Source organism: Leucopleurus acutus (assembly GCF_964270905.1).
Source record: "Leucopleurus acutus genome assembly, chromosome: Y".
Taxonomy (NCBI): domain Eukaryota; kingdom Metazoa; phylum Chordata; class Mammalia; order Artiodactyla; family Delphinidae; genus Leucopleurus; species Leucopleurus acutus.
Window position 1 is genome coordinate 9466918 of NC_139164.1, and position 144179 is coordinate 9611096.

At 37.2% G+C, this 144179-nt stretch overlaps 2 protein-coding genes across 8 annotated transcripts; both read left to right on the forward strand.

The window, feature by feature from the left end:
* Positions 1-21494: 21494 nt before the first annotated feature.
* LOC309978914 (eukaryotic translation initiation factor 2 subunit 3-like) lies at positions 21495-60126 on the forward strand. 4 transcript variants are annotated; one of them, XM_082865594.1, is made up of 13 exons: positions 21495-21607; positions 22203-22266; positions 23471-23598; positions 23689-23810; positions 30958-31052; positions 33161-33319; positions 34226-34360; positions 36140-36234; positions 36495-36639; positions 37609-37778; positions 39334-39506; positions 56225-56269; positions 59087-60126. In XM_082865594.1, the coding sequence occupies exons 1-13, from the start codon at positions 21539-21541 to the stop codon at positions 59211-59213; spliced, it is 1527 nt and encodes a 508-aa protein (XP_082721720.1). In that variant the 5' UTR covers positions 21495-21538; the 3' UTR covers positions 59214-60126. The 4 variants fall into 4 exon arrangements, with proteins under 4 accessions (XP_082721720.1, XP_082721717.1, XP_082721718.1 ...); XM_082865591.1 differs by lacking the exons at positions 56225-56269; positions 59087-60126 and adding an exon at positions 43590-46184; XM_082865592.1 differs by lacking the exons at positions 56225-56269; positions 59087-60126 and adding an exon at positions 43590-46184 and having other exon boundaries at positions 34226-34294.
* On the forward strand, positions 56024-117603 carry LOC309978913 (zinc finger X-chromosomal protein-like). Of its 4 annotated transcripts, none has more exons than XM_082865589.1 (9): positions 56024-56269; positions 65581-65716; positions 97014-97102; positions 101565-102134; positions 111332-111481; positions 111698-111838; positions 112211-112366; positions 112852-112992; positions 113891-117603. In XM_082865589.1, exons 3-9 carry the CDS (start codon positions 97042-97044, stop codon positions 115072-115074), a joined length of 2403 nt encoding a protein of 800 aa, XP_082721715.1. In that variant the 5' UTR covers positions 56024-56269; positions 65581-65716; positions 97014-97041; the 3' UTR covers positions 115075-117603. The 4 variants fall into 4 exon arrangements, with proteins under 4 accessions (XP_082721715.1, XP_082721713.1, XP_082721716.1 ...); XM_082865587.1 differs by lacking the exon at positions 56024-56269 and adding an exon at positions 62828-62908; XM_082865590.1 differs by lacking the exons at positions 56024-56269; positions 65581-65716 and adding an exon at positions 94489-96167.
* Positions 117604-144179: the final 26576 nt, after the last annotated feature.

Below are 144179 nucleotides of genomic sequence, written 5' to 3' on the forward strand. Positions count from 1 at the left end.
TACATCTTCATGTTTATTCTTTTGTTGTTAGTTGTAATTATAATCACATTGACAATTTTCTGTTTTTTTTTTACTCTATGAACTGACTTATTTAAGTGATCAATCCTTTTGTAGTTTTGCCTTTCCTATTGTGTTATTCCCTTTTCTATAGATTCTTGCTTCTTTCTACTTACAGAAGACTTTTCAATATTTCTTTTAGGATAATTTTAGCATTGCTGTATTCTTTTGAGTTTTGCTTGTCTGGGAAATTCTTAGTTTCTCCTTCTATTCTAAATGATAATTTTGCTGTATAGAGTATCCTAGTTTAAGAGTTTTTTGCTTTCAGGACTTTGTATACGTCATGTCACTCCCTTCTGGCCTGCAAATTTCCTGTTGAGAAGTCAGCTGATAGCCTTGAGGGGGGTTCACTTGTAACTGACTCTTTGTTTTTCTTTTGCTGCTTTTAGGATCCTCTCTTTATCTTTAACTTTTGCCATTTTATTTATGGTGTGTCTTGGTGTGGGTCTGTTTAAGTTCATCTTATTTGGGACACTGTGCTTTTCATACCTGGATATCTTTCCTTCTTTAAGTTTGAGAAGTTTTCAGCCACAATTTCTTCAAGTACATTTTCAAGCCCCTTTTCATTTCCTTCTATACTAGAACCCCTATTATGTATAGGTTGTATGCTTTATATTATCCCATGTTATTGTATATTGCTTTCTTTCTTTTCTTTTTTTTCACTTGTCTTTCTGTCTGATGTTCTGATTGGGTAATTCCCATTATTCTATCTTCAAGACCACTTATTTTTTCTTCTACATTATTTAGTCTGCTATTTATTACTTTTAGCTCAATTTTTATCTTGGCAGTTGAGTTGTCTACCCTTTATTGGTTCCACTTTATAATGTCTACTTTCTTGTTACAGTAATCTGCATTTCTATTGATAATCTTCCTTAATTACTTTAGCATTTTTATTATCTCCTTTTTCAACTCAGGGTCTAGTAGACTAGTAGACTAGAGTAGACTGTTTTCTTTCTTTCAGTGGGTTTCTCTTGTTCTTTTAACTGTGAGCTGTTCCTCTCCTTTTCTATTTTACTTTATTTTCTCTGTCTCTATGAACTTAGGAGAAACAGTTATCTACCATAGTCTTGAAAGGCTGTTTTTATGTGGAAGTGTCCCTGTGTGAGTCTAATATTTTCAGTGCAAGGGATGTTTTTGGTAAGGATACTTACCACATCTTTTCTCAGAGCATGCTGGCAATTCTCCTTTTGCTAGGGGTGTGCTTAGTGTTGTGATGAACAAATCCTGAGCTAGATGTTGGACAGGGATTCCTCTTTGCTCCATGGCTGTCACAGGACAGGGATGGGTTCTGCTCCCCATTTGTTGGAGTAGAAGCCCTCAGACTGAGCTTCAAACTGGCAGGCAGAACTGGAGCACTACTGCCAGGAAAGGAGCCACTATGTACCCCTCCGTAGGGGCTGTCTGCTGGGACTTGTGATTCTGTGGTTTTGCCTGCCATACACTGTACACCCCAACAAACTCCACTGCTGCTGCACCCACCCCCAGACCCACCCCCATTGTGGGAGCACTAGTACTTGGCTCCAGCATCAGCTCCAACTCTGTCATATGTGCACTCACAAAGTGCACTGCCACCAGAACTGCACCCTACTGGGCATGCATTTACAGCTGGGACTTGTGGTGACTGGCAGTGGCCTCTCTCTACCCTGATTGCTAGCAAGCCAGCACCCACACCCTCCTCATGAGCAGAATCTAGTCATCTCCAGCTCCCTGTCAGTACCAGTGGACTTCCCAGTCCCAGTGGACCTTCCCAGACAGTGAAGGTGGTTCCCAGAGCAAGGGAACATTTACATTTCTTCTTTCACAGCTCCCTTCCAGGGGAACAGATTATATCCTGATGCCTTTTTTTTTTTTTTGTCATATGCAGTTGATGTATTTGTGGTGGGAGATGAGCTTCACATGTTTCTACTTTGTCATCTTGATCTCTGCTGCCTACCTCTCCTTTCTTTTTTGCATATGTCAATTTTATCTTTTCAAAAATTCAACTCACAGGGAGGGGGAAGGGTAAGCTGTGACAAAGGGAGAGAGTGGCATGGACATATGTAGTCTACCAAATGTAAAATAGATAGCTAGTGGGAAGCAGCCACATAGCAGAGGGAAATGAGCTCGGTGTTTTGTGACCACCTAGAGGAGTGGGATAGGGAGGGTGGGAGGGAGATGCAAGAGGGAGGAGATATGGGGATATATATATACGTATAGCTGATTCACTTTGTTATAAAGCAGAAACTAACACACCATTGTAAAGTAATTATACTCCAATAAAGATGTTAAAAAAATTTTTTTAATTCAACTCAATTTTTAATTGTTTCTAATCTGTGTTTTGTTCATTTTTACTCTAATCTTTATTATTTCCTTCCTTCTGCTAAGTTTGTGCTTTGTTTGTTCTCCCTTCTCTAGGACCTTGAGGTGTAAAATAAGGTTATTTATTTAAGATCTTTCTTTTTTAAAATGTAGGTCTTTATTTGTATAAACTTACCCTTTAGTACTACTTTTGCTGCATCCATAAGTTTTGGTAAGTTGTGTTTTTTAAAAATTTGTCTCAAGATGCTTTCTAATTTATTTTTTGATTTCTCTCTTGACCCAATGGTTAAGAGTGTTTGTATTTTCCCATGTGAATTAAAAACATTTTTCTTTTTGTCATTCTCATTTTCACTTTTTCAGCTTCATCCCATTGTGACTTTTTTTTTTTTTTTGTGGTACGCGGGCCTCTCTCTGTTGTGGCCTCTTCCGTTGTGGAGCACAGGCTCCGGACGCACTGGCTCAGCGGCCATGGCTCACGGGCCCAGCCGCTCGGCGGCACGTGGGATCTTCCCGGACCGGGGCACGAACCCGCGTCCCCTGCATCGGCAGGCAGACTCTCAACCACCATGCCACCAGGGAAGCCCCCATTGTGACTTTTTATAAAGATTATTTTTTAATGGTCTTCAGTCTTCTGATATTTCTTAAGATTTGTGCTATGACCTAGCATGACCCATCCTGGAGAATGCTGTGTGTGTGCTTGAGAAGAATTAATATTCTTTTGTTCTTGTGTATGTCTATTGGTCTATTTGATCTATAGAGTTGTTCAAGCACACTGTTTCTTTATTGATTTTCTTTCCTGATGATCTATCCATTGTTGACAGTGTAGTACTATAGTTTCCTACTACTTGTGTGATGTTTTTCCCTTTATACTTGTCAAAGTTTGCTTTTTTTTGTGTGTGTGTGGTACAAGGGCCTCACACTGTTGTGGCCTCCCCCGTTGTGGAGCACAGGCTCTGGATGCGCAGGCTCAGCCTCCATGGCTCACGGGCCCAGCCACTCTGCGGCATGTGGGATCTTCCCGGACCAGGGCACGAACCCACGTCCCCTGTATTGGCAGGTGGATTCTCAACCACTGCGCCACCAGGGAAGCACAAAAAGTTTGCTTTTTATATGCAGATGTTTTGTATTGAACTATACACATACTTGACCTGTACATATTTTGTCATATCTTGTTCAACCATCCATTTGATCATAGTTTTTGATTCTCCTTAGCTAGCTTTATTCCTAGGTATTTTATTCTTTTTGATGCAAAGGTAAATGGGATTGTTTCTTTAATTTCTATTTTTGGTATTTCATTGTTAATGTATAGAAATGCAACAGATTTCTGTGTATTCATTTTGTATCCTGCTACTTTACCGAATTCATTGATGAACTCTGTTAGCTTTCTAGTAGCATCTTTAGGATTTTCCATGTACGGTATATTGTCATCTGCAAATAATGACAGTTTTACTTCCTCTTTTCCAACTTAGATTCATTTTATTTCTTTTTCTTCTCTGAATGCGATGGCTAAGACTTCTAAAACTATGTTAAATAAAAGTTTTAAGTGGGGACATCCTTGTCTTGTTCTTGATCTTAGTGGAAATATTTTAAGCTTTTCACCATCAAGTATGATGTTAGCTGTGGGTTTGTCATATATGGCCCTTATTATGTTGAGGTATGTTCCCTCTATGCCCACTTTCTGGAGGGTTTTTTTTTTTTTTAAATCATAAACGGGCATTGAATTTTGTCAAAATCTTTTCTGCATCTATTGAGATGATCATATGGTTTTTATTCTTCACTTTAATATGTATCATGTTGATTGATTTGCAGATATTGAAAAATCCTTGCATAACTGGTATAAATCTCACTTGATCATGGTGTATGATCCTTTTAATGTATTATTGGATTTGGTTTGCTAGTATTTTGTTGAGGATTTTTGTTTCTTTGTTTATCATGGATATTGGCCTGTAATTTGTGTGTGTGTGTGTGTGTGTGTGTGTGTGTGTGTGTGTGTGTGTGTGTGTGATATCTTTGTCTGGTTTTGGTATCAGGGTGGTGGTGGCCACAAAGAATGAATTTGGAAGTGTTTCTTCCTCTGCAATTTTTGAAATAGTTTCAGAAGGATAGGTGTTAACTCTTCTCTAAGTTCTACTCCTCCATCTTGCCTGGAATGGAGGGGCTGCTTTTAGTTTGTATCCTTGCTGCTTCTTTCCTCAGCATATGTTGACTGTTATCCCCTTGATAGAGGGTGTGCCTGTGTGGCAGCCCATGTGTGCTCCTAGGATAGTGGGGGCAGTAATCAGAGCCTGCACATGGTTTTCTCAGGGGCGGGTGCCTGTGAACTCCTGGGACAGCCAGGGCAGCAACCAGCACCTGCTCAAAGCCCATACACTCTCCCCAGATGGTGGGGGCAGCAACTGGCCCCCCTGGTCCTTGTTTTCCCGGTGGCAGTGGTGGCCCATGCACTCCCAGGAAAGCAGGGGCAGTGCTAGGCACCTACACTGCTCATGGGTCTTGTAGTTGTTCCCGCCCCTGAAGCTTGTGTAGGAGTTGTCCTGATGCCTAAGAGCATGTACAGGAAAGAAGCTCCTATGTTGATCCTACCCTTCTCTTCACATGTCCCCCAACAGTGGTACATTGCCTCTCTGGTGGGCCCAGGCTTCTTCCAAGTACATCATCATTTGCCACACTCTAGCCCCTTCAGGCTGTCTCTGTGCAGCTAACCCAGTCGTCTCCCTGGGTCTGACCTCCAAAGCCCAAGCTTCAGCATCCAGCCCCCACCCACAACAGAAGATGTGTGTCTTAGGCTGTGGAGTGCAGGATGGTGGTACCAACCATCTGTGCGGGTCACTTTCCACCTTGCCTTCTTCAAACGGGTTGCTGCACTCTCCTCCAAGGCCCCAGAGCTCCCCCTTCATCTAGGCTGATCTCCCCACAGTGAGGGGACTTTCCAGGGTTCAGGAACTTTTACTCCTTCATAGCTCCCTCTATGGGGTGCAGTCCCATCCCAATTCCTTTCTCTATCTTTTTTATTATTTTTTCTTTTGTCCTCCCCAGTTGTGTGGAAGTTTTCTTTCCCTTTCAGATGTCTGAGGTCTTCTGACAGCATTCAGTAGATGTTCTGTGCAAATCGCTCCACTTGTAGATACATTTTGATGTATTTGTGGGAGGAGTTGCACTCCATGTCCTACTCCTCTGACATCTTCATCCTTGTCTATCACCTCTACTCATTTTAACAAATTTTTGCAGAATTTAGTTTCATTGGTTGGACTTTACAATATCCACTTTGAGGGCAAGCCTCTTCATGATTTTAAATCAGTGATTCATACAGAATAAACTTCAAAAAATTCACTAATCTTCTTAACACAAGTTCATTTCATTGTACAAGTTATAAAGAATCCTGAAAACCACACTTTAGGAAATAAAAACCACTCAAAATACCCACAAGTCAGGGATAAAGACTTTATATTTTAGGATTCACTTTGCAATATTTGTTTTTTTGGGTATATATTTGCAATTATCTATGCAAATTTACTTGTGGGTCTTTTTTTTTTTTTCAATTAATAGACTCTGGTAGAACACTTTTAGGTTCACAGCAAAACTGAGTGATAAATACAGAAAGTTTCCATAAGCTACTTCTGTCCTCTCTTCCCTCCCCATGAACACAAACAGCTTCTCCCACCATCAACCTCCCAGTGACAATATAATACACATGTTACAATTAATAAAACAATATTAACACCACATTATCAGTCAAATTCTAAACTTTAAATTATGCTCACTCCTGGTGTTGTACATTCCAAACATTTTGACAAATGCAAATGACACCTATCAACCTTGATAATATCGTACAGTTTTACTGCCCCAAAAATGCCCTGTTCATCCCTGTCTCTTCCCCAAACCCTAGCCATCACCTGTCTTTTTTTTCACAATACCTTTGCCTTCTCCAGATGTTATACACTTAGAATCAGAGAGTAGATTGCCTTTCAAGACTGGAAATATTCATTTAAGGTCTCTCCTTGTCTTTTCTTGGCTTAATATCTCTCTTTAGTACTGAATAATACTCCATTATCTGAATGTACCACGGTTTATTTATCCATGGATCCACTTAGAGGACACCTTGTTTCTTTCCAAATTTTGGAAATTATGAATAAAGCTGCCATAAATTTTCTGTGGACATAAATTGTTATCAGTCCTTTGGATTAATATCAAAGAATGTGATTGCTGGATCATATGGTAACAGCATGTTTAGTTTTGTAAGAAACAAGGCTTCCAAATTCAGTGTTGCATTTTGCATTTCCATTGGCAATGAATAAGAGTTGTTGTTGCTCCACATCCTTGTCAGCATTTAGTGTTGTTAGTATTTTGTATTTCAGCTATTCTAATAGGTGTGTAGTGGTATCTCAGTGATATTTTTATTTGCATTTCACTAATGGTATATAATGTAATCTTTTTTTTCAATTTTATTGAGATAGAATTGATATACAGCACAGTACAAGTTTGAGGTCTACAGCATAATGACTCAGTATACATAGATTGTGAAATAATTACCACAACAAGTTTACTTACCATCCATTACATCACATAGTTACAATTTTTATTTCCTGGTGATGAAAACATAGGATTTACTCTCTTGGCAATGTTCAAATGTACCATAAAGCAGTATTAACTATAGTTATTATGTTGTTCATTATATCTCCAGCACTTATTTATCTCATACCTAGACGTTTTTATCTTTTAACTACCTATGTCCAACTCTCCCACCGCCAACTTCTAGTAACCAAAAATCTGATTTTTTCTTAGGAACCTGTTTTTTTTTTTTTTTTATGATTCTACACCTAAGTGAGTTTATGCAGAATTTGCCTTTCCTTGTGTGATTTCTTTCAATTATCATAATGCCCACATGATCAGTTCATGTTGTGACAAAAACAGGACTACCTTCTTTTTCATGGTTGAATATTATTCCGTGGTGTGTATACACCACACCATCTTTATTCACTCATTTTTCATCCCAAACAACTGAATTGTTTTCATGTCTTGGACATTGTTAAGAATGTTGTAATAAACATGAAAGGAGTAGGCATCTTTTCAACAAAAGATTTTGTTTTCTTTGAGTATATACCCAGAAGTGAAATTGCTGGATTATATGGCCGTTCTATTTTTAATTTTTTGAGAGACCTCCCTAATATTTCCATAATGGCTGCACCAATTTATATTCCCACTGCAGTGCACAAAAGTTCCTTTTTCTCCACCTCCTTGCCAGCACATTTTATCTCTTGATTTTTGATGATAGCCTTTATAACAAGTGTGAAGTATATCTCATTGTGGTTTTGATTTGTATTTCCTTAATGATTAGTTATGAGCAACTTTTCATATACCTTTTGGCCATTTAAATATCTTTTTGGAAAATTTTCTATTCAGGTTTTTTCCCCATTTTAAAATAGCATTACTACTTTTTGCTATTAAGTTGTAAGAGTTCTTAATATTTTGAATATTAATCCCTATCAGATATAGGATTTGCAAAAATTTTCTCCCTTTCCATATATTGCGTTTTCATATTGTATATAGTTTCCTTTTCTGTGCTGAAGATTTTTTTCATGTGATGTAACCCTACTTGTTTTTCATTTTGTTGCTTCTCATTTTGATATATCAAAAAAATAATTGCTTAGACATGTCAAGGAAATTTTAGCCTATGTTTTCTTCTAGGAGTTTTACAGTTTTAGGTTTTCCATTTAAGACTATAATTGGGTCTCATTTGTTTATTTTTGTTTTAATTTCCATTTCTTTAGGAGGTGGGTCAAAAAGGATCTTGCTGTGATTTATGTCATAGAGTTTTCTGCCTATGTTTTCCTCTAAGAGTTTGATATTGTCTGGTCTTACATTTAGATCTTTAATCCATTTTGAGTTTATTTTTGTGTATGGTGTTAGGGAGTGTTCTAATTTCATACTTTTATATGTACCTGTCCACTTTTCCCTGCACCACTTATTGAAGAGGCTGTCTTTTCTCCACTGTATATTCTTGCCTCCTTTATCAAAGATAAGGTGACCATATGTGTATGGGTTTATCTCTGGGCTTTCTATTCTGTTCTATTGATCTATATTTCTGTTTTTGTGCCAGTACCATACTCTCTTGATGACTGTAGCTTTGTAGTATAGTCTGAAGTCTGGGAGCCTGATTCGTCCAACTCCATTTTCCTTTCTCAAGATTGCTTTGGCTATTCGGGGTCTTTTGTGTTTCCATACAAATTGTGAACTTTTTTGTTCTAGTTCTGTGAAAAATACCAGAGGTAGTTTGATAGGGATTGCATTGACTCTGTAGATTGCTTTGGGTAGTAGAGTCATTTTCACAATGTTGATTCTTCCAATCCAAAAACATGGTATATCTCTCCATCTGTTGGTACCATCTTTAATTTCTTTCATCAGTGTCTTATAATTTTCTGCATACAAGTCTTTTGTCTCCTTAGGTAGGTTTATTCCTAGATATTTTATTCTTTTCATTGCATTGGTAAATGGGAGTGTTTTCTTAATTTCACTTTCAGATTTTTCATCATTAGTGTATAGTAATGCCAGAGATTTCTGTGCATTAATTTTGTATCCTGCTACTTTACCAAATTCACTGATTAGCTCTAGTAATTTTCTGGTAGCATCTTTAGGATTCTCTATGTATAGTATCATGTCATCTGCAAACAGTGACAGCTTTATTTCTTCTTTTCGGATTTGGGTTCCTTTTATTTCTTTTTCTTCTCTGATTGCTGTGGCTAAAATTTCCAAAACTATGTTGAATAATAGTGGTGACAGTGGGCAACCTTGTCTTGTTCCTGATCTTAGTGGAAATGGTTTCAGTTTGTTTTTTTTTTTTTTTTTTTTGCAGTACGCGTGCCTCTCACTGTTGTGGCCTCTCCAGTTGCGGAGCACAGGCTCTTGACGCACAGGCTTAGCGGCCATGGCTCACGGGCCTAGCCGCTCCACGGCATGTGGGATCTTCCCAGACCAGGGCATGAACCCCTGTCCCCTGCATCGGCAGGCGGACTCTCAACCACTGCGCCACCAGGGAAGCCCGTCTCCAGGGTTTTGATCATAAATGCGTGTTGAATTTTGTCGAGAGCTTTCTCTGCATCTATTGAGATTATCATATGGTTTTTCTCCTTCGATTTGTTAATATGGTGTATCATGTTGATTGACTTGCGTATATTGAAGAATCCTTGCATTCCTGGGATAAACCCCACTTGATCATGGTGAATGATCCTTTTAATGTGCTGTTGGATTCTGTTTGCTAGTATTTTGTTGAGGACTTTTGCATCTATGTTCATCAGTGATATTGGCCTGTAGTCTTCTTTCTTTGTGACATCTTTGTCTGGGTTTGGTATCAGGGTGATGGTGGCCTCGTAGAATGAGTTTGAATAATATTTCACTGTTTCAATGTGTCATAATTTGTTTAACCATCCTAGCAAAGCATTGTATGTAGTTTGCAGTTAAAAAAATACTTATAGGTAAAATTCACATAACATTATAAAATTAACCATTTTATTTATTTATTTAATTTTTTTTTTGTGGTACACGGGCCTCTCACTGCTGTGGCCTCTCCCATTGCGGAGCACAGGCTCCGGACGTGTAGGCCAGCGGCCATGGCTCACAGGCCCAGCTGCTCCACGGCATGTGGGATCTTCCCGGACTGGGGAACGAACCCAGGTCCCCTGCATCGGCAGGCAGACTCTCAACCACTGCAGCACCAGGGCAGCCCCACAATTAACCATTTTAAAGTGAACATTTCAGTGGCATGTAGTATATTCACAATGTTGTACCACCACCCCTCTAAAATAGTTCCAAAACATTCCTAGCATCCCAAAAGGAAACATTGTACCCACTAAGCAGTTACTCCCATTCCTCCCTTCTCCCAGCGCTTGGCAACCACGAACCCGCTTTTTCCATCTGTGGATTAATTTATTCTGGATATTTCATATAAATGGAATCACACACATATGACCTTATGTGACTGGCTTCTTTCCCTTAACGTAATGTCTTCAAAGTTCATCTGCACTGTAGCATGTGTCAGTATTTAATCCCTTTTAATGGCTGAATAATATTTCATTGTTAGTGTACACTACAGTTTGTTTATCCATTCACCTATAGATGGAAATTCAGGTTTACACCTTTCGACTATTTGTAAATAGTGCTGCTATGAGCATGCATAGACATATATTTGAGCTCTTGTTTTCAATTCCCTTGGGTATATACTTAGGAGTAAAAGTTCTGGGTCATATAGCAATTCCATGCTTATCTTTGAGGAATCACCAAATTTTGTTCCACTATTTTACATTCCTATCAGCAAGGTACAAGTGTTCCAATTCCTCCACATTGTTGCCAACACTTGCTTTTTTCCTTTAAAAAATAATTATTATTACAGCCATCCTAGTGGATGTAGGAAGCATGATTTTTTTTTAAGGAATATAGTTGGTTTTATGAGACATTTTATACAAACTTCATGGTAACCACAAGACATAAACCTAGAACAAAACACAAAACATAAAAAAGGAAAGCTGAGAAAACATCATAGAAAACCACCAAACCAAAATGGCAGACAGAAACATAATGAAAAAGAAACAATGGAGATATAGAACAAGAAGAAAACAAAAGATATAACTGTGGTACTAAGTCCTCATCTACCAAAGAGTATTGAAGTCACTAATAAAAGACGCATTGTTGAATGGATTAAAAATCAAGACCCAACTACGTGCTGCCTCTAGGAGACTCACCTAGTCTAATGGCAAAGATAGGCTCAAAGTGAAGGAAAGGTAGATGACACTCCAAATATCAGACAAAATAGATGTGAAGTCAAAAAAATAATAACAGGAGACAAAACGGGTGCTATGTAAAGACAAAGGAGACAATGCACCAAGAAGACATAACAACAATAACAAAAAGACATAACAGTTACAAATACATATGCACCTGATATGGGAGCATCAAAATATATAAAGCAATTATTAACAGACCTAAAAGGAGAAACTGACAGCAACACAATAGTAGTAGGAAACTTTAACACCCCACTTACATAAATGCGTAGCTCTAGATCATGCAGACAGAAAGTCAACAAAACAACAACAACAAAACCAGTGGTCTTAAATGAAACATTAGACAGGTGGATTTCAAAATTCATGCCAAACATTCTGTCCAAATGCAGCAGAATACACATTATTCTCAAGTGCACATGGAACTTTCTCAAGATTGGACTCCATGTTAGGAAAAAACAAGTCTCAGTAAAACAGTGTTGATAAAGACTGAAATCATGTCAAGCATCTATTCCACTCACGATGGTATGAAACTAGAAGTCACCTACAAGAACAAAACTGGAAATATATGGAGAATAAATAACATGCTACTAAATAACTATTGGGTCAACAAAGTATTCAAAGGAGAAATCAAAAAATACCTAAAGACAAATCAAAAATAAAATATGCCATACAAAAATGTATATGATGCAGCAAAACAGTACCAAGAGGAAAGTTTATAGCAATAGAGGCCTACCTCAATAAACAAGAAAAATCTCAAATAAACAATCTAAACTTACATCTCAAGCAATTACTTAAACTCCTGGGAAAAACTGAAGAGGAGGGAACACTTCCCAAACTCATTCTATGAAGCCACCATCACCTTGATACCAAAACCAGACAAAGTTGTTGCAAAGAAAGAACACTACAGGCCAATATCACTGATGAACATAGATGCAAAAATCCTCAACAAAATACTACCAAACACAATCCAACAGCACATTAAAAGGATCATACACCATGATCAAGTGGGGTTTATCCCAGGAATGCAAGGATTCTTCAATATATGCAAATCAATCAATGTGATACACCATATTAACAAATTGAAGGAGAAAAACCATATGATCATCTCAATAGATGCAGAAAAAGCTTTTGACAAAATTGACCCCAATTTATGATAAAAACCCTCCAGAAAGTAGGCATAGAGGGAACTTTCCTCAACATAATAAAGGACAGATATGACCCACAGTCAACATCATTCTCAATGGTGAAAAGCTGATACCATTTCCTCTAATATCAGGAACAAGACAAGGTTGTCCACTCTCACCAATATTATTAACATAGTTTTGGAAGTTTTAGCCAGAGCAATCAGAGAAGAAAAAGAAATAAAAGGAATCCAACTCGGAAGAGAAGGAAAGCTGTCACTGTTTGCAGATGAATGATACTATACATAGAGAATCCTAAAGATGCTACCAGAAAACTTCTAGAACTAATCAATGAATTTGGTAAAGTAGCAGGATACAAAATTAATGCACAGAAATCTGTTGCATTCCTATACACTAATGATGAAAAATATGAAAGTGAAATTAAGAAAACACTCCCATTTACCATTGCAACAAAAAGAATAAAATACCTAGGAACAAACCTACCTAAGGAAACAAAACCTGTATGCAGAAAACTATAAGACAATGATGAAAGAAATTAAAGATGATACAAACAGATGGAGAGATATACCATGTTTTTGGATTGGAAGAATCAACATTGTGAAAATGACTCTACTACCCAAAGCAATCTACAGATTCAGTGATCTCTAGAAAACTACCAATGGCATTTTTCACAGAACTAGAACAAAAAATTGCACAATTTGTATGCAAACACAAAAGACCCCCGAATAGCCAAAGCAATCTAGAGAAAGAAAAACAGAGCTGGAGGAAACAGGCTACCAGACTTCAGACTACACTACAAAGCTACAGTCATCAAGACAGTATGGTACTGGCACAAAAACAGAAATATAGATCAATAGAACAGAATAGAAAGCCCAGAGATAAACCCACACACATATGGTCACCTTATTTGTGATAAAGGAGGCAAGAATATACAATGGAGAAAAGACAGCCTCTTCAATAAGTGGTGCTGGGAAAAGTGGACAGGTACATATAAAAGAATGAAATTACAACATTCCCTTACACAATACACAAAAATAAACTCAAAATGGATTAAAGACCTAAATGTAAGGCCAGACACTATCAAACTCTTAGAGGAAAACATAGGCAGAACACTCTATGACATAAATCACAGCAAAACTCTTTTTGACCCACCTCCTAGAGAAGTGGAAATAAAAACAAAAATAAATGGGACCGGGGTTCCCTGGTGGTGCAGTGGTTGAGAGTCTGCCTGCCGATGCAGGGGACAAGGGTTCGTGCCCTGGTCCAGGAAGATCCCACATGCTGTGGAGCGGCTGGGCCCGTGAGCGACGGCCGCTGAGCCTGCGCATCTGGAGCCTGTGCTCTGCAACGGGAGAGTCCACAACAGTGAGAGGCCCCTGTACCACAAAAAATCAATCAATCAATCAATCAATCAATCAATCAATAAATGGGACCTAGTGAAACTTATAAGCTTTTGCACAGCAACGGAAAACATAAGGCGAAAAGACAACCCTCAGAATGGGAGAAAATATTTGCAAATGAAGCAACTGACAAAGGATTCATCTCCAAAATTTACAAGCAGCTCAGTATGAAAAAACAAACGACCCAATCCAAACATGGGCAGAAGACCTGCATAGACATTTCTCCAAAGAAGATATACAGGTTGCCAACAAACACATGAAAGGATGCTCAACATCACTAATGATTAGAGAAATGCAAATCAAAACTACAATGAGATATCATCTCACACCAGTCAGAATGGCCATCATCAAAAAATCTACAAACAGGGCTTCCCTGGTGGCGTAGTGGTTTAGAGTCCGCCTGCCGATGCAGGAGACACGGGTTCGTGCCCTGTTCCGTGAAAATCCCACATGCCGTGCAGCGGCTGGGCCCGACAGCCATGGCCACTGAGCCTGCGCGTCTGGAGCCTGTTCTCCGCAACGGTAGAGGCCACAACAGTGAGAGGCCCGCATACCAAAAAAAGAAAAAAATCTACAAACAATAAATGCTGTAAAGGGTGTGGAGAATAGGGAACCCTCTTGCACTGTTGGTGGGAATGTAAATTGATACAGCCACTATGGAGAACAGTATGGAGGTTCCTTAAAAAACTAAAAATAGAACTACCATACGACCCAGCAATCCCACTACTGGGCATATATCCTGAGAAAACCATAATTCAAAAAGAGTCATGTACCACAATGTTCACTGCAGCTCTATTTACAATAGCCAGGATACAGAAGCAACCTAAGTGTGTATCGACAGATGAATGGATAAAGAAGATGTGGCACATATATACAATGGAATATTACTCAGCCATAAAAAGAAATGAAACTGAGTTATTTGTAGTGAGGTGGATGGACCTAGAATCTGTCATACAGAGTGAAGTAAGTCAGAAACAGAAAAACAAATACCATATGCTAACACATATGTATGGAATCTAAAAAAAAAAAAAGAAAGAAAAAAAATTGGTTCTGAAGAACCTGGGGGCAGGACAGGAATAAAGACACAGACATAGAGAATGGACTTGAGGCCATGGGGAGGGGGAAGGGTAAGCTGAGACAAAGTGAGTGGCATAGACATATATATACTACCAAATGTAAAATAGATAGCTAGTGGGAAGCAGCCACATAGCACAGGGAGATCAGGTTGGTGCTTTGTGACCACCTAGAGGGGTAGGTTAGGGAGTGTGGGAGGGAGATGCAAGAGGGAGGAGATATAGGGATATATGTATATGTATAGCTGATTCACTTTGTTGTAAAGCAGAAACTAACACACCATTGTAAAGCAATTATAGTCCAATAAAGATGTTAAAAAAATAAATAAAAAGTAAAATAAAAATTCCAACACAGGGGGGCTTCCCTGGTGGTGCAGTGGTTAAGAATCTGCCTGCCAATGCAGGGGACATGGGTTCGAGCCCTGGTCCAGAAAGATCCCACATGCTGTGGAGCAACTAATCCCATGCACCACAACTACTAAGACTGTGCTCTAGAGAGCCATAACTACTGAGCCCACGTGCCACAACTACTGAATCTCACGCACCTAGAGCCTGTGCTCCACAAAAAGAGAAGTCACTGCGATGAGAGCTCATGCACAGGGAAACTGAAGAGAACTGACTCTTGGATTAATATTTCCACTTAGGACTCCTGCACTGGACTGGCCTTTAGTGAGAACTGCTGGCCTGAAAATCACCTTAAAACAATACTCAAGCAGAAGAGAAACTACCAGACAAGGATGAGAAGACATTTGAAGTAGATATCTAACCCAAGATGCCAGATTAGGGCTATATACCAATTACTTTGATAATTGCTCACCTTTTTTTCTTATGAAACAAATGTATTTCACAATCTTATGCAGAGTTTCGAATTAATCCAGTTGTGTTTATGGTCAATGACCTATATGCAGTACTTCTCTGTTACCTTCGTGGATTTCTCCAGTCCAAGGTTCTAAATGCATGGTCCTTAGGAAATTATTCCAGAAGAAATAAATCACAGTTCTTTTCAGGCCACTACCAATATTACTAGGTGGCCAATTAATAGTACCTGATTTGACCTTGACCATAAACATGAATTTTCTATTATGATAACTCAAGCTCAGTCAGAACAAGGAGCTGAATCTCAGTCAAAAACTGAAACTCCTGATTAGAAGGAAACCTCTCACAATTAAGGGATGGCTTTATATGGTTAACACCAGGCTATGGTCATTTAAGTTTAAAGGGTCCTTTATGTTGGGAAGAATTAAATCATACTAAGGATAATCAGCCTAGCAGCACTAGGAAATTAGGCTGGGTGCCTTATGAACAATGCCTACATATCATTATCTTAGTGACAGTCTGGAACAGACTGAGTCAGAAGACCAGAGATTCACTGGGTTGCACATAATGGAACTGAATAGATTTGTGGTACTAATTTATGGCCTTGACTTCCCACAAGATGGATAGGAAGATGTGCCCTAGAATTCCCTTGGACTGAAGATCATATATGTAATAATTTAGATATGGCCCCAGCAAATTTATAATTCATACAAGCTTAATGGGTCAAGAGATCTGTATTTCGCTGGTATGACTATTTAGCAGTCATTTTTGTGCCTTCAGTAGAATTGGAGAATGTAACTGATCAGACCAAAGCCTAAGTTCACTCACAGGTCTTAAATAATGGTAATCAGGCTATTAGCCTACTGAATTCTGAGGTCTCTGGCGAGAAAAGTGGTGCTACAAAACCACATGGGCCTTGATATCCCTACAGCATCTCAGGGAGGCCTCTGTGCCATAATTCAAACTGAATGCTGTGTTTTCATACCCAGTTAATCCTCTAATATAACACACTTAATGAACCATATGAAAAATCAGACCCTAGTCTTGGTAACCTATTCAGAAGTTGTTTTGATATAGCAAGCTCTTGGTTTAAATATTTACCTATACGTCTATTAATGCTCTTAGCTATATTATTTATATTTTGCCTGTCTTACAAAATTGTTGTGTCTTGCATTACCAGATATGTCACCGAGCCTCTGATAAAATGACTAGGCAACTTGAAGCAGTTGACCAGATATGTAGTTCTGTATGTGATCACTGATGGTATTGGTATTAGTGTAACTCTAAATATGAGAAGAAGCTATAAAAGGGGATCTTTTCCTGGAACATAACAAAATAATAAAACAGGTGGTCCAGAGATTTCTGGCTACTGTTAACAGGGCCTAGTCCACTAATAGCACATCGAGTGGCCTATCAGTGGAATCCTTGCCGGACTTAGGAATGAGAATTCCTAGCACCCTTGGGACAAAATGGTCATGGAACGCCTCCTAAACAATAGTTGAATCTGTGATCATAAGGGGGCCCTGCCAACTAAAAATTTCTGCTTTCCATCTGGTTCTACAAGGATTAGGTCACTGGTCACTGCTGTCTCTGACCTTTGCCACTCCCAGAAAGTAGAGATGAGGAATGATGCACTCTGTGCTCTGGGAAAAACTGGCCAAACAGGCCTTCAGATAGTTAGATATTTTCAGGAGATTTTATGAGCCCAATGCTTGCATCTCCTCATAACTAGAAAAGCACTAAAATCATTAATGGTGACATCTGCTCCTCAGGACTAGCAGCAAGGCTCTGCCAAAATGTGTGCTTGACTCCAAATACCCGCCCACTGCTTCACTAAAATCATAGATAATACTGACCTCTCCTCCTGCCTCTTCAGAGCAGGTACCTCATAGCTATCTGAGCTGCTTCTCCCAGGCTATAGTCCTCATTTCCCACCCCCCACCCCAACCCACAATAAATCTTAACTCACCACTCTCATTTTGTACTTTTTTTTTTTTCTGTCAACAAAGTTAAATTCATTTGTTCAGATGACTAAGGCTTTACTACTTGTAGAAAAGACTTTTAAGGTTTCTATTTGCACTTGATTAGCCCTAAGGAAGCTGTGAATTAGATTTTGGGTGAGGGAGCCTTTCCAGTGGTTTGAGCTTGAAAAGGCCTTTTCCTTTTGGCTTCAAGTTTTACCAGGTTGAGCTAATTAGGCTCAGTCTCAGGTCATTGTGGGCTGTATTTACATTTCTAATTTGCAGAGATTTGCAAGACAAGGCAGTTGCTTTTAATTCTCCAAAGAACTGGTCTGCCACCCAACGATAATAAAAGATTGATTTGCCCAACTGCTTTTCCTTTAATTTGCTTTTATAAAATATCAGTAAGATTTCCAACTAAAAGTTTGCCTTCAAAAGTTTGCACAAACTACATTGTAAAGCAACTATATGCCAATAAACAAATAAATAAATAATATATGTGATTCTACGGAGAAAAAAAGTTTCCACAAGACATTCAACAAAGGCCCTCTTTCTGAGTGCATAGGTTAGACCCAGAGCAAAATCACTTATTTTTATTAGCCCCTGAATGTTAAGTTCCCAGTTTTTACTTATTTGTATGGCTCAGGTAATCCTATTGGTTTCCTTTAGTATGTTTAATTAATATTGTCTGAGGGGCAGATTTATATGCCCTGTCTTACAATACCAGGCAGGGGAAGCATTCCCCAATGAAACATTTCTACCCTAGAATATAGTTAGGCAAAAGAGATGTAACCATCTTATATAAATCCATTTAAACATACAAATTTTATACACCTTGATCTCAATTCTATAAATTTCTTTAACATTAGTTTCCCACAGGATCCCATCAAGAAGCCTTGGTTTTACAAGTCCAGGAATCAACACTTTTTTCTTTTTTTAAATCCCCTGATCATTTAATCTGTTTTTCTATAAAACAGTTGGGGTCCCTAGTGAGGGGTTCAGCCAAGGGACTCAAGCCCTTTTGTCAATCTTTAACTTGATTAATTGCCCTATTCCCTCAAGCAATTACTGGTAAGGTATCAGAATGTAATTTTTTCAGCCTTTTTTAACTGGGGTAAATAGAGCTGACTTATTTGGGGCCCTTTAGTGTTGGGGACCAATAAGGGGGTCCCCTTGGTCCACCCAACTTTAGATAGAAGTCTGAAAAGATGTTTTATCAAGCTGTCTTTCTCTAACTTAACTGCATATGCAATAAAAGTGCCCCATCTTCATCACTTTCAGGGCAAGGTTTCCTTTATCCCAAGTAAGCAAGTACAAACCTGGCTGGCCTGTTAGTTGGAGGGTGGCATTCTGTCAATCCTCTTCTTTTGTTTTGAAAGCTTTGTTCCCCAACTGGTTTGTCAAGACAAAAATCACTAGTGAAAATCATGTTAAGGCAGGAGTTAGATGGGCTCCAAGCTAGACATTTACAACCAGCCTCCTGTTTGCATTTCCTCAAGAAGGAGGCAGGTGGGTTCTAGGCTAGATATTTACAACCAGCCTCCTGTTTACACTGTGAGATGGAAATAACAGGGACAGGAGAAATAGCTGGACTTTGTTTCCTGTGGTCACTTTAAGATAACAGTTTAAGGCAGGGACAGAGGGGCTAAACCCTGTTTAAGTAATAGATCAAGAAGTCACACATTTCCCATTCTTGGGGCAAGGGAGACACTGCGCACGCCCAGAAAGGCTCCTTGGAGGTGAAAAGGAGGGGCTGTATCTCTGCCTTGCTTCAGTCTTAAATAACAAACTGCTTCTCCGGGTGCTCTCCCACTTCTTGTGCTATGCCTCTAATAATAAACTTCGCACCTATTCTTAGAATTTTTGTCTTCTTAAAACATTCTTGCTTTCAAATGCAGGCAAGAGCCAGGGAAAATTTGCTTCTAGCCTCTGGACCTTGCTGTTCTAATGGCTAGGATTCCTGGTTTTCAAGGATACACAGGTTCAAAATTTCTGGGCAGGGAACTAAGATCTCGCTTCAAGCCACCACTCACTGCTGCCTCTCTGAGATCCATGCAGTGGGCCAATGGGCTGTTTGTGAGCTTAACTCCTTTATGTTTTACCCTAGATTTCTTTCAGCTCTATTATGCATCTGGGTTTTTCCCTCACGTAGTATAAGACCACTGTGGGTGCTCAGATCACAGAGTAGGCAGCTCCTGTGTGTGTCTCCAGCAGAGCCAGTTTTTGATTAAAATGAGTGGGCTTCCCTTATAGGACAGCAGCATGGTAAGAAGACTTGCATTCACCACTCTTGAAAGCTGCCTGAGAAAGCTAGGAGGAGGCATCCCTTCTTCAGAGCTGAAAGCTGTCATGAGATATCTTCACTTTTATTTCAACAAACCTGATTAATCTAGACAATTCAAAGGCAAATGACAGGACATTCTTTCACCTAATTACCCAGCCCAACCTCTACTCAGTGTTTTTTAACTGAGCAAAGTACTCCCAGTCTTTCAACTGAGGATAAACCACTATGTGTCTAAACTGAGCAAAAATCTTCCGTTTCTTTCAACTGAGGATAACGCAGGTACCACTTCTAAAAGGTAAGTTTCAAGGGAACCGACTCCTCTAGGGAGTTTAACACCACTGATAAAACTTAGTATCATTAGCTAAAAACAGCAAATCTGAGAACCAGGAGACAATGACCTCAGTTCACCTAGACACTCCATGGAGGTGCACAGACACAAGAGGACTCTGTTTCCAAGGCCCCAGATCCTTACAGAGTTCAGTGAAAGAGAGAAGTTTGCTCTGTGTGCCTTCGTTGGTGACCAAACCATCAGACTGAAAAAAAAAGCACAACCTAAATGCTGACAATTATGATTTATTCAGCCCACTTACTCAGGACTTACTGAGGACTACAGCCCAAGAGGGGCAATTAGCTCTTAAAGAGTGTTCCGAAGAAGTAAGGGGGAAGTTTTGCAAAAAAACAAGCACAGGTAGTCAGAACATGAAACAATTACCACTAATTTAAAAAGACATCTTGAGTTAAGGAATTTAGTGCTTTTCTCTGAATGGGAAAATGCAAACCTGGGCCCAGTGAAATCATTCCTAGATATGTATCTTAACCATCTTAGGCCAGTATCCTGTTTTTCTCCACTCTAAATTCCCTTACATGGCATATATGCAGGTGGCTGCAGAGGCTCATATTTCCATTTCCTCAGCATCCTTCCATTACTAAGACAGCAGGTGACATTTTCTGCCCACATTTTCTGCAAATAAATGGATTTCCTTATATCTGGTTTTTAAACACTTTCTTTGCGTACTCCATATCCATCTGAGTGCACTCTAACACCACCACACAAAAACGTCCCCTGCCATAGCGCTCAGAGACCCAAGATACCGGCTTGCTTTCGCCAGACCTACGCAACGGAGCCCTCCATTAACCTTTCCGCAAAAGGCGTCTTTCCCTCCGCCCCGTCACCCCAAAACGCCCAAAACGGAAGTGGCTTAGCCTTGAGCGTGGCCAGCAGGTTAGTACACGGTCTCCTCTGGGTCAAGTCTGGCTGGGATCCCAAGCGACCTCAGCTTATAAAATTAAATTACGTAAATTGGTAAAGACCATTCCCTTTACGCCACTCTTACACGCAAACTAAGATCCCCTGACCCTGGGAAACCCTTCGGGCCATCCACAAGTTAAACGGAAACGGCCGCTCCCTTGCCAGCAGGAGCCTGGGTTGCATCACCCACCCAACAAAGGTCCTTTTATGGGGCTGCCCTTAGCATTGCCTGCACAAATATCCAAAAGGTTTGCTACGAATACATCCCTAAACTTTGCCTCTCGTTTTGTCGTCAGCTTTCCTGCAGGTAAGGTGTAAAGTCAGGCGAAATAAGTTCACGCAGCGACCTCTCTGGAGCATCGATCATCCTCCTCTCTCCGGCGTGCGACCTAGTCGACCCTCCAGCCTCCGCAGCTCCGCCCCCGCACAAGAGGGCATGCGAACGGTCAGGCAGTCCTCTGGATGACTTACTTCTTCTCCCGGCAAGATGGCGGGGGGCGAGGCTTGTGTGACTTCGGGACAGCCACATCTTTCTCGCCAGGATCTCGCCACATTGGTAAGGCTTCCCTGTAGGTGGATTGGAGTGAGCTCAGGAGTGGGGATGACCTGGCCTCCGGGAGGCGTTGAGTCATGGCAATACCTGGCTGTCGGTAGCCTGGGTTAGGAAGGAGACGCGAGCCCGGGCTTTCTTAGGAGCGCTCCAGCAGGGCTGCGACTTGGGCATGGGGGTGTAAATGAGGTCGTGGGACCTGGAAACCCCGAAGGTTTCGGCTGGAAAGTCATAGTTTTAAGTGCCATTAAGGTATTTTCCTCTGAAGATCTGGAAAAAGGGTGTGTTAGCATCTTTAATTATAGGAAGGAACTGTTTACATTGTCCTTGGTGTTAATTCTCCTAAAGTTTGGGACTCCGGCCTTCCAAATCTTCTAGAGTTAGTGAAAATAATAGTCTCTTTTGTAAGTCTAAAGGCCTTTTAGGACTTATTAGCCCCAAGATTATGACTCTGGAATAAAGAATGCCTTAACAAGAAAGATATTTTTTGGAAAGCAGTGGAGCGTTGAGTAGATGGTGGCAAGCTGTAGATACAGAACGTGAAATCTAAGTTCTGGTTTGTCTTTTGTTAGGTAGTTTAAACTAAAATGTTTCATTGCAGGACGTTGCCAGGTTGACTCCACTCTCGCAGGAAGTTATCAGCAGACAAGCCACAATTAATATAGGTAAGCATAAATTATTGTATAGAGTGTTACCTTTCTGGAGGACTGACTTCGTTGCTTTTCCATGATGATTTTTGATTTCTTCACTTTCCGTTAACTGAATTATAGGAGGATTCGGATATATAAGGAATAGATTTCGGCCCTTATGAGCAAGCACCTGCTCGATTTCTTGGGAAACACAGTATTCTCCATTATAATGGGAAGGCATAGATACACGTAGAGGTATATGCATGTGTAGCAGAAGGTTAAAGAAGAGGTGAAAATGCTTTTTGTACAGGATTATTTTAAGAACAGTGCCCTTAACAGGGCCTGAAAAGTTTTATTTGATATCTAATCTATTATTAGAATAATCTTTTATTTATATTATTAGTTGACACTTTTGTAATTTTGAAGAGAACTTAATTGAGTATAAACCTCAGATATTTTAGCATCTGTATTGGCACTAAAACCTGTTAAGTCTTATCTACAGTTATGAAAAAATTGTAAAACGTTATGTCGTTCTTAACATGTATTTAATTCTTGTAATTAAACTGATGTTGTTTTCTAATTTTCCTGGATTCCTTCTCTTTTTTTCCCCCCGCTATGGGATTTTCATGTATGTTTACCTCAATCAAAATACTGGCGGTCTTCCCTGGTGGCGCAGTGGTTGAGAGCCCGCCTGCCAATGCAGGGGACGCGGGTTCGTGCCCCAGTCCGGGAAGATCCCACATGCCTCGGAGCGGCTAGGCCTGTGAGCCATGGCCGCTGAGCCTACGCGTCCGGAGCCTGTGCTCCGCAACGGGAGAGGCCACAACAGTGAGAGGCCCGTGTACAACACACACACACACACACACACACACACACACACACACACACACACACACACACACACACACACACGCAAGTTTCTAATTATACAAAATTTTGTGTGTTTTTCAATGAATGTTTATTTCAAGTGAACTATTCTTTTTGAGAGTAATAAGTTGAGTAGCTTATGTTACACTAAGTATGGTTTTTAAATAAAGTTTTCAGGTACATGGAAAGTTATTTTTGGTCATGTTTCAGAAGAAGTTTTGTGTTGAAAAGAATACATGGAGGTGGAAAATGAAATCACTGGTGGTTGTAGGTTGAACTATTTACAATGAGTTATGCCTTTTGTTTTTCTAACTTTACTGAAATATTTGGTGTAATGGAATGCATGTAAATTAATTTTATTTGGTCTTTGTAGGTACAATTGGTCATGTTGCCCATGGAAAATCTACTGTTGTAAAAGCTATTTCTGGAGTTCACACTGTCAGATTCAAAAATGAACTAGAAAGAAATATTACAATCAAGCTTGGGTATGCTAATGCCAAGGTACATAGTATACTGTGGAAGGACAAATCATTTTACTTGAATTTTTAGATATGCAAGTGACAAATTCAGTTTTTTCATTGAAACTTTTAGATTTACAAACTTGATGATGGAAGTTGTCCTCGACCAGAATGTTATAGATCTTGTGGAAGTAGTACACCTGATGAGTTTCCTACAGACATTCCAGGGACCAAAGGGAACTTCAAACTCATCAGGTGATCATTTTTGTGTTAAACACACTTTTTTGTCTTGTGCTCATGGAACAAATTAATTGAGAATGTAAACAATGATTCAAACCTAAGCTTGATACAGATGCATTTTTGCCAAAACATTTTCTAGCTAAGAAATTTACAGTTTACAGTAGTCACTAATTACTTTTTTAAGAGTTTGTTGTTATGCACTTAAAGCTAGAAAAATAAATTGAGAGGCCAGTTAGTTAAATCTAAGCTAAAATATGTACATGTGGGTTCTATAAAGAATTACCAGAATAAAATAATTACGTTTAGTGGGTTTTTTTTTTTTTCCAGGCTTCCTTTGTTTCTTTTTCTTCAGAGGAGACCAAAGACTTTCTTAATTATGTCTTTTTAATACTTTTGTGTCTCTATCCGTTTTTGGAATGTTTTTGTGTGTCTTAATTCCTCAGAACCCTGACGTCCACCAACCAACACATGTAGGTATTAGAATTACCCAAAGAAGTTTTAGATCATAAGGACGTGAATATTCAATTTTTGAAAATGGTAACAGTTTTGAAAGCATAGTTATTTTTGTTCGTTGGACTGCCCTGAATTAGGCTGGCAATTTCACTTAGTCTTTCAAGACACTAGGAACCCTTGAGCAAATTTCTTTTTTGAATGACAATTTTCATTCTCATAACACAAATGTGGTTTCTTTAATGTTTTATTGTTTGTTTGTTTAAACAATTTGTTTTGCTTCACATGACTACAGTTTTACGCTTTCTATGAAAACATCAAAAATCTCTTAAACTTTCTCCATACAAATTTTAAAAACTAAAATTACTCCAAATCTATATGCTTCTATGTTGCTGAATTTTTTTTTTATTAAGATCAGGCTAGACCTAAAATTATTAATCATTGCAAATGTAACACTTTCTTTCATTTTCCAGCAGCTCTGCTCCATGTTTTCATTTTTAATTTTGAAATAATTATAGTATAACAGGAAGTTGGAAAGATAACAGAGGACCTACATGTCTTTAACTCATTTTGCCCTACTAGTTAATAGTACTACATCAAACTACAGTATAACATCAAAACAAAGAAATAACTGTTGATATAAAGTATGTATATGCATCTATCTTATTTTGTCACATTTCCATTCCTGTAACCACCAGTACTTTCTGGATAACAGAGATATTACACAAAGATCGCTCCATTTTCCCTCACTATTCTTAATGCCTGGGAAATACTAATTGTTATCTTAACTGTAATTTTCTTATTTCAGAAATGTCGTATACGTTAAATACAATATATTGCTTTTTGAAACTGACTTTTCCACTCATTACAATATTTTTGAGAGCTGTCCAGGTTTTTGAGCATGTCCGTAGTTCATTCTCTCTTTTTTTTTAATAGACTTTTTTAGAGAGTTTTAGATTGAAATCAGTATTGAGCAGAAGGTACAGAAGATTTCTCATCCTCAGTGTACAAACATAGCCTACCTCATTTTCAGCATTCCCTACCAGAGTGGTATATTTTTTACAGTTGATTCACCTGTTTTGACAAATCATTATGATCTAGAGTCCATGGTCTACGTATGGTTTACTCTTGATGTTTTACATGCTGTGCATTTGCAAAAGTTTTTGACACGTATTCATTGTTATACTGTGATACAGAGTGGTTTTGCTGCCCTAAAAATCCTCTGTATCCTGTGTATTCATCTTTCCCTCCTTCGTAACCCCTGGCAACTACTGATTTTTTTAATTGCATAGTTTTCCCTTTTCCAGAATAGTAAATAGTTGGAAACATGCAATATTTAGCTTTTTTAGATTGGCTTCTTTTACTTAATAGTATGCTTTTATTTTCCATATCAATTTGTAACTGGTAACTCGTTTCTTTATACCACTGAACAATATTTTGTTCCCTGGGTATATATCACAGCGTATGTATCCATTCACCTACAAAAGGACATCTTGGTTGCTTTTAAGTTTTGACAGTTATGAATAAAGCTGCTGTAAATCTGCATGCAGGTTTTTTTTGTATGTGGACATAGGTTTTCAACTGATTTGAGTAAATAAATACTAAGAAGTGTATTTGTTGGTGCAGATGGTAAAAGGATGTTTGATTTTGTGAGAAAGCACCAAACTCTTTCAAAATAGCTGTCCTATTTTGCATTCCGTCTAATGAATGAGAGTTACTGTTTTTCCACATTTTGTAGCATTTGATGGTGTCAGTATTAGGAATTTAAGCCATTCAAACAGTTTTTTATGTGTTTATGTTTTTAATTTGTATTTCTCTGATGACGTGATGTGCAGTGTCTTTTCATGTGCTTAATTTCTGTCTGTATATCTTTAGTGGGGTTAAGTCTGTTCAGGTCTTGAACACATTTTTTAACCTGTTCCTTATTTTGAGTTTTAAGGGTTATTTGTGTATTTTAGGTACTAGTTTGTTGTCAGATATGTCTTTTGCAGATATTTTCTCCCAGTTTGCTTGTCTTTTCATTCTCTCTCTTTTTTTTTTTTTTTTGTGGTGCGCGAGCCTCTCACTGTTGTGGCCTCTCCCGTTGCAGAGCACACGCGCAGGCTCAGCGGCCATGCCTCACGGGCGCAGCCACTCCGCGGCATGTGGGATCTTCCCAGACCGGGGCACAAACCAGTGTCCCCTGCATCGGCAGGCGGGCTCTCAACCACTGTGCTACCAGGGAAGCCCCTTTTCATTGTCTTGACAGTGTCTTCACAGAGAAGAAATTTCCTTTCCTTGTTTTTTTTTTTTTTTTAATTTTTTTTGGCCACACCTTGCGGCATATGGGATCTTAGTTCCCTAACCAGGAATTGAACCCACACTCCCTGCGTTGGAAGCGCAGAGTCTTAACCACTGGACCACAAGGGAATTCCCAGAAATTTCAAATTTTGAGATGCCCAGTTTATCAGTTCTTTTTTTTTGTGGTTTGGTATTGTGCCTGAAAAGTGATCACCTTATTCAAGGTTATCTGTGTTTTCTCATATGTTATTTTCTAGGAGTTTTATAGTTTTGTGATCCTTTTGAACTCATTTTTCTACCAGGCACAAGGTCTCTGCCTAGATGCATTTTTTTGCATGTAAATGTCCAGTTGGTAAAGCACCATTTGTTGAAAAGACTGTCTTTGCCCTTGTTCCATTTTGAGAGATCAGTTAACTCTATTAATGTGGATCTGTTTATTGGGTCTCTGTTCTGTTCCATTAATATGTTTAACTGTTTTTCAGATACTGCAGTTTCTTGATTACTGTACCTTTATACTAAGTCTTGAAGTGGCCTAGTGTCCTCTAACTTTGTTATTGTTGTTCAGTACTGTGTTGGCTCTTCTGAGACTTTCACCTCTGCATATAAACTTTAGAATCAGTTTATTGATATCCACAAAATAATTGACTGGGATTTTAATGGGAATTGCATTGAATCTGTAAATCAGTTTGAAAAGAACTGACATCTTGACAATGTAGAGTCTTCCTACCCATTAACATGTGATATCTGTCTTTTTATTTAGTTCTTTGGCTTCATTCATCAGAATTTTGTAGTTTTCGTCATATAGATCTTATACATATTTTCTCAGATTTATACCTAAGTATTTTATTTTTGGGGATGCTAATGTAAATGATTTGTGTTTTTAATTTCAAATTCCACTTGTTCATTGCTGCTATTTAGGAAAGTGATTAACTTTTATATATTAACCTCAAATCTGTAGTCTTACCATAATTGCTTATTAGTTTCAGGAGTTTTTTTTGTCGCCTTTAACAATGTCATCTGCAAACAAAGGCAGTTTTATTTCTTCATTTCTAATCTGTATACCTTTTATTTCCTTGTCTTTTGTTTTTATTATACAAGCTGGGACTTCCATTACTGTGTTCAAAAGCATTGGTAGGGGCTTCCCTGGTGGTGCAGTGGTTGAGAGTCTGCCTGCCGATGCAGGGGACACAGGTTCGTGCCCCGGTCTGGGAAGATCCCACATGCCACGGAGCGGCTGGGCCCGTGAGCCGTGGCTGCTGAGCCTGTGCATCCGGAACCTGTGCTCCGCAGCGGGAGAGGCCACAACAGTGAGAGGCCCGCGTACCGCAAAAAAAAAAAAAAAGCATTGGTAAAAGGGACATTTTTGCTTTTTCCTGATCTTAGTGGAGAGCATTGCGTTTCTCACCATTAAGTATGACATCAGCTGTAGGGCTTTTGTAGATACTCATTATCAGCTTGAGGAGGTTACCCTTTGTTCCTAATTTGGTGAGAGTTCATGAATGGGAGTTGAAGTTTGTCAGATACTTTTTCTGCATTTGTTTATTTGATTATGTGATTTTTCTTTAACCCGTTGATGTGATGGCTTACATTAATTGATTTTCAGGTATTGAATCAGCCTTGTATACCTGAGTTAAAACCCACTTGGTTGTGGCATGTAATTCTTTTATCCATTGTTGGATTAGATTTGCTAATATTTTGTTGAAGATTTTTACATTTATGTTCATGAGAGATATTTTCCATTAGTTTTCCTTTCTTGTAATGGCTTTGTCTGGTTTAGGTATTGGGGTAAAGCTTGCCTCATAGAATCAGAAAGTGTTTCATCTGCTTCTATCCTCTAAAGAGCAAGTAGGGTATTGGTGTAATATCTTCCTTAAATGTTTGGTAGAATTCACCCAGTGAACCCATTTAGGCCTGGTGTTTTCTGCTTGGGGAGGTTATTAATTGTTGATTGAACTTCTGTAATTGATATAAACCTATTCAGATTGCTCAAGTTGATATACAGGTTTAATGCAATCCCTATCAAAATCCTAGCAAGGTTTTTTTTTTGCATAGATAAAATTATTTTAAGAAAAGATAATTAAAGGTTACAGATTGGAAAGAGAAAAAATCTTGCTTCATAAGCAGGGTTGCAGGATACCAGGTCAGCACACAAAAGTTGATTATATTTCTGTGTACCAGCAATGGACGTACACACAGCAAAATCTAAACTGCTGTACTTAAGTCTCAAAAAGATGAAATACTTAGATGGAAGACACTATCTCTTTAGAGGATAGAAGCAGAGGAAGTCTATGAGGAAAGCTTTACCCTATACCAAAAGCAGAAAAAGGCATTACAAGAAAGGAAAGCTATGGGAAAATATCTCTCATGAACATATATGCAAAAATCTGTGAAAATTACGAAGTCAAAGAAAATCTAAATAGATACACTCTGTTCGCACATTGGAAACTCCAGAGAATAAAATGCTAATTCTGTTTAAACTGATATACAGGTTTAATACAAATTTTATCAAAGTGCCAGCAAGGGCTGGCTGATTAAAAGAGCTGAACTGCATGAATTTTCTAATTCCCATTATTTCTCCTTAATATGTTACTTCTCCACTTTTTATTTCCTTTCACTCACTAAGTCATTTGAGAGTTATGGCTTTGCAGGTAGTTGTAGTGTGTGTGTAAGGGAATATACATGTGTAGAGTTTTGATTAGTTTAACAGTCCACTGATGAAAAGAACATGTTAGAGCAATGTAAAGTAATCTACTTGAAAATAATTGTATATATTACCTAACTCCTAGTGTAGGGCTGGTTCCAGCAAGTAACAAGCAAGTTTTACAATTTTAATGTTTTGGCTTTTTTAATTCATCTTAATTATAGCTTTGTATGTTACTCTTATTTAATGTAACTGCTGTTTTATTGATTTCTTCTGTATTTCCCTTTTGGATTTTGTAAAACAGAAGTTTAAGACCACAAGTTAGAAGAAAGGTCACATATTTCAAACACAAATAGATGGGGCTTCAAAAGATTTGTATTCTGTGCTTGAACTTGAATGGCCTTAAATCTGTTTCAGCTTTAACAATAGAATTTTACTTGGGCAATAATTGCCCATTCTGGTGTAACTTACGTGACTCCAGTGCTTAACAGCTGCTGTTGAAGCTAGTATTCTTATTCAGTTCTGTAGTGTTAGAATACCTTTTGTTGTTGAAGATGTGAATGAAGTGTGCATGTGCATAGACTGTTGAATTCACAGTGCCATTTTTGTAAATACAGTAGTTTTGCACAAAAACAAAAAAAGTTCCATCAAGGTTTATTGTTGGTGTATATAAAGTTATTTTAAAATTTATTTGGAGAGATGAAATTAAATAGCTACAGTTTTGGTAAAGTTAGAAAATAGAAAGAGTTAGTCTGCCTGACTTCAAAGTGTATCTAGCTGTAGTAATCAAGACTATGTATTGCTGGTGAAGGGAGACACAGATCAGTGGAACAGAGTTAGAAAACCCAGATATGGACCAACTCCAATATGTCCCAACTGATTTTTGACTAAGGTGCAGAAGCAGTTCAGCAGAGGAGAACAGGCTTTTCAACAAACTGGTGATGGAACAATTAAAAATAATTCTAGTTTTAAACCTAATGCCTTGCATTCAAAATGTACATTTTCTTTTGATGTTTGTGTGTACTCATACATTTTGAGTGCATACTCGAAATATAGACACATTTGAGTATTAAATGGATCAGATAAAACCATAAAAACTTCTAGAAGAAAATGTAGGTAAAATTTTTTGGACAAGGGACTTGCTCTGATGTTTTTAGATATGGCAAGGTACAGTCCATGAAAAAAATTAGTAAATTGTTGTACATCAAAGTTAAAAAGATATATTGCTCAGCAAAAGATCTGTTGGAAGGGTCAAAAGACATACTACTGACCCAGAAATAATATTTGTGAACATGTCCAGAAGGGACTATAACATACAGCTTTCAACTTAACAGATGAAATAAATGATCCCACTAGACAATGGTCTAAAGATTTGGATATTGTATTTGGTAGGCAAATAAACACATTTCTTATAATTCATTGTTTGGCTTTCAAATCAAGAATATTCCCAGTTTATTATTGTTATTAGTTTATTATTCCTATTTATACACTCTATAAAGTCAGTATCTTTTTCACTTTGATTGGATTGGGAGTTATCCCAAGCTTATTACAGCCTTGTCTTTAGGTAAGTTATATCTGCATATAGTTAATTTTATCTGCTTTGGAATGTATCATCAGTCATTTTAATTTCAAACGGGGAGTGTCATTTCAAAATTCTGGAAGCATCATGTTTTGTAGCCACTTTGCAGCAAGGTTAATTTCTTTCAAAGTGACCCAACTTTTAGAAGTCTGCGACTTGCATGTTTAAATGCTAGTTGATCTTAAAGCTGATTGTTATTTCTTGATTACTAGACATGTTTCCTTTGTTGACTGTCCTGGCCATGATATTTTGATGGCTACTATGCTGAATGGTGCAGCAGTGATGGATGCAGCTCTTCTGTTAATAGGTAAATAACATCAGAATTGGTTTGACAAATTAGTGTGGAGCCGATCCAGTGTGGAATATTTAAAGGGGAAGAAGGGTCTCTAGTGACCATAAATGAGAATAAACTGGTCATCCAAATTAGTATCCATGCCTGCTTGCCAGCAATCATGAAATACTAAGCAAGTTAAACTGGGGCTTATATCTGGTGAAATTCTTGAGTAGTGAGGGAAAAAAATATATTTGTAAGACAGCAATGCATTTTCTTACTATCTTAGAATTTTTAATATAGTAATATGAGGGGGTGGGGAGAAGGGTATTTTTCAAATATCTTTGAGCGCTCCACTGCAATATTGACATAATGGTGTTTTTTAGATGCACATTCATGTGAAATGCTGAAATCAAGAGGTGTGTGAAGGTTTTCAGAGCTGGGAAGTTTTTTGTGCTTTCTCTGTGAGCTGTCAAGAGATTTTATTACTGGAGATTACATGAATTTTAGGGTCAAGTGTAAAGTTAGAGAGCACTGTCTCCACACAAGACCGCTTTTGTTTCTGACACCCAATTGCAAATTCAGGGACTCCTGTAAATCATCCTTAAAATTTGATAATTTATTAGACTTAAAAAACTCACTGAAAGGTGTTTTACTCACAATCACAGTTTATTATAGGGAAAGGTGCAAAATTAAGGTCAGCCAATGGAAGAGACACAAAGGGCAGAGGCTAGGAGGGTTACAAACATGAAACTTCCATTGTCCTCTGTGTGGAGGCAGAGATTACTCTCTTGGTGTCATTATGTGACATTACATGTGAAATATTGCCAACAAGGAAGCTCACCTCAGTTTTGGTGTTCAGAGTTTTTATTGAGGTTCCATTACATACATATGAGTGATTGATTGCCCATGTGGTTGATTTTAATCTTCAAATCAGCAGAGACCTCATGTCTTCAATCCCCATGGTTGGTGTTTCTGGCATGGCCAGCCTGTTGAAGGCTATCAAGTATAGCAGCCTCTCTCTTAAGATTTGATGTAGTCTGCTCCTGCCCTGAATAAGGACACTTCTATCAGAGATGACATGGCTTATCTTCAAGAAGCCCAAAGGCAAGAACTAGACCTCTTCTGGGGCAAGGCCAAATGCTTTGTTTTATAAGGCTATGCTTTTTAACAAGCATTCAGAATGGGTTTGGAACAAGGAGATGGGAGATGATCACTGGGGTACTAGACAAAACATAGTACTTTATAATACGTTGTTATTTTTGCAGGTAGTGTTTTTCCCTTTTGTTAAAATGAATAGCTGTGTTTGTTGTCTATTGCTATGTAACAGTGTACCTCAAAATGTAGTAAGTAGAAAAACAAACATTTAATCACTATTTCTGTGGCTCAGGAGTTTTGCTGTCTCGGCTCAGGGTCTCATGAAGTTATAGCCATCTGTCAGCAGAATGCAGACTTGTTACCTCAAGACTTGTCTGGTGCTGGAGAGTACACTTTTTAAAGTTCAGTCATGCCTTGGTTTCTCCTCACATGGGCCTCCATAAGCTTCCCATCTGTCCTAGTGATCGATCTTTGTTTGAGAGAAACAAAGAACTTCCAGGTTGGAAGCCAGGGTCTTTGTAACCTACTTTGAGAAGTGACGTTCCATCTCTTTTGCAGTGTTCTCTTCATTAGATGTAGGTCATTAGAGCCATCCCACATTTAAAGGGAAAGATTTCACAAGGGTGTGAATGTCAGACATGGGGATCATTGAGCCATTTTTGTGGTTGTCTACATTTGTGGTTGGTTAATTATTGTTCATAAGACTACATTAAGCAACTTTTCTACTCTTAACTATTCTGAAGCCAGAATATCCCAAAGACTACACAGAACCAGAGGGGCATGTGTTATGCCTGAGTAAAAAGCCTTTAGTGCAGTCTGAAAGAAGCCAAACTAGCTGATTTCAAGGATTGTGCATAGCACCATGAATAGGAGCCAAAAGACTGGGGAATCCAGGGCAGTCTGTCATTGAATTTAAATGTGCACACAAAGACACTTGGCACTGGTGTCCAGGAATTTGCTTTAAGACATCCAAAAGTCTCTATTAGGTGTGAACTAATTCTTATTACTCATCTTTTTTGTGTTTTAATTCTTCATAATCAACTTAGCTGGTAATGAATCCTGTCCTCAACCTCAGACTTCTGAACACCTGGCTGCCATAGAAATTATGAAACTGAAGCATATTTTGATTCTACAAAACAAAATTGATTTGGTAAAAGAAAGTCAGGCTAAAGAACAGTATGAACAGATCCTTGCATTTGTACAAGGTAAGAAGCTGTAATTAATAAATGCATGAATCAAGTTTTAAGAATTTAATTATCAAAAACGAAGTGAATCTGTGGGTAGGGTACTGAGCCCTCTTTCTCTGTATCACGTAAGGTGTTTGTTGCTTTTAGCCAGTTTATAGAAGCAGTGAAATTTGTTTCTGAGTTTGATGTGCTAAAAGTACATATTAGATAGAAAAGAAGTTATATTCTATGAAGGTTACCAGGTGGGCTTTTTTCAAACGGAACACATTGCTTTTTTTTTTTTTTAACTGTATAACAGATTATTATAATAAAAATATGGAGTACTTCACATTTCCATGTCATTCTTGCATTGGAGCCATGTTAATATTGTCTGTATTATTCTAGTTTAGGTATATGTGCTGTCAAAGTGAGCACCAATCTGATGTTTCTAAAATTCTTTCCCAGTGATAGTAAAATGAATGAAAGTGGCTTTTTTATATATGTTGGTGTGTTTTCAAATTATTTAGACTCTCATTGAGAATCTGTTTCCCAAATTGCAACTGACAATGCTTTCTTTAATCTTTAGTGTCCCTTTCTGTAAAACATATTGTTTTCATTTGGGGCAAGACATAATGCAAATTATTTTTTACATTTGACTTCTCTTTTATTTATTAGATAGGCTGGCTTTATTAGCCAGATTATGTGGTAAAGAAAAGGAAAAGTTGTGTCTATAAAAACTCATTTGGTCCATTCTGTTGACTTCTTGATTGATGTTTAATTAGAGAGAAAAAACACTGTCATCTTTCTGAACACGATGATAGCATGGCATATTTTGCTGACATCTGTATATCTATGTCTGGATATCCATGTAATAATCTTTAGTAGTCTATGGGACAAATTCTGTAAAAATGACAAATTTGGATCTTTCTGAATTTTGTCATATAGGTACAGTAGCAGAAGGAGCTCCTATTATTCCAATTTCTGCTCAGCTGAAATATAATATTGAAGTTGTCTGTGAGTATATCGTTAATAAAATTCCAGTACCTCTAAGAGACTTTACTTCAGAGCCCCGACTTATTGGTAAGGACTTAACCTTTTGGCCTTTAATGGTTGACTCAGTCTTTATGCATTGTTGATTTGCTTTTAAGGACACAGAAGCAATAGTAAATTGAAGTCTTTATGTGCTTTTTTGAATTTTAAAATAGTATTGAGTTTATGAAAACCAAGGACAACATTCCATTTTGAACTCAGTGGAGTGAGTGAAAGTTTATCTATTAAGATAGATTGATTCTAAGATTGTATTGGCAGTGCTACATTGGTTGGGAACAGACTCCTGAATAAAATAGGAACATTAATTTTTTTATTATGTAATTGAGATTAGACTAATACAGTGTTCTTTATGTGGAGATAATGTTTTAGGCAGAAACAGGACATTAGAATTTCTGTACAAATGATTTCACCATACTTCTGGTGAAGATTTTCATGTTCCTTTTACCTTAAGCTTACAGTACCAAAACTGTAATTACATTAAGTTTGTGGTTCTTGCACACAGTTTGTAGAAAACATCAGCCTTTCTGGGCACTCTTCTTGGCCTTCTGTGTGTTTTCTGGAGAGTGTTCTTTTGAGTGATTCTGAAGCACACTCTTTGTTAAGTGTCACTGTTCTTTTTGTAAGTTACATAGTCCTAGAATTATTTTGTAGTTTTAAAACTAAATTTTTATTACGTAAGTTGTAATGTAAAAGTATATAAAAGAATTCAGTCCCACAGCACTGATAACATGTATATTTCCAAACCTCTTTTTGTTCATAAAATCACATAAACATATGTGCATGTGTAGTCTTTTTTTTTTTTAACATTTACTTATTTGGCTGTGCCAGGTCTTACTTGTGGCATGTGGGATCTTCATTGCAGCATGCAGGATCTTTAGCTGTAGCGTGTGGACTCTTAGTTGTGGCACATGTGGGATCTAGTTCCCTGACCAGGGATCAAACCTGGGCCCCCTGCATTGGGAGCACGGAGGCTTAGCCACTGCACCACCAGGGAAGTCCCTGTATAGTCTTTTTTAATGACTAAGATTGTACTCTGGAGATTAATTTCACAGCTAATTCTTTTTGTAATTGTATGTGAGGACCAATGTAATAGTTTGCTAGGGCTACCATAACAAAGTATCACATAATGGGTGGCTTAAACAATAGAAATGTATTTCCTCACAGTTATGGAGGCCAGAAGTCAGACATTAAGGTACTGGCAGATTTGGTTTCTCCAGAAGCCTCTCCTTTTTGGCTTGCAGAGGGCCACATGATGGTTTTTCTCACATGATTTTTCCTCTTTGTGTGTGCATCCCTGGTACCTCTTTGTCCAAATTTCCTGCTTTTATAAGGACACCAGTCAGATTGGTTAGGGGCCCTCATTGATCTCATTTTACCTGAATTACCTCTTTAAACACCCTGTCTGCAAATAGAGTCAGATTCTGAGGTACTGAGTCCAAGGGTTAGGGCTTCAGCATGAATTGTGGGGAAGGAGGCCATAATTCAGCCCAGAACAGTCATCCCTTCACTTAACTGTATACATAAAGAGTATTTATTTGTCTTTTCTTTTATAACAGTCACATTAGACTCCAAAAGATAGATAAAGCTTAAACATGTCACTTAACTGATTAAGTTATTTTCATTTTTCCAATAGTTAAGAGCACAGTAAGCATTGGAATAATGATATTTCCCCACAAACTCAACTCTGAAGTGTAGATCTTAATTGGCTACTTTTTGTAAAAAAAAAATAGTAAGTTAACTTAAACATCTAATTTAAATAACATGATGAGCCTTATGGTTTCTTTCCTTTCTTCCTTATCCCCTTCCCAGTTATTAGGTCCTTTGATGTCAACAAACCTGGCTGTGAAGTTGATGACCTTAAAGGTGGTGTGGCTGGTGGTAGTATTTTAAAAGGAGTATTAAAGGTGAACTTGATTTTGAACTCTTGTTATCTAGGGGGGAAAAAATGCTAAAAACAAAATCTCAAAATTAACTTTAAAAACACTTATTGTTTTGTTTCCTGTTTTATGTTTTAAGTATGTCTTTAAAGCATATATATCTTCTAGGTAATTGCTAGATAATTTAGTGGTTATTGTGTTTGGCAATCTACCAGTGAGGACTCTTAACCATGTAAATGGTAACTGTGTTGCCCCACATATTTTGATTACTCACTTGCATGTTTCAGGTGGGCCAGGAGATAGAAGTCAGACCTGGTATTGTTTCCAAAGATAGTGAAGGAAAACTCATGTGCAAACCAATCTTTTCCAAAATTGTATCACTTTTCGCGGAACACAATGATCTTCAGTATGCTGCTCCAGGGGGTCTTATTGGTAAGGATTTCACTTACATTCTTTTGATAGTGGCTATTCATGTCACTTTGTGTGAAATGGATTATCTGAGAGTCTGTATCTCTGATTAGATATTTTAACTGAATATGAAGGAGTGGATGGGAGGTATACATGTAGTTGAATTGTTGATTATCATTATAAAATGATTTTTTATGTTTGTTGAAAAATACTTTTAGGGAATTCCTTGGCGGTCCAGTGGTTAGGACTGAATGCTTTCACTGCTGTGGTCCTGGGTTCAATCCCCAGTTGGGGAACTAAGTCCCACAAGTCGTGCGTTGCCACAGGGTGGGGTGGGGAAAAGGGGATACTTTTATATATAAAGAATACATTTTAGTTTCATGAATAAGTTCAGTAACCAGGTTTTTATGATTTAATATTGAATATATTATTATACTCTTTTATTTACACTGTTCTTGGTTGCTTTTTATGTAAATTTTTACGAACGGAAGGTTGCCTATAAATTTGCCTGTTTTCTGTATATGATGTGGGTGCAGTTTTTTGTTCGGTTGGTGTTTTTGTTTGTTTAGGAATAGGGACATTCAGAGAACATTTTCTTGTAACTTTTTATTGCATCAATGTACAAACATAACTTGAAGTAAACATTATAAACTTTGTACTTTTCAATCTTTATTAAAACAATATCTTATTAAATGAAATTTCTTTTGAGGTAAGCAGATATCTCATTTACCTTTATAATTTTTTTCTTTATAATTTAAATCAAGAAGATTTTTTTTAGTCTTGAATTTCTAGCAACACTTTTTCCCATTCTTGTATTTTAGCTAAAGCAGGGATTTTAATTAGGAATTTATGGGATTTTGGTTATGTAGCTGTTACATGGTATGAGTTAACAGGGTTACAATATGTAGAGACTTGTTGTACTGGTTTGACTAACTTTACAAACATTTTAAGAAAAAACAAGTTGGAATATGTAATGTTTATATCATGTATTAGGAGTTGGAACAAAAATTGACCCCACTTTGTGCCGGGCTGACAGAATGGTGGGGCAGGTGCTTGGTGCAGTTGGTGCTTTACCTGAGATCTTCACAGAATTGGAAATTTCCTATTTCCTACTTAGACGACTTCTTGGTGTACGCACAGAAGGAGACAAAAAAGCAGCAAAGGTAAATGAGACAAAGTATGATGTTTCAACCAGTTTTGTTTCATTGTCTTACACAGTGGAATTACAAACAAAGAAAAGGTGTATAATCTGGAAGTTTCTTTGTAGCAACAAGCCATAAACCAAGCCAGAGTTTTGTTTTGTTTTTTAATGGAAAAAAGTGTTTGTGGCACATATTACAAAGACTTAATATTTCTAGAATACACTTGACTTCTTTTTAAAAAGTAAGATTTTGTTGGCAAAGATACACAGAAATAAGCACTTTAACCTTTTTTGAGAAAGTATAAATTTGTAATGTATTTAAGTGTGCAAACAGTGTCCCAGCAGTTTCATTTCAGAGTTATTTTAAACAGCAGTAGGAAAATGACATTTTAAAAGGAATGAGATCCATAATACATGTTTTGACATTAAAATATCTGATGATATAATAAGCTTAGGGAGAGAAACAGGTGGCAAAAGAGTGATATAGAATTCTTATATTAACTTTTTAACACTGGGCTTTTTCTAGTAACTAAGTCTTCTTTGTATCTCTTTCTTGCTATCAGATTCTATTCTCCACATTTTCTTTAGGCCTTAGGATTGGTTGATGGGTTGCTTAAAATTTTTACCTTTGTTTCTTGAAAGATTGAGTATCAGTCCGTACAGTACTCAAAATTGTGTATGTATGATTGTAAAGTCCTTTTTATGTTAGGAAAAAACAATGGTCATGTGAGAGGAATTGTTCTGGATGTGAATTAAGTCCTTATAAAATTTACATGTCAATTTTTTGGAGTTCCTTTAATATTTATATTTCTTACCCTCTGACTTAATGAAACTTGAAGCCCTTAAAAACACTGGTCTGAATTTTGACATGAGACTGTAAGTATAGACAACAGCAGTAGGCAGCGTAACAGTTAATAATTATGGTAGTAGGTGTTATCCAGTTTTATAGCGGCCAGGAAGTTTAAGTACCGAGTTAACATTACATGAATGGAATTAGGCCTTCAGAACCCACTAAACTATGTGTTTTGTTATTGTCTTGCTGCACTTTTCAAGAAATATTGAACTTCTTTTTTCTTTTTTTATTTAAATTAATTAATTAATTTGGTTGCACCGGGTCTTAGTTGTAGCAGCTGGGCTTCTTAGTTGCACCACTTGGGCTCCTTAGTTGTGATATGTGAACTCTTAGTTACGGCATGCATGTGAGATCTAGTTCCCTGACCAGGGATGAAACCTGGGCCTCCTGCATTAGGAGCGGGGAGTCTTATCCATTGCGCCACCAGGGAAGTCCCTGTACATTCTTTTTGCTGCAAGTCTCTTCAAAATTTTAAGAGTTTCATTGACTGATCTATGCTATACTAAGTAGCTTAGAATTAGACCTTGTGTATATTCAGTAAATGCCAAATAACTAACATTTTGTTTTGTTTGGACACATATATAGTTCAAATCCCATTATAATGTAATTTGTGCAGAATTTTTTTCCTGCATAGTTTATTTCTAGCAGTATTTGGTAAATTCTCACTTCATTTTGGAAAGCCGTTCCTTTATTTAAGGATTTTTTTCTTAATTTATTTCCCTAGGTGCAAAAGCTGTCTAAGAATGAAGTGCTTATGGTGAACATAGGATCCCTTTCAACAGGAGGAAGAGTTAGTGCAGTAAAGGCTGATTTGGGTAAAATAGTTCTCACTAATCCTGTGTGCACAGAAGTGGGAGAAAAAATAGCCCTTAGCCGAAGAGTTGAGAAACACTGGCGGTAAGTTTGTCAACTTGTCCACCTTTCATTCAAGAGCAACGGCACATTTTCTTCTGGTATATTAGTTCTTAATGATGTATAGACACACACAAACACATTTGTCCTTGAATTCAGTGGTTCTCATGGCTTTAATTCTCAGGTGTATATTTGGATCACTAAAATCTATATTTCCAGCACTGATTTATAAAGTTGCAGTTCACTTTTTTACTCCAGGTATTGCAACTGGCTTTCCTTTAATCTCAGACAGAATCTATATAAAATCAAACAATTCCGAATTAATATTTCCATTTTCTTTGACTTTTTATATATGTACACCATTCATATTATTACATGTGCACATACATAAGCATACACCTTAGTTTTTATGAACCACTGAGTAGGTTGCATAACCTAGAGTTATTAATATTTCAGTGTGTATCTCCTAAGAGTAAGGATATTCTCTTATACAGCTAGTTCAAGACTTTTAATGTTGACAAAATACAAAAACCTGAACTCCTCATTCCAGTTTTGTCATCTGTCTCACCATTGTACTTCATTGAATTTTTCTTGCTTCACCCCAGGATCACATATTTCATTTCCTTTTCATGTTCCTATAGTCTCTCTAATATGGAGCTTTTTTAAACGTTTTTGTCTGAACATGAATTGACATTTGAACAATACAAGCCAGTTAATTCATAGAATCTTCCTCAATTTGAATTTGATATTTTGTCTTATTAGATTCAGGTTATTTATTATAAACCAAAATGCTATATAGTTTGTGCTGTGTCTTTATCAGGAATCTCAAGGGCACAGAATATCTGGCTGCACCTAGATGGTGAGGTTAATTTTGTTCATACAGTCAAGACATCTGATTTTTCTTTTGTAAAGTTTCTCTTTTTATGCTTGCACTAATGAAGTCTATGATGAGAACCCTTAAGACTGCAAATAGCCTGCTTCTCATCAAATTGCCTACCCCTTTGCCACTTGATTTTTCTTGCTTGAATTGTGCTTTGTTCTGGGGATAGCATAACTCTGTGGTGCTTCTCTACATTTATCATTTGCCATTCCTCTTTTCCTGTTTATTTACTTGTTTACAGTGGGTTATGATCCGTTGCTGTTTGTTTTTATTTTGGTGCTCATAACCCACATTGGCCAGTGGGATTCTGTTCCGCTTCATTCTTTTTTTTTTTTTGTGGTACGCGGGCCTCTCACTGCTGTGGCCTCTCCCGTTGCGGAGCACAGGCTCCGGACGCGCAGGCTCAGCGGCCATGGCTCACGGGCCCAGCCGCTCCGCGGCATGTGGGATCCTCCCGGACCAGGGCACAAACCCATGTCGCCTGCATCGGCAGGCGTACTCTGTACTGCTGCGCCACCAGGGAAGCCCTCCGCTTCATTCTTGTGTTCGTTTGTGGGATCTTAGTTCCCCAACCAGAGATTGTATCTGGGCCCAGAGCAGTGAAAGTGCTGAGTCTCAGCCACTGGACCACCAGGAATTCCCTGTTCCTATGTTCTTATGACTTCACCCCACCATTTTTCCTTTGTGTATATTCTATAGATTTGTTGTTCTTGTTGTTGGATTACATATAAAAACTTAAACATTAAAACATTTTATTCAAAACTGCTAACAGCTTAACGTCAGTTACATACAGTACCTTACTCTTTTTAAATATTTATTCATGCACTTAATGCTATTGATGTGACAAATGAATTACATATTTGCATATTGTATTTATCATTACTTCTTACATTTGTGTCATTTAGATTCTGTGCACCAGAATTAAATAATACAGGTTTTTATATTTGTGTATTTCCCTTTACCAAGTGAGCATTATATTTTCATAGGTCTTTGTGTTGCTGTGTATTTTTTCAATTCAACTTGAAGGACTTATTTTAGCATTTCTTTAAAAGCAGATATAGTGATAATGAATCACTCAGCTTTTATCTGTGGAAGTCTTCATTTCTTCATTTTGAAAGCAGTTTTTCAAGATAGTGTCCTTGGTTGGTAGTTTTTTTCTTGTAGCACTTTGAATATATCATGCCACTGTCCTTCAGCCTGCAAGTTACCTGCTAAGAAGTCTACTGATAATCTTAAGGAAGTTGCCTTATATGTACTGACTGTCTTTTCTCTTGCAGTTTTAAAAGTCTCTCATTGTCTTTGACTTGGACAGTTAGATCACAGTGTGCCTTGATACACTTCTCTTTGGGTTATCCTAGTTGGAGGGTTTTGAGCTTCTTATATATATTCATGAACTATTACAGTCATTATTTCTTCAAATAAACTCTCTGCCCCTCTCTTTTTTTTTTTGCTACTCCCATAATGCATGTGTTGATTATCTGGATGTCCCATAAGTACTTCAGTTGGTGTTTACTTTTCTTTGTTTTTTCTTTTGCTTCTCAGACTCAATAATTTCAGATGACCTATCTTAAAGATTTGTTGTCTGTTTGCTGATACTGTTCTAATCTGCTGTTTTATTAATCTGTTGAGTTTTTCAATTGTCCTTGCATTTTTCAGCTTTGGAACTTCTATTTAGTTTTTTTCTCTTTATTTTTATAAACTCTCTTTGTTTAAATTCTCTTTTTGTTTTGTATTTCATTATATTTTTAGGTCTCTATTTCTCCTTTAGCTCTTTGGAAGTATTTAAGACAGTTGTTTTAAAGTCCTTCTCAAGTGGGTCCAAGGCCTATGCATCTTTAGGTTTAGTATCTAGGGATTTATTTTGTTCTCTTGCAGGGGCTTTGTTCATGTTTCCCTGTATCTTTGTATACCTGTGATCTTTTATTTAAAATTGGGCATTTGAAAGGAAGGAAAAGAAGCCATCTCTTATAGTCTTTGAAGACTGAAGGAAAAAATCTTCACTGATCAACCGAGTGTGACTGTTTATTGTCTTCTCAGGCCTTTCTGGGTATGCATCTTCCCTGGAGCTGTGTTCTTTTGTCCAATATTTTCATGTAGACAACTGCTTTATATGTCTTAGTTTCTTCAAGTCTCACCCTTGCTTCTTCTGTGACCTCACTTTACTGTATTTCTCTGCTCATAATCCTTTGTTCCCCGGGCACCCTTAGTCCTTCTGAAGGTTTTACTCACCTGGTCTCACACTACCACTTTCTGGAGTCTTCAACCTGATGATGCAACCATGCCACAGCTCTCCGGGTACTCAGAGTCAGACAAGACAGAAACTAGTCCCTTGAGCAACCCCCAGACAAACTAGACCTTGGAAAACAAGTTCTGTTCTTTCCCTTCTGTCCCATGGGAGGAACTGGGAATTGGTTGGGTTCCTCTTGGCTATGCTGCACTGGGTGAGCAAAATTACACAAATTTTTTTTCTATCTTGCGTGTGGCTTTTTTTTGTTGTTGGGCGTATGCTTGGCTGCTGCAGATCCACAAAACTACTTTTTCAGAATGTTAATTACTTGGTTCTATAGGAGAACAGGTATCTGGAACCTTCAAGTTCCCCATTTTTGCTAACTTTCTTCTTCATTTATATTCTTTAGAATTGTATTTTTTACCCATGTTTAGGTGGGTTTTGTTCTAGAAAGTAAAGTTGTGGTATCAGTCCAGTCTGGTTGTTGACTAGAGGGGGCCTTTGATCCCTCTGCTATTGAGAGTAATTTGTTTATAGACTACCTATTCTAGTTCTTCACTTCTTTCTCTTATTTCCCTTTAAAGCCATTATGATATGTTGAGATGCTGTGAAAGAGGCATTTTTCAAGGAAAAAAGAATTGATAATGAGTTGGGTTTCTTTTGTTGTTGTTGTTTTTAATTTAAGTTGATGTGTTTTGTCTATTGGCATTGTTCATTGGGGGAACTGAGATGCTCTTGTTTGCTGATTCTGAATGGATAGGTATATTTTTTTAGAGAAACATGAGCATATGTGTGACAAACTTCTTGTTTGCTTTTCTTGTCATTCCTGATGGCGAAAATCCATGTGTATGATTCTAGGAATCTAAGAAGGTAACATACAGACTTTTTTTTAATAGAACATGTTATGGGAACAAGTTTGAATTTAGAGGAGAGTGTAGTAAAATTAGATATATCAACATTTTATAGTAATGCTAATGAAATGGATTTAAAATTCATGATTTCTTTTATTTTCATTTTTCAGTTTAATTGGTTGGGGTCAGATAAGAAGAGGAGTAACCATCAAGCCAACAGTAGATGATGATTGAAGATTATCAGTTAAATAATACATTTGGATGAAGTTAGAATTTCTCTTAGCAGCCTAGTGGTATAATTTCAGAGCAATACTGGGGATACAGTTCATTACATTAGTAGAAACCGTAAGGTTGTTTTCATTTTCTTCTGATAAAAATTAGCCTCTACTACTAAAATAAATAATAGTGTCTATAACAGATGTCAGAATTGGCATGTTGATGGATTTAATCCACATTTTAGCAGTAATTGATCATTAAACTGTCACATTTGTGCATCAATTCAGGTTTGAAATGAAACTGCTGTTACAACCAGCCTTTTCTATAGCATACATACATACCACTGACCCTGTTTGAAATAAAGTTTTTCTCTTATTTTTTCATGATTTGTCTATGAGTATTTCTGGGCCTGAAGGGTTGTTGTACCAGTCAAAACCTGAAGATACAAAGTCTCCTTCAAAACTAGGTTTCCTTTTTATGCCATATTTTATTTTGCTTTCTCTTTAAAACTTAGAACAAAAATTAACAGCTTCAAATTAAATTGTCCTTTTAGAGCGTAGGTGCTCATTTACATGCACAAACCTTTCCCTCCCTTTACTGTGTTCCTAGACTGAAACATAGGAAGCTTAAACCAATTTTATGTTTTATCTTAACTGTTAAGTTTATATAATTATAACATGGATTCTAATACTAGTCTTTTGTTTTCTATCAAGTAGCAAGTATTTTTCTTTCTTAAAATACTCACTAGAAGTTACTGATTATCAAAATTGACATATTGATGATTTTAATCTACATTTGAAAAAAATAAAAATAAGCGGTTTGCCAAAGGAAGTGTTTAATCTGTTTTTCTTAGCCCACATACATTGAATTGACTTGATCACTAGCCAGTTATGTTTAAAAAGTAATAATTTGAGATATCATAGCCTGGGAGGCTTAACTATTTTCCAATATTGAGTATATTATTTTTAAAAAAGCATAAACACAGTATTAACATTTAGGCTCTTGGGGCAGATAGGTCATAAATTTAAGAGCAAAAACAGTTTTATCTCCCGGAAAATTGCATTCAAGTCTAAAGTTTTGCGTGTGATTTCAGTAGTCTCACAGAGCCACTGGAGTCCTTTCATAAATTCATATTAAAAATTCCTACAATCTAACCTGTGCCTGCAAAAAAACCCCACTACTACACATTTATTGCATGCTTTGCTTGTGCTTTGCACTGTCCCATTTTATATATAGTAATTTGTCACAAAGTTCCACTGAGCTGGGTACAGTTATCACTATTTTACCATTGAAGAAACAGGCATAAGGAAGATAAGAAATTTGCCCAAGTCTCACAGCTAACAAGTAAAGGATTGGAAGTCAAACATGAATAATCTGGCTCCACAGTTTATACCCTTAACCATGAAATTACATGCCTCTTTTGGAGGGTGTATTTTCCAGTTGTTGGGTGCCGTGGTTTATATTTGACAGTGAGATAAACTTTTGTAAATTTGTCATTCAAGAGCTTTTCATTTTTTAAGACTTCTTTTTTCCTCTGCTTTTATTACTTGTTCTCTTACTGTTTTTACCTGCTTATTATAATAATGCTTATTCTGTTACTGTTAAGAGTAAGTACAGATAAAGTAGACTTAAGTGCATCTTTCAACATAAGGAAATAAATGTCTAATACTGTTTTTGGCTAGTATAATTTACTGGCTATTAGTATAGCTGTGCCAGCATAATTTTATTATCTACCTAGCATATTGTTTAATATTTGACCTTTGGTTTCAACAGTAATTTTAGCCAGAAGTAAAGTGTTTGGGAATTTTATTTTCATAGAAGATCAGAGAATATTTACATTTGTGTGAGCACGGGATACAATGAACAAAAGCACTTTTAAGTTTGGTTTCTACAGCATAACTAGGATATAGCCTATGGTTTTTTATTCGTTCATTAACAACAAATCAAAGACATGCTACAGATCATAAGCTCCGTATTTAAAGTAGTACTTAGCTGGCAGTAAGATCATTGAGAGAATATGTAGAGCTTTTTTAAAAAATAATCTTTCCTCAAAATGTAATAATTCTTCTGAAGTTAGTTTTGTATGAATTATGTTTGTGTGAAAAATTCATGTAGTTGAAGCATGGGAAGCAAAAGGTCCACTGCTCATTCTGTAATTATTTGTGGCCATGGAAGACCAGTTTTGAAAAATGAAATGAGTTGGAAGGAGGTAGTGATTTCAAAGGCTAATCATGAGGGGAGAAAAAAATAGTAGCTTTCCCTACCATTTCTCCTTTAATATCTCTGAAAAGTCATGAATGGTGAAAAATGTTACTTTGGATGATGATTTCTTCTGTATTTGTTGTTTGCCTGTTTCTGATACAAGTACAGCAAACTTTTAGGGCTCATACAGGTAACAAGTGAGCAAAAGGCCCCAAAACAAAAAATTAAGTAAAAGAAAATAGTAACAGATGAAGGATATTTTTACTTGTGATGGTAGCAATGGTGATAATAATTTGGATTCTAAACATCCAAGATAAAATTTCACCTAGATGGGCTTCTTTATTACTTTGCTGTTAAATGATACAACGTAAGTCTAAAACACTGTAGATTTTAGTACTAGGAGTGAAAAAAGTAAAGTTAAGAAGTTTATATACTCTCATCAACCTACCTCTCACTCTACACTCAGAGTGGCAGTTTTAAAAATGCTTGTTCATATGTGTGCCTACTCTATAGTTAATATTTCTGTTCTTTTACAGAAAATGATCGTATTAGCTAAAGAACTTTAGCCATCTGTTTATGCAGATGTATTAATTGAATGTCCTTTCACTGTTCAGAGAACACAGTCTTCAAAGTAAATCTTCCTGGAAAAATGTGCTTTGTAGAATGGAAAACTAAATGTACTTCATGTAGAATTTTGAAGTATCGAGAGGAGGGAAGAGTTGAGGAGTAATGTTTGTAAATGAAATAATTATTTAGACAAGTCAGGTTAAGTTTGCTCTTTTTTTCTAGTTGAGGATTTTCATCTATTAGTATGAATTTTTCTTTTCTTCAGTTAATTTTTTAAATTAGGCATGCTGACTTAGAATGAACTGAAGAAGTATTCTCCAACATTTTGGATGAATTTGTGCAGAACTGATATTTTTGCTAAAGTGAAGGAAGTCAGTCAAAGCCATAAAATCCATCTGAGTTCTTTTTTTTTCATATTTATGGAAATATTTTTACCTGCAATTTATTTTTTTAAAAATTATTTATTTATTTTTGGCTGCGTTGTGTCTTCATTGCTGTGTGCAGGCTTTCTCTAGTTGTGGCGAATGGGGGCTGCTCTTCCTTGCAGTGCGCGGGCTTCATTGTGGTGGCTACTCTTGTTGGGGAGCACGGGCTCTAGGCATGCAGGCTTCAGTAGTTGTGACACACAGGCTTTAGTAGTTGTGGCACACAGGCTCAGTAGTTGTGGCACATGGGCTTAGTTGCTCGACGGCATGTGGGATCTTCCCAGACCGGGGCTTGAACCCGTGTCCCCTGCATTGGCAGGCAGATTCTTAACCACTGTGCCACCAGGGAAGCCCTTACCTGCAATTTAAATTCCTTTCTTTAGTGTAAGCTATTCATGAGTGAGTTACGGTAGTTTCTGTCTCAAAAATTTGTTCATTTCATGTAAGTTCTGGATATTTTGGTAGAAGTTACTCATGAGATTCCATTATCTTCTGGCTACACTTGAGTCTGTAGTGTTATAACTAGTTTCATCCCTGATACTGGTAATTTGAGCCTTTTTTTTTTTCCTACTCAGCTAGGCTAAAGGTTTATGAATTTATTCATCTTATCAAAGAACCAGCTTTGGCTTTTTTCTTTATTGTTTTCCTTTTTCAGTGTTCATCTCTGCACTTAAAAAATATTTTATCCATTTCCTTTTTCTAAATCTGATTTACTCTTCTCTTTTCCTCAGTTGGAAGCTTAGTTTTCTCCCTAACACACCGTTTAGTATTATACATTTCCCTCTATGTACTAATTAAGTTACATCCCACAAATGTGAAAAGTTCTATTTTCATATTTAATTTATATAAAATTTTTCCTTTGTAACTTTCTCTTTGATCCATGAGTATTTAGAAGTATTTGATTAGTTCTCAAATATTTGGGATTTTTCCAGATATCTTTCTGTTACCGGTATCTAATTTAATTTCCTTGTAGCTCAAGAAAGTACATTTTGTTTTTATTTTTAAACTTTGTTAAGGTTTGTTTTGTGGCCTAGAATATGGTATATTTTGAATATTTTATATGCGCTTGAAAAGTACATGTTTAGTGCTGTTAGACAGGAATGCTTTTGATGGAGGGTGGAGGGAATAAAAAGTGCTCACTGAACTGAGAAGGCATCCTGAGAACTAAAAATGAGACAGACAGCTTCATATAATTAATGGTTCAGTTTATTACAGGGTAACCTAGCGGGTGGGACCTGAATCAGACAGTGGTCCATAAACATTTGCAGCTGCACTCTACACTATCGAGGGGCCATTAGGACAGTTTTATAGTTAATCTAGGGTATCGGGGTACATGCTTAGAAACAGGATGTGCAACCCTAAGTCAAGGTTTACAGTTGGGTAACTAGTCTGGTGTGTGCTGGGAATATGTCAGCAAAGGTCTTCATCATTGTATCCAAGCCACTGTAAACAATATCAATTAACTAAAGCCCTTGACAACAGAAGTGATTTACTGAACCATACTGGGTAGGTTGAGCGAAAGACAGGGGTAATGGTATGGGCCTAAGATGGTATCACTTCTACTAAAAACCTTAATACTTCTTTAACTGTCAATTAGGTCAAAATGACAGTGCTTCATAGGTCTGTATCCTTACAGATATTTTACCTACTTGTTTATTAGTTTTTGAGAGGAATATTGAAGTCTCCAGTTCTATTTGTATATTTGTGTCTCTCCTTTAATACCTATGAAACTTTTTAAAGATAACTTTATTGAAATACAGTTAACATACCATATAGTTCACCCATTTAAATTATACAAAACAGTGGTGTTTTAGTGTATTCACACCTATGTGAACAGTCACCACAATCAATTTTAGAGCATTTCCGTACCTCAAATATACTGTATTCTTTAGTATTACCCACCATTCCTCTCTCTGTATATCATGCACCCTTGACAAGCCCTAAACACCATTAATTTACTTTCTGTCTGTAGATTTCCCTGCTTTGGACATTTCATGTGAATGGAATCATAATCTGGTCTTTTGTGCATCTTCACATAGCATGTTTCCATCCTTTGTTGCTGTTATAGCATGGACCTTCATCTATACGATTTCATTTTTTATGGGCAAACATTCCATTGTATGACTGTACCACGCTGTGTTATCCATTTGCCAGTTGATAGACACTTGGTTTCCACTTTTTGACTTATAAATAATGATGCTATAAGCATTCATGTACATGTCTTGGAATGGATATATGTTTTAATTTCTGTTGGGTATACACCAAGAAGTGGAACTGCTTGATCATATAATTATGTTTAATCATTTGAGGAACTGAGATTTTTTTCCAAAGTACCTGTGCCATTTTACATTTCCACCAGTGATATATGAGAATTCTGATTTCCATACCCTCATCACACTTTTTCATACTTCACTGTTTTATTCTACTGATCCTAGTAAGTGAGAAGTGATAGCTTATTGTGGTCCTGACTTGAATCATACGACTGAAGATTATTTGCTCTTTTTTTTAATTGATTAATTCGTCTTGCTGAGTTTTAAGAGTTATTTATATACTCTGGATACAAGTGCTTTATCAGGTGTCATTTGCAATATTTTCTCTTATGGGTTGATTTCATTGTTTTGATAGTGTCCTTAGAAGCATATTTTTTCCTTTTTTTCTTCCAGTGTTATTGAGATATAATTGGTATACAGCACTGTGTAAGTTTAACATGTACAGCTTAATGATTTGACTTACATATACCATGTAATGTTTATCACAAGAAGTTCAGTGAATATTCATCATCTCTTATAGATACAAAATTAAAGAAATAGAAAAAACATTTTTCCTTGTGATGAAAACTCAACAACTTTCTTGTATAACATACAGCAATTTTAATTATTTTTATCATTTTGTGCATTTCATCCCTAGTACTTATTTATCTTAAAAATGTTTGTACCTTTTGACCACCTTCAATGAGTTCTTGCTCCTCCCACCCCATCTCTGGTAACCAAAAATCTGCTTTTTCTGTGACTTTGTTTTTTTTGTTGTTGGTTGGTTTATTTTTGAAATATAATTGACCTACAATATTGTGTTAGTTCCTGTTAGACAACATAGTGATTCGATACTGTATACAAGTCCATTCTTTCTCCATTGTATAGTCCTGGATTTTTTGTTCAATAGAAATAAAATAGAGTTTTGTATATTGATCTTGTATTCTGCAACCTTGGTGAACTCATATATGAATTCTAATAGATTTTTTAGTGGATTCCTTAAGATTTTCTAACTATAAGATCATGTCATCTTCTAATAAAGTTTTACTTCTTCCTTTCCAGTATGGATGCCTTTTTTCTTGTCTGATTTCTAGAACTTTCTCTTGCCTAGCCACCTAGAAATTCCAGTACAATTTTGAATAGTGGTGACAGTAAATATTATTTTCTTACACTTAAGAGAACATTATCCAGTATTTTGCCATTAAGTATAATGATTTTGTTGTCTTTTGGTAGGTGTTCTTTATCAAATTTAGGAAGTTCCTTTTTATTCTTTGCTGAGTGTTTCTATTGTGAAAAGGTTTGCATTTTATGTTTTTTTCTGCATCTGTTCAGTTCATCATGTGACTTTTGCTGTTTATTCTGTTGATATTATATATTATATTGATTAAATTAAGATTATATAGTTGACCCTTGAACAACATGGGTTTGGACTGTGCAGATTCACTTATATGCAGATTTTTATCAATAAATATATAGTCAGCCCTCCATATTCACAGGTTTTGAAACCCATGGATGCAGAGGGCTGATGGTACTACATCATTTCTGTAAGGGACTTAAGCACCCAAGATTTGGGAATATGCAGGGGCTCCTGGAACCAGTCCCCCTTTGATACTGAGGTATCACTATTCATTTTCTGCAGCTATCATATAAAGTACCACAGATGAGGTATCTTAACAGAAATTTATTCCCTCATAGGTATGGAGGCCAGAAGTCTGAAATCATGTGTTGGCAGATTTGGTTTCTTCTAAGGCCTCTGCTTGGCTTGCAGAGGGCCACATGATGCTTTCTCCTCAGATCTTTCCTCTGTGTGTGTACCTCCCCGATATCTCTTTATTTTTGTAAATTTCCTCTTATAAGAACACTACACTGGTTTAGGGCCCACCCAATGACCTCGATTTGCTTTAATTGCCTCCTTAAAGGCCTATCTCCAAATTCAGTACTATTCTGCGTTTGGGGGATGGGGACACAATTTACCCCAGAACAATGTGGTATGTTGTATTGATTAAATGTCATATTTTGATTCATATTTTGAGGTATTGATTTGTCATTTTCTTGTGATATCTTTGGCTTTCTTGTTACTGTAATGCTGGTATTGTGCTATGAATTTTGAACTGTTTCCTACTCATTTTTTGGTAAAAGTTTAAGGAGGGTTTGTGTAATGTTCCCATTTTCATTTGTTGTAGTCGTGAGCTCTGTTTTTTTGTCAGTCTGCCTAAAGTTTTGTCAATTTTATTCTCTTTCCAAGAACCAACTTTTGATTTCATTGCTTTTCTCTGTTGTTTCTTCTCTACTGTTACTTTCTTTGTGCTACCAGCTTTTGGAACCTCTGCCTTTTTTATTCCCTAAGGTGTAAAGTTAGATTATTGATTTGAGACTTTTTTTTAAAATTTAGGCTTTTACCGCTGTAAATTTCCCTTGATCCCTAGCAACCAGTGATCTTCTCTTTGTCTCCATACTTTTGCCTTTTCCAGTGTGTCTTAGAGTTGGAATCACACAGAATGTATCCTTTTCAGATTGACTTCTTTTACTTAGTGCTTCTATTTAACTTTCCTCCATGTCTTTTCATGGCTTGGTAGTTCATTTCACTGTAGCACTGAATAATATTCCATTGTCTGGGTGTACCACAGTTTATACTAAAGTATGCTTATATAAAGATTATCCCTATTCTGTTGTCTGTTGCTTTCTGAAAGTGTACTTTTTTTTTTTTTTTTTTTTTTTTTTGCGGTACACGGGCCTCTCACTGTTAAGGCCCCTCCCGCCGCGGAGCACAGGCTCCGGACGCGCAGGCTCAGCGGCCATCGGCTCACGCGGCCCAGCCGCTCCGCGGCATGTGGGATCTTCCCAGACCGGGGCACGAACCCGTGTCCCCTGCATCGGCAGGCAGACTGTCAACCGCTGCGCCACCAGGGAAGCCCTGAAAGTGTACTTTTATAAATACAAATTCTTTTATGAAAATTAAAAGAAGAAATAAATTAGACAAGAGTCATTGTTTTTTCAAAAGATGTCATACCTTTTCAAGAGCTCTTATGGCAAGAACTGTTAACTTTTAATCATACAATGTAAGTCTGTATTACATGGTTTATATATTATATAGACCGATGCTACTGGAACTATGATTTTTGGAGGGATGTAATCTATGAACAGTTTTTCTGACCCATCTATGACAAGATAGTACAAAAATTGAGACTAAGAGCTTAGAAACTTTTATAGCTATTGACGAAGTATTTTTCCTGTCTGAATCTAATTCCCTTCACTTTTAATTTATTTTTATAATATTTTACAAAAGCATCAGCCTACAGTAGGTTGGTAAATTAAAAATTAAAGGTAATTCTTTACTGCAGAAAACTTGAGCAGCACTGATAAAGGGTACATTCTCTGGCTTCAAGTGGTATCATTTGATATGAATAATTGGTAAAAACATAGCAATGTCCTGACCCTGGTATCAAAATTTAAGAATACACCAAAATACTTAACTAGTTAGAGAAGAAACAAAAATGAAAATAATGAACTAGTTAGAACCAACAGTTAAAAAAAAAAAGTGGGATTTATCAAAATTTCTGTTTTAAAGCTGAGATTGATCAAAGTTTCTGTTTTAAAGCTGAAGTGCTTGGATAAAGAACTAATAATTTAGTATGCAAGTGATGTACCTCTATTAAAAACACTGCCAAATATGTTAATAAATACACAGTTTAGATAGGTAGAAATGAAGAACTCTGTTTTGCCCTCATAAATCGATTCATGATTGGGGAATAGTTAAAGGTTGATAAGCAGCCATGCTAAACTTAATATCAGCTTTTTAATTTACATCTCCAGGACAGCTGTAAAAAAAGCTATCACACATCAGCCATCAGAAAGTGTGAAAGAGACCAAGGGTCTGTGCATGCAATTATTTGAAAGGCAAGACCCTGAAAAGACACATAATAGCTTGTTCTGCATTCTATTAGAACTTTGTTTTGTGATGATGAATCAGATAGTATCTTAGGAGACTGGGAAATGTGACTTTTACTTGCAAAGCCATGTGTCCAACTACAATTCTGTTAAAATTATAGATAAAATTGTGGAGAGAAAAGATGTTGGACAATTAGCAGTCTTCTATAAATGACAAAAGATAAATGCGTAGAAAAGAGTGAAAAGAAAATATAAAACAAATTTATAAAAGACAGCCAAGAAAAATAATCAAGGATACTAAACATTAATATTTTAAAAGAATGTAAAAAATTGACTAATTGCTTGCATCACTGACTGGTAAATATAGAATTCATAAAGAATAATAGTCATAAAAGAGAAAATGATATATTTGATAAAAATTGAAAAACATGTATATTTTGAATCACTTTAGAAATATACATTTTAAAATTCACAAATAGGCCATTTAAAAATAAAATCTGTAGGGCTTCCCTGGTGGCACGGTGGTTATGAATCCACCTGCCAATGCAGAGGACATGGGTTTGAGCCCTGGTCCAGGAATATCCCACGTGCCGCAGAGCAACTAGGCCCGTGTGCCACAACTACTGAACCCATGCCTCTGTGCTCCACAACAAGAGAAGCCACCGCAATGAGAAGCCCACGCACCGCAACAGAGAGTAGCCCCTGCTCCCCGCAACTAAAGAAAGCCTGCATGCAGCAATGAAGACCTAATGTAGCCAAAAATAAATTTATTTAAAAAAATAAAATATATGGAGTTCCTAATGGAATCAAGAAATGAAAATGAAATAAAAATTGATGAATCCTCTACCACAAATACATGCACACAAAGTAGGCTTTATAGCAGAACTTTGCCCAGCTTATAAGAAAACAGTATCTTGTCCTAAATATTCAGATAGTAATTTAAAAGGGAATTACACCCAACTCATGTAAGAAGTTAACCTTTGAGATAACCTTGTTATCAAAATGAGATCTTACACATGAAAAGACAATTAACCAACCATTACTTAAAAACACGAACATGAAAATAGTAGGTGACTTCATTGGAGCAATCAAAGAGTTATGACTGAGTAGAATTCATCATAAAGGAGTCATCAGTCATTTTAGGGAAGCAAATAATTAGACCCATGTCAGCTGACTGAGTAACACACTGAATGAATCAGGACTCTCTGGGAGGTGTGCTCACAGTAATACCTTCAGCCCAATTTCAAATTATATTGCTCCTTTTTTATTTTTTAACATCTTTATTGGAGTATAATTGCTTTACAATGGTGTGTTAGTTTCTGCTTTATAACAAAGTAAATCAGTTATACATATACATATGTTCCCATATCTCTTCCCTCTTGCGTCTCCCTCCCACCCTCCCTATGCCACCCCTCTAGGTGGTCACAGAGCACCAAGCTGATCTCCCATTGCTATGCGGCTGCTTCCCACTAGCTATTAGTTTTACATTTGGTAGTGTATATATGTCCATGCCACTCTCTCACTTTGTCCCAGCTTACCCTTCCCCCTCCCCGTGTCCTCAAGTCCATTCTCTAGTAAGTCTGAGTCTTTATTCCATCCTGCCCCTAGGTTCTTCATGAACTTTTTTTTTTTTAGATTCCACATATAAGTGTTAGCATACAGTATTTGTTTTTCTCTTTCTGACTGACTTCACTCTGTATGACAGTCTCTAGGTCCATCCACCTCACTAGAAATAACTCAACTTCGTTTCTTTTATGGCTGAGTAATATTCCATTGTATATATGTGCCACATCTTCTTTATCCATTCATCTGTCGATGGACACTTAGGTTGCTTCCATGTCCTGTTGTAAATAGAACTGCAGTGAATTTTGTGGTACATGACTCTTTTTGAATTATGGTTTTCTCAGGGTATATGCCCAGTAGTGGGATTGCTTGGTCGTATGGTAGTTCTGTTTTTAGCTTTTTAAAAAGGAACCTCCATACTGTTCTCCATAGTGGCTGTATCAGTTTACATTCCCACCAACAATGCAAGAGAGTTCCCTTTTCTCCACACCCTGTCCAGCATTTATTGTTTGTAGATTTTTGATGATGGCCATTCTGACTGGTATGCGATGATATCTCATTGTAGTTTTGATTTGCATTTCTCTAATGATTAATGATGTTGAGCATTCTTTCATATGTTTGTTGCAATCTGTATATATTCTTTGGAGAAATGTCTAATTAGGTGTTCTGCCCGTTTTTGGATTGGGTTGTTTGTTTTTCTGGTATTGAGCTGCGTGAGCTGCTTGTGAATCTGGGAGATTAATCCTTTGTCAGTTGCTTCATTTGCAAGTATTTTCTCCCATTCTGAGGGGTGTCTTTTCATCTTGTTTATGGTTTCCTTTGCTGTTAGAAAGCTTTTGTTTCATTAGGTCCTGTTTGTTTATTTTTGTTTTTATTTCCATTTCTCTAGGAGGTCAGTCAAAAACATCTTGCTGTGATTTATGTCAGAGTGTTCTGCCTATGTTTTCCTCTAAGAGTTGTATAGTGTCTGGCCTTACATTTAGGTCTCTAATCCATTTTGAGTTTATTTTTGTGTATGGTGTTAGGGAGTGTTCTAATTTCATTCTTTTACATGTAGCTGTCCAGTTTTCCCAGCACCACTTATTGAAGAGACTGTCTTTTCTCCATTGTATATTCTTGCCTACTTTATCAAAAGTGATCATTTTTTGAAATGTCACTATAAATTCATAAATGTGGACACCATTGATATATTTGACTCTTTTGTAGTTAATATAGTTTTGATACAAATATTCTCATCTTTAGCAAATGGAATCCTCTTTTTATTGGGTTGTGACATGTTTAGAAACACTACTAATTTTTAATACTTTATTTTCTTAATTTATGGTATAAGATGTCCTAGCCAGGGAATTGTCTTTTCTTTAAGGAAAGCTGTTTGCTTTTTGTGGGAAATGATATATAAAAGCCCCAAACCATGTATGAGGGGTGCTTATTGCTGCTGATTATTTTTTCTAGGCTTCATATATTGATTTTTACCTATTTAGTAGTGCTAGTTTTTCATCCCTTGTGACTTATAACTATAAAGTATAATTAAGCTGGTGGTGATTTTTAGAAATTAAATAACCTTATTCAACAAGTGTGAAAAATACTGCTTGAAAATCACCTCATTGACCATCAAAATTTTAAACTAATTTTATTTGCTGAATATGTATGGACTAAATATGCAGGTTAAAATTTATACTTGATATTATTTTATAGATGCAGCAAATTACAGCACAACATGCAACTTGCTCATTGTCCAAGGTAAATGATAAATTTTTATAAGTCATGCTTAGGGTGATAGTTAATTTTATGGGTCAGGTTGGCTAGGACAGGTTACCCAGATATTTGGTCCAGCATTATTTGACGTGTTTCTGTAAAGGTGTTTTTTCAAATGAGGTTAACATTTTTAGGAAAACAGATTACCCTCCGTAATATTGATGGGCTTCTATCGATCAGTTAAAGGCTTGAAGAGGAAAAGGCTGCCTTCAGACCATAGCATCAACATTTTCCTTGGTCTTCAGCCTGCTGGCCTACACTGCAGATTTTGGACTTCTGCAGCTCCATAATCTCCTGAGGCATTTCCTTAAAATAAATCTGTCTTTCTCTCTCTCTGTCTCTCTGTCCTGTCTCTGTGTCTCTGTCTCTGTATGTCTCTCATTCTTTCACTGTTTATCTTTGCTTCTTTTTTTTAATGTTTAAAAAAATTAAATGGAGTCGGGAGGCCAGCAGGGAACTTGCACACTCTGTGAGGTAGCAAGCCCAACAGGAAGAAGAAAGACTTGTCTTCTTTCCTGGCAAGGACTCAGCCAATGAAAACCCCTGAACTCTGTTTACTACAGCACTCCATTACTTCTTTCTCCTCTCTATAAAAGTATTCTCCTTCTTGTGCTACGTGGGATGTGCAAATGGCTCGGTCACAGTTGCAGACCCCAAACTAATTTTCTGCTAATTTTGAACAAACCCAAACTTAACTTTTCTTAAAACTGAATTGGACTACAGTGGCTCTAAAATTTCCAAAACTGAATGCAATGCCTCTTTCAGTTTGTATTCGGAAGCTGCCAGAAGTTATCAGAAGTCTAAAATTTCCTCTTTGCGAAACGAGATTTTTAAGATTAACTGAGGCAAGGAAATGATAAAGACAGATAAAATGGTTTCCAAAGCCTCAGGCTTCTCTTCCTTGGCTTCTTTGTCTCAGGCTCTGCCTCTGTGCCATCTTCCTCCTTTTCTTGTACCTATGCCTCCCCTATACCCTCAAATCCTCTATACTAATTCTATTAACCAAACTTCCTTTTTCCCTGAAACTCTCCCCACCCCCTTTTCCTCTGTACCCATCGGAACTTGTCCCTTTAAAATTAAGCCTTCTAAGGATCCAGAAGCTAAACCCTTAATTTCTTATTCTCACTGGACTAAAGCTGAACTGCAAGCCATAGTCAAAGATTTTCCTAACATAACCAAAGACTCTCATAGATTTGTTAACGAAATTAATATATTCATTCAAACTTACCAACCTAGTTTCTCTGATTTATATCAGCTGATAATGTGCTGTGAAGGGCATGCCCAGCCTCAGGTGAAAACCCCTAATTGGGAAAGTCCTCAAAGGTCTCTAGAATTACAACTGGGAGATGAGCCCACTAACTTATTATATGATCACGCTCAGACGGTCATCAGGCAACTTCATGGAGAAATTCCTAGGGCTTTTCCAAAGCCTGCTGGTTGTAACGAAATTCAGGCTTGCACACAAAATCTGATGAACCTGTTCATGACTATTACAATTGACTTCAAATAATTGTTGAATTCTTGTTCTTCCTTTAAATGTTGATTCCCCTGGGTAGCTTTTAACTCTTGTTTACTAATGGACTAAATAAGGATTGTTTTCCCCTTGTGGTTAAAAGGACCAGGATGGAATGGGAAACTATGTCCATGCAGATTTAGTTTATCTGGTAAACCAGCTCTCTCACCTTCTAGGTAAGCCACCTAAAAGGAACACTGCTGAAATTCTTCATCTTCAACTCCAGCAAATGAAGTCTCCTAAAAGAAAAAAAAAAAAAAAAAAAAAAATCCCTCTAGTTTCTACTGTTTTTGCCAAGAGGCAGAGATTGAAAAAGAGATTGTTAATTTAGGCATTTCAGGCACCTTGACCCAGTAACCAGCCTTTCACGTCCTCCCAGTTCTCAGTGATGGAGCTCTGAGGAACTACAGGGGCTCTTCCCACTCCTCCCTGTTAAGCAGCTTGGGGAAGCAGTTCTCCTCACTCAGGATGAACCTGCTTCCGGCCCTAACTGGCACTGGAGCCACACTCTTGGTGCTCTACCCGCCTACTACCAAGAGCCCCTGCCTTGGATCACTGAAATCTTTCAGAGTGGGATCTCTAACGAACCTCAAGAGGTTCCTGTCTCTGAACCTATGCCCTTTTGTTCAGGAGCTTTGACAGACACACACCCTTTTCTCACTGGTTCCTCCACCCCTTTTCATGTATTAGGCAGAGACTTCTTACAGGAGCATCATGCTGGAATTGCTCCTCCCCAAAATGGAAACTAATTCTAGAATTGACAGTAGTCATCAAAGTCATCAACCAGGTGAATTAAATGACCCTTTGACATCTTTTATGTGTTGCGTCTCTGTCAGTACGAGAGCACATTCTGGAAAAGCTGATCATTTGTCCCTATTGAATCAGCTACCACCTCCGTATGGGCAAAATCTCCAGCTGGTATTGGCAAAATTCACAGCCACCCCTCCCATCAAGATTCTCATAGGGCTTCCCTGGTGGCACAGTGGTTGAGAGTCCGCCTGCCGATGCAGGGGACACGGGTTCCTGGCCCGGTCCGGGAGGATCCCACATGCTGCAGAGCGGCTGGGCCCGTGAGCCGTGGCCACTAAGCCTGCGCGTCCAGAGCCTGTGCTCCGCAACGGGAGAGGCCACAACAGTGAGAGGCCTGCATACCACAAAAAAAAAAAAAAAAAAAAAAAAAGGTTCTCATAGATCCCCTCAAAACCTCTTACCAGAATTACTCAATATCCTGTAAGGCCAAGTGTTGCTATTACAAATAACCATGTTTTCATAGAGCAATATTTTCACAGTGCACTCTCTGAAGATGAAGACCTGAAGCATCACACCTTGCAACTTAGAGATTTTGTGTCTTGGAAAAGATACCTTCAGACAGATTATTTTCAACTCAGTGGAGGGACCTTTATCAGGTACAGCTAAACAACCATGTGGCATCAATCTCCAGGGAAAGACTCTTGGATTCACGTGGCACACCTAAAAATAAAAAGCACTGAACGCTGACTGGACCTGTGCATTATCTGGTGACCTTAAACTAAAGACTCCTTGGAATAGAAGTAGAAAACATCTGATGAGACAGCTTTCTGAAGACATCCAGACCAGGACTGATGAAAATTTGTCACCAAACCTCTGATGATGACATACTGCTTTAGATGGTCTGCAGTGTCTATGCTCTATGTAACATATGAACTTTAGATAAAAGATCCCTGAGAGTTCTCCTTCCTACCCCTGCCTATTGCTTGAATATGACCTCAGTACGATTCCAATCTGTACACATTCTGACTGATGTGAGAAAATACACCCAGGAAAGGTCCTTCCTGACCCTGAGGGACAAAACTGCTGAAACTAGAAAAGCTGACTTTTGATCAGTGATGCTTTCAGAAAAAAATCTTGATCAAAAGGGGAAAATGAAAAATTTTAATAAACAGAAACCTCTATATAATGAAGTTGAGAGACTGGAATGGGAAGCTCTCATGCTCTGCAAAAATAGTAGACCCCAGCAGGAAGAAGAAAGAGTCCTTTTCTTCCCTGGCAAGAACTCAGCCAATGAAAGCCCATGGGCTCTCTGTTTACTACAGCCCTCATAACTTCCTTTTCCCCTCTATAGAAGTGTTCTCCTTTGCTTATTGTGCTGGAACTTGTGTGTGGCTCACCCATGGTTGCAGACTGTGAATAGCAATTCTATGCTGATCTCAAAACCCCTCCCCTTTTTTCCTGAAGAAATAACTGGGTTTGTTATAGGTCAACACTGGAGAACACTGACTAATACAGATTATGGGTACTGAGAAGTGGGATGCTGCAATAACAAATCCCTAAAAATGTGGAAGCTGCTTCTTTTTTTTTTTTTTTTTTTTGTGCGGTACGCGGGCCTCCCACTATTGTGGCATCTCCCGCTGCGAAGCACTGGCTCTGGACGCGCAGGTCCAGCGGCCATGGCCCACGGGCCCAGCCGCTCCGCGGCACGTGGGATCCTTCCAGACCGGGGCACGAACCCGCGTTTCCCGCATTGGCAGGCGGACTCTCAACCACTGCGCCACCAGGGAAGGCCAGTCTTTCTAAATTTTCCTTTCGTGTATTTCTTTGTGAAAGTGAAAGCACTTCTGAACGTTTTTATTGTCAGGCGCAGTTTCTTATATGGAGTTCCCCAAAGGCAAGAACCAAGCACATCTTCGTCACTCTGTGTCCAGAATTTTGTAGGCCCCTCCCCTAATACTAAAACAATGATCAATAATTTTAATACAAGATAGAATGTAGGAGATCCTTTAAAACTCACGGTGATGTTAGGTGTACTAAAGGTCTTACTGTAACTACTTTAATATTTTATAATGTTAAACAATTTCACATCTCTATTCATACTTCTTCATTTTATCATAAGTATCTTGTATTTTTACATGTATTTCTGGTAAAATGATTTGTCATATAGTGGTATTTCTTTACTGCTATCCATAAATGTATTTGAAATACAAATGACTTTGCATTTTAAAAAAGCTAATGTAATATAGTTGACTTCATATGTATAGTCATCTATTAAATAATCTTTCTTGAATTCTAATAATGGTCTATCTAACAAATATAATTAGGCCATCACTTGTATCCTGTCAAAGGCTAACAATCTTTTAATGTATGAAATATTAAAAGGCTATTATAAAAATAACACTGTCTAAACTACTACTTAACTCTGAAATTAGGAAACATCTTTTTCTTTTTACTGTGGCCACTGTTTTCTTAAGTGCTTTATACTGATGGTCCTACTAGTATTTTTTATAATCATGGGAGATCTAACAAGAATACTGACATTATCTTCTTGTGTTCTGATTATGTTAACTACAGTTGAAAGGATGATGTCAGACCCCATTCTTAGCATACCATAACATTAAACAAGGCCTTTGGAAAATATTTAAACACTGGTTGTCATTATTTTGAAATTATGTTAATTATATTTGAAGTTAAGCTAGTTCTTTTTCACCTGAAAAAATATTTTTCTTCACCTTTCTGTGAAAATATATTCTATCACAGCCTTTTGTAGTTTTCTATAAACAATAATGACATGTTGTCTTTTGTGATTTCTGAAAGGATATTTAGTCACTCAGAAAAAACAAAAACAAAACTAAGCTATGGACTCGAATGGAAAACTATCACCCAGAGACTTTCCCAGAGATTTCTAACTGTACCTCTGTTTTTCCTTTTACAAAGCATTTCATGATTTTAATGTATGTGAGGCAAGGACGAGTTGCATTCTGGGAGTTTTGACAATATGTATGATAGAAAACTTAAATATTTGGCCTCTACATTTAAAGAGATTTCTCCACCTGTATTCTGTTGGCTCTGTTATTTTTGTATTCCTTGTTATTTAAAATGTCTTTATCGTTTAGGTCCATACTGAGGAAATACAGCATGTCGGATTCCAGATTAATATAGAGAAAGGCAACATTTTTTCACTTTTTACTACCATCTTTCGAAGTTTGGACCCCAAGTTCAGTATGGAAAGATAGCAGAGAAATTTAAAGTAATAAAAACAGAAAATACATGGTTTCGGAGCTGATAAATGTCTGTTTAATCAAATTTTTCCCTTTCAGGCCTTTTTAACGTTTAAAGAGCTGTTTATGTAGCTTGCTTTAAAAAAAAAAATCCATGGCCAATTCTGCCAGTATATATATTTATTAAAGAATACTGAAATACAAAAAAAAGCGTTATTTATGAAACAAATACACAAGACTTACATTTCAATAGGCTCAGAAATCCTCAAACACAAGGTACATAGAAAATTAACGATACGTTAAAAATTGTTCATTGAAATGTGCAAAATCGCTTTCAAAGTTTAATCCTTTCCCACATTACATTAATATCAGGTTCTCTAACTTTTAAAAAGGAAAATATTTGGTAGTTGTAGAACAAGCCGCCTGCTCCTCTTGCCCACAAACCATTCAGAGTGGCAAGTCTATTTTCATTTTATTTCAATTTTTTTTTTTTTTTCTTTTTAAGCAAAGGAAGGGTACGGCGGGGGTTGCTAAATTTTCTAGCTACAAGGATGAAGAAAACACATTTTCTGCAGGCATGGGTCTTGACAGCTTGCAAACAACTCGAGCAAGTACCTGGGCCACGACCCGCACCGAGACGCGGTACGTCTCTGGGCAGAACCCAGTCCGCCCAGGTGCGGACCTCCTGTTTTTCCGCGGGGTTGGCGGACCGCGGCCCTGCGTGGGTTTTACGGCCGAGGCGGCGGCAGTGGCGCGTGTGCGGCGGCGGCGGCGGGCGGGAGCGCGGAGGAGGAGAAAGGAACGTTGTCAGTCAGGCCGCCGGAGACCCCGCCGCAGCACGGCAACTATACTCTCAGGTCGAAAGGCCTGAGTGGCTTCGACACGAGGCGCCGAGGGACCAACCGGGCCGAAGAGGGGACTTCACCCTTCCGTATTTTCTTGGGTTTCTGTCCCAGGCGGTGACGTGACGTGCTGACGGCGGGCCCGTGCCGGGGAGCTGGGCCGCTTTTTGTCAGCTCCGAGCTCGGCCCCTCCTCCCTCCCTCCGCCCGCCCCACCAGCCGGAGCCCGGCCCAGTGCTCCAGAGAAAGGCCGGCCTGCGGCACCCGCCACCGTCGCCGAGCGCCCGCACCCGGGTCTGGTGAGTCTGGGACGCGGCCGCGGGGCCTAGAGCGAGTGGGACGGCCTGGTCTCGGCCTGGTCGGCGGCCCGTGTGGCGCTTTTATGCGCTAGGCGGGTCGGTGTGGCGTGCGGCGGCGAGCAGGCCCCAAGGAGGCCGCAGTTAGGCCCAGGAAGGAGCCCGGCTGCCCCGAGCAGCGGCGGAGGCGCGCTCTGTTACCGGGCGGGATCTGGGGGAGGGTCTCCCTGTGGCCCGGGAGGCGGCCGAGGGGCATCGGGTTGGCGCCGCGGCCGGCCCGGGCACCGCGCGCGAGTGAGGCCTGGCAAGGAGGCGAGGGCTGTAGGCGGGAGGTGAAGGCCGCTGGCCGGCCTGCCCGATTTTCGCTATGTAAATATAGACGGGGTTGGGGGGGCGAGGGGGGACAAGATGGCGGCGGATTTACGCCTGCTGCAGGGGATGGCTGGGAGGGGGAGCCGCCATCTTGAAGGTGGCTTTTGAAGGCGAAATTCCGCTACAGCCCGTGAGGTGGGGTCGGAGAGCAGACGGCGGCGGCTCGGGTGGCGGGTACCGGCGGCCCGGTACGGCAGCGTGTACGCGCGGAGGGGGCGTGCTCGCTGCCTACAGCGGCCGTGGTCCTTCCAGTCGTGATGAGCCCTCGGGCTCCAGGCGCTCGGCGGCAGCGCCTCTTTCCTGCCCTGCCTACCGCAGCTTGCTGGCTGGCTGCAGTTTCCGCTGTATTTTAGCTGAGCTGCTGGCAATCACGACCTCGCGCCTTACCCCCGCCCTTGAAGCCACCCTAGGGCGGTTAGGGCCGATGACCGCCTAGGCACCTGAGCTCACGAAGGCAAATGAGAATCTAGGAAATTTTATTTTTACTTAAGTAAAGTCATACATGCACCTTGACGTGCCTATCTTGAGGTTTTCCACCAGTTGCCTCCCTGAGTATCTCAGTAATAGAAAATGAATTTGATGGGAAAAAAGTGCTCGTAACTCTTTTTTGTGCCGCAGGATACAGATACTTCGAAAGCGATTAAAAGTCTGAAGTCTTCTTTTCCTTAGCTGGAAAAATTTTGTTGGAAACTTCCGTTTAAGCGACTAGTGATAATTTTACACTGTATATAGTAAGAGTTGGAAATGGGGTTTTCTTACTGAAGTACGATAAAGTGATGCATTATTTACGAGTTTTTGTACCGTGCTGCTGTTTAGATTTTGTCTTATTTGAAAAGTCTTAAGGTACAGTCCCATTCTTTACAGTACTTTACATTGTATATTATTCAGGTTTATTGGTGAACTCTTTAAGCCTGTGTGAGCTTTGCGCTGTACTAGTAAAGATTGAAAAAGTTCCGAAAATCGGATGATGCCTGCAAGAAGTTCACTGCTAAGGTTTCATAGGAATGCGAGGTCTTCATTTGGAGCATTCGGAAAGGGTCCCTGAAGTAGGAGGAATTCTAGGAAGGTACTTACTGAAAATTTGTGGGACTTCATTAGGTGGAGATAGAAGTAGGGAAAGGGCATATTTTAAGTTTGAAGCTTCTTCAGAAGACAGCACATATTTAAAGTTTGACTAGAGTGGATGTATAGGTAGGGGCATACTGGAAATTGAGACTAGAAAAGGTAGATTCTGAGGTAGACTGATGGAACACCTAAGCTGTGCTTCGTATTTATTTAGCAGTTCTGGCTCCAACCATTGGGGAGAACTTTTAAAGTTGAGAAATAATGAAAACTAGTAGTAAGTTGATCAGTGTTTTCTTTATTAGAAAAATTATCGAGTATTGCTGCTTCTTGAATGACTCATGTGTTCTTGACAGCTGCTCCTTTTTTCTTTTCTTTTTTTAAATAAATTTATTTAATAAAGACTGCGTTGGGTCTTTGGTGGTGCGCCCAGGCTTTCTCTAGTTGCAGTGAGCTCCCCACTCCCTTCTCTTCCTTGCAGTGCACAGGCTTCTCACTGCAGCAGCTTCTCATTGCAGAGCATGGGCTCTAGGCACGCGGGTTTCAGTAGTTGAGGCACTTGGGATTCAGTAGCTGTGTGGCTCCTGGGCTCTAGAGCACAGGCTCAGTAGTTGTGGCGCACAGGCTTAGTTGCTCCATGGCATGTGGGATCCTCCCTGGATCAGGGATGGAACCCGTATCCTCTGCATTGGCAGGCGGATTCTGAACCACTGCACCACCAGGGTAGCCCGACAGCTGCTCCTTTTTTCTATCCTAAGTTCTAACATCAAGTAACGTTTTGCTCAAAATTATTATATTTCCTCTAGTGAACAAAATTTTAGTTAACCATGGTACAACATTACAGGAATAATTTAGGAAGTAGGTTTGAAAAAACAGAAGAGTAATTCCTAAAAACACAATAAATAACCTTGACATGGCCTTGTGCAAACCTCCTTCCCCCGGTGAAGGCAACCGCATCGTGAAAATAATTTTATTACTCTTCTCTGAAGCAAGCTTTAAACTTTGTTTTTTCATTTATGAATGTCCTAGATGCAGGTTTCAGAAAGCATGTGTTTCCTAATCTTTCAACACGTGATGCTCCATGAGAAAGATTATCACATTTATCATGAATGGCCATGTTTAGAAAACTTAGAAACTGGACTGAAGGAGACAGATGGGAAGCAAGTTGCTAATGCAGCCTAGTTGTTGAGGTGTGAAGGATGAACATAAACTGTAGAAATAGTTGCTTTATATCTTGACAGCTGGGAAACAGAAAGAACTCTGAGAAGATAGAATGGTATGCTGCATAGTACAGCAGAAGCAGATGTTCCAGTACAGCAACAAAGGATGTTCAAGATAATGATTATATTAAACTCAAATGTATAATTAAGAAGACAGGTAAGTGTATGACTTTAAAGCATTTCTATCAGAAATGGTTAAATATATGATGTTTTTTGCTTGAAGGGGTAGATTCTGATGACAGGTATTAGCCAGCTGTTTTAATTTATGTGTATTTTTCAAATAGAGGCAGTTTTTTTTTTTTAAAAAAGCATACAACACTTTTTGTAAATGGTTTCTCTGATCCTATTTAATTTGTATTCTCACAGAATAATCTTTGTGTTATTTGTATTTGAGCACATTGTGGCAATTGCAAACTTTAAAAAAAAATTCTCTTGTCAACTCCAGTCTTTCAAATTTTTTTGAAGTCTTTTTATTCTTTTACTTAACTGAGAAAGGTAGATGGTCATTTGATGTAAATGATTGTTCTCTTTAGCTTCATGCTTTTGCTCTATTTCTACTTAGGCTTTCTTCCATTTCTTTTACTGCAGTGCTCTCCTTCCAAGCCCAGGTGCTCTGCTTAACCTCTTCCCAGACACTCTGCTGGCTCATTTCTCTCTCCTTAAAATTTTCTTAGGTTCTCTAATCTTCTAAAAATCATCAGTCCTTTTTTTTCCCCCCCACTTATTTCTAAATTCATTATTTCCCAAATAACGAGACTATTCCACAGTACAATTGGTATGTCACATAAAAGTGTTTTGTGTTTCAGAGACTCTGTGCCTTCTGTCTCTGCTGTGGTTCTTTTTAAAATCTCATGTGGAATCTCCCTTGACGTCAGTCCTCTATCCTGTTTTCTCCAGTCTTCTCTGGCTTCGCTGTCTCCTCTTGTCTGAGATTCTCACCTAGCATTTCTCGTTGCCTGCTGAACAACTCATTTGCCTTCCTGACACTCCATACTCAATATGGCTAAAATAAAATGTATCTGATACATATTAAGTGCCCAATAATATGAGCTGAAAAAGCAGTTTCTTCATAGAATCCCTAAAACAACTCCTGCTTGTTGATTTCTTTCTGTTTGTGACTTTATTTTCCCAGGCTTTTCTTTTCGTGTCCCATAGAACAATACAGACATCTTTAACTTACCATTGAAGCTGTTGTATTCTATTAGTTTATATTTTGTTTTCTTCAGGTCCTAACTGTAGAGACAGTTTCTCATCCTGCCTTGTCCCCTTAGCAAAATGATCTGGCGCATGGGCATCATTTCCAATAAATATTATTTGAATGACTGAATGCAGAGATTTATATGGAGTTGAATAACTTTCCAATTGGAATTAGCTTAAACAGTTACTGTGTACGGACAAGGGTATAAATATTAAGGCATACTGTGTCCACATTATAAAGGTACAAAGTCCAAATGGGAGCTCAGGATAACCTTCCCTGCCTGCTTTATTCTCCTCTTTTTCATATTCTTCACCTGATAGGAATATGGGCAGTCCATTCTTATTATTTTTCAGTACAACATTTTATAAAATTATGCAGGAGTCCTGACGTGGAAAAGTTTGAGAAACTCCTAGTCTAATTTCATAGTAGACTTGTATTTTAATAAGTAAGTAGGCCGTGGCTTATTTATTCATTAATAGTTACAGTTAAGTTTTAAGTTGTTTGAATTTTCAAAACAGTGCTGCTCTCTTTGTACATAACTCTTCTCTCTTGGGTTTATGATATAAATGGAATTGGTACACTGAAGTGTATATATATGCATTGTCAGCTCTACTGGGAATTGCCAAGTTCTTTCCACAGTGGTTGTATTTAGTTGATACTAAATTGTGAGTCTCTGTTTCTTCATAGCACTGCCAAAGACTTAACAGTTTAATTTCTTATAGTTTCCAGGGATTAGATGTTTTCTGATTGTCGCTTTAACTTTGCGTCAGTCAGAATACTAGTGAGGTGGAGCCTTTTTTTCCCACATGTAAGTGAAATCATACAGTATTCGTCTTTCTCTGACTAATTTTACTTAGTCTCATATCCTCTAGGTTCATGCATGTTGTCACAAATGGCAATATTTCATTCTGTTTTATGGTTAACATTCCACACCTTTATTCATCTGTATGGTGCAGTTAGGTTGCTTTTATACCTTGGTGATTGTAAACAGTCCTGCAGTAATGAACATTGGGATGCATGTTTTTCTCTAATTAGTGTTTTTATTTTTAGTGTTTTTATTTTGATAAATACCTAGGAGTGTAATTGCTGGATCATATGGTAGTTCTATTTTTAATTTTTTGAGGAATCTTCATACTGTTTTCCACAGTGGCTGCACCAATTTACATTCCCACCAACAGTGCATGAGGGTTCCCTTTTCTCCACACCCTTTTGCCAATACTTGTGATTTGTTGTCTTTTGGATATTACTCATTCTGATTGATGTGATGTGATGTGATCCCTCATTGTGGTTTTGATTTGTATTTCCTTAATAATTAGTGATGTTGAGCATCTTTTCATGTGTCTGTTGGCCATCTGTATGTGTTTTTTGGAAAAATGTCTATTCAGATTCTCTGCCTATTTTTTTAAATTAATTAATTAATTTATTTATTTTTGGCTGTGTTGAGTCTTCGTTTCTGTGCGAGGGCTTTCTCTAGTTGTGGCAAGAGGGGGCCACTCTTTGTCATGGTGCGCGGGCCTCTCTTGTTGCGGAGCACAGACTCCAGATGGGCAGGCTCAGTAGTTGTGGCTCATGGGCCTAGTTGCTCCACGGCATGTGGGATCTTCCCAGACCAGGGCTCGAACCCATGTCCTCTGCATTAGCAGGCAGATTCTCAACCACTGCGCCACCAGGGAAGCCCCTCTGCCTATTTTTTAATTGGGTTGTTTGTGGGGTTTTGTTTTGTTTTGTTTGTTTGATGTTGTGTGACTTCTTTTTACATTTGGATATTAACACTCTATTGGATATATCCTTTGCAAATATCTTCTCCCATTCATTGGGGGCCTTTTCGTTTTGTTGGTATTTTCCTTCCCTGTGCAAAAGCTTTTTAGTTTGAAGTAGTACCACATCTGTTTATTTTTATTTCCCTTGAGGAGGGAAATAAAAGAAGAGAAATAAAATTTCTCTTTTTTATGTGTGTAAAAAAAAATACTACTAATGTCAAAGGGTTTGCTGCCTGTGTTTTCTTCTAGAATTTTTATTGTTTCAGGTCTTACATTTAAGTCTTCAATATGTATTGAGTTTATTTTTGTGCATGGTGGAAGAGAGTAGTCCAGCTTGATTCTTCTGCATGTAGCTATCCACTTTCCTCAACAGCTTTTATTAAAGAGGCTCTCTTTTCCACATTGTATTATTTTTGCATCCCTTGTTACAGATTAATTACGTGCAAGTATGGGCAGTTCCTTTGTACATAACTTGTTTATAATATTATGTCTTTGTCTTTAACTTTTACCATTTTAATTACACTGTATCTTGATGTGTTGTTCTTTGGGTTAATCCTGTATGGGACTTGCTGTGCTTCCTGGACTTGGATGTCTGTGTCCTTTCCCATTTTAGGGAAGTTTTTGGCTATTATGTCTTCAGATATGATCTCTGCCTCTTTTCCTAATCTCTTCTCCTTCTGGGACTCCTGTAATGTGAATATCAGTACACTTGAAGTTGTCCCAGAGGTCTCTTAAACGATCCTCATTTCTGTTCATTCTTTTTCTTTTTTCTGTTCAGCCTCAGCAGTTTCCACTAGTCTGTCTAGTCACTGATATGTTCTTCTGTATCATCTAATCTACTGTTGATTCTTTCTAGTGTGTTTTTCATTTCAGTTATTGTATTATCTCTATTTGGTTGTTTTTTATCTTCTACCTCTGTTAAAAACTTCTAACTTCTCACTCTGGGAATCCATTCTCCTCCCAAATTCTTTGACTATCTTTATGATCATTGCCTTGAACTCTTTATTGAGTAGATTGCCTATCTCTACTTCATTTAGTTCCTCTGGGGTTTTATTTCTGTACATACGGCAACTGGTGTGGAGTATTAGTGGGTCTTAGGGCTATTGCTGACCCACTAGTGGGCAGAGCTGAGTGCTGGGGTCTCTAACTGCGGGGCCAAAGGTGTCCTGGAGTTGGTGTTAGCCAGCTGGTGGGCAGGGCCTGGTTCTGATGGCCAGATGTGAAGTCCCATGAGGTTCCCAGGCTGGGTGGTCCCATGCTAGTGCCAGTGCACTGTGTGTGTGGTTGATTCCCAGGGCAGCTATGGGCTGAAGGGCCTTAAGATTAGCTGGCCTCCTGGTGGCTGGGGCTGTGTCCCTTCCTGCTAGTTGCTTGGACTTCCTGGTACTGGTGCTGACAGACTGGTGGCTGGGCCAGGTCCCAGTGCTAATAAGCTAGAGGGAGGGCTCCAGAGTGATGCTTGCCAGCACCAGTGTCCACATGGTAGAACAAAGCTCCCAAGAATGGCTGCCTCCAGTGACTGCGTCCCCAGGGTGAGCTCCATTTGTCCCTTCTTTTCCAGGAGACTCTCCAAGATCAGGTATCAGCATATGGATCTAACCTGGGTGTCTTTCAAATCACAGCTTCTGTATGTGCCCTTTAAGAATGGAGTCTAGGGCTTCACTGGTGGCGCAGTGGTTGAGAGTCTGCCTGCCGATGCAGGGACACGAATTCGTGTCCCGGTCCGGGAAGATCCCACATGCTGCAGAGCAGCTGGGCCTGTGAGCCATGGCCGCTGAGCCTGCGCGTCCGGAGCCTGTGCTCCGCAACAGGAAAGGCCACAACAGTGAGAGGCCTGCGTACTGCAAAAAAAAAAAAAAAAGAATGGAGTCTATTTCCCGCCTTCTTCTAGGTCTCCTCAGAGTAAGCCCCACTGGGTTTCAAAGTCAGACATACTGGGAACTTGTCCTCCCAGTGCAAGACCCCCAGGCTGAGGAGCCTACTGAGGTGCTCCAATTCTTTACTCCTTGGGAAGAATCTCTACAATTGTGATTATCATCCCATTTGTGGGTCACCTACCCAGGGATATGCATAGGCCTTGACTGTACTGCATATCCACCACTTCTGTCTCTTTGTGGTTCCTTCTTTGTATCTTTTCTACTAGTCTCTGGTTTTTCTCAACAATACTTGCTCTGTAGATATAATTTTGGTGTTTGTGTGAGAGGAGGTGAGCTCAGGGTCTTCCAACTCCTCAAAATCTTAGTAAGTATTCTCTTATTCTTTGTAGAATTGTTTTAGTTGTCTTTTTCCTTTAACTTTTTTTAGACTCTTTATTTCAGTTGGAAAAATTATTAGATTTTTGTATTTGCATCAAGTTTATACAATATATGGACAATATATGGACATACATATATGCCTTTGATGAACATGGTTTATTTCTGTAGGCTTATTAAAGTCCTTTTATAACATTTTCTCCATCATCATCGTCTTTGCCATTGTCATCAAACACTTATTGTGCGCCAGCACTGTTCTTCAGACAGTACTAATATAATAACTTCTAAAATCTCCCTACCATAATTACACATTTCATTTATTTATTTATTTTTGGCTGTGCTGCGTGACTAGTGGGATCTTAGTTACCCAACCAGGAATTGAACCCTGGCCCTTGGCAGTGAGAGCTCCGAGCCCTAATCACTGGACAACCAGGGAATTCCCAATACACATTTTCTTGTATCCTAAGTTTGCTTTGAAACTTTGAAACCCCAGGGATTGAAACCCATAATCTTAGTGGAGGTAGAATTTTAATTTTACCATCTGGCTCCAGAGTCTACACCTATACCATACTATATATTGCTTTTCATATATGCATTGTTAACTGTATTGTGTTACGTTGTGTAACTTTTGTGGCCATAGTGAATAGCAGTTTTTTAAAAGTAACAATTTCAGTTTATAATTTATAACAGACTCTGTTGACATGCAGAAATTGACTATGAAAACTTTCATTATTAAATGTATGACCATACTGCATAGATTCTGAGGTGCACTTTCCTCCTTATAGGTCAATATCTCTGAAATTGAAATGTATTTATCACAGCCTGCAGTATTCAGGAACTACTCATTTTGTATCCCTCCACATGAGTTACAGTCATTATTGGTTACTACATACATTGCTAATACTTATCAGACAGTACTCCTGAAAGTAGAATAAATTGCTCTTGGAAGAGTTGAAAGAAGTTAAACAGCAGTCAGAGCCTGGGTTGTTTGATTCATATTTCAGTCATAGGATACGTGGTCATACATTGAGAGTCTTTTTATCACAAAATTTCCAACTTTGAACAGAAGCTGCTTAACTTACTTTAGCAAAAATGAAATAATGACTTTAGTCAAAAAATAAAGTGCTGGCATCAAAGTTTGAGAAGTAAGTGTCATTGACTTGTAAGAAGATTCTACAGATGGTAATTAAGAGATGCTTCATCAACACCTTGTTGTTGGGAGAAAACTGTAGTTAGACATGGACATTGAACAGCTTTGAGCAGAAAAGTGAGCCACAGTAGCACCCTGAATGTGATGTGAAGAAGTTTTAATATTCTAAATGCATTTCTTTTGGTTATTTTTCACACACATGCCAACTCCAGTATGTATTTTACAGTTATAAATGATGACGAATTATATCATTTTACTGAGCAGTAGTTTTTCTTAGTGGTATGTAAAATAATGGTTCATCTAATAATTAAGAGCATCTTCAGAGTCCATGAAATCCAGTAGTGATACTAGTTAGTGGACTTTTTGCATTTTCTCTGTAATTGTGTTTTCTGTTAATAATGATGTTAGATTCAGTTTTTAATGGTATAGGTACTTGAAAGAGTGGTTCCAGTGTTTTTTTCTTTAAATATTGATACTGCAGTGTTCTCTTAGGTAAATATTCTTTAAATTCTCTTCCTTTAGAGTTTAGAAGTTTTTATCATAAAGAGGAGTTGAATTTGGGGGATGCTTTGGCCTGCATCTGTTGATTTTTTTTTTCCTTTGATCCATTAATGTGCTGAATTTTATTAATGGATTTCCTAACTTTAAATTCTCTTTGAATTTTCTGTATAGTTAGTATTTACATTCCCATATCATTGAGCTGTAATTTGTCCCTTATTTCTCAAGATCTTTTTTTTTTTTTTTTAACATCTTTATTGGGGTATAATTGCTTTACAATGGTGTGTTATCAAGATCTTTTTAAACACTAGCTTACAAACTAATTCTTTCTACTTCTCTTCTTCCAGTTATTCAACTTAAATGTTAAATATTGCTTAACTTGATTTCAGGTAATGAACGTTAATCAGTATGCTTACCTTCTTTTTAAACTTCCATTTGAAGGTAGGGTTTGCTGACTAGAAAAAAAAAAAAAAGGAAGTTTAAAATTCACTGTGCCAGGTAATAAAAAGATTAGCTGAGGGATGGATAAGGGGAAAAAAAAAGATGGTTAGGACTTTACTTAAGATAGAATGAAAGTTAACTTTAAAATATTAGAGGAAAACTAGATAGATTTAAAAGGATAACAGTGAGAGGTTTTTTAAAAATATAATTTTTAAAGTATTAAATTTTTTTTGGAGAATTTTTATATGGAAGAAGGCTAGACTATGGAAAACTAGAATAAGTTTTTTTTTGTTGTTTTTTTGCCACCCTTTGTGGCATGTGGGATCTTAGTCCCCAACCAGGCATCGAACCGATGCCTCCTGCAGTGGAAGCATGGAGAGTCTTAACCGTTGGACCACCAGGAAAGTCCCTAGAATAAAGAATTTTTAATATATAGTGATGAAACAGCTTGATATTTTATCTCTGTGAATGAAATTTAAAAATTTGCAATTATATTTGTTTCATCTTTTAAAAACTAGATTTAGTTCTAATTTTAACAGTGCACTAATTCTCCAAATGAAGAGAATAAATAGAGGTGGATTGTATTTTGGCATGATTTTCTGACATAATTGTGAGCCATCATTATATGGCATTTTCACTTCATACTGGAATTGCAATATGAAAATTGTATGTCAGTTTTCTAAGACCTTTGCTAGGCTTAATCTTGTGGATATTTTTGTTTCTCTAGCTGTTAATTAGTCTTCCTATAGATTTTAATTTAAGTCAGTGGCCATGACTGTGACTGAGCATATCTTTTTCATTTTCACCAACTTTTTTACATCTTTTGTGCTTTACATTTTCACTTTAAATATAATTACTTTGTATTTAGTTTGTATTATTATTATGTTTAAAGAATTGATCTGTCATACTAATCAACAAAGATAATGTGTTTTGAGTGGAAAGCAGAGTTTACAGTTACGTGGAAGAAATGTTTTGAGTTCATTAGTTGAGTGAACTCCAAGCAGTTTTCTTGTTCACCCGTATTGTTAAACTATTGTATATTTTTAAACATATACAATATGGTCATTTTAATGAACAGCATTTAAAAAAATTATATATAAACAACAGTTCTGTGGGGTGTGCACATATCACTTCAGTGCCAGTGGCACATTAAATACGTTCATTCTTAAGACTTTTGCTTTCTCCTGCAACCATTAGATCTGCTGAGATTCGGGTAATGAACATTCAAACAACTTAAATAGGCTTCAGAAGATACTGTGAAATAATTGAAACTGGAGAATAAGAGTCTTAGAAGGATTAAAAAAGTAAAATAGATAACATGTTTATGAGAAATGAGTAAAGTCCCTTTGTGTCCTTGAGCACATTTCTTAGCTTTCAAAGCTTCAGTGTCATTAATTGGAAAATGGGGCTGGTAATATCTACCCCTAGTTCAGGTAAAGATAAAATGAGATAATTTATGCAAAGACTTTAGTACAGTTTCTGAGATCTAGCAAATTATCTGCAAATGACAGCTTTTTAAAGGATGGAAACAGAATAGATTAAAATAAGCATGAATACAAATTAAAAAGTGTACACACTGGACTTTCCTGACTTTGTTAGCTAACAAAGTAGAAATAATGGTAGACTAACATCTAGTACTTTAATAAAACAATGTGAGACCTTTTTCACAAACATATTAAATTTAAGGATTCATAAATTAAAGAAGAGTAGTAGATTGGAAAAAGTTAATATTTTAAGGATGTCAATTCTTCCCAAATTGGTCAGTATAAATTAACAGAATCCCAGTCAATCCCCTTTAAAGAGAGGTTTAAATATATGCCAATAAGGACGAATATACCACACACATATACTGGTAGGTCTTTAAAAAGTCAGTGAGATAAAACTCAGCTGAGAGATGTATAAAACTCATAAGCAACATATTAACAAAAAAACCCTAACGTTCATTTTTCAGTAAAATTACAAATTTTAAAAATACTAATTTCCAGTGCTCATTGGGTTTTAGGGAAGTGTAGGTACTTTTACATTACTGGTAAAAGCATAAAAATTGTTAGGAGAGTTTTGTGGAGAGCGTCTTAACAATATCGGGGTTTTTTCTGTTTTGTTTTTGCTGTGCCATGTGGCTTGTGGGATCTTAGTTGCCTGACCAGGGATCAAACCTGGCCCTGGCAGTGAAAACTCCAAATCCTAACCGCCAGACCGCGAGGATATTCCCTCAAATTTTTATGTGTACAAAACAGTCTGACTCACGTGACCTTCTTTACAGTTTTCCTATAGAATATCCACCAAAATGTAAACGACACAGCAAAAAACCAAAATGTGCTGTCACAGTGTTGCATACTAAAATACTGAGATAGATACAAGCAGTATTCATGTCTCATTTTGAACTTCGCTAAATTAAGTAAGAGCCTACTCATAACCAACTGAATCTGCTTAAAGGGCAAATTATGGAATTTACCATACTTTTTAAAAATCTAGCAGGAAATGGAGCATCTCTTAATAATTCTTACCTGCTGAGGAAAAGTAGCCCTCTTGAGGAACATTAATCATAATGGTGGTAAGATGTAGAGGTAGTTTATTTAAAATGCATTATTACCTTATCTGATATCGATTGTGTTGGCCTCAAGTATTAAACACATTCACTCATGTGAATAACCATTACCCTGATTTTTTAAATGACATTATGAGTAACAGAGAAGCCTCACTCCTGTCACCTTCCCAGTCAATTATTCCTCCCTTTGCAAGAAAGAACCACTATTCTGACTTCTGTTACCATTGATTTGGTTTTTATTTTTGTGTGTTGGGCTTTCCAGAGCAACATTATGCCTGGAAAAGTTATCCATGAAATTACTTATAGCAGTTAATTCATTCTTATTGTGTATAATAATGAGTTGTATAAATATTCCATCATTATCCATTCTGATATTTATTAACTTCAGAGAGTACTGTTGGAGAATGTACATTTATTGGATTGGCCAAAAAGGTCATTTTGGTTTTTCTGTAAAATCTTAACAGAAAAGTCGGCACGAACTTTTTAGCCTACCCAGTACATGCTTTGGTGCTGGTAGTAAACAGTAATTTGCTAGGATTTTAATTGAATACAGAGGTTAATTTAGGGGAAATTGACATTACAGAGGCAGTGTTTTCTAGAGCAACAGAATTCTCCCTTTGTCTTTTAAGAAGAATCTCACTAGAGTTTTCAGTTAACATAGCCAATCATGTATTTAAGTGGTAAAAAATCTATTGTCTTTAATAGTACTAATTTTGTACTATTCTACTTTTCTGAACTGGTTATGATGATAGTATTTCTGTTGGTTTTTTGGATTTCTTGGATATATAAGGTATAAATCAGAAATTTGACTATAATCATGCATTTACTTATCTTACCTAACTGAATTGGTTAGCAGTTTCCAGTATTAAAATACAAGGCATCTTAATCTTCTGACCTTTGTGAGAATGTAGTGTTTCACCCCTAAATTCAAGGTATGCAGTTTTACTTTAAAGTAATGCAAATATCATTCCTCTTTATTATGTGAGCTGATTTTATTTGTGTAATAGAAACCCTTTGTAGCAGGTTAGACTGATTTTGAAATTCTGAAGTGCATACTTATACACTTGTGCACACATTTTTATTGTGTTAAGACATATCTCTTTTTCTACTGAGTGAATATTTTTAAGTAAAAAATCAATATTGAATTTCAACTTTTTGACATCTTTAAGAGTATCGTCCTTTTTTACTTGCAGCCCATTGATATGGACTAATTGGCTCCATCCTGATTTCTTACTTTGTTAAGGGATGTGTTTGTGTGTTTCTCTTTCAGATTATGGATCATATTTGCAAATACTTGAACTGGTATCATAAGTAATAGAGTTTGGGAGTGGTTTGATTTATTTTATCAGGTTTTGGTTTTGGAGATTTGTTGACTTTGCCAAAGGAATTGTAAAATGCTCTAAAATAATTCATAAAGCTTTAGAATTATTTGTTTTTGGAACTTGTGAAAAAATTCACCTATGAAAGAATTTGGGTTTCAAGCTGTTTGAAATGTTAACATTAGACAGGTTATTGTATTTACTTTTACGATTGCTTGAGTTTTCTATCTCCGGTTAATACTGGTAAATTTTAAAAAATTAATAATTTTTGGCTGTATTGGGTCTTTGTTGCTGCACATGGTCTTTCTCTAGTTGCGGCGAGCGGGGGCTACTCTTGGTTGTGGTGTGTGGGCTTCTGATTGTGGTGGTTTCTCGTTGTGGAGCACGGGCTCTAGGTGGGTGGGGTTCAGTGGTTGTGGTGCACGGGCTCAGTAGTTGTGGCTTGCAGGCTTGTGGGATCCAACTCGCAGGCAAGTTGCTCCATGACATGTGGGATCTTCCCGGACCAGGGCTCGAACCTGTGTCCCCTATATTGGCAGGTGAATTCTTAACCACTGTGCCACCCAGGGAAGTCCCTAGAGGCTATTTTCATCTCCTAGGATCAGGAAATACGGGGCTGAGAGTGAATAATGATCATGGGAATAAGAGAAAGGAACAGATAATTGAGTAGTTGGGAGGGAAAGAATAGGAAAGATCAGACATCCCAACTGACAGGGAAGGAAGAAAAGGTCATAGTGATCACGTCTGGAGGAAGCTGGGTTTTATCCAAATGAAATATTCAGTAGATAGTGTGGTGGAAGAATTAGGTCCAAGCCTAGTCTGAGTATGTGGATTTGGGGAATTATCTTTCTGCATATGGTAGTTGAAACCATAGGAATAAAGAGAAAGTAGAAGAAGACATGGCTGATTGCACAACCTTGGGCAAGACAGTAAAGGCTGAGGAGTGACACAGTAACCAGAACTTGGGAGAGTGGGAAGAAAACTAGGGTGTCACTTAAAGACTGAGAAACAAGAGAATTTCAAAACTGAGGGTATTCTCTCTCAAACGCTAATGGGGTGAATGAGAAAAAGGGTTATTCTTTAACCTACGGTTAACCCTACCATTCGTTGAAATATCATTGACATATAACATTATGTAAGTTTAAGGTGTACAGTGCAATGATATGTTGCCAGTATGCATTGTGAATTGGTTGTAAACACCTCTGCCTCATCACGTATTTACATTTTCTGTGTGTGGTGAGAACATTAAATTTTGACACCTTAGCTGCGTTGAAGTATGTAATACAGTATTGATAACTGAAGTCACCATTTGGTATATTAGATTCCCAGAACTTATACCTGAAGTTTGTACTCTTAGACCAGCATGTTCTCATTTCCCCAAACTCTCCTGCTCCTGATCCTACTCTTTATTTCATTGTATTTATAGATGGGCATACCTGCTCTTACTGTATTTTGCTTATTGCACTTCACAGATACTGAGGTTTTTACAAAATGAAGATTCTGGCAACGATGTGTCAAGCAAGTCTGTTGGAATCATTTTTCCAACAGCATTTTGTCATTTCGTGTCTCTGTGTCACATTTTGGTAGTTCTCTCAATATTTTAAACTTTTTTGTTATTATTATATTTGTTATGATAACCTGTGATCTTTGATGTTACTATTGTAATTGTTTGGCGGCACCAGGAACTGCACCCATATAAGACAATGAACTTAATAAATGTTGTGTGTGTTTTGACTGCTTCACCTCTGGGCCATTCCCCATTCTGTACCTTTTCTCAGGTCTCCCTATTCCCTGGGACACAACAATATGTAATAAAAGTAGACCGGCATGAAAAGATGCTCAACATTGCTAATTACTAGAGAAAGACAAATTAAAACTACAATGAAGTGTCACCTCACACCGGTCAGAATGACTGTCGTCAAAAAGTCTACAAACAATAAATGCTGAAGATGGTGTGGAGAAAAGGGAACCCTACTACATAGTTGGTGGGAATGTAAATTGGTGCAGCCAGTGTGAAGAACAGTATGGAGATTCCTTAAAAAACTACAAATAGAGCTGCCATATGATCCACCGGTCCCACTCCTAGCTTCCAAAGGAAGCTCTTAATTCCAAAAGATACATGCACCCCACTGTTCATAGGAGCACTCTTTACAGTAGTCAACACATGGAAGCAACCTAAATGTCCATCAACACAAACATGGATAAAGAAGATGCAGTGTATGTACACCAATGGAATATTATTCAGCCATAAAAAAGAATGAAATAATGCCATTTGCAGCAACATGGAGAGACGTATATACATCATCATACTAAGTGAAGTCAGACAGAGAAAAACAAGTATCGTATGATACCACTTATGTGTGGAATCTAAAAAATAATACAAATGAGTTTATTTACAAACCAAAACAGACATAGAAAACAAACATGGTTACCAAATCAGGGGTGGGCAGTGGTAAATTAGGAGAATGGGATTAACATGTACATACCACTATATGTAAAACAGATAAAAAGGATTTACTGTATAGCATAGGAAATTATATTCAATATCTTATAATAACATAATGGAAAAGAATATGATAAATAATATGTATACATATTCAGTTATGTACACTGGAATGTAACACAGAATTGTAAGTCAACTATAATTCAATTAAAAAAAAAAGGAAAGGAAAAAAAATTAGGAGTGAGAAGAAGAGTCACTTGATGAAGTGAACTTTATTGTTTTATTTTAAGAAATTGCCACAGCCCTCCTGCAGCCACCACACTGATCAGTCAGCAGCTATGAAGATCAAAGCGCAAGACCCTCTATGAGCAAAGATTAGGACTAGCTGAAGCCTCATATGATGGTTATTGTTTTTCAGCAATGAAGTATTTTTAAATTAAGATATGTATTTTTTTAAGATATAATGCTGTTACATACTTAATAGACTACTGTACAGCATAAACGTAACTTTTGTATGCAGTGGGAAGCCAAAAAATTCATGTGACTTCCTTTATTGTGGGGCTCAGGACCTGAACCCAAAATATCTCCACGATATGCCTATAACACATTTTCTTTACTCATTCATCACTAAGCTTGTTTCCATATCTGGGCTATTGCAAATAGTATAGCAGTCTCTGCCTTATCTGAAGTTTCACTTTCTAGGGGTTTTAGTTACCCTGGTCAGCTGTGGTTGGAAAATATTAAATGGGAAATTCTGGAAATGAACAGCTCTTAACTTTTAGATTGCATGAATTGCATGTTGAAGCCTCTTGCCATCTGGCTCTGTCTCAGCTGGGACATGAATTATCCCTTTGATCCATGTATCCTGCCCCTTAGTCATTTAGTAGTTTCCTTGGTTTTCAGATCTACTGTCATGGTTTCACAGTGCCTGTTCTCAGGTAACACTTGTTTTACCTAATAATGACCCCAAAGCACAAGAGTAGTGATGCTGGCAATTTGGAAATGCCAAAGACAAGCATGAAGTGCTTACTTAAGGGAAAAGGTAGCAATTTGGGAATGTGAAAAAGAAGCCATAAAATGCTTCAGGGGAGAAGGTGAAAGTTCTGGACATAATAAGGAAAGAAAAAAATTGCTTAGGTTGCTAAGATTTACATTAAGAATGAATATTCTATCCATGTATAAAATATCCTATCCAGGAAAAAAAAGTTCCTCGTGGTTTTACTGTCACACGTCAGACTGCAAAAGTTACAGCCACAATGCATGATAAATGCTTAAAAAGGTATTGAATTCGTACAATAAAATGTTCTGAGAGACCGCATTCACATAACTTTGTTTACAATACATTGTAATCATTCTGTTTTATTAATACTTAACTGTTGTTAATCTCTCACTGTGTCTGAAAGTTACACTTTATCATAGGTATGTACTTACAGGAAAAAATATAGAATGTATAGCTTTGGTACTGTCTACAATTTCAGGTATCCAGTGGGGGCTTGGAACCTGTCCTGGTGGCTAAGAGGGTAACTACTGTTTTTTAGTGAACATGGCACTGCAGATATCTTTTTGACATAGTGATTTTATTTCATTAGGATATATACCCAGAACTGGAATTGCTGGATCTTATGGTAGTTCAATTCTATTAAGTTTTTAAAGTTTATATTACATTGCAGTATAGTTGATTTACAGTGTTGTCTTAGTTTCAGGTGTACAGCAAAGTGATTCAGTTATACATATACATATATCTATTCTTTTCAGATTCTTTTCCCATTTAGGTTATTAAAGAATATTGAGTAGAGTTCTCTGTGCTATACAGTAGGTCTTGTTGATTATCTGTTTTATATATAGTAGTGTGTGTATGTTAATCCCAAGCTCCTAATTTATCCCTCACCCCACTTTTCCCCTTTTGTTATCATAAGTTTGTTTTCTAAGTCTGTGAGTCTGTTTCTCTTTTGTAAATAAGTTCATTTGTATCATTTTTTTTTAAGTTTCCTCCTATAAGTCAGCGCTCCCCAACCTTTTTGGTACCAGGGACCAGTTTCGTGGAAGACAGTTTTTCCACAGATGGTGGGAGGTGGGGGGTGGTTTCGGGATGATTCAACCACATTACATTTATTGTGCACTTTATTTCTATTATTATTACATTGTAATATATAATGAAATAATTATACCACTCACCATAATGCAGAATCACTGGGAGCCCTGAGCTTGTTTTCATTTGCCACTCACTGATAGGGGTTTGATATGAGACTGAAAGCAATTGATTTATTATGGTCTCTGTGCAGTCAAACCTCTCTGGTAATGGTAAACTGTGTTTGCAGCGACTCCCTAGCACTAGCATCACTGCCTCAGCTCTACCTCAGATGATCAGGCATTAGAGTCTCATAAGGAGCATGCAGCCTAGATCCCTCGCATGTGCAGTTCACACTAGGGTTCACACTCCTATGATAATCTGATGCTGCCGCTGATCTGACAGGAGATGGAGTTCAGGTGGTAATGTAAACAATGGGGGGTGGCTGCAAATACAGATGGAGCTTTGCTCTCTCGCTCACCACTCACTCACCTCTGTGGACTGGTAATGGTCTGTTTCCCGGGGGTTGGGTATCCCTGATATAAGTGGTTTCATACGATATTTGTCTTTCTCTGACTTGCTTCACTTAGTATGATGATTTCTAGGTCCATGCATGTTGCTGCAGATGGCATTATTTCATTCATTTTCATGGCCGAGTAATACTCCATTGTACATGTGTGTACCACATCTTTATCCATTCCTCTGTTGATGGACATCGAGGTTGCTTCCCTGTCTTGGTTATTGTAAATAGTGATGTAGTGAACATTGGGGTGCATCTACCTTTTTGAATTACGGGTTTCTCCAAATATATGCCCAGAAGTGGAATTGCTGGGTCATATGGTAGCTCTGTTTTTAATTTTTTAATTAATCTCCATACAGTGGCTGTACCAATTTACATTCCCACCAACAGTGTAGGGGGGTTCCCTTTTCTCCACACACTCTCTAGCGATTTATTGTTGACTTTTTCATGATGGCCGTTCTCACTGGTGTGAGGGGATACCTCATTGTAGTTTTGATTTGCATTTTTCTAATAACTGGTGATGTTGAGTAAGTATCTTTTTATGTGCTTTATGGTCATCTGTGTGTCTTCTTGGGAGAAATGTCTGTTTAGATTTTTCTGCCCATTTTTTGATTGGGTTGTTTGTTTTTTTGTTATTGAGCTCCATGAGTTGTTTGTATATTTTAGAGATTAATCCCTTGTAGATCACATCATTTATAAATATATTCTCCCATTTTGTGGGTTGTCTTTTGATTTTGTTTATGGTTTCCTTTGCTGTGCAAAGCTTTTAAGTTTAATTAGGTCCCAGTTCTTTATTTTTGTTATTATTTTCATTACTTTAGGAGGTGAAGCCAAAAAGATTGCTGCGATTTATGTCAGAGTGTTCTGCCTATATTTTCCTCTAAGTGTTTAGTAGTATGTAGTCTTACATTTAGGTCTTTAATCCATTTTGAGTTTATTTTTGTGTATGGTGTTAGGGAATGTTCGAGTTTCATTCTTTTATTTATTTTCTTTCATTTCTTTATTCATGCAGTTTTCCCAACGCCACTTATAGAAGATACTTTTTTCTCCATTGTATATTCTTGACTCCTCTGTTGTAGATTAATTCACCGTAGGTGTATGGGTTTATTTCTGGGCTTTCTAGCCTGATCTGTTGATCTATATTTCTGTTTTTGTGCCAGTACCATATTGTTTTGATGACTGTATCTCTGTAGTGTAGTCTCAAGTCAGGGAACCTGACTGTTTGGGTGTTTTGTGTTTCCATACAAATTTAAAGTTTTTTTGTTCTAGTTCTGTGAAAAAATGCCATTCTAATTTGATAGGAATTGCAGTGAATCTTTGATTGCCTTGGGTAGTATAGTCATTTAGACAATATCGATTCTTACGATCCAAGAACATGGTATATCTTTCCATCTGTTTGTGCCATCATTGATTTCTTTCATCAGTGTCATACAGTTTTTGGAGTACAGGTCTTTTGCCTCCTTAGATAGGTTTGTTTCTAGGTATTTTATTCTTTTTCATGTGATGGTAAGTGATATTGTTTCCCTCATTTCTTTCTGAACTTCTGTTGTTAATGTATAGAAAGGCAAGAGATTTTTTGCATATTAATTGTGTACCCTGAAAATTTACCAAAGTCATTGATGAGCTCTAGTAGCATCTTCAGGATTTTTATGTATAGTATCATGTCATCTGCAAATAGTGACAGTTTTACTACTACTTTTCCAGTTTAGATTTCTTTTTTTTTCTTCTCTGATTGCTGTGGCCAGGACTTCCAAAACTGTGTTGCATCACAGTGGTGAGTGTCGATATTCTTGTCTTGTTCCTGGTCTTAGGGGAAATGCTTTCTGCTTTTCAGTTGAGTATGATGTTAGCTGTGGCTTTGTCATATATTGTCTTTAGTACTTTGACGTATGTTCCTTCTGTGCCCACTTTCTGGAGAGTTTTTCTCATAAATGTTGAATTTTGTCAGAAGGTTTTTTCCCATATATGTTGAGATGATCATGTGGTTTTTATTCTTCAGTTTGTTAATGTGGTGTTTCACGCTGATTGACTTGCAGATATTGAAAAATCCTTGCATACCTGGGATAAATCCACTTGCTCATGATGTATCTTCCTTTTAATGTATTGTTGGATTCAGTTTGCTAGTATTTTGTTGACGATTGTTGTGTCTGTGTTCATCAGTGATACTGGCCTGTATTTTTTCTTTTTTTCTTGGTATCTTTGTCTAGTTTTGGTATCAAGGTGTTCGTGGCCTCATTGAATGAGCTTGGGAGTGTTCCTTCCTCTGCAATTTATGGGAATTGTTTCAGAAGGATAGGTGTTAAGTCTTCTTTAAATATTTGATAGAATTCACCTGTGAAGCTATCTGGTCCTGGACTTTTCTCTGGACTTCTGTTTGTTGGTAGTTTTTTAATCACAATTTCAATTTCAGTACTTGTGATTGTTCTGCTCATATTTTCTATTTCTTCCTTGTTCAGTCTTGGGAGATTGTACCTTTCTGAGAATTTGTTCATTTCTTCTAGGTGGTCCATTTTATCAGCATAGTTGCTTATAGTAGTCTCTTATGAGTCTTTGTATTTCTGTGGTGTCCGTTGTACCTTCTTTTTCATTTCTAATTTTATTGATTTGTGCTCTCTTTATTTTCTTGAGAAATCTAGCTAATGGTTTATCAGTTTTATCTTTTCAAAGAACCAGCTTTTAGCTTCATTCATCTTTTCTATTTTCTTCATCTTTTTTTCATTTATTTCTGCTCTGATGTTTATAATTTCTTTCCTTCTAGTAACTTTGGGTTTTGTTTGTATCTTTTTCTAGTTGCTTTAGGTGTAAGGTTAGGTTATTTATTGGAGATTTTTCTTGTTTCCTGAGATAGGATTGTATTGCTATAAAATTCCCTTTTAGAACTGCTTGTGCTTCGTCCCAATCTTCATGTGCTAGGTTTTTGATCTTCATGTTTTTGCTGTCATTTGTCTCTAGGTATCTTTTGATTTCCTTTTGACTTCTTCAGTGATCCATTGGTTGTTTAGTAGTATATTGTTTAACCTCCACGTATTTGTGTTTTTTACAGTTTTTTTCTTGTAGTTGCTTTCTAATCTCATAATGTAGTGGTCAGAAAAGATGCTTGATATGATTTCAATTTTCTTAAATTTACCAAGGCTTACTTTGTGTGGCCCAGCATGTGCTCTGTGCTGGAGAATGTTCCATGTGCGCTTGGGAAGAATGTGTAGTCTCCTTTTGGATGGAATGTTCTGTAAACATCCATTAAATCCATCTGGTCTAGTATGCCATTTAAGGCCTGTGTTTCCTTATTGATTTTCTGTCTGGATGATCTGTCCATTGATGTAAGTGAGGTGTTAAAGTCCTGCACCATTACTGTGTTACTGTTGATTTCTTCTTTTTTTTTTTTTTTTGTGGTACGTGGGCCTCTCACTGCTGTGGCCTCTCCCGTTGCGAAGCACAGACTCCGGACGCGCAGGCTTAGCGGCCATGGCTCACAGGCCCAGCCGCTCCGCGGCACGTGGGGTCTTCCCGGACCGGGGTATGAACCCGCGTCCCCCGTTATCGGCAGGTGGCCTCCCAACCACTGCGCCACCAGGGAAGCCCCGATTTCTTCTTTTTTGACAGCATTTATGTTATATACTGAGGTGCTCCTATTTGGGTGTATATGTATTTTCGGTTGTTATATCATTTTCTTGGGTTGATGGTTTTATCATTAGGTAATATCCTTCTTTTTCTCTTGTAACAGTATTTTAAAGTCTATTTTGTCTGATGTGAATATTGCTATTCTAGCTTTCTTTTGATTTCTATTCGTATGAAATACCTGATTCCATCCCTTCACTTTCAGTATGTGTCGCTAAATCTGAAGTGGGTTTCTCATACACAGCATTTATAGCAGTCTTGTTTTTATATCCATTCAGCCAGTCTGTGTCTTTTGCTTGGAGCATTTAATCCACTTACGTTTAAGGTAATTATCGATATGTATGTTCTTATTGCTATTTTGTTAATGTTTTGGATTTGTTTATGTAGGTCTTTTTTTTCTGTTCCTCTTTTGTTCTTTTCTCTTGTGATTTGATTATTAACTTCAGTGTTGTGTTTGTATTCCTTTTTCTGTTTTGTATGTATTGTAGATTTTTGGTTTGTGGTTACCATGAGGTTTTGCTGTAGCAGTCTGTATGTACACAAATTTTTTTAAGTTGCTGGTGTCTTAATTTCAAATGTATTTCCTATATCTTGCATTTGTACTGTCCTCACAGTTGCTGGTTTTGGTATCATATTTGTGTGTGGATGATTTTCTACCTTTACTGTATGGTTTCCTTTACTGGTGAGCTTTCCCGTTTGTAATTTTCTTATTTTTGTTTGTGGCCTTTTCTTTCCCACCTGGAGAAGTTCCTTTAGCATTTGTTGTGAAGCTGGTTTGGTGGTGCTGAAGTCTTATAGCTTTTGTGTGTAAAGCTTTTGATTTCTCTGGCGAATCTAAACTAGAGCCTTGCTGGGTTGAGTATCCTTTGTTGTAGGTTTTTCCTTTCGTCACTTTAAATATATTGTGCCACTCTCATCTGGCTTGCAGAGTTTCTTCTGAAAAATCAGCTGTTGTTTTCCCTTATTGCTTTTAATATTTTCTCATTGTCTTTAATTTTTCTCAATTTGATTAATATGTGTCTAAGCGTATTCATCCTTGGGTTTAACCTGTATGGGACTCTGCACTTCCTGGACTTGGGTGACTGTTTTCTTTCCCATGTTAGGGAAGTTTTCAGCGATTAGCTCCTTAAATATTTTCTCAGGCCCTTTCTCTCTTCTCCTTCTGGGCCCCTGTAATGCGAATATTGGTGCATTTAACGTTGTCCCAGAGGTCTCTTAAACCACTCTCATTTTTTTCATTCTTTTCTTATTTTGTTTTGCAGCAGTGATTTTCACAGTTTTGTCTTCCAGCTCATTTATCCATTCTTCTCCTCATTTATTCTGCTATTGATTTCTTTTAGTGTACTTTTTGTTTAACTTATTGTATTTTTTAAAAATTAACTTATTTTACTTATTTGTGGCTGTGTTGAGTCTTTGTTGCTGTGCGCGGGCTTTCTCTAGTTGCAGCAAGTGGGGGCTACTCTTCGTTGTGGTGCACGCGCTTCTCATTGTGGTGGCTTCTCTTGTTGTGGAGCATGGGCTCTAGGGGCGCAGGCTTCAGTAGTTGTGGTACATGGGCTTAGTTGCTCTGTGGCATGTGGGGTGTTCCTGGACCAGGACTCGAACCCGTGTCCCCTGCATTAGCTGGAGGATTCTTAACCACTGCGCCACCAGGGAAGCCCCTATTGTATTGTTTATCTCTGTTCGTTTGTCTTCTATATATTGTAGCTGATTGTAAAGCATTTTTTGTATCTTGGTCTCTGCCTCCATTCTTTTTCTGAGATCTTGGATCATCTTTATCTCATTACTCTGAATGCTTTTTCAGGTAGCTTGCCTGTCTCTACTTCACTTAGGTATTTTTCTGGGGTTTAACCTTTTTCCTTCACCTGGAACATATTCCTCTGCTGTCTCATTTTATAACTTTCTGTGTGTGGTTTCTGTTCCTCAGGCTGCAGGATAGTAGTTTCTCTTGCTTCCGGTGTCTGCTCCCTGGTGGGTGAAGTTGGTCTAAGAGGCTTTTGCAGGCCTCCTGGTGGGGGTACTGGTGCCTGCACTCTAGTGTGTGGCATTGGATCTTGTCCCTCTGGTAGGCAGGGCCATGTCAAGGGGTGTGCTTAGAAGTGGCTGTGGACTCAGGAAGATTTTAGGCAGCTTGTCTGCTTATAGGTGGTGCTGTATTCCCACCCTGTTGGTTGTTTGGCGACCCAACACTGGAGCTACAGGCTATTGGGTGGGGCCAGGTCTTGTGTCAAAATGGCAGCCTTGAGGAGAGCTCACACCAATGAGTACTTTCTGGTACCTCCGCCACCAGTGTCCTTGTCCGCACAGTGTCCTCACCTCCCCAGGAGACTCTCAAAGATCAGCAGGTTAGTCTGACCCAGGCTCCTATGAAGTCACTGTCTTTTTCCTGGGTCCTGGTGCACATGAGACCTTGTGTACCTCCTCTGATACTGGAGTTTCTGTTTCCCCCAGTCCTGTGGAGCTCCTGCAGTCAAGCCCCACTGGCCTTCAAAGCCAAATGCACTGGGGGTTCCTCCTTCCAATGCCAGACCCCTGGGCTGGGGAGCCTGACGTGGGGGTCATTACTCTCCTAAAGGAGAACCTCTGTGATATAATTAGTTTGGAGTTTGTGGGTTGCCCACCTAGCGGGTATTGGATTTGATTTTATCGTGAATGCACCCCTCCTCCCATGTCATTATGGCTTCGTCTTTATGTCTTTGGATGTAGGTTTTTTTTTTGGTAGGTTCCAGCCTTTTTTATTGATGGTTGTTCAGCAGTTAGTCCTGGTTTTGGTGTTTTTGTGAGAGGGGGTGAGTTCAAGTCTTTCTACTTTACCATCTTGTCTCCAACTTTCTGTTTTCTGAAAATATGGTTCCTTTCTTATCCATATAATTGACATAATGTGGTGCTCAAGCTCACACTCGCAGTAGAGTAGAGTAGTACACCAGTCCATTAAGGTTACTCCTTGTTTTATCAGTTGTAGGACATTCGATTTCAGGGTAAAATAGTAACTTTGGCTAAGTGAGGCCTCTTTGGTTTAATGTCAGAGTGTTAAAGGCTTCTCTCCCCTCCCCTTCTCCCAGATGGCTATGCGGAGCTCAGCTGCGGTGCACACCCTGTCTAGCCTGCAGACAGAGTCGCACATGCTATCTCCAGGCCTGGGTCTCTGTCCTTGGGCACCCTCTGGGCACATGCTGAGCTCACCGGGCATTTGGACCCCACTGGGGTCCCCATGGAGCTGTCCTGTTAATTTTTTGAGGAACCTCCATACTGATTTCCATAGTGGCCACAACGGTTTACATTCCCACCCACAGTGTGGAAGCATTCCCTTTTCTTCACGTCCTCACCAACACTTAATCATCTCTTTCAGACTAGCCATTTAACAGATACTAAGTGATGACTCTAACAGATTGCTTTTTGTGTCATATCCAAAAAATTGTTGCAAAGACCAGTGTCAAGGAACTTTTCTTCTCTGTCTTTTCCTAGGAGTTTTATGGTTTCAGGTTGTAAGTCTTAGTCCATTTGAAGTTAATTTTTTTGAATGGTATATAAGATAGAAGTCTAGTTTCATAATTTGTGTGTGATTATCCAAGTTTCTCAACACTGTTGAAAAGACCATTCTTTCCCTATTGACTGTTTTTAACTTCCTTATAAGTTATTGAGTGTATTTACATAGGTTTATTTCTGGACTCCTGATTCTTTTGTGATTTCACACGAATTTTAGGATTGTTTTTTCCATTGCTGTGAAAAATAATATTGGAATTTTAATGCATTGAAACTATGGATAGCTTTGCGAAGTGTTGACATTTTACAATAATTTTTCTTATCTGTGAACACAGCATATCGTTCCATTTATTTGTGTCTTCAATTTCAATTGAAGACAATTTCAATTGTACTTCATCCAACTCCTGAAACTTTACTGAATTTGTGTTTTGATGGAGTCTTTAGGATATTCTGTATATCAAATGTGTCATCTGCAGGAAGAGGCAGCTTTACTTTTTGCCTTTCTAGTTCCATTGCCTTTTCTTTTTCCCTGCCTGATTGGTCTAGATAGGACTTGCAGTACTGTGTTGATGGGAGTGGTGATTGTGAGCACTCTTGTGTCTGATCATAGAGGAGATGCTTACATTAGTTGTGGACTTATTACATAGGATTTTTATTCTTCATTTTGTTAATGTGGTAATCCTTCTAATGTGCTGTCGAATTCAGTTTAGTACAATTTTATTGTGAAGTTTTGCGTTTATATTCATCAGGGATAGTAGTTTTCCTTTCTTGGACTGTCCTTGTATTGCTTTAATATCATAAAGTGAGCTTGGTATTGTTTCCTTTTCTTCAGCTTCTTGAAGTGTTTGAAAGGAATTGGCTTAGTGTTAATCCTTCTTTAAATGTTACCAAAACCATCTGGTCCTTGGCTTTTCTGTGTTGGGAGGTTTTATTTACTGATTCAGTCTCCTTCCTTATTATTGGTCTGTTAGATTGTATATTTTTTTCCTGATTCAGTCTTGTTAGGAAATATGTTTCTAGGACTATATCCATTTTTTGTAGGTTATCCAGTTTGTTGGCATGTGGTTGTTCTTAAAGATTGTATTTCTCTAGTGTCAGTGGTAATGTCTCCTTTCATTTCAGATATTATTTATTTGACTTTTTGTTTTTTAGTCTAGCTAAAGGTTTGTCAGTTTTGTTTACCTCATTAAAAAAACAGCTCTTAGGGGCTTCCCTGGTGGTGCAGTGGTTGAGAATCCACCTGTCGATGCAGGGGACATGGGTTCGTACCCTGGTCCGGGAAGATCCCACACACCGCAGAGCGGCTGGGCCCGTGAGCCATGGCTGCTGAGCCTGCGCGTCCAGAGCCTGTGCTCCGCAACAGGAGAGGCCACAACAGTGAGAGGCCTGCGTATCGAAAAAAAAAACAAACAAAAAACAGCTCTTCAGTTTGTTTATCATTTCTGTTGTTTTCTGGTGTCTATTTCATTTATTTCTGCTCTGTTCTTTGTTTCTGCCAACTTTGGGCTTAGTTTGTTCTTTTTATAGTTCCTTGAGGGGTAATGTTAAGTTGTTTATTTGAGATCTTTTTTCTTCATGTAGGTGTTTATCGTCATTTTGCCACATGTAAGTTTTGGTACGTTTTGCATTTTGTTTCCATTTTTGCTTCAGAATATTTTTAAAATTTTTGTATGATTTCTTCTTTGACAAATTAATTCAGAGTTTTTTGTTCAGTTAGTTTCCAGCTTTGTTCCTGGTACTGATTTCTCATTTCATACCATTGTTGCAGGAAAAGATACTTGATAATTTCATTCTTCTTAAGTTTAAGACTTATGACCTATATAATAATCTATCTTGAAGGGTATTCTGAGTGCACGTGCGAAGAATGGGTATTCTGTTGCTGTTGGATGAAATGTTCTATATATGTCTTTTAGGTCCATTTGGTCTAATGTATAGTTCAATTCTAATGTTTCCTTTTAGATTTTCTGTTTGGATGATCTGTCTGTTAAAAGTTGCTCTGTTGAAGCCTCCTCCTATTGTTGTAATATTATTTCTCCCTTCAGATTCGCCATTATTTGGTTAATATGCTTAAGTGGGCCAGTGTAGGGTCCAGTGTTGGTTGCATACATATTTTTGATTTGATATATCTTTTGATGAATTGATCCTTTATCTGTATATAACCTTCTGTACCATTTTTGATGTACAGTTGATTTTGTGTGATATTTGTAGCTACCGCTGCTCTCTTTTCATTGCCACTTGAAAGGATTATCTTTATCCATGCCTTCACTTTGAGCCTGTGTTTGTCCTTACTGCTGCAGTGAGTGTCCTTTAGGCAACATATAGTTGGTAGTTGAGTCTTGTCTCTTTTTTTTTTCAAATCCATCTAGCCACACTCTGTCTTTTGATTAGAAAATTCTGTCCATTTATGTTTAGGATGGTTAATGATACTTAGAGATGTACTAATTCTCTCTTACTGTTTCTTGAATGACTAGAAACAGACATGAATTCCTTTTTTCCTTCCTTCTTCTCTTGCTGCTTTCCTTTGGGAACTGACTAGTTTTCATAGTGGTAAGCTTTGCTTTTCTTCTTTTATCTTTTGTGTATCTACTGTAGGTTTTTGCTGTGGTTTCCATAAATTATCTTATGCACATAATGATCAGTTTTAAGCTGATAACAACTTAAAATGTTGATTGAATACAAAAACCCTATCCAAACCCTTCACACTTTGTTTCTGTTGACAGAATTTGCCTTTCTCATATTACATATCTAGCAACAAATTGTAGCTAACATTGTTTCTAATACTTTTTGTCTTTTAATTTATAGAACAATTTATTATTGTCCTGTATGTCCTTCGGCAATGAAGGAAAGGGGCTTCCCTGGTGGCACAGTGGTTGAGCATCTGCCTGCCAGTTCAGGGGACACTGGTTCGAGCCCTGATCCAGGAAGATCCCACATGCCGTGGAGCATCTAAGCCTGCGTGCCACGACTACTGAGCCTGTGCTCCATAGCCTGCGAGCCACAACTATTGAGCCCGCATGCTGCAACTACTGAAGCCCTTGTGCCTAGAGTCCCTGCTGCACAATGAGAAGCCCGTGCACCGCAACAAAGAGTAACCCCTGCTCACCTCAACTAGAGAAAGCCTGCGTGCAGCAACAAAGACCCAACATGACCAAAAATAAATAAATTTATTTAAAAAAATAAACTGTCTAAAATCAAAAAGAAATAGAGAATTTTAAAAGCAGCAAGAGGAAAACGTTCTTTCATAAGGGAACCACCATCATGATATAGGTGGATTTCCTATGGGGGAAAATGCTACCTATTTGGCATGTGGGATCTTCCCAGACAAGGGAGTGCACCTGTGTCCGCTGCATTGGCAGGTGGATTCTTAACCCACTTTGCCAGTTAAGAAGTCCCTAGACAGTTTAATTACGTGTCTTAGAGAAGATCCTTTTAGGTTGAAATTCAGGGGATATATCCAAATCCTCTACAGTTTGGGGAAGACATTCTTTCCTTAAAGCCATTGTTTCCCCTTGTCTCTGTTGTCATTTTCTGGGATGTCAGTAATATGTAGGTTGTTTTCTTTAATGGTATCCCACAGTTAAGGTATGCTCTCTTTCCTTTTCCATTCTTTTTTCTTTTTTTTAACCTCTGATTGGTTTATATTAAAGGACTTGTCATAAGATTTTTTCTTCTGCTTTATCCAGTTTTTTGTTGATGCTCTCTATTTCACTTTTTTCCCATTTCATTTCACTGTATTCTTTTAGAATTTCTGTTTGGTTCTGTTTTATGATCTCTGTCTTGCTTTTTTTTAAAATTTTTTTAAATTTATTTTTTATTTTATTTTTTTCTGTCTTGCTTTTGAACTTCTTATTTTGTTGATGTATTGCTCTCATTGTTTTCTTGAATTGTTTCTCTGGGTTTTCTTCTAGTTTTCTGAGCTTTCATAAAATAACTTTTGAATTCTTCATGGCACATTGCCATAAAGATCTCCATGTCTTTGGAGTTGGTTACTTGAAAGTTACTGTGTTCCATTGGTGGTATTGCGTGTCCTTCGTTTTTCAAATTCCTTGAAGTCTTGTGTCATTTTCTTTGCATTAGAAGAAGCAGTCACTTTTCCAGTCTTAACTGTCCTCAGCAAAGAAATACCTTCTTTCATCCCTATGAGGGATTCTGAGGCTTTCTAATACCTTTTCTATGGACATGCCTGTTCCATCCTTTTTGCTCCCTCTTTTGAGGGAATCCTTACATTGTATGCCTTATTCCTATTTTGCAAAGCCAGCATGGGTGCTGAGAGCCTCAGGTTTCCTTTATCCAGGGCTGTGCTGAATATCCTAATTGGTATGGTTTCTCGCAATCCCATTGAGTCAGACCTGCTCTTGGTACTGTTGACAAGACACAACAGAGAGCCAGCCATACGATGGGAGTGTGTATGGGTAAGGCAGGTATGGGGGTGGAACAAGCAGGGGGTCCCCAGCAGTTCATGGGTGGGTTTTCTGATAGAGTTGTGAAGCAGGAGGATCATGTTCCTTTGACGCCCCGCAAGAACCCTGGCTACTGTTCTCATAGCTGTTCTCCAGCCCCTAGTCCTGTAGCCACACCTCAGTATTCTGGATGTGGCAAACAAAGTGGATCTCTTTGACAATATTCTGCACCACTGAGGTAGCTGGGTCCTCATTCACAGGCCAAGAAGGACTCTCTTGGCACTGAGCTGTGCTGCCTTGGGGGATGTGAGTAATGTGAAACCATTCTTACTGGCTCCAGTGCATCCAGTTTCAGATTTTTTGCTGAAGGGAGTTCTGGAATTTCTCCACTGACTCTTGAACTTCCACAAAAGCTCACTTATCCATGGATGATTGTCTCAGTCAGTGTTCTTTGGAGTGAAGACAGTAGAAAACTCTTATTGCACCATGATGAATACAAGTTCAACTTCTTTTTTTTTTTTTTTTTTTTGCGGTACGCGGGCCTCCCACCGCTGTGGCCTCTCCATTTGCGGAGCACAGGTTCCGGACGCGCAGGCCCAGTGGCCATGGCTCACGGGCCCAGCCACTCTGTGGCATGCGGGATTCTCCAGGACCGGGGCACGAGCCCACGTCCCCTGCACCAGCAGGCAGACTCTTAACCACTGCGTCACCAGGGAAGCCCTAAGTTCAACTTTTATTAGAGATAATGAGATTGATTTCTGTAGGGAAACTTTAAGATACCTTAAATAAGATATCATTTTATTTTTTATTATTATGCTCGTAAGATATTTTCTCATTTATCCTTTTATAGTCACATATTGAAAAAAGGAAAAGAAGTACAAGCTAGAAAGTTTTGGGAAGAGGAAGCAGTGACAACTTATTTAGAGGAACTATCTTTTCCATTTTTTTATGGTTGAAAAAATATTACTGTACCTATCATAGCCTTTTTATTTGAAGCATTTTGAATAAATGTCATAAAATACATTATATTTTGAAAATAAATTGGATGTCTTAGGGGTGGCATGTTGGAAATTAATTTTTTTATAGTATAAATTACAAGTGAGTAATTCTTACTTGCATAGTTCCTTAGAGACTATGTCAATATCAAACATTAATAAGAGATATAGGGACTTCCCTGGTGGGGCAGTGGTTAAGAATCCACCTGCCAATGCAGGGGACACGGGTTCAAGCCCTGGTTGGGGAAGATCTCACATGCCGTGGAGCAACCAAGCCTGTGCACCACAACTACTGAGCCTGTGCTCTAGAGCCCGTGAGCCACAACTGCTGAACCCACATGCTGCAGCTACTGAAGGCCATGCACCTAGAGCCTGTACAGGCTCCACAACAGGAGAAGCCTGTGCACTGCAATGAAGGGTACCCCCTGCTCACTGCAACTAGAGAAAGCCTGCATGCAACAATGAAGACTCAGTGCAGTCAAAGATTAAATAAATAGATTAAAAAAAGAGATATAAATAACCATGACATATGCTTAAAAAAAAAAGAAGAAGAAAGGGATAATCGTGCTCTGGAAATTCAGCAGCAGAGGAAGTAGTTGTTTTTAGCATTTTCTTCATGAGGAAGGACATGTAGGGGATAAATTAGTGCAGGAATAACACGTAAAGGTCATTTACATAGAAGAAATCTGAAACCAAGGATAGAGTTTGGGTCTTATGGAGACTTTGGATATTTTTGTTTGGCTGATGAGAGAGACAGAAACAGAGATTGGGGTAGTGGTAGAAAGGAGGGGAAGATGAAGAAAAATTACGAGAATAATGGAAAGGTTGTCAGAACCAGATCTTAGAGGCTTGTAAGCCAAGGAGATCAGATTTTATTTGGAGAATCAGTAGGGAGTCATTAACATGTTTTGAATTGAGGTCTTACATCATTTAAAGTATGCTTTAGAAAAGGAAGAAGTTTACACTCACATGTATAAGAGAAGGAGAGAGGCATACCGTTCATGAAGGACCACGTAGGGTAAGAAAGCAGAGGAGAAGAGGAGATGCCATAGTCCAGAGCTTTTATTGGGATTCTATAGGGAAGGAATGGGCAAGGAAGAATAGGTATACTAAGTTTAGGATTGGATAGTTTGAACAATGTTAGTGGCCTCTGGGCTATAGGAACTGTCCCTAGTTGTTTGGAATGTGGCCCTGGGTTATTTTAGAGTAAGGAGAATCTTGGCTTAGTAAATTTGGTGGTTAGGGGTGTGGGCTCTGATTGGTTGGTTTTTATATCAAAGGTGCACTCACAGGGAGACTATTGCTGTCAGTAGGCAGTCCCTCCAGGATCAAGGTCACAAAAGAGAGAGAAATATAGTTGGTGCACTACATTACTTGCAGTCTTAATAGTAACAATTTATATGTTGTCAGCAAAAATGATAGAGATTAAAGAAGCTGTATGTGATAGCACTGTTGAAGGTGAGTTAGAAAGTGAGAAAGTGGCGATAGGAAAACCAATTAGGAAGTTTCTGTGGTACTTGCAACATAAGTAAATCATGGCCCCTAATAAACCTCCCCTTTCTACTCCCTCTATCTCCTCACTTGCTTTTTAGGCATGTGCTAGGTTCTTCGTATTTTTGTTTTTTAATTTTTCTTTTTTTTTTAAACTGGCTATTTTTTCTACCCTAGGCCATATTTTGTCGATGACCTACCTTCAGGTTTCATGTTTTTATGTTATTGTTTCAGTCACCAGGAGAGAGAGAGAGAAACTCTTGCTTGTGGTTTCAGACATCCTATAGATGGGACTTTGATTTTATTGTGTAAAGATGAATTTATTTTTTAACCTTTCAGCTGGTACCAAGTTATTCGTGGCCTGGAGAATATACATATACTTTGAGAATTATTTCTGCAACTAGATGGTCAATTAAGGGAGGTCACTGTAAGTTATATAGAAATCTTAAGAAGGTTTACCATTGTAATGAATTTTGAATTTTTACCATTTTGTAATTTATTGGTAGGAGATTGTAGACTATATTAAATTTAAAGATATAATAAAAATCTTTTAGGAATTCCCTCAGTATTCCACAAAATGTGTTAAAGTTGAACCTTAAAGAGTCATGGCTGTTTATGGAAAGGAGGCTGGAGGGAGTTTTCTGGGGTACAAAAAATGTTTTATATCTTACTCTGAGTAATGCTAATACAAATTTACACAAATACAAATTTATTAAGCTAAACACTTAAGATTTATGCAGTTTAATAAAAGAAACTACTGAAATATAGCAGAAAAAAAACAGAGAACAAACTAGTGGTTACCAGAGGGGAGAGGGAAGGAGCAAAATAAGGTAGGGAATCAAGAGGTTAAAAAGTAGTATGTATAACATAAATAAGTTACAAGGATATATTGTACTACACAGGAAACATGGCCAGTGTTTTATAATAACTAGAAATAGAATAACCTTCAAAAATTGTGAATCACTGAAACTTATATAACAATTGCACATCAACTGTACCTCAGTTTAAAAAAATTTCTGCACTTTTTGTAGAGTACAATGTAACTAAAACAAAGAGAAAAACCCCAAAACACTGTCAACATGCTTGAGTTAACTTCTCTTACGATACAGCTACCCAAATATAATTGGTAATCATTATGTTCACTTTATTTTACCTTGATAGGTTTTGATAAATCAAGAAATGTGACCATTTCAGAAGTGTAAATATCATGATGACGTTTTAAGTATGTGATACGAAAAAGTTAATGTTTGATATACTTTATTTCCCGGTTTAGGAGCTGTGACTAATGAGAATCAAAGGCCATGGATGAAGATGAACTTGAATTACAGCCACAAGAGCCAAACTCATTTTTTGATGGAATAGGTATATCTATTTCTTGGGTTGTTCCACTTTCCATCTGACAAATTTGGAGTTACCAAGAGGATGTATTGCTAGATCTGTATTGATTTATCCTTAGGTATCTTGTTTTCCTCTCCAAATCTCGTTGCCAACTCAGTCTTGTCAGTAATACCATCAGTATCAAAGTCTTGTTATCTTTATTCTAAATTTTTTCAGTTTACTAAGTCCTATTAGTTCTGACTTTGAAAGTGTTTCTTGTTTATTTCTGCTGTTACTGGTTTTCTTTTGTTGCTGTAATGCATTTCCACAAATTGAGGGACCTAAAATACATCAGTTTGTTACCTCACAGATTTGTAGGTCAGAAGTTCAGCTACAGTGTGGCTAAACTTGGTCCTTGTGTAGAGTTTCACAGAGTGTTGGCAGGGCTTCATTCTTTTCTGGAGCTAGCAATCCAAACTAGTATTGATTCTGATGGTATAAAGTTTTAAAGAATTTTGTGAATCTCCTTTCTGTGTCATTGGCATTTACCTTATTAGAAAAGAAATCCATCTACATATCCTTCCAAGATAATCCCACTTCTTTTTGACTTCTGCTGAGATGGTTGCAGGACAACGCCCTAAGCTCTTTAGATGCATCCTACTTTGATTAAGGTATCTGTGAGGCACACTGTTTACAGCCTTAGAAAGACATTGTATGACTGAATTCTCAGACCTTTTGCTTTGTCTGAGATTATAGAAGAGTTGTAGTCAGAAACTACTTTTCCTCTAAAAGGTTCTTTCCTGACAGCAAATCACCCCAATTTTAACTCCTTTTTTCTTTGTCATCTGTTGATGCTGAGAATTTCCCCAGTTGTTAAGTCCTGCTACATTTTATTTATTGGTTCTTCCACAATTTATCTTCTTTTCTTGAATTTACCATAAGCGGCAAGAACAAACCAGGTCACATCATCAACACTCTGCTGAAATCTCCTGAGCTAAATATCTGAGTTAACTGTTACAAGTTACGTTTTCCATATAACCTCAGGATACAATTTTGCTAAGCTACTTGTTGCAATGTAACAGGTTTTTCCTTCCTTCAGTTTTGAGTAACATGTTTCTCACTATCTTTTGAGCTTTTACTAACAGTGTCCTTAAAGTCTAGATTTGTATTAACTGTCTGTACATGGTGACTTAGGTATTCTGTAAATTCTTTAAAAATTTTTCTGCTTTGGTTGTTTCTTCCTTCTGAGTTCTCACTAGCATGAGTTGTTAACATCCATATTTCCATTACTGGACTATTCAAGGGAGTATCAAAACCATTACACATTTGTAGGTATTTGTACAGCAGCACTCCACTCTCTGGTATCAAAAATCTGTATTCATTTCTATTACTATTGCTCTGCCAAACATTAAACAAATGTAGCTGTATAACATAGTAAAATTCTTCATCTCATGGTTTCCATACATCAGAAGTCTGTCACCGCATAGCTATGCTATTTGGTTTGGACTTCATGCGGCTGAAATCAAGGTGTCAGCAGGGTGTTTGTTCCTTTCTGGAGCTTCTGGGGTGAAACTGATTCCAAGCTAATTCAGGTGGTTGGCTAAATTCACTTCCTTAACAGTTGTAGGGCTTAGGTGCCCATTTCCTTGCTGGCTGGCCTTTGCTCCTCACAGCTAGTGTTCCTTCACTTGCTTTTCATGTGCTCCCCATCCTGCCCCACCCAAAGCAATTGGGCATTGAATCTCTCTCATACTTAACGTTCTGCTTCAACTCTCTAATGCCAGCCTAAGAAATTTCTCTGCTTTAAGGGTTTATGTTTATCTAGTAAAATCACCCTATTTAAGGTTCATAACTTTAATTATATCTGAGAAGTATTTATGGCATTAGCCATAATGTGATGTATTCACAATTTCAGCCATTGTGGCATGGACATTTTGCAAAGAGGGTAGGGTGGACTAAATGGGCTGGGGTGGCTGTATACCACACTGCTCTTCATGCCGGTTCTCCCACTTAGCCCAGGCACTATTATCTCATTCTTAACTTATATTAAATTATTTACCTTGAAGTTAGTTTCTTTTTTTCACTACCTGTACCAGTAGAGTACTCATTCTAAAATAACACATGGATGATGTCATTTCTCTGTTCTTCGATGTCCAGGAGATAAAGTATAAACTTGAAATTCTCTGTTTTGATAGTGTCCTACTTATACAGCCCTGTTTCTCAAAAGGCTTTCTGAAAGGAGCCTTCTGCATCAGGCAGATGGAATCTTGCTTCATTCCTCCAACTGCTCAAGGAAAATTATATTCATGAAGTTTTAACAGTGGGAAAAAAAGTATTGACATTTACAGATGGTTCTAAGTACATAATATTGTAAAGTGATTTACACAGCTATTCTTATAAGTTAAAATTTTAAGAATTTTACTCATTGAATTTTATATGATCATATTGCCATATATTAAAGCAACAGTAATTAATTTTACCAAGAAACATGAGGATTTTTAACATGCTTTCTAAATCCTGTGTGTGTGTGTGTGTGTGTGTGTTTCTTAAACAATTTGGGATAGTCTTGACTCGTGGTAATTTCTATTTGATAATGGTAAATACATCTTTGGACACTTGAACATATTGAAGTATAATTAATGTTCTTGAAAGAGAGACTGTAAGTTCCTTGGAGAAAAACACATAGGATTTACTAGCTTAAAGCCACAAGCCACAAGCAAGCCTGGGCATGGGTCAAGGGGTAGAATGAAGGGCTTTTTCATTTTAGCTCTATTTATTTAGACTATGTTGTTTGTCTGTCTATGAACAAGTCACTTAATTTACCAGGTCCTCCATTTTTACATGTCCTAATAATAATGAAACCTCTCATTACAGTTTTTCAGAACACTTCCCTTACATTGCCATTTGATCATTACAACACTCCTGTGAGGTATGCACGACAGATATTACTGTCCTCATTTTACTGATGAGGCAACCAAAATTCAGAGGTTAAATGACTTGCCCAAGGTTACAAAATGAATGTGTCTAAACTGTGCTCTGTGATTTAGACCTTTTAATCAGTGCTGTTGCCACTAAGTGCTTTCACAGGTATGTTTTTAAGATGCAGCTTAAAGTCATCTATTGCTTGATGTGAATTATTAGAGACATTGAAGACAAATTATTACTAAGCTTTATGTTGGAGTTTTATAGAAATTAAGACATTTTCTTGTTATTGTTTCTATGTGTAATGAAAGTGGGTATTAACTGGTTTAAAGACTCCCTGCAGCTTTTATTATTCCTTAGCCCTTGTTGATCATTTTTGTTTGTTGAAGAATCTGTTTGTTTCTCGGAGGGCCTGCTTATTGACACATAGGCATTGGGTTAGGCATCTGCTTAAATTCAGTTTCTCTGAGTCATGACCAGGGACACTAATCAGCCAAGTAGAATTGTAGTTAAGACTTCCATGATTGCTTTTTACTGGACCAAGAGCCAAGATACCAGATTTGTTTTCTTTTATTTTATCTTATGTTTTTGGTAAGGATATTTTACTTCTTTTCCCATTCATGGCATTCATTTAGTACATGTACTGTGCAAGCAACTGTGTGTGATCTTGGTGAAGTCATTTAATCTCAGGGGGCTCCAGTTGATTCACCCCTCCACCTTAACTACAGAATGGAGTGAGTAGGGTTTCTTATATTCTGAGGAAACTGCCTTGGAGATGGAGTGTACGGGCTTGGGAAGAGGCTAGATGGAGGCAAGATACCCTGGTGAACTCGGTCAGGCTGCACAGCAACTAACCTCAACCTCCACTGCTCCAGTGCAGCTGTACTTTATTTCATCTTCTCTATCCACAGAGATTCTTAACAAGTTGTCTTTCTTTCTCCTTAACTGTGTAGCATTCTATCTCACTTTTCACTGATGCCCAGCTCCTTTTATATGCCAAATTCAGAGGATAAATTTAGAGGATAATTTCTAAATTTCCAGTCATTAAAGAATAATGGTGGAATATTATACCAGAATAGGGTGAGACAATGAAATTTTTTAAAGGAAGGGAAGAAAAGAAATATATATGAATGATTAAAAGTAGAAAACTGTGTTGAATGAGTTGGGGGGGAAAAGAAAAGAAATGGAACAGACAGGAGGGAAAATGGTTCATTAGTTTTCTGAACTTGTGTTACTTAATTTCATAATTATGGCTTAAAATTTTATTTTGGTTGCCTGGTAACTTTAATGTTTGTTTGTTTTAATGAATATTTTTCTTTTGTGACTGCGCTGCATTTTTTGTTTTTCTAGTATTTCTTTACATGTTAATTGGTTAGCGTTGAATAAAACTGTGCTTGTGTTAAAATCTTTTGTTTCTTATATGAATCAGATAGATTCCCTCTTTATTCCTTAAAGCTATTTTAATGTTTGAGAAAGCCAAGGATATAGTCTGTTCTCCTGGTGGAAATTAAAGAACATTTACATCATTTAAGATAGCCATTCATGCCTACCTGAAATTTGTCATTTTAATTTTTGTTTTTTTAAGGAACTGATGCTACACACATGGATGGTGATCAAATTGTTGTGGAAGTTCAAGAAACGGTTTTTGTTTCAGATGTTGTGGATTCAGATATAACTGTACATAACTTTGTTCCTGATGACCCAGACTCAGTTGTAATCCAAGATGTTATTGAGGATGTTGTTATTGAGGATGTTCAGTGCTCAGATATCTTAGAAGAAGCAGATGTGTCTGAAAATGTCATCATTCCAGAGCAAGTGCTTATTACCTCAGATGTAACCGAAGAAGTTTCTTTAGCACATTGCACAGTCCCAGATGATGTTTTAGCTTCTGATATTACTTCAGCCTCAATGTCTATGCCAGAACACGTCTTGACAAGTGAATCCATACATGTGTCTGACATTGGACACGTTGAACACGTTCATGATAGTGTAGTTGAAGCAGAAATCATCACTGATCCTCTGACAACTGATGTAGTTTCAGAAGAAGTATTGGTAGCAGATTGTGCCTCTGAAGCAGTCATAGATGCCAACGGGATCCCTGTGGACCAGCAAGATGATGACAAAGGCAACTGTGAGGACTACCTAATGATTTCCTGTAAGTGTTGGGGTACAGTGATTGTCCAAGGTGTTTTTGAAGGCTGTCTTTCCTAACTTACATTAGGGTGATGTTTTCTTTTTTTTTTTTTATGGTACGCGGGTCTCTCACTGTTGCGGCCCCTCCCGCTGCGGAGCACAGGCTCCGGACGCGCAGGCCCAGCGGCCATGGCTCACGAGCCTAGCTGCTCCGCGGCATGTGGGATCCTCCCGGACCGGGGCGCGAGCCCGTGTCCCCTGCATCGGCAGGCGGACTTTCAACCACTGCGCCACCAGGGAAGCCCAGGGTGATGTTTTCTTGACTTAAATTTATATAATGTTAAGATAAATCTCATAAGCCTATTTGCAATATTGTTTTAGTGTGGTTCCTATAAGATAAGCTGTAATTAAGGAAAGTGAAATGATACAAAAGTAAAGAGTTATTTATTTCTACATAAGGTTGTAATAGAAAGATAAAGGCTGCAAAGAATAGGACTGAACTATATGAAATTGTGAAGGATGTAATTAGGCTGTTACTTCCCTTATTAGAATTACCACCAAAACTTGAAAGGGTTTCAGTTTGGAAAAAAATCTTCTCTTTATAAGTCACTCACTTTTGCACTTACTTTTTCCCACACCAATGTCTCTTTTCCCTTTGGAGTAATAATTGTATTTTTAAAAATAAATTCACTTTTGCATTTGGAATTATATTAGTATAACACCTTGAAATAAAGTAGTCATGTACAAGAGCGTAAACAACTAATTTATGTAGATTTTAGATTGATTAGAAATTTAATATCATTGTTTTACATTCTGCTCACTACTCCTTATGGAATGCTGGCTTTCTTCATTGAGCGTACTTTTTTTAATCACCCAGCACATAATTAGACATAGTTTTGCTTATAGCACATATCATAGTCATAATAATTGTTAGTAGAATGCCTCGATAGGTGTCTGATCTTTCTGACTCTGGCTTTTAAATATATTCCTTACATTAATGGGGTTTCACTTTGTTGGCTAGTTCCATTATCTAGCTGTTGATTTAAACAACTTGGTTATCTTAAATTAGCAGCTCATAGAGATAGGGTCTTTAAAATCAAGTTTTAGTGTACAGGTGGAGTTCAGACTGTTCCCACTGACTCTGAATATAAGTCTTTTTCCTTTGTGTCTTTGAGCATAGCACAGTAAAATTTACTGCACACATTTTGGGGGCAGAGATAGTAGGCATTTATATGTCTCCAGTGTGATCAGGTATATCATCGTGGCCCAGCTTTATGATAATGATAATTTTCTACATTCTACAGCCTCCACTGCTCCAGTGCAACAGCACTTTTTTCATCTTCTCTATCCACAGAGATTCTTAACAAGTTTTCTTTCTATTTAACTGTGTGGCATTCTATCTCGCTTTTCAGTGATGTACTGTTTGAATTTTATACCACATACGTGGATTACTCTTTTAATAAAAGTAAACTAATTGGCAAAAAAAAAAGCCACTGTGAAAGCAACAATAAGAATAAAAATAAATAATTTATTATCAGGAATCTTTTGATCAGGCTTTAGAATATTGCAAAAGTGAAATGGCAAAAAAAATAGAATTAAACATGATTATGGAGAAAATTGATAGACACAGGAGACAGAAACAAGGAGATAAAACCCAAATACGGAAAAATTCAGTGAACTTTTTAAATACTTAAAAGACAGTAAACCTTGAAAACTAGACAGAATTGGCTCATCACATACAAATGATCTTTCCTCAAAAAGAGTAATGGTGGTTTTCTCATTAGTAAACATGGAGGCTAGAAGGCAATGGGATAATACAGTCAATATGTTGAAGGGACAGAGACGGTCACCCAAGAATTCTATATCTAGCTAAAGTTTTAAAAATGAAGGAGAAATTCACCTTCCCATATGAACAAAAAAACCTGCAGTAATCAAGACTGATCAGTATTAGTATAAGGATAGACATATAAATCAATGGAAGAGAATTGACAGTGCAGACATAAACCCATACATCTCTGGCCATTGATTGATACACTGATTTTTCACAAAGGTTTCAAGATAGTTCAATGGGGGGACTCCCTTGGGGATCCATTGGTTAGGACTCTGCACTCTTACTGCCAAGGGCCAGGGTTTGATCCTTGGTTGGGGAACTAAGATCCCACAAGCTGCGTGGTGAGGCCGAAAAAAAAAAAAAAGTTCAATGGGGAGGAAAAATAGTCTCTTCAACAAATGATACTGGGATCTCAGAATTGGAGAAAATATTTGTAAAGCCTGTATGTAACGGTCTAAGAATCAAGGATATTAACCTTTTACAACTCAGTAATAAAAAGACAGATAACGTGATTTTAAAAATGGGCAGAGAACTTGAGTAGACATTTCTTCAAAGGAAAAAGCGTAAGTATATAAAGGATGTTCAACATTGTTAGTCATGAGGGGAATACAAATCAAAACCAGAGTGAGATACCACTACAGACATTCAGATTGGTATTTTAAGAAATGGAAAGTAAGAAGTATTGGCACGAATTGGGAGATTTTGCATCTCATAAATTGCTGGTGGGAAAGAAAACGGTGTAGCCACTTCAGAAAAATTTGGCAATTCCTCAGAAAGTTAAACATGAAATTACCGTATGACACAGCTATTCTACTGCTAAGCATATACCCGGGAAATTTTAAAACATGTCCACACAATAGTTTTGATACAGATGTTTATAGCAGCATTTTTAATGCTAGTAGCCAAAACATGTAAACAACCCTAATGTTCATTAGTAGGTGAATTGACTTTAAAAATGTGGTATCACCATTCATTGGAATTTTATTTGGCCATAAAAATAAGAGAAGCATTGATACAGTCCAAATCATGGATGAACTTAGAAAGTTCAAGAAATAAGTATATGAAATGTCTAGAATAGGTATATCTATAAGGACAAAAAGTAAATTAGTGATCGCCTAATCTAATTGTGAGATAGTTGAAGATGGGTTGGTAAAAGAGTACAAAGGTTATCTTTTGAGGGCGATAGAAATATTCTGGAATTAGATGGCGATGATAATTGCACGACTGTGAATTTATTAAACACCACTGAATTGTGCACTCTACTCACTATAAAAGGGTGACTGTCATGGTATATAAATTTTATCTCAATATTAAAAAAGAATCATTGAAATCATATGAGGCAATACATTGTAAAAAGAAATTAACAGAATGATAAAACCGTCAAGTTGTAATAGTAGTTACGTTAGTGAACTTTTAGAGGATAAACCACAAAATACTCAATACCATATGATAATCCAACAGGGTCTAAAAATTCTGAGGAAACTATAGTTTAAAAATTTTATACCCAGCCAACTTGTTCTTCAAAACAAAATGACAGATAAGTCATTCTCAGGTACCCAAGATTTCACAGACATTAGGACTCATGAGTGGTGGGGGTTTGCTATTCAGTAATTAATAGAACAATTAAATGAAATACATCAGTAGAAATATCTCAGGAATGGAGGGAAAAACTGGTGTTAATTTAAAACTGGAGTTTGGCGTTAGCAGATGCAAACCGTTATATACAGAATGCATAAACAACAAGGTCCTACTGTGTGTGTAGAACAGGGAACTATATTCAATATCCTATAATAAACCATAAAAGAAAAGAATATAAAAATTATGTGTGTAACTGAATCACTTTGCTGAACAGCAGAAATTGACACAATGTTGTAAATCAACTGTACTTCAGTAAAGTAAAAAATAAAAGTAGACTAAACAAATGTATATTTTAAGATCATGCAACAAAGTAATTATGTACAAAGTATTAACTATAAAGTATTTCGGATGGCATGATGTATAAGTGTGTTAATTTCTATCTCTCATCACAGATGACAGTAGATAACTGTCCTTAAAATACGATAACCATCTAATAACTATAATACTTTTCCAAGAGGGGTGTTTTAAAATCTACATTTATTGGGCTAATAGACATTTACTTGAAGACCATCACTTATACATTTAGCAAATGGATGTTGAATAGTTACGATGTGCCAGGCAATGTTGTAGGCTCTTGGGATTAGTGAATAAAATGAATGGAAGTTCCTTCCCCTCACAGGGAATGCCTTCTAGCAGAAGTGTACAGGCATAAAATTAATAAGTGAATTACGTGTGTATTAGAAAGTGCTTTGAAAAAGTTAAAATAGCCCAATAAAGAAGATAGTGAGTTGTTATGCTCAGGATGCCTAGAGAAGATGACATTTTATGAAAGACTTCATTTGAGTTTTCTGGTAGACATCAAAAAGGAAATGGATGTGCTAAACTGAGTTCAGGAGATAGTTCTGGGTTAATGATATAGATTGATATAGATTGAGAATTCTTAGTGTATAGATGAAATTTAAACCGTAAGGGTGAGATCACCAAAAGAGGGATTGGTTATGTATAAAGGAAAGAAGGCCAGGAATGAAAAGGCGTGAGGTTTTTAAGAGGCAGGGGAAAAGGAGCAGCTGTGACAGAAGAATCAAGAGTGTAGGTCAAAGAAGTCAAGAAGGAAAGTCAGTCACAGAGGAGAGTGAACATCTGTGTCAGATGCTAGTGCAAGTCAAATGAGTGCTGAGAATTGGTCATGAGTGACTTTAGTGAACAGTTTTGGTGAAGTTTGGCAGAGGCCTAAGTGAAGTGAGTTCAGAGAATGTGGAATGAGAATTGGAGAAATGAAACTTGCAGAAGTGGGATCAAGATAAGGTGGTTTTATCATTGTTGCTGTTTTACAGAGAGAAAGCTTAGTTGTTTGCTGAAAGGAATGTTCCTGTAGAAAATGATGGATAAATTGATGTAAAAGATAATTGTTGAACAGTACAGAGAAAATATAAATTAGTGCTCAAGTCAGAGGGATTGCTTTTAAATAGGAGGAGTACAAATAGTTTATGGTAACATACAGTAAAAATAGAATTTATGGATTTAGTTGTTGTCAAGCGGGTAGAGCCAAATTTAGTGGATTTTTTTTAATGTTGTTTCACTTGTTCTTAGGGAAATAGGAAGTAAAATCAATTGGTAGGTAGTGTTGGAGTTTTGAGGAAAAAATGTGAAATATAATCCATTCACAACAGTTTATGGTCATGTATTTGAAAATGAAACCATAAGAATTATGTGATTTTTAAAAAAAATCCAGATGTAGCTGCATAGATAATAGGTGCAAAGACAAAAGTTACATTCAGCAGGGGTGTGATTCTGCAAATCAAATGGTCAGATGAAGTGAGAGAGGGCCATAGGAATTGGGAGAATATTCAAGGGACTAGAATGGTGAACGTGAAATTAAATTGGCTTTATTGTTGAATTTGTTGTTTAAAAATAACGTTATAGGGCTTCCCTGGTGGCGCAGCGGTTGAGAGTCCGCCTGCCGATGCAGGGGACGCGGGTTTGTGCCCCGGTCGGGGAAGATCCCACATGCCGCGGAGCGGCTAGGCCCGTGAGCCATGGCCACTGAGCCTGTGCGTCCAGAGCCTGTGCTCCGCAATGGGAGAGGCCACAACAGTGAGAGGCTCGCGGACCGCAAAAAAATAAATAACGTTATAATTTTCATTTAAAACATTTGTGATCATTCTTCCATTCTTTTACATGTATACATGCATAGAGAAGTATCTGAACAGTATTCTTGTAACTATTGATAGTTTTAGGTGATGGGGTTAGAGCCTAGAATTTTGACCACTAAGTCCCCAGGGAACTCCCTTTATTGCATATTTTTAAAAACGTAGAAGCAACTAGAAGGATCTTTTACAGCTGCAGGTGAATATGTGACATTTTGCAATTCCAAAATTATTAGATTTTACAGTCCTCAAGAGTTTTATGGTTACCTACAGATTAACATTTATAAAAACATCTAGTGTGAATTTGTAAACACAGGACATTAGGTTTTTCAGTACCTGTTTAAAATGACTTTTTATAAACTTGCCAAAAGAGGGCAACTTCATCTACAAAGTTCTTAGAGGTTAGTTCTCCAAAGAATTATACATTTATTTTGGATTGTCCTGCCTGGTTTGCTGAGATCTCCAGCCCCTATCTCAGTTTGACATTCCAAAGTCACCTTTAAGAACATAATTTTAATTGTCAGTCAGCTGGATATGTCATTAAAAAAACCGCTAGGGCTTCCCTGGTGGCGCAGTGGTTGAGAGTCCGCCTGCTGATGCAGGGGACACGGGTTCGTGCCCCGGTCTGGGAAGATCCCACATGCCGCGGAGCAGCTGGTCCCATGAGCCATGGCCGCTGAGCCTGCGCGTCCGGAGCCTGTGCTCCGCAACGGGTGATGCCACAACGGTGAGAGGCCCTCGTATCGCAAAACAAACAAACAAACAAAAAAAACGCTATTACACGTCAGACCAGAATTAAGGATATAATGCCTATTTTTTCCTCACGAACTGTATTTATTAAATATTGTAAAGATATTTTAGTTAAATTCAGGGTTTAGGGAAGGGGAGTGTGTGTGTTATTTGTTTATAATTGCCAAGAGTTTAACAAGCTGGGATTTTTGACCCTTGATATCATTAGGTTCATCCTGTACCAGCTCATTCTCCCTCACTTCTCAAGTTCTTAACCCAGTCTACCTTTCTCTTACTTTTAAACCAGAGTCCTTTGCCTCCTCTTGTGTATATCTGGTTGAAACCACCAGTCAGGACTTTTTTTCTTGTTTTCTGCATTTCTAGCTCCTGTCCCCCCAAAACAGGCTAGCTACATTGCTATTGCTGTTTGCTTCTGGGTATCAAAAATAATAGTGTTTACCCTCCTGTATAAGGAAACTGCCTTCATTTTTGCTCCTAGTTTCGTCTTCTCCCTTTCCTTCTGAGGTCTTGATCCAGCAGATTCACCATGCCCTCTTAATTCCAGCCTCTCACTTTCTTTATTACCTATAGACTTTGAGCAGGCTTAAGTATTTTTATCAAACAGTAATCTCCTTGATCCTGCAACCCATTCTGATTACTGCTTCTTTATTCTCCTTTTTTATACTAAACTTAAAGAAATTTACATCCTATATAGAATTCTCCACCCACTTTTGTCTGACCCCATATAGCATTCACTAAAACACTTTTCATCGAGAATATCAGTGACCTCTGGGTTACTATAAACCAGTGTAGATGTTCCTCCTTGACTTCGTATGTGTGTTGTGTTATTCTGTGTGCCATAGTAGGGTTTGCACATTGGTAAAAATATTTCAGGATGCTGTTTGAAAGCAGTTTTATGTTAAGTAATTTATTGGGGATGGGGATGGTCTTGATTTGTAATAAGAAACTAAAGTGTTGTATTTTCACTTGGGAGATACTTAATTTATCTGAATATTCTACGTAAGAATATTCTATAATTCTATGTAAGAATTTGATTAGACAAATGAAATTTTTAGATCTTATAGAGAACATGATGGGGAATTTGGAGAAGTTATTTTAAAGATATCAAAAGCTGAATTCTGTCTTTCTAAGCCAGTGTTAGGAATTTAAGACATAAAATTACATAGTGGTCAAAACTATCACCATGGCCTTATTTGAGTTGTGCTTGAGTCATGAACTTACTCATCTGATCGCTACTCATGGAAAAACCACCTTTTGTTAATTATACCGTTTATGGATTTTTCAAAAAAATCACCTTAAATCTCATAGAATTCTTAAAATACCTAAAAGTTGATGAATGTTAGCTATGAGTCACATGGATTAGGTTTTGTATTCTGGCTTAGGTCATTACCTGTGTGATCTCAGATAAATCATTCAACTTTCATTAACATAGGTTTCCTGTCCTTTAAAATTTTGGCAGTACTTTAAAACCTCCCTCCTTAAGTATTTAGTTACTAGGTAGGTAATCTCTTAAATGGTAGCTATATCACATTTTAAAATAATCAAATCATCTGTTCATCATCTGTTTTCCTACTAGAATACAAACTTCTTGAGTCCATGACTTTTTCGTATTTTATTTGTATCTCTGGTATCTAGCCCAAAGTCGCACTTATAGTTGTGATTCATTGTTGAATTGAATAAAATATAATCGTTCAACGAAAAGGATAATGAAATACGTCTAGCAGAGGAGCACCAGAAGCAAAAAGGAAATGAAAAGGCTTGATGGCAGTATTGAAGACAAGCTAAATTGAAGTCTTCTCTGGACTTTGGTTCTGCTTCTCTCTGCTTGGTCTTCAGCTCTGCCAAACAGACCACTTGTTGTGTCTAGAGCAGAGAGAACATTCCTTCAATCTTTCTCTAATGCACACAGCGTCAGTGATGAGTTGAATAGTACTAAGTTTTTATCAGTCTTTGCCAAACTTTCTTTTGTGCCAGAGATAGCAGTGCACGAAAGGATATATTATTTGGGAATTATATTTTTGGTATTATTACAATTCAGAATATGTTTCTTTGAGACATTGTTTTTTTTTACTTTTGTTAATTTTCCAAATCCTAAACATAATACTGTACAAATTTTTTTTCTTCTGTTATGAAGTTTAAAATATGAAATGTTTGTTCTGTATTCCCTGAATCTCTACTATTGGGAACCATGAGAGCCTCTATTGTTAAATAAGGATTTTGGGGTTTTTTTCCCCAAAAATGTAAAACACCGTACCTTCATTAAGGTCTATAAGAGTATGTTTAAGTATAGATTTGCTGCATTTGTAAGCAATGACCCAGAATGATTACTTTTATGAACTCAAGTATCTGTGTGTTTGTTATGTGCACGTATATATACCATGTCTGTAAGTATGTGGTTTTACATGAAACAGTTTGATGTTTACATTGACCATTGTAATATACGTTTTTGAAAATCATACTTCGTTTTTTTTTTTTTAATTCAATTCTAATAGAAACATAAGATCAAACAGTATTCAGGAGTAGTGAACATGAGATAACACCGATAAAGCATTTATATTAAATTTAGTGCTTGCTGATTTTACTACTAGGACATTTCCCACAAGATTTTCGAAAATATAATACTGCTTTTACCTTATGCATATAACTATATCCAAAGGTAAGGTATATCATTTCATTACTTTTGTTAGTTTCCTAGGTTACCAGCAGTTTAAGTAAAATAATTTTTACCTTTATATCTCATCTGCTTTTAGAAAATTTTCAAAATGTATTCATTGAATCTTCTGCTTTCTGGGTAGAATCATCCAGTTTTACATGAGTCAGGTTAGAGATTATGTTTGTAAAAAAGGAGTTTTGAAAATGGTAATATTTTATTTAAGCATCTATTACTATGTAATGTGTTTCCTGCCTTTTTAGTGGATGATGCTGGCAAAATAGAACACGACGGTTCCTCTGGAATGACCATGGATGCAGAGTCGGAAATGGATCCTTGTAAAGTGGATGGCACTTGCCCTGAAGTCATCAAGGTGTACATTTTTAAAGCTGACCCTGGAGAGGATGACTTAGGTAAGAGGAAACCTTCAGCATATTATACATCCTGATCAAACACTTCAGCCTAATTACTTTTTGGTGGTTTAGACTGAGAATGTTGTAATCTTTTCTGAAGATAACTTTTAGGAGGGTTCCAATATAACAGTAGAAAAGTATGTAAAATGTAGTAAGTGAAACAGGTGGAAATGAAGTCTTCACATAAATTCTTGGAGCCTTCATCTTCTCTGATAGGTGGCACTGTAGACATTGTGGAGAGTGAGCCTGAGAATGATCGTGGAGTTGAACTACTTGATCAGAATAGCAGTATTCGTGTGCCAAGGGAAAAGATGGTTTACATGACTGTTAACGACTCTCAGCAAGATGAAGATTTAAGTAAGTAGGTGGCCTTTTTGTGGGAGAGAATTTTATGTTTCTATAGGCTTTAAATTTTTTAAAGCACCAGTATTTGAAGAAAATAAGCAGCACTAAGAAGACATTATTGTACTGCTGTATTCCAAAGAAGAATATCAGTGACTCTTGATGTATGCTCAGGATGTCATTTTGTAAGCAAATTATGGTGAAAGCCAAGAAAGTGATGATTCATTGAATAAATATTTATAGTGTATTTACTATGGGAAAGTAATATTCTAGGTATGTAACATTTGAACCTCCTTTCTGTTTAATAACAAAATTGAAATAAAAATATCTTCCCTGTCTGATCTGTAAACTTGGTCACAAAAGTGCTTCTGTTGATTTTCTACTCAGATGTTGCAGAAATTGCAGACGAAGTTTATATGGAAGTGATTGTAGGAGAGGAGGATGCTGCTGTTGCAGCAGCAGCCGCTGCTGCAGTGCATGAACAGCAAATGGATAACAATGAAATCAAAACATTCATGCCAATAGCATGGGCAGCAGCTTATGGTATGTCATGTTGCAGCTTGAAGGATTGCATGGTTCTTGAACATGAATTTATTATTGAAAAACATGTTTCTAGGGTCTTAAGTTTCAGCAATATGACGTACCAGTGTAGTGATTTAAGTAAAAACAGGAAGATGATATAGTCTACCTTTTGCCTTTGCCTTTACCTTTAACAGGAATTTTTTTCGTGCCTATATTTAAGAAGTATGTAGACTTTCAAGCTCAAATTTTTTAATCTTTAGTATATGTGGCTCATGACCTTTGAGTGAGAACGAGAGAATTCATGGGGGAAAATGATGCTATATTTGGAAGCTAGGCATTTCCTACAGTCTTGTATATAAGTAAGCCCAGTAAAGCCTAGTACCTAGAAAGGGAATTTCTGTCATTCATGAGTATCATGGCTTTTCATTGTTGTAGTTTATAAAGAATCCTTAATTCTTTATAATTTATAATACTGTATAATTTTGTTTTTTAATGCATATTGTTAGGTAATAATTCTGATGGAATTGAAAACCGGAATGGTACTGCAAGTGCCCTCTTGCACATAGATGAGTCTGCTGGACTTGGCAGACTGGCTAAACAAAAACCAAAGAAAAGGAGAAGACCTGATTCCAGGCAGTACCAAACAGGTGAGGGCACACGAGTTCCACAGTGCAGCGTGCTCTGCAAGCTCTCAGTTGAAACTAGTATGTATCCCCAGAGGTGTTATGATGGCATTTTAGCTGCTAGAATACAGTAGCTTTTGTGTATTGAATTTGAAAATATAATTTTAAGAATTCACTGATATTCATGAATGATTTCCTTGGATAAAAAATAGATTTTGGATCAGAACCTATTTCAGGAAAAATAAAAATATCAGGTTATTTTAGTGGAAATGCAAAAAAAGATTACTAAAATATTATGTCAGTTAACTTTAAATGAAAAAACTGAAAAAATTCTAGGGACTTCCCTGGCAGTCCAGTGGTTAAGACTCCTCACTCCCAGTGCAGGGCACAAGGGTTCGACCCCTGGTCGGGGAACTAAGATCTCACATGCTGCATGGCTTGGCCAAAAAAAAGGGATCTGTTTCTGTCAGCATGAGGCATCATTCAGAGAGGAGCAGGACAGATACGTCAGTTGTTCATTCATATATTCCTTTTTTGTATATCTTGTATAATGATTTGCATATTAGATTTTTTTATAGGTCTGGTTGAACTTTAAGTTAATGTCAGTTTGGCTTGACATAATAAAAGCTGAAATGTTGAGCTTTATGAATGATTTTCTCTAGATATCTAAATTTATATGGCTTTAAATTGCTACTTTATATATTTTAAACTAGGAATAAGATTGGTACAGTCATAATGAGGTTTCTGGACCAGGTTCTCTTTATTACTAGGTTTCTATATCTTTTGTTGAAAAACAATAAAAGGTATGTTAAAGTAATATAGGTACTTATAAACAGTGTTCAGAACACACACTTTAAATGCTTGAAGAGACCAAAACAGAACTTGGATTGATCACTCATGCTCCTTTCTTTTCCTTTCTTAGCAATAATTATTGGCCCTGATGGACATCCCTTGACTGTCTATCCTTGTATGATTTGTGGGAAAAAGTTTAAGTCGAGAGGGTTTTTGAAAAGGCACATGAAAAACCACCCTGAACACCTCACCAAGAAGAAGTACCACTGTACTGACTGTGATTACACTACCAACAAGAAGATAAGTTTTCACAACCACCTGGAGAGCCACAAGCTGACCAGCAAGGCGGAGAAGGCCATTGAATGCGATGAGTGTGGGAAGCATTTCTCTCACGCTGGGGCTTTGTTTACTCACAAAATGGTGCATAAGGAAAAAGGAGCTAACAAAATGCACAAGTGTAAATTCTGTGAATACGAGACAGCTGAACAAGGGTTATTGAATCGCCACCTTTTGGCAGTACACAGCAAGAACTTTCCTCATATATGTGTGGAGTGTGGTAAAGGTTTTCGTCACCCGTCAGAGCTCAAAAAGCACATGCGAATCCATACTGGGGAGAAGCCGTACCAATGCCAGTACTGTGAATATAGGTCTGCAGACTCTTCTAATTTGAAAACTCATGTAAAAACTAAGCATAGTAAAGAGATGCCATTCAAGTGTGACAGTTGTCTTCTGACTTTCTCAGATACCAAAGAGGTGCAGCAACATGCTCTTATCCACCAAGAAAGCAAAACTCACCAGTGTTTGCATTGTGACCACAAGAGTTCGAACTCAAGTGATTTGAAACGACATGTAATTTCAGTTCACACAAAGGACTATCCCCATAAGTGTGATATGTGTGATAAAGGCTTTCATAGGCCTTCAGAACTGAAGAAACATGTGGCTGCCCACAAGGGTAAAAAAATGCACCAGTGTAGACATTGTGACTTTAAGATTGCAGATCCATTCGTTCTGAGTCGCCATATCCTCTCAGTTCACACAAAAGATCTTCCATTTAGGTGTAAGAGATGTAGAAAGGGATTTAGGCAACAGAATGAGCTTAAAAAGCATATGAAGACGCACAGTGGTAGAAAAGTATATCAGTGTGAGTACTGTGAGTATAGCACTACAGATGCCTCAGGCTTTAAACGGCACGTTATCTCCATTCATACGAAAGACTATCCCCACCGTTGTGAGTACTGCAAGAAAGGGTTCCGAAGACCTTCAGAAAAGAACCAGCACATAATGCGACATCATAAAGAAGTTGGCCTGCCCTAACAATACTTTCACAGACTTCTGTAGAGATGTTGGCTTTTAAAAGCCAATTTTAAAGTCGATCAGTTTTGTTCACATACAGTACTGTACATTGATTTATACTGTGTACAGATAGGATTATTCCTTCTCGTTACCTTTACATTTTATTCAGTAGTGTTCTGAATCCTATTTAGTTTGTTTAATGAGGAAAAGTAGCAACAAACAAGTTGCTTTCAATAAAATAATCCCTGATTCTGTATTGAATTTTTCCATCTTAGAAGTTTTAACTATTTAAGTATTTACTTTATTCACCTTGATGGTACTCTTCTAAGACCATTAAAGATAAAAACATGATTTAGTAACTCTAAAAGTAATCATTTTGACTCGTTTTTCCCCCACAAATTCTTTGCATTAAATAGAAACATCTGGAATATAAATGGGAGATTTTACTGTCAGTTCTAATTATAACATGAGTCATTTACTTGTCTAGCTTAACATTTTCAAATCACATGACCGTGAAACTTTGCATTTGAGCCTCAACATTGAATATAGTATATTGGCTAAGTTTGTGCTTAGTTTTCATTCTGTTTAACAGGCAAAATATGCTTCTTTTTACTTTCTTTGTAGTGTTTACATTTTTTGCCAGCATAGCACACTTTTAGAAGTGGTATTGAAAGGTTTTGCTTTTTCCTGTTTTTCATTCTTCTGTCTGTACTCCTTTGTTTTAGAATAGTTATGTTCTGTAAATGAGACTTATTGTGAACTAAGTTTTGGAATTTTTTAGAGAGAAATGTGGCTCATATGATTTTGCAAGGTACCCTAAATTTTATATGTGCCTGTATGTTGCTTATTTTACATACTTAAACACACAATCCCAAATTCTAAGTCTATGATGAAAAGTATTAAATGTACAATGAACTGAAAGATCCACAGATGTATGAAGGAGCATTTTTGCCAACTTTTTATTCAGAAGGATCAAAATTTAGCTGAAGAATTAGGAAAAACATAAGGACACTAATATTTTTATAAAGTGAAGTATTATCTTGTAAAAATCTTTGGTAATTGGAAAAGAGAAGTTAATGGTATTTCTAGATAGAATGCTTTCATACAGGTTTATCTTCATACCTTAAAAATTTCTGAAAACCTAATGAGTACCAGTAGATATTAATCTCTCTGTTCAGACCGAGAAGCCTGTAAAGAACCTGTCTTCTCACAAAATAAGGCAGAGAGTAAGGAAGCGGTGGCTGTATATACTAGAGAATGTGTGCAAATTAAACTTGACAAGCTCAGCCTGCGTTTTTATTTCTTAGGCAGTTAGCAAACTTGAAAAATATTTAATACTCAAGTTGCCTTTTATTAGAAGACAGAAGTTGTATTTAAAGTACATAATAAAATGTAAGGCTTTATTTGAAATATAAATTCTTTCACAGTTTTGTTTTTTATTTGAGAGTTGAAATATTTTAAGCAGTTAGTGAGTCATAAACATAGATATAAAATGAATTCAGTTAATTAGAATTTGGTTGTGTTAATACAAATTTTGGAGAAAAGGAAACACGTTTTAGGTTGCTCAAATTAGCTATTGGCACATATATACTGGCACACTGTGGGAGATTAGAAATTTTTCTTCCCTTGTGGTAGGTACCTTACAACTTCATTATGGTGCTTTCTTCTACTCCTGTAGAGGTTTTACCTTTCTCTGTGCCATTCATATTCAGAAGTTATATTAATACAGTTAGAAATCTAAGCATTTGGGGTTTTTCACAGCCACTCAAGGCTAGATTAATTTAATCTCGTTCTAAATCAAGTGATTTAGGTATATAGGAATTTAAACCTAATGCCAGCCACAGCCACAAGATGGATTTTGGAACCTCTGCCTTCTTGGCCCTCATATATGTCCCCATCTGTTTTATTGTCCATCTGTTGACCTGTTCTGGAAAACTCTTATTTTTGTATGTGAGTATCTTTTAAATCTCCCTCAAATTTGTTATTCCCTGAAGTAACATAAAAGGAAACGTTTAATGAAAGTTTACATTTAAGAATTTTAAAACATTCTGTAAAATTAATATAGATAAATAATTAATTTTATTTTAAAAATACACTGAAAGATAAAGAACAACACTTTACATCATATTTCTCACATTCTGGAGTCATAAACAGTTGTTTTGTTTTTAAGCGCAATATTGAGACCTTTAAAAGGTATTAAGGATTTGGTCAAGTTAATATAAAACATTTGCCTTTATAAAGAAAAAATGAAATTGTACTTACTGTTATGTACTGATATTAATTGAGGTTGTTTTAATTCTTAAAACAATTTGATTAGCAAAGCTAAAAAAGTATATGTTTCAGTTTAGTGTTTAAAGAGGTACCAATTTTTAGAAGAACATAAGTTATTGTTTTGTTGAAATAACCTGTCAGATATTGTATGTTCCCTCCTTTGTACACATTGTAAAATACTTAAAGTAAAATACTTAATAAGAAATTCATATAGAAGAATGTGACACTATTGTAAATGTGTACTTGAGAGTAACATGCAAAAATAAAAATCAGACTATTTTCCTGATAATCAGTGTTTAGTCTATTTGATACTAGTACAAAGTTAACACTTTCCTGAGAAAAAAAAAGTGCAGCTTTCTTAAATCTAGTAAACATAATACAGTGGACTATTTTTGTTTCCCCATTTCTTAATTCATTCTGTATAGAAGTGGAATGAATGCAAAATGTTTAATTGTGCTTCATTTTTTTGACTTGGTTGGAAATGTTCATCCTGTGAGTTAGCACGTAATATTTTAGAGTAGTTAAGAGCTAATTGGGGGCTTCCCTGGTGGCGCAGTGGTTGAGAGTCCACCTGCCGATGCAGGGAAACGGGTTCGTGCCCCGGTCCGGGAAGATCCCACATGCTACGGAGCGGCTGGGCCCATGAGCCATGGCCACTGAGCCTGCGCGTCCAGATCCCGTGCTCCGCAACGGGGGAGGCCACAACAGCAAGAGGAAAAAAAAAAAAAAAAGCTAATTGGTAAGTCCTTTTGATTAGCATGTCCTTGAAATACACTTTTTTCTTTTATCTTTACAAAACATTTGTCGTTTTCCATCTGCAACTACTTCTGAGATAAATGTCCCATGTATAAAGTGGTTGTTTTAGACCACGTAAAGTTCATTTCAGTATAAGACCACAGCAATCAATGATGGTTATTACTGTTTTCATAGCAAAAGACTCTGTCCTTGAGTTACCCTTTTGTGCCCAGTTTGGAGGTCTGTTACAGACACTAACATACTGTAGAACAGGTTATTGTCATAGTAAAAATTAGATAAAAGTTATCAGGAGTTGTCTTAACCATTCAGTATTTCTCACAGTTCCAGAGGCCGGGAAGTCCAAGGTCAAGGCACTAACTTATTCAGTGGGTGGTAAGTGCCACTTTTCTAGTTCATAGACTGCCAGCTTCTGGTTGTGTCTTCACATGGTGGAAGGAGTGAGGGAGGGAATAGTGAGGCACTGTTCCCACTTGTGAGGGCTCTACCCCCATGACCTAATCACCTCCTAAAGACTCCACCTCGTAATACCATGACATTGGGATTCGATGGCACATAAAAACATAATTTTAGGGAGTCAAAAGCATTTAGTCAATAGGAGTTAAAAAGATTGAGATATTCAGATTTTTATTGAGAAAACTGATGTAACATAAAAGTCACTGTCTAAAAGGGTAAAATTAGTGGCCTTTAAACATTGACAGTGTTGTGTTACAATCACCTTTATTTAGTTCCAAAAATCTTAGATTTTTAAAGATAAAGATTCTGCACTTCTTCAACTGTATAGGAATATGTGTTTGCCTAATAGTTCAAACAGTAAATAATAAAAGTTTGAGTTAAATATTAAGAGAATATGGTGAATGTCACTCTGACTAGTCATAAGTCAGACAAGACAACTGCAACTCAACTGAATAACTCATTTATAATAGAATGCCTTATAAATAACACCTAACCAAGTCTGTGATACCCCCTACTCAGATCATTTATACCCCTGTTCTCTGGAATCTTCGTTTCACTGATTTCCTTTATTTCCCACAAATGGTAGGTTATATAAGGAAAAGCATGACCAGTCAGTATCTTAAGGATGTGCTATTTCAGAATAGTGGGTTTTGAACTTTGGGCCAAGGATGTCTAGTATCAGCATTACTTGGAAACGTGTTTGAAATACAGATTTTTGGGTGCACTATATACGCACTACATCAGAAACTGCATAGGACCTAGCAACCTATTTTGTTCTTGTAAAAATACACGTAACAAAATTTAACATCTTTAAGTATACACTTCAGTAGTGCTTAAGATTTACTCATATTTTGTTGAGGATTTTTTCATCAATATTCATCAGGAATATTGGTCTGTAGTTTTCTTATAACGCCTTTTTCTGGATTTGGTATCAGATAATGTCATTTCGTAGAATGAGTTTGGAAGTATTCTGTATTTGGGGAATATTTTTACTATTATTGGTGTTAATTCTTACAGGTGTACAGTTTAAGCGATTCACAATTTTTAAACGTTATACTCCATTTATAGTTAATAAAATATTGGCTGTATTCCTTGTGTTATACAATATATCCTTGTAGCTTATTTTATACATAATAGTTTATACCTTCTAAACCCCTACCCCTATCATGCCCTTCCCCCCTTCCCTCTCCCCACTGGTAACCACTAATTTTTTTCTCTGTATCTGTGAGAGTGCTTTGTTGTTATATTCACTTGTTTATTGTATTTATTTTATTTCTTCTTAAGTTCTGGTAATTTATGCATTTCCAGGAATTTCTCCATTTCATCTAGGTTGTCTAAATTGCTGGTGTTGAATTTTTGATAATATTAATGTATTTTAACTTCTTTTTTTCTGTGTAAGCATCAGTAGTAATGTCCCTACCTTCATTACTGATTTAGGTAACTTAATGTTTTTTTCTAGCTTTCTTAGTCTACCTAATGTTTCATCAATTTTTTTCAAAGCATGGCTTTTGGTTTTGTTAATTCTGTTATTTTTCTGTTTCATTCATTTCTGCACTAACCTTCATTGTTTTTTTCCTTCTTGCATTGTGTTTAGTTTTGCTATACTAAAACACAGTACTTTAAGGTTTAAACAGTTTATTTATGAAAGATTCTTATTTTTAATGTAGGTGTTTATAGATTTCCCTCTGGGAATGGTTTTCTCTGCATCTTTTAAGTTTTGGTTTATTGTATTCATTTTCATTTGACTTAAGGTTTTTTTCCCTAATTTCATTAGTGATTTTTTTTTTCTTTGACCCATTGCTTGTTTAATACTATGTCATTTAATTTCCATGTTTTTGTAAATTTTCCAGTTTTTCTTGTGTTACTGATTTCTGGCTTCATTCCATTGTGGTTGAAAAGATACTTTATATGAATTCAACTTTTAAAAAAAATTACTTAGACTTGTTTTATGGCCTAATGTATAGTCTACACTGGAGAATTTTCCATGTGCATTTGAGGGAAAGGTGTAGTTAGCTCTTGGAATCAGTATTCTGTTTATAGAGTGTTCAGTTCCTCCATTCCTTGTTTCATCTTTTTTTCTGGTGTTTTTATCCATTTTTGAATGTGAGCCTGAAGTCTTTATTGGAGAGCTGTTTCTCATTCAGTTCTGTCTATATGTATTTCATATAAATTGTTTCCTTTTTTTTTTATTTGGTGTGTATCTGATTGTCATATCTTCATATCTGATTATCGATTAACCCTTCTGTCAATATATAATGTCCTTTGTATCTTGTAGCAGTTTTTGAGTTGTTAAAAACTAGACAATAGGTCCAAAATGCAGTGGCTTATGCTAAGCCCCAAATAGAGGTTTAAGTTAATTACAGCTTCTGCTCTCCCAGAAGTGGAGTCTTAAACCAGTCAATTAGGAATCACCTGATCAGCACTGGTTAGATAATCTGCTAGATATACCCTCTGCCGGCTCCTAAAGGAAAGTAACTTTGCAATAACCAACTCATTTTGTTTTTGCAGAGTGTAACTTCTTTGTTCCTTCTGCCTATGAAAGCCTTTCATTTTGTACAGCTACTTTGAGCTCATTTCTATCTGATGGATGATATGTTGCCTGATTCACATATCATTGACTGAATCCAGTAAGGTCTTGAAAATTTACTCAGTGGAATTTTATTTTGCCTGATACCAGTATAGCTACCGTAGCACCCTTTAGGTCACTGTTTGCATGAACTATCTTTTTTCAGCCTTTCATTCTTGTATTTTTGGATGCGAAGTTAATCTGTGGATATCATATAGTTGAACGATTAAAATATTTTAATATATATAAATATATAATATATGAAGTATATAAAATTTTTTTAATTTAATGGTCCAACTATATGCAGTTAGTGCAGTTCAGAAGTAAGATTACTATTTCCCAATTGTCAGCCACAATTCCCTCATCAGTGAAACAAGGACAATGAAAGTACCTATCTCATAGAGTTGTTCAGATTAAATAAATATATTGTAGGAGAATGCCTGGCAAAGTAAGAACTCAGTGAATGGTCTCAATTGTGCAAAGATGAACAGTTCATTTGGCTGTGATGGACAAGAGAAGCAATAGTTGCTGATAGTTAGACCTTAGACCCTCCCTTCTTCCTTCCAGGAATAATAATCTCATATTTCTTTTAAGTTTTCAAAGTATTCTGTTACACATTCTTTTGCTGTCTGTGTAATCCTCATGAAAATCTTGTTAAGGTGGCTGGGACTGTTATTGTCTCCATTTTGCAGATGAGAAACTGTGACCTTAGTGGTTTAAAACAGCTGCTCTTAAAATTTAGATGTATTTTTGGTTTTGTTTTTGTTTTTGCCATACGCGGGCCTTTCACTGTCGCGGCCTCTCCTACTGCAGAGCACAGGCTCCGGACGCGCAGGCTCAGCGGCCATGGCTCACGGTCCCAGCCGCTCCGCGGCACGTGGGATCCTCCCGGACCGGGGCACGAACCTGTGCCCCCTGCATCGGTAGGTGGACTCAACCACTGCGGCACCAGGGAAGCCCTGCTCTTAACATTTATTCATCTGGGACACATGGTGCTTTCAGATGGACAAATTTATGTGTAATTCCTTCCATATCTGTACCCTTTTCCCTCCTACTGGAAAACATTTAATGCTATGCAGGCATTAAGAAGGTTAAATAGATAGAGCTATGCATAAGAGATGTGAAAGGATTTCTCTATTGTTGGTGAAAAGAAGGTTGTAAAATAACTTTATAGTAATATTCCATGTATGTTTATTCAGGTATAAAGTTGTTGGAGAGGCCACACAGGAAACTGTTAACAGTACTTAACTATGGAATTGAGGGATAGGAATCTTTAAAATGTACCCAGGATTTAATTTTTAGGTATGACTGAATGATGACACAAAAAGTCAATGCCATTGAAAGGAGAGTTCATTATTTACAGTTCCCAAGAGGAGCAGCATGATATTGGTGATTTAATAAGAAATATATACATTTGGTCTTTATCCTGTTTCTGGCACAGAACTCCTAAAACCCTGGAATTTACTAAGTGATAAGGGGGATAAAAATGTCTTGATATTCATAACAAACTCATTTCAACCACACGTGAGTTTCTGTTAGGTGACCTTTGTAAAGGACCAAAAGTTTGGGCTGACTGCCAGGAGGAGAAGGGGTGGGGAGAATGGTGTGCCCAGAGAGCATGGAAGTTGAGCATGGAGAGGCGTGCTTGCTGTATGCCTCTCTTCTGTCTGGCTATTCCTGAATTCCTTTCATAATAAATGTAATCTAGTAATTAAAATGTTTCTGTGGGCCACTCTAGCAAATTAATTTAACCCAGGAGGAAATCATAGGAACCTCCTATCTTCAGGCCAGCCAGTTGGTGTGAAGAACAGGTCTTGTGATTGGTGTCTGTTGGGGTGGGGGAGGGGGTGATGAGAGAGTCTTATAAGACTGAACGCTTGACCTGTGGGATCTGATGCTATCTCCAGGTAGATAGTATTATAATTGAGTTAAATCATAGGACGCTCAGCTGATGTTGGAGAACTGCTTTGCTTATGACGAAAACCTAAATACATATGATCCCAAACATATTGAGAGTAGAGGAGACACACAGAAGTGTTTTCTGCCCTACTAGGATGCTGTGCCACATAGGGAATTATTAGGATTGGTAAGCAGACATACAGAGCAGGGGGAAAAATGATGTACTTCTTACTGTATTACCTCTATTATTGTAGAGGTGGAAAGCTGTTAGGTGAGGATGTTTTTGATTGATCAGGAAGTAAAACACAGATGTTGGAGTTTGCATTGGAGGTTTGCAATATGATTTCCATACATCTGTGAAAACCCACGCTGCAGAGAAGAGGTATCCAATGTTTAGGAATCATATCAAGGGAACTGGGGAGTAATAGTGGAAACTTTTAGAGATGAGGACATAAGTTGCCTTAAGCAGTGTAAAACATTTTAAAAATGAGGATAGAAAGGAGCAACACAAATTGAAATACAAGGAGTTTTTTTAGGTTGGTCCATATCTAAGTTTCCCATTTGTATACTATTAACCCAGATATGGATCTGAAATTTCCAGGTTCTCTAACCCTGGAGTTGTAAATAGAGGTTAAGACCTGGGGCAAGATGGAGATGCATTTAGGGGTTCATTTGCTGGACTGCAATTTGTAATGGAGTTGTTACAAGAGATGTATTATGTGTTTCTTAATTAAATTGGCTATCTGCATCCTATCAAGAACATGAAACTCCTTGAATGCCTTTTCCAAGAGCCCAGCATTGTGAATTTGACAAGTGAAATGTATGCCTTGCTTATTATCAGTAATGTTTGTAACTCTGAAAGGAATATAGAATGTCCTGGCAAGGCCTTTTACTGTGGCTTTACTATATGTAAAGACATGTATGATTTTGATTTTGATGTATGTCAGGTATCTCTGAGGTAAGAAATTCCCAGTTCTTTGTCCTCAAGGGGTAACACTTAGGCAATGGCCCAATAGTTTATAATGTAAAGATGGGGAGCACTTGGTAAAGTCACCCAGCACTAAGTTGGCTGAAGTTTGGCCAAGAATGTTGTTTCCTGGGTTCCATCCTTTCTGGGATATGCTGGCTCAAAGATAGAAAGCAGTAACATTCCACAGAGTGCCATTCACTGCTAGTCTACTGACTCCCATTGCTGTTCACTCAGTTAATCCCAAGGGGTTCCCCAGGTAGCCAACTGGTCAGGGGAAGGGTGACCTCCTTTATCACCAGAACATCTGAAAGGGACTAGGACAGGGAGGACACGCTCTCCTGCAGGTAGAATATGTCAGAAGGCCCAGGTTTGGCTGCATCCAATAATAATGAGGCCTCAGTAGCTGTGCCAAGCTTGTGGAATACTATTTCCATGACCCAAAGTATATGTGTAGCTAGGTATGGAGGGCCAGACTCAGGTCCCATGAGATCCTCTCTTTCCAGAAGAGCCCAGGATATGGCCAGCAATTGTAGTTGTAATGTTGTATAGCATGGAGCCAAGAGGAACAGCTTCTTATATTAGATAAGTCCTTAGGCTACTATGGCATCATAGGAGGCATGAGAGAAGGTTGCCAAAGTCTTTAGTGACAGAGTCCCTGAGGGCACTAATGGGAGTGCCTATTGATTTTAATGGGAATAGATTTTAGACTCTTTTATTGGAAGGGTCCCATTGAGGGTGGGTTGATGATTTGTAACTAGCAGCATCAATGGGATGAAGTAAAATTTGTTAATACCGAGTATATTGCCCTCAGAACCAAAAAAAGACTAAAAGATGTCAGACTTATGTGTCTGTAATGAGTGTGTCAAGTGAATCTCCTTGGATGAGGATGTTGCCAATGTAATGTCATACCTGTGTTCCTAGTGAAATGTGGCTATCATTAAGATGTCTGCAAAGACTTTAATGGCAAGGCTGTTGGGGTGCCCTTTGTATTGTGACCATTTGCAGATTATTGCAAACTGAAGCTGAGAGGTAAGACATGGAATAGAATATATTACCCAGTTTATAAGAGAGAAATATTTCGTGTTTGTTGTTTGGATAGTCAATAATTTTAACAACATTGTATATTGGATATGAGGCCCCTAATGAATGGTATCATAGCATTAAGGTTGTGGTAATCCACCATGAGGTGTCATATTTTTCATGTTCAGCAACAGGCAAATTGAGCTTTAAATGGAGAAGCAGTGGGAAGGATCACCCCTTTACTTAGGTTTTACAAAATGAGTTATAATCCTTGAAGGTTCTACTTACATTGGGCAACATTAACTATTTTAATTAGAGTTTCCATGGGATTCCATTTTATCAAGTCAATTTGTAAATGCCAAAGTCTTTCTTTAAATATAATTATTCATTGTTTTTAGTGTCTATGCCCAATATTGAATATTTTAGGAGGAGGGGTACTATGACTATGGAAAATTTAGGTATACCCTTTCTTCTCTATTTTACATTTAGTTTTTCTAAACTTTTCCTAATTATGGGGAGTGACAGTGTTTAAACTGGTGTGATCCCCAAGTATAAGTACAATTTGAGTCCCAGAATTGATTAAATCCATGAAGTTTTGTTAATGGGTTATTTTAGCAAATGCTAAAGATAGTTGATAATCTAGGTTGTAGAGGCACAAAGCCAACCAGCACCTGTTTATACTTTTGTATATAATTCCTTTAGTATATAAATTTTATTTTAAAAAATGTGTACATATATGTATTACATATAACTTGTTACATAAATTTTTAGAGAATAAATTTGAGGGTCACATTATGGACCTTTTTTCATTTAGTTATATATTATATATACCTTTACTTAATTTTAAAATTATATATATAAGTGTATATAATGAAAAGTTAAAGGTATATGTGCTATATGTTTATGTGTGTGTATATATACACATATACAATTAATTTAATTATCTTTCATTTCCCTTCTATTTGTTGTGGTTTCCCCATAGCTCCTGCCTTTTTTTTTTTTTTTTTTTTTTTCTTTCCTGTTTTAGGCTTTTAACTACCTGAAGAAAAGATTTTTAATTTCTGTCTCTGGAGGAGAGGGAAGAGATTCAGTACCTCTATTCAGCAGATTGTCTCTAGAAAGGTCCCTGTCTGCAGTGAAGTCAGTCTTGTTCCCCAAACATTTCACCTGTACCCCCTAATTTTTCATTTGTTTATTTTTGTTTTGTGTGTCCTTGACCATTTGGTTTTAAATTTTCCTTTGGGTGTTTACCTAATAAGTCCCTTGTTGTTTAGAGTTAGCCTCTTCTTTTTTAATAATTTTTCAAGTTTAATTGTACTTTTTTTTTTTAGAATCAATTTTTATTTATTTATTTTTGGTCGCATTGGATCTTTGTTGCTGAGCGTGGGCTTTCTCTAGTGGCGTCGAGCTGGAGCTACTCTTTGCTGCAGTGTGTGGGCTTCTCATTGCGGTGGTTTCTCTTGTTGCAGAGCACGGGCTCTAGGCATGCAGGCTTCAGTAGTTGTGGCGCACAGGCTTACTTGCTGCATGGCATATGGGATCTTCCCGGACTTGAACTCGTGTCCCCTGCATTGGCAGGCGGATTCTTAACCACTGCGCCACCAAGGAATTCCCTAGAGTTAGCCTCTTCTGTGAGTGACAGCTTCCCTTTCTAGGGTGTACCAATGAAACTCAGAGAGGATGAGGTCCATATCAGAGGAGCAGTGGTAGCAGCATACTGATTTTGTGGTTATTTGGTTTTCAAAATGAGTCTTTTAGCATGCTGAAGACAGCACTTAGGAGTACCTAAGTATGTTAACCAAGAGATATGCAATCTCCTATAAATTGAGAAAACTCCTGTCTTAGGGCAGGGGTCCCCAACCCCGAGGTACAGGTCTGCGGCCTGTTAGGAACTGAGCCTCACAGCAGGAGGTGTGCGGTGGGCAAGCTAGCAAAACTTCATCTGCTGCTCCCCATCACTCCCCGCTTGCATTACCGCCTGAACCATCACTCACATTACTGCCTGAACCATAGCCCCCATCACCCCCTCATCCGCCCCCGTTGGTGGAACAATTGTCTTCCATGAAATTGGTCCTTGGTGCTAAAAAGTCAGGGGCCACTGTCTTAGGGGGAAGAAAGTGGGATAAACTATTTCTCCCCCTTTTCCTTTTTCATTAGACATTGGGCCACTGATCTCCACGGGTGGGATCCCTAATATTCCACTGGTTTGGGTGACAAATCATGACAACCTCATGATTTGCTTACCTTAAGGCACCATTTACGTTTGTCTGATGCCATGCCTTTCCATGCTATGACTTTCCATGGGGAGGGCACCCTGTATCTCTCTGACAGCAAACATGTGTGCCCAAGTACTTATAAAGTCAAATGGGGACTGCCTTAGGATTGACTATTCCAGACTATGTTCTACAAATTCTTAAAGAGATAGGAAATGCCACTGGAGATGGGTTATCTTGGAGTACAGCAATTCTGTTGATGGTCCTTCCACCTGATGCTGCCAGTTTGGTGAATCAGACTCACCCCTTGGCATCTCAGGGGAAGCTCTCTTGGGCAGAGGAAGCCTTTGCCTTGTAAATTGACCACCTTACATGCCAATGGGGAACAGGGCATGGACACTAGCTATGTGACATGTGGTAGGGATACCAACTGGGGTAATCCCACACTACAGCAATCCTAAAATTAGTAGGTGTCTAGAATTTCTCCCCTTGGCTCATGTGACAATTTAGGGTAGAAAGCCAGACTAAGTAATAGCAGACACAGTCAAAACACAACTTGCCAACGGCCAGAATTGCCTTTCCGGGCAGTGCTTGCTGTTGGGTGTATCCAGTTACTTACCTACAAGCACTCTAGAGGCATGTATTCTCTATCCATTACTGGGTCACTCGGCACACTTCACCAGTTTTGTTCAAATTAATCTGTAAAGTGATTTAATTACATCACTGGAATTCACTTTACAGGTATGATTGAGTAATGTCACAGGTCATATATATATATAATTGAAAGAAGAACTTATTAGTCATAGTTCCAAGAGGAGGGGAGGCCCCCACACCACGCAGAGTGACCTGTAGAAACAGTAGGAACAGTCGGAAAGCTGAGTGAGCAAGGGGAAAGCATTCATTACCATAATGGCAGGAAGTTGTTAGGTGGAGACGTTTTTGATTGGGCCGGAAATGAAACATAGTTCTTAGGGCTTTGGTTCCAGGGCTTGCTATATGACCTGTCACACCCATGAAAACCCACAGTGCAGTGAAGAGGTAAATAACTTCCTGCAACACCTGGACATACATTCATCAGTTACAGAGTATCAACAATGCTTATTATAGGGAGGTGGTAAATTGGGGGCTGGGGGTTTCACTTTCACGTTATACAATTTAAAACATAAGTGTGTATTATTTTTATAATAAAAATTTAATTCCATTTTGAAAATAAAAGCATAACCATTTGAAAGATTATAAGCATACCTTGAATTGGTTTTGATTTTAAGGAAATCACTCATGAATATTTATAGACTGTCTGTGGAAGAATATTCAAGAAGCTGATGATACTGCTTGCCTCTGAAAAGGAAGTCTGGGAGACTGGGGTTTTGGGGTTTTTTGTTTTGTTTTGTTTTATGGCTGTGTGCAGGCTTTCTCTAGTTGCTGCAAATGGGAGCTACTGTTTGTTGTGGTGCGCAGTCTTCTCATTGCAGTGGCTTCTCTTGTTGCGGAGCACCGGCTCTAGGCATATGGCTCAGTAGTTGTGGCGTGTGGTCTCAGTAGTTGTGGTTCACGGGCTCTAGAGCGCAGGCTCAGTAGTTGTGGCGCACCGGCTTAGTTGCTCCGCAGGCATGTGGGATCTTTCCAGACCAGGGCTCGAACCCATGTCCCCTGCATTAGCGGGTGGATTCTCAACCACTGCGCCACCAGCAAAGTCCCAGAGACTGTATTTTGAAGATAAACGTGGAAGTTAAATGGATTTTCACTGTAAGCCCTTTTATAAGATTTAATTTAACAAATGTACATATTATGAATTTAAATAAAAGAAATTTATTAAAAACATTAGTGACTTATAATTACCAGTGAATAGTTTGTAAGTTACCTAGTGACTGATCATAACACACCAGTTCTTCCCACTGATTAGATTCTAAGCACAGTACTGACATTCAAGTCTTCAAGGACTGTAACTCCATTTTACTGACCAGTGTGGTTGCCTCAGAGCAGCACCCTGCTTCAGGCTCAATAAGCCATGACAATAATTTCATAATTACTATGGCATAAGTGAAATTAACTCCCCAAACCGTCTGGCCAATGACACTTCTGTTATTTCACCCACTCTCTTCTTCCCATTGAGGTGTAACTTAACAAATATAAGTATATATAAGTTGTATATACTACCTTTGTATATTTTTAATGTATTTATACATATATAAATTTCAAGTGTTCAGCTTAATGTTTTTACATATATATTCATCTCTGTAATCACAATTTGGATCAAAATATAGACCATGCCATCTTTTTCGTCTTGCAAAACTGAAACCCTACACATATTAAACAAGATTATTCTTGGTGTTTTTTTTTTTTTTTTTCCCTATTTTTCTCTATCCTCAGCCCATGGCAACCACCATTCTGCTTTCTGCTTCTGTATGTTTGAGTACTTTAGACACCTCATATAAGGAGAAGCATACACTGTCTTTTAGTGACCGACTTATTTCACTTATCATACTGTCCTCAAAGTTTATCCTTATTGTAGCAATTGACAAGATTTCCTCATTTATTAAGGTTAATAATGTTTCATTGTATGTTTATCCACTTATCCATCAGTGGACTTTAGGGTTGCTTCTACCTCTTGGCTATTGTCAATAATTTTGCAATGAAAATGGGTGTACAAATATTTCTTTGAAATCCTGCTTTCTGTTCTTTTGGATATATACTCAAAAGTTGGGTTGTTGGATCATATGGTAACTATATGTTTGATATTTGAGGAAATTCCATATTGTATTTTCATAATGCCTGCACCATTTTATCTACCCATCAATAGTGCACACCAAGTTCCAATTTCTTAACTTCTTTGCCAACACTTTTTACTTTCTTTTTTTGTTATTGTATGTTTTCATAGTAGCCATCCTAATGGATGCGAAGTAACATCTTTGCATTTTTCATTTGCGTTTCTCTAATGATTAGTCATGTTGAGCAATTTCATCTTTTTGTTTGGTCATTTATATATGTTCTTTAGAGGAAAATCTGTTCAAATCTTATGCTTATTTTTAAATAAGGTTATTTGGTTTATTGTTCTTGAGTTGTAGGAATCCCTTGTGTATTCTGGATATTAACCCCTTATCAGATATATGATTTGCAAATATTGTCTCCCATTACATCAGTTGCCTTTTCACTCTGTTAATTGTGCCCTTTGATGCAAAGAAGTTTTAAGTTTGAAGTAATTCCACTTGTTTATTTTTACTTTTGTTGCCGGTGCCTTTGGTGTTATATGTAATAAATCATTGTCAAGTCCAATATTTTCTCTGTAAGAGCAGATAGTTTAAAATATACAATTTTCTTCAGAGTTTTATAGTTTAAGTTCTTTAATCCACTTGAATTAATTTCTGTTTTTGTATATGGTATAAGACAAGAGTCTAACCTCATTTTTTCTTTTTTTCTGTCCACGCTGTGTGGCATGCGGGATCTTAGTTGCCTGACCAGGGACTGAAACCAGCCCTGGCAGTGAAAGTGCCAAGTCCTAACCATTGGACCGCCAGGAAATTTCCTAACTTTATTCTTTCACATGTATTTATACTGTTTTCCCAGAACCATTTGGTGAAGAAATTATTGTCCCAGATATGATCTGTGGGACTCAGTGAGGGTTTATTATGCATCCTGCATCTAAAAAGTGCAGGTGGTACTCCAAATCATCTGAAGTCATAGGGTCTGCAAGACAGAGGCATTCTGATTTTCCATCCTCCATGCAGAAAGTGCACATGTGCTTTAATTGTGTTGTCAGAAGACTGTCTGCAAATATAACAGGGAGCTAATATTCATCTGTCAGCAGGAAGGTACAGGCAATGTTTCCGTACCCTTGCAGGGGTATCTAAGAGACTGAGCAGGGAACGATTTTCCATTCCACCACCACCAGGTTTGCAGGCACTGTTACAATTCCAACTCACAAAAATTATCTGCAGTGCTTAGAGGAGAGATGAACATACAACCCGCACCTGACCCCCACCAGAGGATGCAGGCAGTGCTCCAATTTCCCTGACATATAGTGTCATATAGATAGGGTCTGAGAGTCAGAGAGGGGAGCTGAATTTCTCCCCTCCCCTAAAGATGAAGGCAGTTCTCTATCCTGCCAGGATAGCATCTGTTTACTGAGAGGTAAATTGAGCTCCCATCCCCCCTTTCACAAAAGTTGAAGGCCATGCTTCAACTGCCCTCCTAGCATAGTGTCTTCAAGTTAGAGAGGGAAGATGGTAGTATACCCTCTCCCACATCTACTCCATCCAACCTGGAAACTACAACTGGCTCACTAATTCCACTGACTGCATAGTTCGCTGCTGTTCAGAGCAAGGAGATAACTTCTTCACCGACACCTTCAAAAAGTACAGGTGTTTCTCCACTTCTGCTTGCTGGTAAGGTGTATGTATGGATCTGAGTGGAGAACTGATTCTTCAGATGCATCCTAGATGCACTGGCACTTTAATTTCTAGTTGGAATTGTGTCTGTGGGCCTGAGCAGAGAGTTGATGTTTCAAACACCCTTCAGCACATAAAGGTAATCCTTAATTTCCCCTGCTACAATAAATAATGTTTATGAGTTTGTGCTAAGAGCTGATCTTCCATCTTTAACTCACACAATGTACATGGTACTGTAGTCCCAATGAAGACACTGTCCTCTGTTTACAACAGGGAGCTGTTCATGTATCACCACTCTTAAAAGATGCCAGTGGTGCTTCAGTTTCCCTCTCAGGATAATGTCATCAGGTTATACTGGGGAGTTGATCTTCATATCCAATCTAGATGATCCATGTTGTGTTCAGTCCAAATGCTGGGACAGTGTTTGCAGTTCTGAGCATGAAAACTGATCTTCTATCCAATGTTGCCAGTAAGATATATGCATTTCTCCAATTCCCTTGCATATGTTGGTGGGGCTGAGCTGGGAGTTAATTTTCTCTTCCCTCTGAAAAAATACCCAATTTGCATGCTGGGATAGTAATTCTTGAACTGTGGATAGTTCATCTAATGTACTTCCAGATGATGCTGGTGGTACTCTAATACTACTGCAGAGAGAGTTTCTGTGGTGCTGACAGGGAAGCTGATTTTATACACGGATACACACATACTCAAACCTGACCAGAAGATGCAGGACATGTTCCAATTTTCCATTCCTGGATGCACCTCAGGGTGTTATCAAGGAGGTAATCTTTACCTTCTACTGAAAAGATGCAAGTAGTGCTCCAAATGCCTTGCCAGGGCTGATATTATAGTCTTAGTTTTAAATATGCAGGCCACGCTCTTGAGATAGTGTGTGTGGTATATAGCAAGGAGCTAATCATACTTCTGGTCTTAGTCAACTCAGGCCATGGACTGGGTAGCATAAATAACAGAAGTTTGTTTTTCTCGTAGTTTGGGGACTCAAAGTCTGAGATAAAGGCTGAGTTGGCTTCCTGGCCTGTAGACAGCCATCTTTTTGGCTTATTTCACATGGCATAATGTCCTCAAGTTCCCTCCATGTTATTGCACATGATAGGATTTCCGTTTTAAAAAAATATGTACATATGCCAGAAGTAGGATTGCTGGATCACAAGGTCATTCTATTTTTAATATTTAACTACTTGTTGTTTTCCAAAATGGCTTTACCACTTTATAGTCTTACCAATAATGCAAAAGAGTTCCAATTTTCCACATCCTATCCTACACTATTTTTTAAAATAGTGGCTATCCTAACGTATATGAGGTAATAACTTATTTTTGGTTTGATTTACCTTTCCCTGATGATTAGTGATTTTGAGCATCTTGTCATATGCTTACTGGTCATTTTTATATCTTCTTTGGAGGAATATCTATTCAAATCCTTTGTGTATTGTAATGCCACCTTATTTGTTTACTTGTTGAGTTTTTAGAGTTTTAAAATATATTCTCATTAGTAACCAGATACATGGTTTGCCAATACTTTCTCCATTCTTGAAGTTGCCTTTTCACTCTGGTGATTATTTCCTTTGCTGTGCAGATTTTTAAGTATAATCAAGTACCAACTATCTAGTTTTGCTTTTCTTGCCTGTGCTTTTAATGTTGTATCCAAGAATTCACTGACAAATTCAACATTAGATTATGAAGGTCTTACCATATGTTTCTTTCAGGAGTTGTATAGTCTCAGGACTTACATTTGATCATTAAATTTTTAGTACATTTTTGTGTAAAATAGAAATTAAGTGTCTACTTCTTCTGCATGTGAGCATCAAGTTTTCTTTACACTCTCTCTTGTTTAAGAGACCTCTTTTTCCCATTGGGTAGCTGTGGCACCACTACTGAAGATTATTGAACCATATACAGGAGGATTTATTTCTGGGCTCTTTATTTTATTTCTGTCTTTATGCTGGTACCTGTCCTGTGTTGATTATTATAGATATATAATACACTTTGAAATCAGTTGTGATATTATTTTTCAAAATTGTTTTGATTACTCAGTGTTTTTTGAGATTTCATATGAATTTTAGATTTTCTTTCTATTTCTACAAAATGTCATTGAGATTTAGAGAAATACTCAATTGAATCTGTAGATCTCTCTGGGTAAAATGGACACTTAAAATTATTAAGCCTTCCTATACATGAACGTAGGATGTCTTTCTATTTATTTGTAACTTCAGTGTTTTTCAGCAAGGTTTTGTAGTTTTCATTATACAAATTTTGACTCCTCAGTTAAGTTTATTTCTAAGAATGTTTTATGCTATTTGGATTTTCTCAAATTCCTCTTCAAATTGTTTATTGTTTGTATATTAAAATGTCATGAATTTTTTGAGCATTCTTTTTGTATCCTGCTACTTTGTCTAATTTGTTTAGTAGTCTAACACATTTTTTGTGTGTGGAATTGTTGGGGTTTACTACATCTAAGATGACATAATTTGAGAATTTTTTTTTTTCATTTCCAGTTGGGTGCCTAATATTATTTTTCTTGCCTAGAGTAGGTTTCTAAATTGTTCCTTACTTTAGAAGAAAACGTTAGTTTTTCATCATTGAATATAATGTTATGTTAGTAGTGGACTTTTCATATGTGTCCTTAATTATGTTGAGGTAGTTTCTTTCTATTCCTAGTTTGTTGACTGTGTTTATCATATAAGGGTGTCAAATTTTGTTAAATGCCTCTGCTTCAATTAAGATGGTCATGTGGTTTTTGTCCTATATTCTGTTAATGTGGTATATTATATTGATTTTTGTATGTTGAACTACCTTGAATTCCAGGAACTGATCCTATTTTGTTATGTTGGCTAAGCCTTTTAATGTTATTAAATTTGGTTTGCTAGTATTTTGTTAAGTATTTTTGTATCAATATTGTAGTATTTTTTCTGGCCTTTGGTATCATGGTAAATCTGGCTTCTTAGAATAAGTTTGGAAGTATTCCTTCCTTCAATTTTTTTGAATTTATTTTATTAGGAATGGTATAAATCTTCTTTAAATGTTCAGTAGAATTCTATTATAAAACCATCTAGTCCTGTGCTTTTCTTTGTTGGGAAGTTTTTGATTACTAATTCAATCTCTTAACTAGTTACAGGTCTGTTCAGATTTTTTTATTCATTCCTGATTCATTACTCATTTTATTGGCTTATAATTGTTTATAGTAGCTTCTTATAATCCCTTTTAGATCTGTGGCATCAGTTTTAATGTCTCATTTCTGGTGCTTATTTGAGTCATATCTTTTAAAATTAGTCTAACTAAGGATTTGCCAATTTTGTCTTTCTTTAAAAAAGTTAATTCATAGTTTCCTTGGTTCTAGTTTTTTAATCTACATTTCATTTATTTCTACTGTAATATTTGTTTCTTCCTTTTGCTAACTTTTGGGTTATTTTGTTCTAATTACTAGAAATGGAGAGTTAGGTTTCTGATTTGAGATCTTTCTTTTTTAATGTGAGAGTTTATTGCTATAAACCTCCTGCTTAGTACTGCATCACACAAGTTTCAGTATATTGTTTTCCCAATGTCTGTTAGTTCCTGTCCATGTTATACTTTACCTCTTTTAGCATATTTAAGAAAGTTGTTGTAAAATCTTTGTCTGCTAAATACATAGCCTGTGTTTCTTTAGGATCACTTTCTGGAGATTTATATGATTTCTTTGAATGCATCATATTTCTTATTTCATTGTATGCCCTCTGATCTTTTGCAACAATGTGGCCATTTGAAAAAAAAACCACTATTCCCAGAATTTGCTGAGTCTCTCCATTCAGAGGAAGATCTTTGCTAATCAGCCAGGTGTGAAGGCTTCATGTCCCTTGAGGCCTTTTCTGGGCATGTGTCTCCCTTACAACTATGAATGTACTTCTTACTATATACCCAGCTGTTTTATTTTTATTTTTTTTTTTTTTTTATTTTTTTTTTTTCTGCCTCTCTGGTAGCCCTTTTTGTTTATTTGTTTTCCACTGTTGCTATAGATATATTCTTTTAAAATACTTATCTTTTCTGACAGTTTATGGGCTATAGGGTAGAATATTGTGGACACTTGTTCAGTGGTTACATGTTTCATTATATGAAGGTGTACCATAAGTAGTTTATCACCCTCATTAATAAGAGATTTAGGTGGTTTACAGTGTACATATGTTATATTGTAGTAAACATTCTTGAACATATATCTTAAAATATGTAAATATTTCTGAAGGGTAAATTTTTTTTTTTTTTTTCAGTTTACTAAATCAATTTATTTATTTTTTTTATCTCCTCTCCCCTTAATTCTTTTTTTTTTTTTTTTTTTACATCTTTATTGGAGTCCAGCTGTTTTAAATATCTTAAATTCCATAACAGTCTCATTCTTGCTTTTTCTCATCTTATATGTTGTCTTTTATTCCTCTGCCCCTCTAGTTCTGCAGTGTTCCTGCAAGTGTCCTGCACTGTGGCATTTCTATTGCTTTCGGTGACTCCAACCTGATTTCTAAACTATGCCATCATTCTTGTCAGTGCTCTGAATTGTGTGAAACAGAATCCAGTCCTTTGAATTCAACATTCCAGAACCTTGCAAATAAGCTCAATTTTTTCCCTCTATCCAAAGGGAAGAACAGGTGATTTGGTGGCTTCCTCCTGACCATGCCATACTGAGGAAAGGTTTGGGCATAGGTGAGAAAAACTTCACAAAATTCTGTACATTTGAATGTGTCTTTTTCTTCACTGGGCATTAGTTTAGTGTCTGCAGATCATTAACTGGTTTCTAAAGCTCATAAAAGCTATTTAGTCAGTCTGTTGTGTTTTGTATTTCTGTGGGGTGAGGTGAGGTGAGGCTTGGAACTTCCTAGTCTGCCATCTTGGTGACATCATATATTCACATACACAGTTGTAAAACATGCAAACCATGAAATTCTCCACTTTAATAATTTTTAAGTATTCAGCCCTGAAGCATTGAGTGTATTTACATCACAACTATCTATCTCTAGAACTTTTTAATCTTACAAAACTGAGACTCTGTGTCCTTTAAAAAAATAAGTACATTCTTTCTCCTGCCAACCCTTGACAACCAACATTTTACTCTCTATCTTTAAGAATTTTACTATACTAAGTACCTCAGATGAATAAAATATAGTTTGGGTTAATGTGTGTGTGTATGTGTGTGTGTGTTTGTGTGTGTATGTGATTGGCTTATTTCACTTATCATTATCTCTTCAAGGTTCTTCCATGTAGTACTATAGTATGTAATCTCTGGTAAAGGCAAATACATGGACAATTACAAAAGCTATTTAATGCTCAATTTCATGTGTCAACTTCACTGGACTAAGGGATGCCAACATAGCTGGCAAAACATTATTTCTGGATGTGCCTATAAGGTGTCTCTGGAAAAGATTATCCTTTCCATCAATAGGCTCAGCAAAGATGATCACTGTCACCAATATGAGTGGGCATTATCCAATCCGTTGAGGGTTTAAGTAGAACAAAATGTGCAGAAAGAATGAATTTGCTCTTTCTTCCTTTGAAGAGACATCTATCTTTTCTCCTGCCATTGGATATCAGTGTTCCCAGTTCTTGGGCTTTTGAACTGAGACCAGGATTTATACCATTGGCCCCCAATTTTCAGTCCTTTGGACTTGGTCTGAATTATATCACCAGCTTTTCTTGTTTTGCTTGCAGATCACAGATTGTGGGCTGTCTAGGCCTCCATAACTACAAAAACCAATTCCTATAATCTCCTTTTACATACGTAAGAGGTCCTAATAAGATCAGCAGATTTTTTTCATATGAAAACTTGGAGTCCAGAGACAGTGGACAACAAATATCATATATTTGTTTCAGTTTCTCTGGACAATTTTAGTACATCTAGTATTATACTGTAACTTTGTAAATCCCCATTGTCTTCTATATGATATGAATGCATAAAAGGTAAAATTATTAGTCTATGTTTTTGGACTCACAATGTATAAAATTGTCATTTTACAACATCAACTGAAAGAGGGTGCAGACAAAGTTGAGTAGGAGGAGAGTTTTGTTTATTATTGAAGTTAAGCTTGTATAAGTTCTTATTAGAGTATCATAATTTTAGGAAGCTAAATGTAATGACCATACTAACTACAAAAATACCATTAGGATATATAAAAGGAAATGAGAAAGGAATTATAAGGTTTAACTACATAAACCCACTAAACACAAAAGAACACATAATGTAGGATATGAGGGGCAAAAATCTATATGAAATATAAGAAACAAAGGGCAAAATGACAGAGTCACTCACCAGTAATTACGTTAAATGTAAATGAGCACAGATATTAGTACATATATATTCATAGCAGCATTATTCACAACAGCTAAGAAATGAAAGCAAAATGTCCATAAATAAACAAAACATGGAATATTCATTCAGTGAAATTACTGACCTTTATAAAGGAAGCTCTCTTTGAGTTTATCCTATTTTTGGTGTCATATCTAAGAATTTATTGCCAAATCCAAGGCCAAATTTACTCTTATGTTTTATTCAAAATTCTATAGTTGTAGCTGTTGTATGTAGGTTTTTTTTTAACCCATTTTGTATTAATTTTATATATGCTGTGATATAGAAGTACTACCTCATTCTTCTGCATGTGGATATCCAATTGTCCCAGAACCATCTGTGGAAACATTTCTTTCCCCATTAAGTGGTTTTGATGCACATCAAAAATTAACTGACCTTAAAAAAAATTATCTGACTTTATAGACAGAGGGGTTTTAGGGGGGACTGTCAATTCAACTTAATTGGTCTATATGTCTATCCTTATGTCAGTACTACACTGTCTTGATTGTTGTAGACTTGTAGTAATTTTTGAAACCAATAATGCAAGTCTTCCAATTTTTTTCTCTTTCAAGATTTTTTCGATTATTTGCAATAACTTACAATTTCCTATAAATCTGAGGTTAAGCTTTTCCATTCTGCAAAAAATGTTGGTGAGATTTTGATAAAGATTGCATTGAATCTGTCATTGGCTTTGAGGGATATTGCCACCTTAACAATATTAGTTGTACCAATCAGTGAACACAAATGTCTGCATTTATTTAGGTTTTCTCTAATTCTCTTCACCAAGGTTTGAGTGTGCACATCTTGCACTACTGTTTAAAGTTTTTGCTAAGTACTTTTTGATAACACTGTAAATTGAATTATTAATATCATTTTTAGATTGTTTATTTTGTGTAGAAATATAACTGAGTTTTAAAAGTCTACCTTTACTGACTCCCTCTTGCAAGAGCACTGCAATCACAACTAACTGCTGAACAATCATCGATAGGAAGACACTGGAACTCACCAAAATAGATACCCCAGATCCAAGGACAGAGGAGAAGCCATAATGAGATGGTCATGGGGCACAATCACAATAAAATCAAATCCCATACCTGCTGGGTGGGTGACTCACAAACTGGAGAACACTTGTACCACAGAAGTCCACCCACTGGAGTGAAGGTTCTGGCCCCATGTCAGTCTTCCCCCGCAGGGGTCCGGCAATGGGAAGAGGAATTCCTAGAGAATCAGACTTTGAATGCTGGCAGGATTTGATTGTAGGACTTCAACAGTACTGGAGTAAGTGGAGACTCCACTCTTGGGGGGCACACACGAAGTACTGTGAACATTAGGACCCAGGGGGAAGGAGCAGTGACCCCCTAGGAGACTGAACCAGACCTACCTGCTAGTGTTGGAGAGTCTCCTGCAGAGGCGGGTGGTGGCCGTGGCTCACCACAGGGACAAGGACACTGGCAGCAGAAGTTCTTGGAACTATTCCTTGTCATGAGCCCTCCCAGAGTCCGCCATTAGCCCCACCAAAGAGGTAGCCTCCAGTGCTAGGTCACATCAGGCCAAACAAACAACAGGGAGGGAACCTAGCCCCATCCATCAGCATTCAAGCGGATTAAAGTTTTACTGAGCTCTGGCCACCAGAGCAACACCCAGCTCTACCCACCACCAGTCCCTCCCATCTGGAACTTGAACAAGCCTCTTAGATAACCTCATCCACCAGAGGGCAGACAGCAGAAGCAAGAAGAACTACAATTCTGCAGCCTGTGGAATGAAAACCACATTCACAGAAAGATAGACAAGATGAAAAGGCATAGGACTATATATCAGATGAAGGAACAAGAAAAAACCCCAGAAAAACAAAATGGAGATAGGCAACCTTATTCTGAAAAAGAATTCAGAATAATGATAGTAAAGATGATCCAGGACCTCGGAAAAAGAATGGAAGCAAAGATTGAGAAGATGCAAGTAATAGTTAACAAAGACCTAGAAGAATTAAAGAACAAACAAACAGAAATATAATAACTGAAATGAAAAATACACTAGGAGGACTCAATAGCAGAATAACTGAGGCAGGAGAATGGATAAGTGAACTGGAAGAGAGAATGGTGGAATTCAATGCCACAGGACACAATAAAGAAAAAAGAATTAAAAGAAATGAAGACAGCCTAAGAGACCTCTAGGACAACATTAAATGCAACAACATTTGCATTATAGGGGTACCAGAAGGAGAAGAGAGAGAGAAAGGACCTAAGAAAATATTTGAAGAGATTATAGTTGAAAACTTCCCTAACAAGAGAAAGGAAATAGCCACTCAAGTCCAAGAAGCACAGAGAGTTCCAGACAGGTTAAACCCAAGGAGAAACATGCTGAGACACAGTGTAATCAAATTAAAAAAAATTAAAGACAAAGAACACTTATTAAAAGCAACAAGGGAAAAATAACAAATCTCATACAAGGGAACTCCCATAAGGTTAAGAGCTGATTTCTCAGCAGAAACTCTACAAGCCAGAAGGGAGTGGCATGATATAATTAAAGTGATGAAAGGGAAGAACCTACAACCAAGATTACTCTGCCTGGCAAGGATCTCATTCAGATTCAATGGAGAAATCAAAAGCTTAACAGACAAGCAAAAACTTGGAGAATTCAGCACCACAAAACCAGCTCTACAACAAATGTTAAAGGAACTTCTATAAGTGGGAAATACAAGAGGAGAAAAGGACCTACAAAAACAAATCCATAACAATTAAGAAAAAGGTAATAGGAACATACGTATCGATAATTACCTTAAATGTGAATGGATTAAATGTTCCAACCCAAAGACACAGGCTCACTGAATGGATACAAAAACAAGACCCATATATATGCTGTCTACAAGAGACCCACTTCAGACCTAGGGACACATACAGACTGAAAGTGGGGGAATGGAGAAGATATTCCATGCAAATGGAAATCAAAAGAAAGCTGGAGTAGCATACTGATATCAGATAAAATAGACTTTAAAATAAAGAATGTTACAAGACACAAGGAAGAACCCTACATAATGATCAAGGGATCAATCAAGAAGAAGATATAACAATTATAAATATAATTTATAATTTAAATTATATTTATATATTTTATATATATATATTTATATATTTTATATATATAAATATATATATTTATATATATATAATTTATATATATATAATTATATATATATATAATTTATATATATAATTATATATATAATTGTATATATAATATATATTATTTATATAATAATATAATATATATTATTATTATAATATAATATTATTATATATATATTATATATAATATATTATATATTATATATATAATATATTATATATAATATATATTATAATAATATAATATTATAATAATAATATAATATATATTATTATATATAATTATATTTATATATATTTATATATATATATTTTTATATATAAATATATATATATAAATATATATTATATATATATTTATATATATTTATATATTTTATATTTATAATTTATAAATATAAAAACAATTATAAACATAGGAGCATCTCAATACATAAGGCAATTGCTAATAGCTATAAAACAAGAAATAGACAGTAACCCAATAATAGTGGAGGACTTTAACACCTCACTTACACCAGTGGACAGATCATCCAGACAGAAAATTAATAAGGAAACACAAACTTTAAATGACACAATAGACCGGATAAATTTAATGGATAATTACAGGACATTCCAACCAAAAACAGCAGATTACACTTTCTTCTCAATGCACACGGAACATTCGCCAGGATAGATCACATCTTGGGTCACAAGTCAAGCCTGTGGTTTTCTGAACACGCTATGAGATTAGAAATCAATTATAGGGGAGAAACGTAAAAAATGCAAACACATGAAGGTAAACAATACATTACTAAACAATCAAGAGGTCACTGAAGAAATCAAAGAGGAAATAAAAAAATATCTAGGGCCAAATTACAGTGAAAACATGATGATCCAAAACCTAGGGGATGCAGCAAAAGCAGTTCTAAAAGGGAAGTTTATAGCTATACAAGCCTACCTCAAGAAACAAGAAAAATCTCAAATAAACAATCTAACTTTACACCTAAAGGAACTAGAGAAAGAAGAACAAAGAAAACTCAAGTTAGTAGGAGGAAAGAAAACAAAGATGAAAGCAGAAATAAATGAAATAGAAACAAAGGAAACAATAGCAAAGATCAAAAAATGAAAAGCTGATTCTTTGAGAATATAAACAAAATTGATAGATCTTTAGCCAGACTCATCAAAAAAAAAAAGAGAGAGAGGACTAAATCAATAAAATTACAATTGAATAAGGAGAAGTTACAACAGACACTACAGAAATACAAAGCATCAGAAGATACAAGCAACTCTATGACAATAAAATGGACAATCTGGAAGAAATGGACAAATTCTTAGAAACGTATAGCCTTCCAAGACTGCACCAGGAAGAAATAGAAAATGTGAACAGACCAATCACAAGTAATGAAATTGAAAACATGATTAAAAATCTTCCAAGATACAAATGTCCAGGACCAGATGGCTTCACAGGTGAATTCTATCAAACACTTAGAGAAGAGCTAACACCCATCCTTCTCAAACTCTTCCAAAAAACTGCAGAGGGAGGAACACTCCCAAACTCATTCTACGTGGCCACCATCACCCTGACACCAAAACCACACAGAGATACTACAAAAAAGAAAATTACAGACCAATATCACTGATGAATATAGATGAAAAAATCCTCAATAGAATACTAGCAAACAAAATCCAACAATACGTTAAAAGGTTCCTACACCATGATCAAGTGGGATTTATCCCAGGGATGCAAGGCTTCTTCAGTATATGCAATTCAATCAATGTGATACACCCTATTGACAAATTGAAGAATAAAAACCATATGATCATCTCAGTAGATGCAGAAAAAGACTTTTGACAAAATTCAACACCCATTTATGATAAAAACTTTCCAGGAAGTGGGCATAGAGGGAACCTACATCAACATCATAAAGGCCATATATGACAAGCCCACAGCAAACATCATTCTCAATGGTGAAAAACCGAAAGCATTTCCTCTAAGATCAGAAACAAGACAAGGATGTCCACTCTCGCCACTATTATTCAACATAGTTTTGGAAGTCCTAGCCATGGCAATCATAGAATAAAAAGAAATGAAAGGAATACAAATTAGAAAAGAAGAAGTAAAACTGTCACTCTTTGAAGATATGATACTATACATCGAGAATTCTAAAGATGCCACCAGAAAACTACCAGAATCAGTGAATTTGGTAAAGTTGCCGGATACAAAATTAATGCACAGAAACCTCTTGCATTTCTATACACTAATGATGAAAATTCAGAAAGAGGAATTAAGGTAACAATCCCATTCACCACTGCAACAAAAAGAATAAAATGCCTAGAAATAAACCTATCTAAGAAGGTAAAAACCTGTACTCAGAAAACTATAAGACACCGATGAAAGAAATCAAATGTGACACAAACTCATATATACACTACCAAAGGTAAAATAGATAGCAGTCGGAAGCAGCTGCATAGCACAGGGAGACCAGCTCGGTGTTTTGTGACCACCTAGAGGGTTTGGATTGGGATGGTGGGAGGGAGACACAAGAGGGAGGGGATATGGGGATATATGTGTAGGTATAGCTGATTCACTTTGTTGTACAGCAGAAACTAACACAACACTGTAAAGCAATTTTACTCCAATAAAAATGTTAAAAAAAAAAAACACAAACAGATGGAGAGATACACCATATTCTTGGATTGAAAGAATCAATATTGTGAAAATGACTATACTACCCAAAGCAATCTACAGATTCAATGCAATCCCTATCAAATTACCAATGACATTTTTTACAGAACTAGAACAAGAATCTTAAAATTTGTATGCAGACCCTGAATAGCTGAAGAAATCTTGAGGGAAAAAACCGGAGCTGGAGGAATCAGGTTCTCTGACTTCAGACTATACTAAAAAGCTATAGTAATCGAGACAATATGGTACTGGCACAAAAAAAGAAATATAGATCAATGGAACAGGATAGAAAGCCCAGAGATAAACCCATGCACCTATGGTCAACTAATCTATGACAAAGGAGGCAAGGATATACAATGAAGAAAAGACAGTCTCTTCAATAAGTGGTGCTGGAAAGACTGGGCAGCTACATGTAAAAGAATGAAATTAGAACACTCCCTAACACCATACACAAAAATAAACTCAAAATGGATTAAAGACCTAAGTG

Excerpts from the sequence above, each read along its gene's own strand:
- LOC309978914 (XM_082865594.1), top strand. The coding sequence starts at position 21,539 with ATGGCGGGGGGCGAGGCTTGTGTGACTTCGGGACAGCCACATCTTTCT. Across the intron at positions 22,267-23,470 it reads ACAAGCCACAATTAATATAG|GTACAATTGGTCATGTTGCC; the intron begins GTAAGCATAAAT and ends TGGTCTTTGTAG. Across the intron at positions 39,507-56,224 it reads AGAGTTGAGAAACACTGGCG|ATGCAGCAAATTACAGCACA; the intron begins GTAAGTTTGTCA and ends ATTATTTTATAG.
- LOC309978913 (XM_082865589.1), top strand. The coding sequence starts at position 97,042 with ATGGATGAAGATGAACTTGAATTACAGCCACAAGAGCCAAACTCATTT. Across the intron at positions 111,839-112,210 it reads TCAGCAAGATGAAGATTTAA|ATGTTGCAGAAATTGCAGAC; the intron begins GTAAGTAGGTGG and ends TTTTCTACTCAG. Across the intron at positions 112,367-112,851 it reads AGCATGGGCAGCAGCTTATG|GTAATAATTCTGATGGAATT; the intron begins GTATGTCATGTT and ends GCATATTGTTAG.